Source organism: Camellia sinensis, chromosome 8, assembly GCF_055761805.1.
Source record: "Camellia sinensis isolate YWXY chromosome 8, ASM5576180v1, whole genome shotgun sequence".
Taxonomy (NCBI): domain Eukaryota; kingdom Viridiplantae; phylum Streptophyta; class Magnoliopsida; order Ericales; family Theaceae; genus Camellia; species Camellia sinensis.
The window spans coordinates 53020757-53164935 of record NC_138968.1 but is presented as its reverse complement, the minus strand read 5'-3'; the positions used below and the strand labels follow the sequence as shown (position 1 = coordinate 53164935).

At 38.9% G+C, this 144179-nt stretch overlaps 2 protein-coding genes across 4 annotated transcripts; one reads left to right on the top strand and one right to left on the bottom strand.

Annotated features, from left to right (window-relative positions):
- Positions 1-52484: 52484 nt before the first annotated feature.
- Positions 52485-121080, bottom strand: MOS7 (nuclear pore complex protein-like protein). 3 transcript variants are annotated; one of them, XM_082882632.1, is made up of 9 exons: positions 120599-121080; positions 119865-120016; positions 93971-94093; positions 88944-89088; positions 62789-62850; positions 61148-61364; positions 55787-56764; positions 53695-53944; positions 52485-53217 (listed from the first exon to the last, which is right to left on the bottom strand). In XM_082882632.1, exons 1-9 carry the CDS (start codon positions 120926-120928, stop codon positions 52952-52954), a joined length of 2523 nt encoding a protein of 840 aa, XP_082738758.1. In that variant the 5' UTR covers positions 120929-121080; the 3' UTR covers positions 52485-52951. The 3 variants fall into 3 exon arrangements, with proteins under 3 accessions (XP_082738758.1, XP_028051565.2, XP_082738759.1); XM_028195764.2 differs by having other exon boundaries at positions 55859-56764; XM_082882633.1 differs by lacking the exons at positions 52485-53217; positions 53695-53944 and adding an exon at positions 55645-55670.
- On the top strand, positions 64123-66963 carry LOC114303648 (uncharacterized). The gene has a single exon (XM_028248792.2). It carries the CDS (start codon positions 64131-64133, stop codon positions 64725-64727), a length of 597 nt encoding a protein of 198 aa, XP_028104593.2. The 5' UTR covers positions 64123-64130; the 3' UTR covers positions 64728-66963.
- Positions 121081-144179: the final 23099 nt, after the last annotated feature.

Below are 144179 nucleotides of genomic sequence, written 5' to 3'. Positions count from 1 at the left end.
CCCCGGCATGTCCGTGTGTCGGACACCGCCACGGCACTGATTGTCCATGCTTCATAGGCTATTTTACTTGCTTGCATATACAAATTGTGAGACGAGTCATGCTTAGGGGAGACGAGTCGTGCTGCAACCCTAGTTTAGTATGGATGTTCGTGCCGACCGAAAATAATTCGTGCTTACGATTTGATTATACTTATCCTCTTGACGATGATATCAGGGTTTATAGCCATGATATATCGCTATTATCTGAATCATTGATTTACTAGAATTCAATATGCTAATTACTTGTTATGACATTAGATATTTATTCGAAACCCCAAACTATTTTCTACTTCAATTCCATATCAATCTTTCTTTTTGTTTAATAACTGTTTTTAGTTAATTTTATATTGAAATCAAAATATTCATCTGATTCTAATTAATTAAGAATTTATTTTCTAATATTTAAACAACTTAGCCTTTTAGTCCCTGTGAATCGATACCCGAACTTTATATTAAATTAAGGTGTTAGAAAGGATTTATTTTTGGTGTGCAAAATGACCCATCAATATTCTTAGAGTTCCTTCTATTTCTTCCAATCTTTTGTTTGTCCACCAATTATGCAAAGACAATAATTGTTCTTTCTATTTTGATGCTCACCATTTTTCTATTCAGGATCTTCCTATGGGGAAAGTCCTTTACAAAGGCCAGAGTAAAGATTGCCTTTATCTAATTCAAGCTACTGCGTCATCTTCTTTTCCATCCTAGCTTCCTAACACTCCTACTCCTCTTAAAGCTGAGGTTGGCCAACAACTGTGGCATGATCGTTGTGGCCATCTTCATCATAAAGTCCTGCATCAAATGGTTGGCAAATCTTTTCTTTTGATTGGGACTTCTATACCTTGTCTTTGTGAACATTGTTTGTATGGTAAAATGTCTAGATTGCCTTTTCAACCTTCACTGTTTAGAGCTACTGCTCCTTTACAAATTGGTCATAGTGATGTTTGGGACCCTGCTTCCATCACTTCACTCAATGGCTTTCGGTACTATGTCTCCTTTATTGATGATTTTAGTAGATTTAATTGGCTTTTTCCTCTAAAACACAAATCTGAAGTATACTGTGTTTTTTTACATTTCAAGCCTCATGTTAAAATTTTACTTTCCACCAAAATCAAGAACTTTGGGACTGATTGTGGTGGTGAGTATATTAGTTCAAATTTCAACACTTTTCTTGCTCTCAATGGCATTTTCCATCAATTTTCTTGTCCCCATACTCCTCAATAGAATGGTTTTGCAGAGAGAAAACATAGACGTATTGTTGAGACTGCTTTGACTTTAATGTCTTAGGCTTCCATGCCTTTGCACTCTACAGTTGTGTTCGTTATCAACAGGATGCCTACATATACTCTTCATGACTCTTTCCCATTTTTCATCCTTTTTAAGCAAATCCCTGATTGTTCCTCCTTTAAGGTGTTTGGTTGTGCTTGTTATATTCTTCTGAAGCCTTATAACTCTCATAAACTGTAGCAAAAAACCAGGCAGTGTCATTTTATGGTGTGTGGTTATTTTTGACGAAGCTATTTTTGCATTTGCTTGCCCTTCTGTGTCTTCATCTTCTTCCACTCCTTCTGGCTTCTAATCTTGGCTTTCTCTTCTTTTATCTTTTGATCATTATTGCAGTCCTTCTCTATTAGGTCCTCCTCCTAATTCTGTAGGTGTTGTTGCTCCTTCTTCTCCTACTGCTAACTCTCCTCATCCTCCTACTACAGTCCTTGACCCTCCTGTTGTTATTGCTCTTGCTGCCCCTTCTCCTATTCCAGCTCCAACTCTCCCTATTCTTGACCCCACTTCTCCTATTCCTGCTCCTATTCCTTTGCCACAAATTCTCATCCTATGCAGACTAGATCTAAGTCTGGAATCTCCAAGAAAAAGGTTTGCTTCAATACTCAGCTTGCCTCTCCTAAGCCTACCTCCTTCTCTGTTGCTGTCAAGTCTGACCCTTGGAAACAGGCAATGACTGATGAGTTCTCTATTATAACGCCAATATACTTGGTCTTTTGTTCCTCCTCCTACCAAAAATGTTGTGGGCTATAAATGGATTTATCCAATTAAATATAATCCTAATGGGTCTGTTGCTCGTCACAAAGCAAGGCTTATTGCTAAAGGTTTTCATGAGGAGGCAAGGCTTGATTATGATGAAACCTTTAGCCCAGTTGTTAAGGCCACTGCTGTTCGATTGGTTCTTTCCTTAGCAGCCCATTTTCAATGGTCCTAAAGGCAACTAAATGTAAGTAATGCTTTTCTTCATGGTATTCTTAAGGAGGAGGTCTATATACAACAACGTCAAGGCTTTGTTGATCCATCTTGTCCCAAACATGTTTGTCAACTTCAAAAGTCTCTTTATGGTCTCAAACAGGCCCACAAGCATGGTTTGAGCAATTTACTAATCATCTCCTCTCTATTGGATTTGTTGCTTCTCAAGCTGATTCCTCTTTGTTCACCTACAGACATGATTCTACGGTTTTTGTTCTACTATTATATGTTGATGACATTATCATTACCGGTAATAATCCTAGTTCTATTACTAGTTGAAGAGGAAAAATATAAACGGGTCGAATCCAAGCCTTAGGCCAACCCAATCCACTAAGACCCAAACCCAAGTGGGCCAAGCAAACGTGTGCGTCAACCAGCTAAGCCCATCTCTATGAAGAATGGATCTCCCAAGTCCTTAAGCACTTGGGCCCAATACATAGTAGAAAGGCCAATCCAGCCACGATGTTGGGCTAGGCCGAGCTGCCAAACTTGATCCATAGATCAAACTGATGGGCCGAACCCATCATCAGAACCGAAATGGACCGAGCCCACACAAACATATCCAAATGGGCCAGCCCATTCCAGTAGATTATCTTACAAAAGGCCAAACTGAGTCATACCGGTACCGAACTGAAGAAGCCCCTCATAGTTACAATGAGCACATGGATCTATAGTCAACCACCTTGAGGTCTCCCATCTTGAGCAATGTTAAGGGAAGCTTGGAGGCACCAAAGCTTCATGAAACCATCTTGGGCAACAAGCAAAGTATTCTATATAAACCCCTCTCTTCACATTGAAGGTAACTTAACTCAACTAAACTCAACTCCATTTACTTAAACTAAAATGCTCGACTTTTCTTCCCCTGTTAAGAGATGACTCAAAATCTTCTCCGATCACTCATTCTCACACCGGAGGGGTTTTCTGGCCAACCCCGGCCGGGCAGCTCTAACGGTATTTTGTGTTGCAGGCCCCTAGTTCCTGGATAGTCCAGTTCAATTGCAGAGCTCCGATCCACTTTCATCTAGTGCGGAATCCAGTACGCACACTAGTGTTATTGCTCAACTTAGTTCTACCTTTGAGATGAAAGATTTAGGCCCTTTACATTATTTTCTTGGCTTAGAGATACACTACACTTCCACTGGTTTGTTCATTAATCAAGCTAAGTATGCTTCTGACTTGCTTCGTAAATCTCATATGATAGACTGTAAACCTTGTAATAGTCTATGTTCTCCCTCTTCTCGTCTTAGTAAATCTAAGGGTACTCCACTTGCCGACCTCATCTCTTACCGTAGCATTGTTAGACAATACCTTACATTTACAAGACCCAATATTGCTTTTTCAGTTAATACTGTTTGTCAATTCATGCATCACCCTACAGATACTCATTATGTTGCTGTTAAAAGAATACTTCGGTACCTTAAAGGTACACTCTTGATCATGGTATTCTCTACAAACCTGGTTCCTTTCAATTTTTCGTTTTCACTGATGCTGACTGGGTTGGTGACCCTTCCGATAGGCGTTCCACATCAGGTTTTTGTGTCTTCCTTGGGTCCAATCTCATCACTTGAGCCTCCAAGAAATAGTCCACTGTCTCCAGGTCTTCCACCAAAGCAGAGTATCGGGCTCTTGCTCAAACTGCTGCTGAACTCTCTTTGTTGCGAATGGTTCTTCGTGATCTTCATATTTGTCTTCCTGGAGCTCCTTTAATTTGGTGTGACAATATCTCATCTTTGGCTCTTGCTTCTAATCCAATTTTCCATGCTTGCACCAAACACATAGAGATTGATTTCCACTTTCTTTGAGAAAAAGTGGTTCGGAAAGATCTTGAGGTCAAGTTTATTTCCAGCGCTGATCAACTAGTTGATCTCTTCACTAAAGGCTTGTCAACTGCTCAATTCCAATGACTCAAGGCCAACCTGATGGTCACTACAATGCCCATCAGCTTGAAAGGGGGTATTAAGGCTAATGGTTAGAATGGTTAGAATGTAATTACAAGTTGTTGAGATTCTGTTAGATGAATGTCCACACGTAATAGGTTAGGTTGTTAGTTATAGTTGAGTGGGTCATGTACGTAATGACTTGATGTATAAATGTATTACAGTTTATAGTGTGTGATATAGAAAATAATAATAATAATGAAATTCATTTTCTCTCCCTCTTCAGTTTGCTTTTCTCTCTACTTCTGATCTGGTTTCTTTCTTGAAGTTTGTATCATTTCTGATGATACAGACACAAAAGAGGTACCCCATCATCGTCCAACGACAGCAGCAGCAGGGATGTGTCTAGGCCTTTGTAAAGAGTAAGAGGTAGAAAGCCAAAAGGAGAATAAATATTCGGAATCATATAATTTAGCATATAGTCTATGTATTTATATATAGATATGTAAATTGGTTTTCATTCAATTGAGCTGAGGAGTTGTAAGTTTCATTAGCAGGGAAGATAGGCATATATATGATAATGAAACTTTGGCCCCTTACTTCCATTGGAGGAGCATTGCTACATAATATGATATTTAGCATATGCTTATGCAAGGGATTTGGTCAATACTTTTCATCAATTCGTGGAGATCACATGGTCAATGTTGAAATTTTGTCTCCAAATTGTTCTTACTACTACATTCATCAAGGCAAAGAGAGTTGCGACTACATTTTCTTGTGGCAAAAATCTTATAAAGTGAGGTATTGTGAACTTCAAGGGAAGAAAGAACTCAGGTAAACGTAAACCAAAGGGCCTACAGTAGGACTTCTCAACGCTAATAAATGAGTCTCTCTTTTCAAATTACTCGTTTATATAGTTGTTTATATATATATATATATATGAAGGAAAAATAAAAATAAAAGATCACTCTTACGCTGTATTTGGTTTACAGATTTGGATAAAGAATTGTGTGGGTGATTTTCTTACCACACTGCCGCCTTAGTAACCAGCTGGAGAGCACCGGCAGAATAAATGGCACCTGGTTGACCTGCAACAGAAAGAGAAGATTCCGGCGGTGGTTCGTCCACCCGGGAGCACTCCGACGATCAAGTCAGTATATCTCTCAAAGATAATCAAGTATTCAACTCACAAGCTTGAGTATAAAAAGCATACCTTAGACCCATGGGGGTGCCTCTCTTTTATAGCCAATACAATCCTAGTCCCAATTGGAGCCTGGTCCTAGTGGACTTAGGATTACTGCTAATCTGGGACTCCCAGTGGGATTAGGATAAACTCTCTAAGAGTCTTATCTTTTCCCAAACTGAAGTCAATCTAGGACTCTTGTCCATATTCAGGTTGAGTTCCTTCTTCATTCTAGGACTCTTGTCCCTTATTCGTTTATCTCGGATTCCGATATCTTCGGAGATAACCTCGGCAACTCCGAGATCACCTCGGCGTAACTACCACGACACGTGGCACCTCGGCTGACACGTCGGCGTCACCTTGCCACGTGTTGGTGATCGGAAAATATATCCCCACAACTGCCCCCTAGGTTCTATTACCTCGGCATTCTGAGGTGATGGAACCTATATTATTCCTCTTTCCAGTACTTCGGCACAAGAACTCTTCAGCCGAGGTCGTTCATCTCAGGCCGACACGTCTTCTTTCAAGAACAAGAATTCAAATGAACTCTCCTACGCGCATGAGCTGTCATGCATCACTTCTCAACCGTTCCACTTATGCGTTATATCTTCATTTGCCCGTGTTTGCGACGCGCCTGTAAGCCGTCTTCCATCTATCTGCGTCATCTGATGTATGCGATGTTCTAGGCGCATTAAATGCCCTATTTTGCCGCCGTTTCAAGTTTTTAACAAAACTTTGTTTTTTCCCTCTTTCTTTCCTTAGCTTTGTATTCGATCTACTTGCTTTTCTCTCTCTAAAGCTCTTGCTTCTTGAATCTGCCATTGCTAAGGCTCCAAGTTCTGCAACCGTCTTCGTTCGTCTTTCTGGTGAAGCTTTTATCACTCTGGTACTTCAGTAACCGTCGTCTATCTTCGGCAAATTCTATTCTGGCCTTACTTCGTCTGGTAAGCAGCTGTTCCTTCTTACCTCAGTTCTTGATTTTTTATGGAATTTTCTTGCTATTACTGTCATGCTCAAACATTTAATTTACTGGATTATTCATCTGGATGCGTCTATTCCATGATTTTGCTCATGTCTTGAACACTTGCACTGTTTCACCACTTTTTTGCCACTGTTCTTGGCCTTCAACCCTTTGTATTCTCCATGTTTCTGATAGCCCCTTTTTGTTCTAAATTCTGAAACTTCGTCTTTGTTTTTTGTTTTTTTGTATCTTTTCCAGATCCGTGCCTTTGATCTTCATCTTCATAGTTTTTAGGCTTGGGATTTGTTTGTAGAACCTTTAATTTTTAGGGAAAACTGAAACAAGCCGTACCAGTACTTACTTAGGTTTTTGCCGAGGTTCCAATAATCCTTTAAGAACATCTTATTTCGGTAATCAAATTCCTTTACGCCGAAATCATGGGTATGTGGAGACATAGGGTAAATACCCCAACCAAACTCGAATACTTTAGGGAAGAGTTCTCCATTCCAGCCGATATTCACCTTAGGCTAGCTGGGGATGACGATTCCATCATGCCTACAGACAATACGATGCCCTTTCCCATTGTAGCCTTTACTGAATGTGGACTTCGGCTTCCACTTAATCCCCTTTTTCGCAAAGTTCTCCACTACTATAGGTTGAACCCCATGCAACTTACCATCAACTCCTATCGAGTGATTAATGGTATCATAGCCCTAGCTAGGCAGGAGAATGTTAGGATCACCCTTGCCGATATCCAATATTGTTATACCATGTGCGCCCTGAACTTAAAAGAAAAAGGTTTCATCTATTACCTCAAGCCGAGGTCCACCGAATTCAAAATCGTAGCCGACCTCCCAGACTCCAACAAGGGGGCTGGAGATGACTACTTCATTGCCTCTGGAAATTGGGAGTTTGCCCCAGACGAGGATGTCCATCTATACCCTCTTCCTTGAACAATTAAAGAGGGCAAGGGTAAGAGCCCAGTGTCAATTACTTAGTTGTTTCTTTTTCAAGTCTTCAAAACTTTGTCTGTTTCTAATGTCTTGTTCTTCTTGCAGATGTTCGCAAGCCACCAAAGGATTTTCGCCAGTCCTACTTTCCAGGAAAAGACTTAAAAAAGCTCCTAGATCTGCCAATCCAAAAGCGCAAGGCTCCACTGGTACTGAATTTTATTCCGACGTACAAGTCTACACTGCCCGACGTCCCGAAAAGAAAGAAGAAGAGCTTATCTACTCCCTCTGCTTCCACTCTACAAATCGCATCAACATCTCGGGCTGACCAAGGGTCAACCTCTGATCCAGCCGATTAACCATCAACTTCAACCCCATACTTAATCCCAATACCAGAAAGAAAACGTCGGCGATGACTTGTCAAAACTACTGAGATGGGTCGCCCGAAGCCTGTTGCCCAAGATCTCCTAGCTGACCTTCCTACGGACATTGACGCTCAGTCGACGCAAACCATGCCCCCACCAAAGCCGAAGAGAATCAAGAAAGCCTAGCCAAAGGCTAAAGTGACTCAGGTTGAGTCTGAGGACACTTTACCTATATCCAAACTGGCTGAGAGTGGGAAGACCGCTTTCGTTCCCACAAAAAGGTCTGCTGAAACACAGCCATCAGAGTCCACTCAATCAAAGAAGCCGAGGTCATCGTCTGCGACGACCTCGGGTTCCAAAATACCAAGAGTCCCCTGGGTGCCTGAAATCACCCTGGAAGATAAGCCTGTTCTAGCCTGTGACAGTGCTGATGACATCAATGTCGGCGTGGCACTCAGTACTGCTGTTCTCCTTCCTGGCGATCTTGAGCGGAATGCCAAGATGAGCGAGAACAAGAACTACGCCCTCATGCTCTAACGTTCTGTACAAGTAAGTTCCCCCATTTGGCAACTTGTCTTCCTGCCTCTTTTTCTATACTTGTAAAGTTTGTGTAATAACTTTTCCCTTGGGTTCTTTCAGGCCATTCAACATGCCCATTCTCTCTCCATGCAAGCTTTTGAAACAAGGGAGGAGTTGTCCGATATGAGGCGGGAGGTTTCTGCCCTAAAAAAGAAAAACAAAACTTTTCTGACAAAGATGAAGAAGCTTGAAGACCAGGCTGAGGCTGCCACCAAAGCCCAAACCCTAGCTGAAGAAAAGGCCGAATCTGCCGAGGCTATTAAGAAGGTCGCCGAGACCGAGAAGAGAGAGGCCGAGGACAAAAAGGCCTAAGCCGAAAAGGAACTTCAAGAGGCCTTATCCACTAAAGACGCCGAAATCAAAGTGGTCGACGAAAAGGCCTATGCTCAAGGAATGGCCGACGTTACAGAGGAATACAAACTACAAGTTAGGCAGGCGTGCAACAGGGGCTTCTCCCTTGGTTGGATGGCCCTTGCAAAAAAACTTAATCTTCCTGACAATTCACCACTACGCCAAGCCGACGCTATTCCTCTTCTATTTCCTCCACCTCCTCCGCCAAGCCAAGCTGAAGATGAATCTGAGTCTGAATCTGAGGATGAGGATAAGGATGATGATGAGGCTTTGGTAAGGAAGCCCAAAGATGCTAGTGAGACCAAGTCCCCTCCTCAGGATGATCAAGTCCTAGACTTGACTCATGAGGAGGATGAGGAGGTTATCAAGGAGACCACTCCTGAGCAAGCATCATCTGATGTTCCTCCAGTCGACAGAAGTCTTGATCAAACACTTGCCAAAATTGACGCTGAGTTGGCGGCGGAAAAGATTGCCGAGGTGGTTCCACCAGAATCCTCCGAGGTTCCAGCCCATCCAGCTGTTGATGCTGAAGGAGCCTGACTCCAATGTCTTTCTTTGTTTGAACTTTTTTACTTTTCTATTTTTTGGACAATGTAAGCTTCCTTTTGTGGCCGATGTGCCTATCTTTGTCACTGCCGAGCAATTTGCTTTTGGTTAGGCCGTAGTGCCTTCTTTGTACACAACTGCAACTGTTTTCTCTGAATGCTTTAGTCTTTATTTTCTCTTGATTGCTTCTGCATGGTTCTATACTTAGAACATTTGGCATGCCTTTCATACTTTGCCTCCTTTGCGCAATCTTCTCGGGGTTAAAGACCTCGGGTATAGTAACTACAAGCTTTACTTCGGCAAGATACTGACCTGCAAACTTTTCATGAATTTCAACAAGTATATACTATTCAATGCTATCTTTGCAAACATTTCTCAAGTTATAACAAGTGCTAAACAATGATCTACTTGTAAATTGCTACAAATTTCAACAAGTGTTTAAACAATATACTTAGCTTTTATTTCAACCTGTAAATTGTTGCAAATTTCAACAGATGATCATATGTCAGCTTAACGTCATTTTGTAAATTGCTACAAATTTCAACAAGTGTTAAGCATCTTCTTTAGGTTTAACCAACCTGTAGATTGCTATAAGGGTTTAAGCAATAACCTCGGCTTCACTTCAACTTGTAAATTGCTACAAATTTCAACAAGTGAAGATAAGGAATAATCTCGGCTTAACTTCAACTTGTAAATTGCTACAAATTTCAACAAGTGAAGATAAGGAATAATCTCAGCTTAACTTCAACTTGTAAATTGCTACAAATTTCAACAAGTGAATTAAGTGTCTCTGTCTTCTCTCTGCCCCCAATGTGAACCTGAGTTCTACTTGGGTTCTCATTATTCATGTCTCCAAGAACACCGATATGTAACTTTATCAATCATATGTGTTTAAAGAAAAGGAAAAAGATTTTATTGATGACATCGGCCAAAATATAATGCACATCTAATGATAGAAGAATTTCAAATTACAAGTGTTCCAAGATCTTGGCAGTGCTTTGCCCTCGTTATCTTCAAGCCGATAAGCCCCATTGCCTAATACCGAAGTAATTCTGTAGGGTCCTTCCCAGTTTGGGCCAAGCTTGCCCTCTCTGGGATCCTTCTTGTTGCCGACGACTTTTCTCAGGACTAGGTCGCCAACTTGAAAATCTCTTGGATTGACCTTCTTGTTGTAAGCTCTGGCAAGCTGTTACTGGTATACTGCGAGCTGAATTGCAGCTTTCTCTCTTCGTTCTTCCAAAAGATCCAGATCTCAGGCTAAGAGTGTGTCATTCGTGCCATTCTCTACTCCCTGGGTTATGATCCCTGGGATGCCGATCTCTAATGGGATGACTGCTTCTGTGCCATAAGCCATGGCAAAGGGGGATTCCCCTGTTGATCTTCTCGGCGTAGTTCGATATGCCCAAAGCACGTTGGGCAATTCGTCTACCCACTTTCCTTTTGCTGCCTGCAGCCTCTTCTTTATTCCATCCAAAATTACTTTGTTGGATGCTTCTGCTTGCCCATTACTTTGGGAAAAACTTGGTGTTGAAAAGTAATTCTTGATCTTGAATTTTGCACAAAAGTTCTTGATGAGTTTGCTGTCAAACTGCGTTCCGTTGTCGGCAACTATTGCTCTTGGAATCTCAAATCTGGTGATGATGTTTCTCCATATAAAGTTCTTGACGTCCATATCTCGGATTTTGGCAAGAGGTTCTGCCTCTATCCACTTCTTAAAGTAATTTGTTGCTACCAGCAAGTATTTTCTCTGCCCAGTTACCTGGGAAAGTTGCCCAACAAGATCCATGCCCCATTGGGCAAACGGCCAAGGGCTGGATACTAGGTTTAGGTCAACAGCTGGCTGATGTATCAAAGGTGCAAACCTTTGGCATTGTTCGCACTTCTTCACGTAGGCTTCAGCATCCTTTTGCATGTAGGGCCACCAATACCCCTGGGTAATGGCCCTGTGGGCTAATGATCAGCATGGCTTCCACAAATTCCTTCATGAATTTCATATAGGAAATCTTCAACCTGCAAAGGGTGTACGCACCTTAAAAGGGGTCCAGTGAAGGACCTTCTGTAGAGATGTCCCTCTGCTGTCAGACTGAATCTGGCCGATTTTAAGCTGATCTTATGTGCTTCCTTATGGTCTTCTGGAAGCTTTCCCTCTTTTAGGAATGCAACAATTGCATCCATCCAGCTTGGCCCCAAGTCCACACATTGCTTCTTGTTCTGTGATCGGCTATTCTATGCTCGGGCCCGACAAATAGTCAATCATTATTGTCCTTGTTTTTCCCGTCTGCATTAAACTTGCCAGGTTTGCTAACGCGGCGGCATGGGTGTTGTCATCTCGGCTAACTTGGAGTAGTTGGCAGTTCTGAAATGGGGCTGCCAATCTGATGACCTCTTTTGCATATGCCGACATCCTTTCATCTCTGGCTGCAAATTCTCTTGTTGACTGGTTAACAATAAGCTGTGAATCACTAAAAACTATTACCTCATCTGCTTCTGCTGCTGCTGCCAGTTTTAGCCCTGCAATTAATACTTCATATTCCGCTTCATTGTTTGAGGCCTTGAACCCCAAACGGATGGACTGTTCTATTACTTCTCCATCTGGAGATATCAGCAGTACTCCTGCCCCCGCTCCTTGTCGGTTCGAACTTCCGTTGACAAACAGTCTGAATGAGTCACCGATGTAGATGCTGCAGGGTCTAAGTTTTTCCTTCCTTTGCTCTTTGCCTTAGGCTGTGATTCCCCTTGTTCGCTTGAACATCGTCCTTCTTGGCTCAACGGAGCCCGATGTTTGATGGATTTCGACGTGAATTTGGCCACGAAGTCGGCCAAAACTTGTCCCTTAATTGCTGTTCTCGGCTTGAACTCCAGGTCATACTGGCCTAAGGCCACTGCCCACCTTGCTATTCTTCCAGTCAAGTCTCTTTGTTGTAACAAGGACTTCAGTGGGTGCTCTGTTAGCACTATAATCTTGTGCGCTTGAAAGTAATGGTTTAGTTTCTTTGAAGCCATTACTAAGGCCAACATTAATTTCTCTAGTGGTAGGTACCTTGTTTCTACATCAGCCAAGGTCTTGTTTACATAATAGACAACCTTTTGCTCCCCTTTTTCCTCTCGGATTAGTACTGCACTGACTGCGTGTTCTGAAACTGCCAAGTACAAAAACAGTTCTTCCCCTAGTTCTGGATTAGAAAGAACTAGAGTTGTGGTCAAGTACTTCTTCAGGTCGGTCAAAGCGGCCTCGCATTCTTCTGTCCATAGGAAGTCTGTGGCTTTTTTTACCAGGTTGAAGAAAGGTCTGCACTTATCTGAGCACCTGCTGATGAATCTGTTTAGGGCTGCGGCCCTACCAGTAAGCATCTGAACCTGTTTTGCTGACGTCGGGCTCTTTAGCTCTAGGATGGCCTTGATTTGGTCTGGGCTAGCTTCAATCCCCTTTCCTGTTACCAGGTACCCCAAAAACTTACCTGATCCAACTCCAAACGCGCACTTCGATGCGTTGAGTCAGAGCCGATATGTTTTGAGAATATTAAAGACCTCTTTTAGGTCGGCAAGATGACCTTTAGATTCCTTGGTCTTCACGACCATGTCATCGATGTAGACTTCTACCATTTTACCAATTAGGTGTTTAAACGTTTTGGTTACCAGCCTTTGGTAAGTTGCTCCTGCGTTTTTCAACCCAAAAAGTATTACCTTGTAAAAGTACAGCCCTTTAGGGGTGATAAACGCTGTCTTTTCTTCGTCTGGAGGGTACATGGCTATCTGGTGGTAGCCCCTGTAGGCATCTAGAAAACTCATTCTTCCATGCCCTGAAGTAGCATCTACTAGCTGGTCAATCTTGGGTAGAGGAAAGCTGTCTTTGGGGCAGGCTTTGTTGAGGTTGGTGAAGTCTACACAGACCCTCCATTTACCGTTCTTCTTCTTTACCACTACTATGTTGGATAGCCATGTCGGGTATTGAACTTCTCAGATGGCCCTAGCCTCCAGAAGTCTATCTACTTCTTCTTCCACTACTTCGACGTGCATCAACGTCGGTCTTCTGGCTCGTTGTATCACAGGCTTTGCCGACCTGTCGACATTCAGTTTATGGCAAGTGACCTCGGGGTCAATACCAGGCATTTCATAAGGTGTCCAGGCGAACACCTCTATGTTTGTTCTCAAAAAATCTTCCAGTTCTCTTTCCTCTTCTTCGGCTAAGCCTGAGCCAAGAAGAAAGAAGCGCTCTTCGCCATCCTCCTGGACGAGGATTTTCTTTAACGCCTCTTCGCTCTTCTCGACTGGTTCTTTGCCGACGTCTTCGAGGACCTACACGTCCTCATCTTCAATTTCTGCCTTCTTTAGCTCTTGTACGCTGCAGGTAGACTTCATTGCTGCCATGGAGCAATTCTTTGCCTGCAGTTTATCTCCTTTGACTTATTCAATCCCATGCTCTGTTGGGAACCGTAGTAGTTGATGCAGCGTTGAGGGAACTGCCCCCATTGCATGCAACCACGGCCTTCCCAAGATGATGTTGTATGGCGAGGGCATGTCAATTACCAGAAAATCTATCTTGATCTTCTTAGTGCCGGCTTGTACTTCCAAGTTTATTGCGCCTAGTGGCCATGTCGGCGTTCCATTGAAGCCGACCATTGGGTCGTTGGATTGCTCCAAGTCATCAGGGTGAAGTCCCAGCTCCTTGTAACATCTGACATACATGATGTCGCAAGAGCTGCCTTGATCTATTAGGATGCGTTTCACTTGGCACTCCCCAACCTGGAGGGATACTACCAAGGCATCATTATGCGGATGTTGGACTAACTCCAGGTCGGCTTCAGTAAAGGCTATCATCAGTCCTTGGCACTCTTCTGGCCGATGTCTCTTTTCTCCGACTTGGTAGACATACTGTAAATGCCTTTCCCTCTGGGTCTCTCCTCTGACTTCGTTCTCGTTGACCCTTGAGTGGATCACATTAACCACCCGTGGTCCTCCTGCCTGTGGTTGCTGTGCTGGGGGAGGCGGAGCTGCTGGTGCTTGAGGCAATCTTGCCTGTTCTTCCCTTGTCCTAGCTTCATCGACCAGGTCCCTCAGAAGGCCTTGCCTTACCAAGTCCTCTAAGTGTGCTTTCAAGGCTCGGCAACCCTGAGTTGGGTGCCCCTCTTCATTGTGGTAGGCACAACGCCTACTAACGTTTCTTCTCATAAATTCCCCTGGTGCTCTTGTCGGTGCCCTGAAATAGGGTTGGTTTCGAATTTGATCTAGGACGTTATGGATAGGGATTCAGAACACCGTCGTCACCGCCTGTTTAGCCCTTAATTCCGTTTCTTGTTTAGTCAGCCCGTTGTTACCTCGGCCTCGCTTCGGTGAGCCATTTCCCTTCTCCTGCTTCATCTCTTTGTTTCCCGACGTATCTTCCTCGGCTCTGGCGTACTTCTCAATTCTCGCCATGAGTTCTTCCATGCTTTTTGGCAATGTTTTTGCCAAAGAGTTCCGTAGTGGACAATTGTCTTTCAGGCCGTTCTTGAATGATATGACCGCTACTTCTTGATTACATTCTGGTATTCGATTGAACACCTCATAGTACCTTTTCGCATAGGCCCTAAGGCCTTCGTCTTTGCTGATTTTCAGAGCCATCAATGCGTCCACCCTCAATGGCTGCAGTTTGTTCGTCACAAACCTGGCCACAAACTTCTCGACCAGGCCTTCCCAAGTCTTTACGCTTCCCTTCGATAGTTTATGGAACCAATCTGATGCAATTTCCCCAAAGGACGAGGGGAACACTTTGTAGAGTAATGGCTTGTTCCCACTATATAATGCCATCGAATTTAGGTATAGCCCGACGTGGAAGTTAGGATCTGACTTACCATCATATATTTGGAACCTCGGCATACTGAATCACTTTGGTGCTTGAAATTTGTCCAGTTCCACCGAGAATGGTGTCCTCGGCTTAACCGAGGAAGTTACCTCGACTTCAGCATTCTGTTGCTTCCTCTTGAGGTAATCTCTCAAGTCTTCTATACTCCTTCCTAGAGCTCGGCTATCTCTGGACTTCAATCTCTTCGGCACACTACTTTCTGCCTCGTGGTGGGGTCGTTTTGATCTCTCTCCATGTGTTGTGTCAAAGCAAAGCGCCTGTCCTTGAACATGCCGATGTTCTTTGGGCTCTGGATCCTTCGTGTGATACGTTCTTCGGGACTCCTCTCGTCTCGGCTCCTCTCGTCTGCCTTCCCTGGAAGGTTGGTGAGAGTGCCTTCCGCTCCTGGTGTGCTAAGGGACTTCGGGGATTGTTCTTCTTCCTCCCTTCTGGGTGTTAGTTGCTGGCATCGGCGTATCCTGCAGCGGGTATGGTGGCTGCATGACATTGTTTTGCATCATGAAGTTGACCACTGGCTATAGGTCTGCCAACTTGTTTGCCAAGTCTTTTACTTCCTCATCCCTTCGTAGGCACCTATCCCTCCATACTTGAAGGTTATCTTCGTTATAATACTTGCTTTGGTCTGTCCTCTTCGAAGCGTCGCCCTCCTGGCCGACGTCTTTCTCTCCGTGGCCTTGGTCATGAGTTTTTGTATTGTGGTTGTCTCCTTCAACGTCAAGGTCAATTGGTCTGTTACTCCCAGCAGGAGTGTCGCCCCCAATGTTTTCCCTCTGTCCGTTACTGGCCATCTATTCTTCTAAGTTTCCCACAGACAATGCCAAATTGTGTGGGTGATTTCCTGACCACACTGCCCGCTTAGTAATCAGCTGGAGAGCACCGGCAGAATAGATGGCACCTGGCTGACCTGCAACAGAAAGAGAAGATTCTGGCGGTGGTTCGTCCACCCGGGAGCACTCCGACTATCAAGTCAGTATATCTCTCAAAGATAATCAAGTATTCAACTCACAAGCTTGAGTATAAAAAGCATACCTTAGACCCATGGGGGTGCCTCTCTTTTATAGCCAATGCAATCCTAGTCCCAATTGGAGCCTGGTCCTAATGAACTTAGGATTACTGCTAATCTGGGACTCCCAGTGGGATTAGGATAAACTCTCTAAGAGTCTTATCTTTTCCCAAACTGAAGTCTTCTCCCAATCTAGGACTCTTGTCCATATCCAAGTTGAGTTCCTTTTTCATTCTAGGACTCTTGTCCCTTATCCGTTTATCTCGGATTCCGATATCTTCGGAGATAACCTTGGCAACTCCGAGATCACCTCGGCGTAACTACCACGACACGTGACACCTCGGCTGACACGTCGGCGTCACCTTGCCACGTGTTGGTGATTGGAAAATATATCCCCACATGAATTTAGATAAAAAAATGAAAAAAAATGTGAAATGTATGTAAAATATAGTTATTGTTAATTTATATTTCACTTATATTTTTCCTCTCTTTTTTCAAATCCCTATAAAAATTCATGAACTATACACAATATTAGAATCTCTTAGCTTTCATGAGTAGGTGATTTTCCTTTCCTTTTATTCGCATTCTAAAGTCTTTTTCTTTTCTTTCCTTTTTTTTTCCATTATTATTCTGCTTCTTTTTTTCTTTTTTTCTAAACTAGTCCATTAATACTCTTGAAATAATATTCCATTTTATTTGCAAATTGATACCTATCACTTTATCTCCTAAAATTAACGTAAAAATAATAAATTCTGTAATTTAAACTAATAATTGCTTATTTGGAGGAGCACCACCGACTCACTCTGTGAGCATTGAATAAATTTCATAGTACTTGCCTAATCAAGTGCCCGTTCCATTTTGTTCCTCGAGCCCTCAAAAGTGAGGGACTTTTCCCAAATTAAGACAAATTAGCAACTTAATTTTCAAATTAGGCTTAGTTTGGACAGAATTCCCAAACTAGGCTAAAACGCGGTTCACAACCACGCTTTCAACGTTTTTATGGATGTCGCGCGGAAATTTCCTGAAATCATAAAAGCGTGTTTCCAAACCACGCTTTTAATTAAGAAAGCGTTGTTACAAATCACGCTTTTAATTATTTTTTTTTTTTTGAAAGCGTGGTTGTGAACCACGCTTTTAACTGAATTTTTTTTTTCTGAAAACGTGGTTGTAAACCACGTTTTTAACTAAAAAAAATTTTCTTCTGAAAACGTGGTTGTGAACCATGCTTTTACTGTTCACCGAAAAAAGCGTGGATGATAACCATGTTTTTACTATTCATGTAATTTTATTATTATTATTATTATTTTTTTTTTTTTTTATTTTTTTTTTCTGTTGTCTTTGTTTTGGTGATAATGTAATTCAGAAATTTTTTTTGGCTTTACTAAAGCCGTTCTTATGTTATTTATTTTTTCTTTGTTTTGGGTTAGAAGGTGTAATTCAGAAATTTTTTTTTGGTTTTACTAAAGCCGTTTTTATGTAAATTTTTTTTGTTTTTTGTTTTGTCTTTGTTTTGGATTAGAAGGTGATAATGTAATTCAGAAATTTCTTATAGCTTTACTAAAGCCGTTTTCAGGTAAACTTTTTTTTTCTTTTGTCTTGGTTTTGGGTTAGAATGTGTTATTCAGAAATTTGTTTTGGCTTTACTAAAGCCGTTTTCATTTAATTTTTTTTTCTTTTTTCTTTTATTTTGGGTTAGAAGGTGATAATGTAATTCAGAAAACCGGTTTAGTAAAACCGTTTTCTAGCCGTTTTCATTAATTTTTTTTTCTTTCGTCTTTGTGTTGGGTTAGAAGGTGATATACATGCTCTACAATCCGAAGCACACCCACACACTATGCAGTTCGACGAACAACGACGAAGGGTGAGACGCGAAGAGCACCGCGGAGGAGGCCAAGAAGACGAAGGCCACCACGAGAGCTGCAACAAGAAGAAAGAAGAGAAAGACCTCAAATTTTGTTGATGTATTTTTTACATACGAATGGTACTTTTTTCATTTTTTTCTATGTAATGTAACTTGTATGTAATTTGAATTCTGATTACGAACAGGAACTTATGTAATGTAAATATTGGGTTGGAGTTGATGTTATTGTGATTCAATTAGTTTCGCTTATTTCATAAGACTGATGTTGTGCAATGAATGAATGTTTTGAAAGGTTATTTGTTTTATTCAATTGGTAGTGTATTTTTTGTAAGAATGAGAACGTTATTTGTTATATTCAATGAATAATGGTTACATTTTTGGGTTGTCACGATTGAGAAGATGAACAAGTTAAGAGAATGTGTATTTCCCCTAAAATAAATTTTGTCAACATTTTTGTAATAAAACTTAATACATAATATACGGAGTCAGTAATTTACTAAATACTCATACAAGCATGAAAACAACATAACTGAAGTTGCAAATGTAACAGTTTTCAGTTACATCGGTAGTACAAACATAAGTCTCCCACAAAAATGCATTCTGGACACCATGAACTAAACACACAATACATGCATCCTAGACACCCTGAACTGAACACACAATACATAAACATAACAGTTAGATAGACAAATATTAGGCAGACAATCTGACAAACTCATTACGGAAACACTTAGTCTAACACAGACATTACATATTAATGCATGACCTAATATTGCCGAAGTGTAGACATTAACACCTAATTCGCGCTTAAATCGACAGGTGGCTCAGAGTCTGAATAATTCGAAAGCTCAGCGTCAGAGACAAGTTCAGGATCCTCTTTGATACCCTTGATAGCCGCAACATTTGGTTCTGTTCTATTCTGCTGGGCATCCTTCTTAACTATGTATAGTTGCATATCACGGGCTAACCTACGGCGCATTTGAGAAATCTCACGTTGTAGTCATTCACATATTCGATCAACATTATCAGGATCTTCCTTTTGGATCTCAACAGAACGTGCTTTTGGCACCTTAAGTTGATTTTCCCGACTTAAGGTTTCCAGTTGTACCCGCTCTATAAATAGTGCGGGCCACTTGAGACGAGCAGCGTTAGATAAACCATATCCTGCTTGATTATCTGATGGATCCATACATGAACCTCCTTGAACTGGATAATACTTGGGTATCAAAAAATGTCGCTTCCCAAACCTATCACGATAACCACAAGCATAATCTAAAACAGGTATTGTTGTTTCGTCTTCAGCATCGCCACGTCCCTTTCCCCCTCCTCGTCGTGAACTGTCACCCCTTTACAAGTTCCTACCACCTCTGCGATTCGCTCTCCCTCCCATGAATCGTGTAGCCATGCTAATTTTTTTAAACAAATGAATGATAATTTCGTAGGGCAAAATGTGTTGTAAGGTTGTGTCTTCACCTATAGTCGTTTATATAGTTGGTTATGAATGGCTTTAGAAAGACATTGAAGGAAAAACCATAGAAAATAAATGCCTCTACATGACAATCCCACATATACGAACAAGGTATGAGTTATCACTAGAATGAAAAAACAGAGAAAAGCAAATACTGTGTACCAAGTCACGTGACTTGACAATTCATCTGCATATAGGGACAAAATAAAGGCATGCTCACTGTAAGGTAAATCAGTGAATTCACTGTTGCCGTGTGACTTTCTGAATTGACAATCCCACATATATCAATAAGAGATGAGTTGTCACTGTAATCAGAAAACAGAGAAAAGCAATGCTTGTGCACCAAGTCACATGACTTGACAATCCATCTGTATATATCGACAAAATAAGGGCATGCGCACTGTAAGGTAAATCAGTGAATTCACTGTTGCCATGTGACTTTCTGAATTGAGAATCCCACATATATCAATAAGAGATGAGTTGTCACAGTAATCAAAAAATCGAGAAAACCAAAGCCTGTACACTAAGTCACATGACTTGACAATCCATCTACATATACCGACAAGTCTCTCCACAATTTGACTACTCAATGTGTGAAAAAAGGAAGCTTATGTAGGCAATGTTGTGTTTCACTTAGCTATGCATCATTCGTTGTTACGACCAACTATTTGTATTTCATTGAAAAGTATGACTATTAGAATTTTTGTTGTCATTTGGAATTATTTTAAAATCAACTTCTGAATATTCAATTTGTAATATTTTGGAAAACATTTACAACATCAACTGAACATTGGTCGTAACGTATCCATTCGCAGATCAATCGTAACAAATTTGTAAATCCCACGCACACCCATTTAACCCCATAGGTATGGAAGATTAATTGTTATTTTGATTTTTTCTTGAAATCACTCGTAATAAATTTGCAAATCTCACGGACAACCACTTAACCCAATAGTATTGGGAAACTAGTGTATGAAAATATTGTTGGAATGAAAATGTATATATTAAAATAATTGTTATAAATTTTAAATCCAAAACTTGGTTTTCCAATTTCCAAGAACAGTTTTTTAGAAATTTATTAATCCCCCAGCTGGACGAACCACTTGGCTTTGAGCTTGTTTGTCCTGCCCCCAAGTTTAGTTTTCTGTCAACCCCCCATTCCTTACCAAAGTCATCATTTTCACTGGACTTCCAGGAATTGGAAGGTGACTCTTTCTTCTTTCCTGATGGAGATTGAAATTCTTTACGTAGAGGTCACTATTTGAGGAGCCCTTGTTCAGGAAAAATTTTGATTGAGCTACCTGTTCTGTGAGAACCCGAATATAAAAATTAAGTAAATAATTAAATAATAATAATATTACATCTCAAATATTTTTGTGGTCAATCCTAAAGTGCAAATTAAATATTTGGAAAGTTTTTTAATTAATTTTTAAACCTAAAATAAATTTATGGTGGAAATCTCTAATTTAGAGATAAGATTTTAATAATAACAAAATAAATAAATAAAAACAAAAGGATAAGGGAGTCAGATTTTGTAAAGTGTGTGGATAACCCTAAACTTTCATATTATTCAACTAGCAGCCATGAAGAGGAGATAGGAGTAGCTTTTGATGAAAATTGAACAACTAGTTTGGTGCTTTAATAACTCCATCTCCAAGGTTGAAACCAATATTCTGTGAATATAGTTATTTTGTATTTATGTTTCTGTGCATTCATTGGAAGAGGATGGAATGAAAGCTTAACTGATTAGGTGGCTTGAATATCTATCAGGTTAATAGTTGGTGTGAAATAGTGTAATGGGTATAGTGGATGTATGAAGAACAAGTATATGGCATGGGTTATATTCCATGAGTGTTTTTGCTTGTAATGGTGGATCTTGTGAGTGAAACGTGGGTTAGGTAGGAGTATTTGGCCACCAATGTTTGTGAATATCATGTGTCTTTTATGTAGTTTGAGGAATATCAGATGGGTACATAAAGTTGAGGGTACAATCTATGAGTATGAAATTCTACACATAACCACAATCTTTAAAAATGAAGAAACCTTATCAAACGGATGAATTTTGAACTGAAATTTTTACAGTTGATTAATCACATATTGAATTGCATATCAGAATTTTCTCATAATTTTTTGGAGTTAAAATCTATATTAACTAGTGCATTCAAATCTGTCCAGAAAACTGGTGTTAAACAGTAGTTTCGGAAGTGTTGTTCTCTTTGGGTATAAATCCGAAAAATATCAAATAAGCGTCATTAGAACTGGTTACAAGTCTAGTTTCTTACATTTTGGGCCTTGCGTTGATTGCTATTCTATTCTAAGAGAATCATCAATTTCTTCAAAGAGGTGCAGAAAACAATCTATTTGGGTATAATTAATTGTAAATAGTTATTTTGACAAGCAAATCAAGTAAAACCAATTAGGTTTTAAACTTAGTCCCCCAACTGGACCAACCACTTGGCTTTGAGCTTGTTTGTTCAGCCCCTAAGTTTAGTTTTCTATCAGTCCCCCCATTCCTTACCAGAGTCATCATTTTGACTGGACTTCTAGGAATTGGAAGGCGACTCTTTCTTCTTTCCTGATGGAGATTGAAATTCTTTACGTAGAGGATCACTATTTGACGAGCCCCAGTTAAGGGAAGCTTTTCACTGAGCTACCCATTCTGTTTTATGTGTTGTTGAAGGCGGTAGTTCGTTTGTCTGAACTTTATTAGTCCCCCAACTAGACCAATCACTTGGCTTTGAGCTCGTTTGTCCTGCCCGTAAGTTTAGTTTTCTATCAACCCCCCATTCCTTACCAGAGTCATCATTTTGACTGGACTTTCAGAAATTGAAAGACGACTCTTTCGTCTTTCCTGATGGAGATTGAAATTCTTTATGTAGAAGATCACTATTTGAGGAGCCCCAGTTAAGGGAAGCTTTTGACTGAGCTACCTGTTCTGTTTTCTGTGTTGTTGAAGGCGGCAGTTTGTCTGTTGTAACTTTATTAGTCCCCTAATCAGACCAACCACTTGGCTTTGAGATTGTTTCTCTAGTTAACAAATTATGTTTTATCTGTCAAGAAGAGGATTGGTTAATAATTAAATATTATTTGATTATCAACCAATCATCTTCTTCACACATCACTGAGTCTATAAAGTGGGTACAAAAAATGGAGTTGTATATCATGTTTGAAAAAAAAACCTTAAGTATTTACATAATTCAACATACATTAATCCATTCATTAATCCAGAACATTCATTAACCCATTGCAATTCAATAAAGAAAGTCATGAACTAATAAATATGTACTTATAAATGTAGTTATTTCATAAACTTCAGATTCATATAACAAATAGTTGAAATACATCCGTAAGTTAGATGAACAACAAATTGTCTTACACTCCAGTAACGAAGATACGACACAACATACAAACATGTATGACAGATAAAGGTGTTTGATTTCTCATTCCTCATCTGACATGTAGCAGTCAGAGAGATATTTTTCATTGTTTAAGACATTATTTCGCTCAATCACTGTCAAATCTCTGTTGCTTGCTGCTGCCATTTCGGTGGCTAGCTGAAGCATGAAATGTTGACATCTCCGCATCAACATTCTGTTGTTCTCCTTCTTAATTCTGCTAACTGCTTTGTCATAGTCACTCACATTTCGTCTAGCCATGGTCAATGAACGACAATGAGGTACCGGTGCCCCAAAGTTATGTAGATCATTAAACAATCCTTCTTGCTCTGTTACCCTGAACACCCATTCTGCTCGGATACTAGCATAATAATCCTTCAGAATCGAGTACTTTTTGCTCTTGTAGTCATAAGTAAATGGAGGTAGTAGCCACACTTTCGGATTTATTTGACAGTGTGAACTTCCTGCACCTCTTGAAGACATTGTTCATAAAATAAAAAAATTAATAATAATAGTAATTGTAGATATATTACTATTGTTATGACTTGAACAAACATCATACTGGGGGTAGCGCTATTTATAGACATCATACTGGGGGTTAACTAGAGATGACCTGGTGACGATAATTGAGATGTTGGGGCACTATAGAAGAAGTGATACCCGCGATATTATTTTATCTTATTCATTTCATGCAATCCTGAGTACCCATGACTTTGTGTACCTGTGATGTAGTCACGGACGTGGTTGTCAAATAAAATCATAATTGTAGGTCGTCTTTTTCACAATGCAATCCCTTCATATTCGAGCAGTGAGCTGTCACATTAATCAGTAATGCAGTGTGTTGCCACATCGCCACATTAAACTATTTTTTCATGCTTGCTTTTTTAATACAGTAAGTAGTCACTCTGAACTGACGATTTCAGTACAAATTGGTGTTTTAAAAAAATTATAAATTAAATCATAAAATGAAACAGCGGCTTTAATTTTCTTTGTTTTAAAGTAATATTGTTCATAAACAACTATGAAACAGAGTGCAAGTAAATACACAACCGTCCAACTCACTTCGACCTACAAAACTATCGTTGATTTTTTCACCAAAACAATGTTCATAACAAAACAAAACAAAATAATAAAATGGTCACCTGATGTGTAAACAAGATTGGCACTGCAACATATATTTTATCTTATTTTCACTTAACAAACTTCACAGTCATCCCCTTTTCTTCTCTTTGCATTTTCTGCTTCTTTTTATATTCAGTAAATTACACTTCACTCCTTCAGTCCTTTATATAATTGTTTATCAATACTATTGCCATGTGGTCATATTAATGTGAATTAGATGAATTCTAAAATGTGAGGAAAAAACAAAGCATCTAAGTTGCGCTGCACAAAGTCACATGCATCACAAAATGTGAGGAAGAAAGTCACAAAGTATATAATTTGCAAAATCAGAAAGTCACATGCATCACTGCATAAAGTGACATGCATCACTGCGTCACTGCACAAAGTCACATGCATGACATGCATCACTGCATCGCTGCACAAAATCACATAGCATCTGAGGAAAAAACAAAGCATACAAATTATTACGTTTGTTCAAGTCACTACACTGCATCACTGAGAAATGTTGGACGTATCACTGCGCCGAGCTACAATTTATTATCGTACCATACCCACTGTGCCCATGTGAATTCTGCAATTCATAATGGGATGAGGGGGTGTCAAAACAAAATAACAAAACAATTAGACCCTTTGTGTTTAAAAAGCCACCCTATGCAGCTCCAAAGAGATTCATAAACGTTGAAGATAAAATATTATAGAGTTAGAATGTATTGAAGATTAATTTGTAGTAGAGTTAGAATGAATGGGTTTTTCGATGTACAGAACTTGAAAGTGTTACAGATAAAGCGTAGCCTAGTATGCAGACAAGAACAACACCGACTTAAATCAACACATAATTAACTTCAAATTAAATTGGTCAAATTTCTCCAATTAAATTAAATGAAATATGTAAGGTAAAAAGTGAAATTAAATATATTGTCAAGGCAAAATAAATTGAATTATATTTGTAAGCGAAAAAATTATATTAAATTTCTAAGCGGATTTAAACTTTGCTTAAAACTTTCAGATATGCACTGAGTAGTAAATAAAAGTCGAAGTGACAACTCCTATAAAGTTGATGCATAGTTGTTCAGGTCATAAAAGTTGACGTGACAACTCTGATGTATAGTTATTTACAATAATTTCATATATACAGCTACCATGTGTATATGTGGTATAAATATCGCATCATACCACAACAAAAGTTTTATAACTATTTCGAGCGATATCATCATGAGATATATGGTGGTTGATCTATATTCAGCAATGGGTCGCTATTGGGTTACAGATAGAGATGAATTTCAATACCCATTAAATCCAAATTTGCGTTACTCACATGCCACCGTCAATACCATGAGAGCTAAGTGGGAATTTCGCATAACTCGAGCAAATGTTCTCGTTGAGCTATGTCGTGAAGTTAATAGTAAATTTCCTCGCCGGTTAGCCATGCGTATGCCAACTGACACTCCACAATTGTTGCAAAGGGCATTGCATCGTATCCACGACGAAGTTAATCACATGACCCAACATTTGCAAAGGTCCGGACTAATGAAGACTGCAAATGAGCGTGCCGAAGATGGGTTAATGGATGATGCACACCAGTACTTCGCCTAGAGCATGGATGTTATGTATGAATCTGATATTGAGATGTCAGATGATGATGATAATGAATGAAATTATTTGGATGAATGACCAAACCATTTATGTTGTAATGGATTTGTAATGCTTATCCACGACTTATCAATGAAAGGAGATATTTCAATTGTTTTTGAATAGTTCTTGTAATTCTACAAATAACAAATACCTTTGCTTTCTCTCCGTTATTGTTATTTTGAAGAACGCTACTTGAAGTAGACTTTCATGATTTCATGCATTATTGATGTGGAATATAATGATGATACTGAATGAACTTGGTTGCATGTATGACCAAATGTTTTCATTCAGTATAATGGCTTTGCAATGCTTATACATGAGTTATCAATAGGAAGAAAAATTCATAACGAATCTTGACATGTGTACTTATAAATGTAGTGATTTCATAAACTTTAGATTCATATAACAAATAGTTGAAATACATGTTTAAGCTAGATGAACAACAAATATATAATTCTACATTTTGTTTGGTTATAATAGAAAATACATGAAAAAAGAAAGTGTATGCAATCATACAGAAAAGTGAAAGAAAAGGGAAAAAAAAATATGTGTTGTTTAGATAGAGTCCTATAAAGTAATAGAACTAGTTTGTTAGATAGGCTAACAATTTTTTACAAAATATATATGAAATTTTATTTTTTCTCACAAATTTATTTTGTTTCCTTTTTACTCATATTTCTCCCCACAACTATCCATTATGCAATTTTTATATTTTTTTCCCAAATAATTTTTGTATAAAAATTTTCATCTATTCATTTCTTTTTCTTTCTTTTCAATTCACTTCCTACTATTTTTATTTTCTATCATTGGTTTCTTTCCAAACAAATGAAACCTAAATATAACTTAAAATCCTATCAATTCTTATCCTTTTCTTTCTATTTTCCTTTTCATTTTTATTTCGCTCATCAAATCTAAGCAAACACTGCCTTGTTGTTTGTTTAGCACATGAGTGCTTCCAATGTCATTTGCTCAATAAGAAAAGCTAATACAATTAAATGGCCTAAATGTGAGAACATAAGAACTTTAGTAATCAAATAGTGGACATGAGGCTAGACGAAAACGAACTCCATGAAAGAAAGTATACACAAAACCTTAACAATTTAAGTAGAAATATTACCTGATGAATGAGGAGCCATGGTCTCACTGGGCAAACCCTTTCAAATGAAGATTAATCTCCCTCTCTCTCTCTCTCTCTCTCTCTGAGTCTCGTTTTTCTCTGTATATTCTGTGTATGTATCTATATATATATATATATATATATATTAGGGCTTTTGAAATTGAAAAAATGTAGAGACTACGGAGAAGGAGAGAGAGATAAAGATGTGAAAGAGATTTTGGAAATCATCAAAATAAGTAAGAATAAAAAATTGTAAAATTATATTTTCGAATAAATAAGTATGACACATTTACATCATCTGTACAAGTTTGATTTACAAAAACTATAACAAAAACTATAAATAAAAAAAAAACTATACACTCCACATCACACTCGCTAATGCCCTAACCTGCCCCCAGTCCCACAACCCCGACCGTAGACCTCCCTCATCGGTCTCCTGCGGTAGACTCTCTGAATATCTGGCTCCCCCAATCATAAATGCGTATCCAGTGGCACTCCCTCCCCTGCATGTTGCCCCTCCACTGACTGCCTGTGGAGCCTTTGAGTGTGACCCCCCCTCTTGCATGTGCTGCCCCTGATCCTGTCTCTGGCCGAAGATCGGATACTGCTGTGAGCTGTGAAACTCCCTTATCTGGTGCAACTATATCACGATCTGCAGCTGGACCTCGACCTCGACCTATGCCTCTGCCCGCACCCCGACCTCGGTTACGACGTCCGCCACGACCATAACCTCGGCCTCTCCCTCGCGCTCTGGGGGGGCTTAATATGGGCCTGATCGTCAACGTGGGAGATGTCAGTGAGAACTGCATCATGTGTACTCATGGTCGCGGTCGAACTAGTCCCCACAAAACTAGGTGTATGTAGTGTGGGACTATGTGATGTACATGTATCAACCCCAACACTACAAACACCTGAACTGTCTGGTGGTGGTAACTAGGTGGGTGGGGTAACAATGTCATGCATGTATCGGGGCAGTGTCCAATCAAGGTCAGCTACATAAGGTATGCCAGTATATTGGGTAGGAAGTACGTGGAGGGAATTTGGAGATATGTATGGGGGTAGTATGTGGTGGCGTGACTGATGTCCAAGGAGCTGATGTGGCCGACGCTGAAATAGAAGGCGCTGATGTGGACAGCGCTAATGTGTCTGGAGCAACTGCTGCACTGTGTACACCGTAGTGGCCAAAATGCAAACGATCTCCTCGATGGGCAAGCTGGATCGCCTGGTACAATAACTCTTGGATCTCTGCAACGGCCGGCAAGGCATGCTGTCCATCACGTCTGAAAAGGGCGTCCTCAGCCAAGTGATATGACCTCCTAGCTCCAGCCACCTGAACAAAAATTCGGACGTATTAGGCTACAGTTGACTCAAAGTAAATCAATTATGATCTTAATAATTATCTGACACATACTATGATACTCACCAATGCCTCAAGATAAGGCCCAACTCCCTGATATCCAGACTCAGACAGGTGGCTCGGATTATCAACTAGTAGGTGTGTATGTCGCCGATACCACAATATGTAAGGGTCGAAAGAGGGGAGCACCTCATCGCTGCAGTCAGCCTGTACAATACTGTCCCGACGGGCATCCCACAACTGTATATATGGCATATAAAACAGACTCCAGTCAGTGCCAGCTCGGCCACGCCTATCAGTGACGTGCAACCGCCACTTGGTGCCAAACTGATCTAGCACGGACTGGACCCGACCAAACTGTCGGAGGACACGATAGGGGAGATGCCACTCAACCACGTCAAAACAAATAAGTGGCACTCTCACCATCCATATCTCCTGACCTAGTCGGCAGTAGTCGGGGAGCGTACTGAGGACCCCAACGTAAGGCTGCCAGATAAACTACAATGACGACAAGTATATTAAAATTCGCTCGTGAACTGAAAACATATACAATGAAGAAGACAACTAAAATTGAGAGAAAAATTTCGTACCTCGCCATTAATCATTCGGTCGAGCTGGTCTCTATAAACTACGACTACGTGGGTCAATACGACCTCATGGCCCATGTCAACCCTCCACCTGTTACCTCGCGGTTCGGGGGGCAACTGCATGTCTCCCTCACCCATGGGAAGCTCACTAGGACCAACCACTTTCCGCCTAGACGGGGCAATGCGAATCAATCTCTCCCATGCTCAAATCTGCAATAGTTTGAACACAATTACAATACTGATATATGGCATACAATATGAATTGACATGTAATAAAATTCTTACTAACCTGTAGCAACACAAGTGGTCCTCCAATCTCCCTCGCACCCACCTGAGCTGCTCGACATAGCATCCTACACAAGCATGCCAGAGCCGCGCTACCCCAACTGTACTGCCCAATCTCGTCAATGTCTCTCAGCAGTGGCAAGTACATCAGCTTGAGCAGGTTCTGTATAGCGATCCCGGGTTTACCCTTGTTGTACAATGATCCGGACATGTGTCCGTGAATGTTGGTAGTTGTTTATTATCTTGTTTGCATCCTTCTTACTTTGTATATTGAGTATGGGATGTGTTGGGCAGGTTTGTTACAGGTTGGTTGTGTTTGGGAGCCTAGTGTTGCTGCCCAGATTTTTGGTCCTTCGCTCGAGCGAGGAGTTTGTCGCTCGAGCGAGAGTAGTGTTGTCCCGGTTCTGGACCTGAGAGTTGTAGTTTCTGGCTCGAGCGAGCTTTTCGTGGCTCGAGCGGTCTGGGTTTTTCTTCGCTCGATCGAGAACTTCTTGGCTCGAGCGAGAGTTTTCTGTGTCTGGTTGCTCGAGCGACCAATCCTTCGCTCGAGCGAGGGTGTTTTATATCAGCGGACAGCAGCGTCTAAAACATCACTTTTTCAGTCCTTTTCTTTGATTAAACCCTAAATCCGACACCCTCTCTCTCTAAACTTGCACTCTCTCTAAGATTTGATCTCCCTAGGGTGTGAATCTAGCCTAGGGCCTTTGTTAAAAAGATAGAGGGCATTGAGAGCTTCATTTTAATCTGAAAAAGTTTGGATTTGGAGCAAGTTGATCTTGGAGTCTTCATCTCCTTTTGGGCTAAAACTTCAAGGTAGGGATAACCTACTCCTCTCTATGGGTTTTGTCTTTAAATTTTGGTATTTTGAGATGTTGGGCTTGGTTTGGTAATTTTGTGAAAGTTTGGGGCTTTTGTGCAATTATACAAAAGTTGGGGTTTTATTCATAATAAACCTAGATGCATGTTTAGCATGAAAAAAATGGAATGATTGCTGAATCATTGAAGAAAATGGGACCTAAGGGTTGAAATGGTAATTATGGAAAATGGTCTAATTGCATTGTTTAATTAATTGGGATAATTAATTGATGAGAAATGAGGAAATGAAATGTTGATTGAATATCCATTTGTGCATTTATTTTCTGTTTTAGAAATAACTGCTTTGGGCTATCGGTGGAGGATAGTCGTGATTGTTGTAGACAATGTATGTTGATTAGGCAAACTGAAACTAATCAATGGAATGTGTTATGGAACTTGACAGTTGCTAGAATACATTAATTGTTTGTATTGTGTGATTGTATATAGAACCAATGTGTTTATATACGTTATGTGTAGAGGAGAAGATAGGGGATGTACTCCGCGGTTTAGGGGAAGATAGGGGATGGACCTCTAAACCGGATAGGTATTTGGAGGAGATAGGGGATGTACTCCGTAGACAGAGCTCATATGCTTGTCTAGAGAAGTGAAGATAGAGCTCATATGCTTATCTTTGTGAAGTGAAGTGTGGATACAGCTTGTATGCTTATCTGTGGATATTGTTGATATACATATCTGTTGTAGAGTGTGGATACAGCTTGTATGCTTATCTGTGGATATTGTTGATATACATATCTGTTGTAGAGTGTGGATACAGCTTGTATGCTTATCTGTGGATATTGTTGATATACATATCTGTTGTAGAGTGTGGATACAGCTTGTATGCTTATCTGTGGATATTGTTGATATACATATCTGTTGAGAATGTGGATATAGCTTTTATGCTTATCTGAATGTGAGATATAGTTTTTATACATATCTGTGGAAATGATGATAGAGCTAGCATGCTTATCTGTTGAAAAAGGGAAAATGAAAAGTAATTGGGACTTGTAAGTCGTTGACATAAATATGTAATTTATGTGATTGAATCAGTGTTGACCAACTATCAATTGCTAATGTTTTAGTCATTGTCCATGGTTGGTTTAGTGTATTTCTACTGGGCTGTGGCTCACCCTATATGGGAATATCATTTTCAGGTACAGGGAGCATGCCACCTCCAAGGACATAGCTGGGAGGCTAGTGGCGGGCATAGTTTTGTCGTTTTACTTTTGATGTATTACATGTAATTTCAAGCCAAGGGCTTAATGTGTAAACGAGTTAGAACTCTTCGTTGTAACCAAGTGTTAACTTGGAAAGCTGTAAGCCCGTAGGGCATTTTGTTATGAGGTTAACATGTAATACTTATGTAATGGAATTCTAATGAATGAAAGGAATGCGGTTAGTTTAAATGTAAATGCATGTCTTATCTGATGGGTTTATTGTTATTATTTTGAGGGCGTTACATTCTGTGACTTATCAGGGAGAAGTACCCCCCCAATAAGCCACAAAATATATGCTCGGGCATGCTGCTGTACCAACTCATCTGGAGCATGATCTGGAAGATGAACAAACTGCTCAACCAGCCACCTCATCCTCAGTCTACCTGCCTGTAAGTGTGCAGGTGTAGGTGCTACTCCCAATAACTCAGCACATAGGGCTATCCACTGCTTCCTCGTCAATGATGGGTCAACTCCAGTAACTGCTCGCCCATCAATCCATAGACCATATAGGACAGATACGTCCTGCAATGTGACGGTGGCCTCCCCGATCGTGAAATGGAATATATGAGTCTCTGTGCGCCACCTCTCGACGATAGCAGTGATGAGTAGGTGGTCCAGTCAAATATGCCCGATACGGTACACACCACTGAATCCCGCGCGTAGTATATACTGCAAGACTCTATGGTCCAACGGATGCTCCCACAATCTAGAATCTGCCCGGCAGCAGGTCAACACGGTGCATGCCTCATCCTGCATAACAAAATGACTAGTTTAAATAATAGCATTATCACGTAATATAAAACAAAATATAGGGTATTTTAATTGTAAGCGTAAAGTCCAACAAACGTTATTGCATACCGGACGCTCCCATAAACTGTCAGCCCGATGTGCCTGACTAAACAATGGAACCTCCTCAGGTACATGTGTCATGAAGCCTGTACAAGTGAAATACTAGATCATAACAATAAAAATCTCATTTAATCATAACAGAAAAACTGTAATTATTCCATAAATTACGATTTGTAAAAAAAAAGTGTACTCAGCTATTTCAAAATTTAAATTTGTGTGATACTATATATGAAAGTAATTGACTAAAATGTAATTAATTTTTACTTCAAAAACCTCTATTGGTTAACTATAATTTAACTATAACAATTAAACTCTAATTAATTCCATACATGACGACTTTAAAAAAAAAAAGATGTGCTCGGTTATTTTAAAATTATAAATTTCTGCGCCACTAACATGGAAGCAATTCACTAAAATCTAATTATAATCCAAAAAAAAATCTAATTATTTTATAATTCATGATTTTTAAATATATATATATATATATATATATATATATTTGTACTTTAAGATTTAAAATACAATGAAGCAAATCTTATGGCTTCGACAAAAGACAAATTTCTATGCCACTAACATGGAAGCAATTCACTAAAATCTAATTATAATCATAAAAAAAAACTCTAATTATTTCATAATTTATGATTTTTAAATACATATATATATATATATATATATTTGTACTTTAAGATTTAAAATTATATGTCATTAAATATGATAAAAATTCAACAGAACCTACCGTTATGTATGCTATAACTAATATAGAAATCTTTTCGAAAATAATTTTAGGGCCTCAGTTACATAAGCTTAATAATGACCATGAACATAGTGCAGTAACATGTGGATAATTTTCCTACATAAATATTTGCCAAAAAATTGAATGAGAATTTTTTTTTTTTCCAATAATAGGTTAATGATTACATTTATAGCGTATTTGACAAAACTTAAATATTGATTTTGTAATGCTAGAAGTTTGAATAAATTATAAAATTTTTAAATGACATAAATTTATTCATAAATTGTAAATGTGAACAATGGTTGCAGCATTCAAAAATATTAAATTTATTTATAAATATTAAATTTTCAAATGGTAGAAGAACTACATGATTAAGTATAGAATTTTGTAATACACATTTTGAATCAAGTATACAGTAAAAAACTTAGGGCTATGTGGTACAGTTAAATGTTTTTGCATATATATTTAGTTTAATTTATTTGCTTAGTATGTTAGTTGTCAATTTTTTTTAATATAAAACAACTACAATATATAAAGACTTAAAAATTAGAAATGATCTATTACAAATAAAAAATGATCTATTTAAATGTACAACCCCGTTTACAAATAAAGAATTAAATGATCTATTACAAATAAAGAATTTAAAAATAATATATTACAATATGTAAGTATTACATAGTCTTCATCAACCAAGTCGCGCCGGACATGTTCGCCTGTCATGACCTGTCTGCTGGCACTCACTGTAACAAGCGGTCAAATGCCTATCTGATATATCCATCTCATTCGGAATACGAGACATAGATGTACGACCCCGTTTTACTTCTCGCAGACGAAGTACATTAGGCATTAAGGTCCACTGCGGATCATCCCAATAATCTTGATGCGGTATTGGATTGAATTTAGTTTCCCAAACCCTCATGTACACAGGAAGCCTATATACTGGATCAACGTACTCGAATGGATTGTCACCACATTCAGACATTACAGCGAACATATGGGAACATGGATAGTGTCTTATCTCATATTTCCCACAACTGCATGTGGGTTGATTCATCCGCGCAATCTGTTTATTGCGACCTCGTCCATAGCGAAAAGATGTTTGCACCTCAAATACGCGGCAGGGCCTATCAGAGAATATTGATACAAACTAATCAAGTTCATGTTTTTAGGTGTAATTAACTTAACAACATAATAATAACAATTTAGTTCACATTACAAACTAACCTGTCATACGATATCAACTGGAAAGTATTTCCCCTTGCGATGCCCTCCTCGATAGTTTTTTGCATCTCTCTAGGGTATTGGAACTCATTCCGTACATTTGTTTCAGCTTGGGCTCCCATCTCGTCAAAATATTTGACGAGCCGTCGAAATGTAAATTCAACCATAGCTGAGATAGGTAAGTTCCTTGCACCTTTCAAGACGTTGTTGAAGCACTCTGCATCATTGCTGGTCAATACCCCCCCACCGATATCCACCGTCATATGCAAGGGCCCACTCCACAGGATTCATCTTGTGGACCCAATCGATGGCATCTTGGTTAATAGCCTGTATCTGTTCTAAGTAAGCATTACACTTTCGTCGTTGATCAGCACTCCCTACTTTCCATAGAAGTTGTTTGAGCTTCTTATTTTTGAACTTTGTGTCAAAGTTACTACAAACATATCAAAGGCAGTACCGATGATATCCAACAAATTGGAGCGAGGGATTCAGCCAATGCCGCCTTACAGCAGCTAAAATACTCTCAGCTCAATCAAATATCAAAGTCACACCCTGTCGGTCCATGACAATATGTTCCTTGATATTTGAAATGAAGAACGACCAAGACTCCAAACTCTCCTTGTCGACAACAACGAATGCAATCGGTAATACTTTTCCATTGGCAGTGACAATCATTGCTACAAGCAACACACCAGTGTATTTACCGTATAAGAGTGTATCATCTATGGTTATAACAGACCTACAATATCTGAAGCCATTGATCACGGGTTTGAAAGACCAGAAAACAAAGTGGAAGACGGGCATAATGGTTGTATGCCCGGTATATCTATGCTTTCATTGAACGATGGTGCCAGGATTAGATGTCTGTAATGCATGCATGAATTTAGGCAACTGCCTATATGATTCATCCCAATCCCCGAATACCATTCTAATTGCCTTTGCCCTTGCATGTCACGCCTTCTTGTATGATATACTATAGTTTATGGTCTTTTTGATATCTTCGATGACATTCTTAATTAGCATATCATGTTCATTCTGCATACAACAATCAAATATGAGTTGGATTATTTGGGTGTGAAAACTATAAACAAACAAATATGTATATATATGTAAACATTTAATTTTTATACTAACCGCAACTTGTCCCAAAATATGAGAAGCAATGTAACTGGAGCTAATATTAGTGTGGTCCCTATTCATTCGTGGGTATAAACAATGGTGAGGACCCCTGTACTGCTTTATTTCAAAAAGACCATGTTTCCTACTAAGAGATGCACGCAACCACCAACTGCAATCGTGCTTCCAAGCAGACACCCAAACGTCTCGCTTGGAGGTTACGATCTTATACTCTAGATTATTTGTTACATGGTACAATTTCACAGCATGTACAAGTTGCTTCTTATCAACGAAAACCATCCCTTTGTCCGACTCTGGATTTTCAGCATTCCAGATCTAGTTATGAGGAATGACATCACGGCTACTCATGTCAAAATCACCACCCATGTGAATGTTCTCATAGAAAGGGATTTCAGCTCTAGGTGGAATGGGGGCATTTTCAGGGTCAACAGGAGCGTCGGCATCATCTTCTTCATCATCATCATCTGATTCACCCAATAAATTTTCTTCATCACACATTTCATTCTCATCATCGTCTAGGGCGACATCAGGACCGTACATGTCACTGTCAGCAAATTGCACATAGTTCACTGTTTCATCCATATTACTAGCAACTTCAACTGGAGTGGTATGATGGTTGCAGGTTGGCACATCTTCTGTGTTATTGTCAAATTCATAATCATATCCACCACATGAACTTGATTTTACACCAAGGCCCTCAAATGACTGTTGTGTGTAGCCCACTACATAACATCTGATTCATACATAGGAGACTGAAACGCTGTCGTGTCAATCCCATGCGTCAGCAATGTAGTGAACAGACGAGAATCCATATGTGTCATATTCGGGACATTGTGTACAACCTCTTTATCAATGTAGACTTCCAAACAATTTGGTGGTTGGAAACTTGCACCGATACTTAATACGGTGTTCAACGCCTCATCGTCATTGATCGGTAATATCTTGTATTTGCTGAGTGCTTGCCACTGGTGATAAGGATATCTACATTTGAAGGTCAATCGGACACTTTCCCCGTAACTTGCCACCTTGGACATGAACATCTCTTCAAATTGCTAAGCGTGGTGCCAAGTTGCACCCCATATATCCCTTTTGGCTCAGCATCATATGAGACGCCTTCATCGGGATCCCGAATTATGCTTTCCCCCCAGTAGAAAATAATTGGAACAGTCTCCATATACTTGCTTCAATGAAACAAAAAACATTAAAATAGCAACAATATACTTGTATCAGATTTTACTTCTAAAAGAATTATATGAATTTTAACTCATTCAGTTACAATTACCTGTGAGGCAAGAACTTTATTTAAGTAATCAGCAATTGTAATCCAACAATCATTATTGATTTTTTAATTAAAATATGAGTTAAAATAATGATTATGTTTTAGATTTTTTAGCTTTTTAAGAAACAAAGCTTACAACACATACAAAATTAACATCATGCTCTTGTGTTCTGCTTTTTCCATTATTTATTACGATTAACATCATGCTCTTGTGCACGGTAAATGTAAATTTTTCTTTTTCTATGCTTCTTCTTATTTTTTTTGGTAATATTTCAGTGATGATTTTATTTTTGTAAATTCACCTGCTTTATTTTTGTGCTGGTTATTTGAATTTGTTTAGGTGGATACTTGGTGAAAGGAAGTTGTGGAATTCAAAAGACAATTTATATTTTCCTATAAGTGACATTTATATCATAAGTGACATTTTCATATAAAAAGCAGCTCTCTCATTTTTGTCAATTTATATTTTCTCGCATTTTTATATTTGTCTCTATGTGTTTATTATTGTTTATTTTCTCATTTTTGTTCACTTATTTTTATTCATATAAAACAACGGCTGAGGTTTCATCTGTACATGGAGTTTTTTTAACTTCTTATGTGGAGACTCGTATCTTTTCTGCATGAAGGTTTTTTTTCTCCATTTAGGATTTATTTTATATTTTGTACTCAGATTTATTTTATTAGATGAGTTATTGTTAGATGTATAATAAATTAAATCTTGTGTTTTGTCATACAAAAAATAAATATAAAAATAAACAATTCAGACTTGTACTAAAATTTAAATTTTATATTATAGTTTTGACACAAATAAACATGCAATGTATTCTATTATATAAATGATGTCACATTTAAAAATAAAAGCATAAAAAAAGAGGAACGCGCCCTGCATACAATCACTATCACATTTAATATTTCCTTAAGGATTCATCAGAAACTATATTAAAATTTAAATATAAAATTATAAATTCATAACATTTACACCTACTTATGAGTTACATGAATTATGTATATTTTACATTTGTTAGAAAACTGGTATACTACCCAAAAAAGAACTCTTTTTTTGTCCACTTGAAGAACTTTTATGGTAAAAGCTCATAACTTAATTGAGTTGTCAATAGAGATTGTAATTTTCCCCAATATCACTTCAAACTCAATAGAGATTGTAATTTTCCCCAATATAACTTCAACGAGAAAATAGGGTGGGGACGGGAAAATTATATTTTCACACACTTAATAACTAAACAACTCTTACATCATGCTGGAAATTATGTTAATGTATATAATATGATAGTGGTGTTGGTGGTAAATAGTGGCATGTATAGAATATGATAGTGGTGTTGGTGGTAGATAGTGGCATGTATAGAATATGATAGTGGTGTTGGTGGTAGATAGTGGCATGGATATAATATGATAGTGGTAGATAGTGGTAATATATAATATGTAAGTGGCATATAATGGGTTATGATGATGTTTGTAATATCTCCTATATAAGGAGTGTCATTTGGTCTTGTAAGATAAGAAGTTTTGAATATAACAGAAATATATTCCTTCTTCCTCATATTTTCGGAGTTCTTCTTCCTCATATTTTCTAAGTTGGTATCAGAGCAACAAAAAAACACAGCAGCCCTAAAACCGTCATAGTCATGTCGGAAGTTACGTCCGAAACCACTTCAACCCCTGCCGAGCCACGGGTCTGGTGTGATTTTTGCAACAAGCCTCGCCATACACGCGAAACGTGTTGGAAGATCCATGGCAAACCTGTCAACTGGAAAAGCAGCAAACAAGGAGAGAAGAATCATGGCTTTCCTACCGCTAATGAAGCCGATTCAGGTCCCTTCAACAAAGAGCAGATTGATCAACTCTTAAAGCTGATAAAATCCAACTCCTCATCCGGTACTCCTAGTGTTTTGTTGGCACAAACAGGTAGAAATCCTAAAGCCTTCTCTTGCCTAAACTTCTCTCCGTGGATCATAGATTCCGGTGCCTCCGATCACATGACTAGTTTTTCTCATTTATTTAGTACCTATTTCCCTTGTTCTGGTCATGACAAAATCAGAATAGCCGATGGTAGTTTTTCACATATTGTAGGAAAAGGATTTATTAAACTAACTGAGAAAATTAATCTCAATGCTGTTCTTCACGTCCCCAACTTAGCCTGTAACCTTTTGTCTGTCAGTAAACTATCTAAGGATTCTAATTGTCGTGTTACATTTTTTGAATCCCATTGTGAATTTCAGGACCAGAACTCAGGGATGATGATTGGGCGTGCTAGGATGCTTGAAGGTCTTTACTACTTTGATGAAATACCTGTTAGTAATAAAAAAGCTCAGAGCTTTAATAGTACTAGTTCAATCTCTGTTCGAGAAAAAATAATGCTATGGCACTATAGGCTAGGACATCCTAGTTTTCTTTATCTGAAACATTTATTTCCAGAATTATTTAAAGGGATTGATTGTTCTTCTTTTCATTGTGAAAGTTGCATTTTTGCAAAATTTCATCGCTCTACTTATTTGCCAAAACCTTACCAGGCTTCCAAACCTCTTTATTTGATTCATAGTGATGTTTGGGGCCCTTCTAAAATCACTACTCTTTCTGGTAAAAGATGGTTTGTTACATTTATTGATGACCATACCCGCTTATGTTGGATTTATTTGATGAATAAAAAATCTGACGTGAAAAATTTATTCACAAATTTTTACAATATGATTGAAAACCAATTTCAAACCAAAATTGGTATTTTACATTCTGATAATGGAACAGAATATTTCAATGAGCAGTTAGGTGAGTTTTTGGAAAAAAAAGGGGATTTTTCATCAATCTACATGTCGGGATACCCCTCAACAAAATGGCATTGCAGAACGAAAAAATAAACATCTACTTGAAGTAGCACGTGCTATAATGTTTTACATGCATGTTCCTAAATATTTATGGGGTGAAGCAATTTTAACAGCCTCTTATTTGATAAACAGGATGCCTACAAAGGTGTTAACATACAAAACACCTTTTGATTGTCTCAAAACTTTTTTTCCTGACACGAGGTTGTTTTCTGATTTACCCGCCAAAGTTTTTGGATGTACTGCCTATGTTCATGTTCTCAGTCAATTTCGTTCAAAACTTGACCCCCGTGCTATAAAATGTGTTTTTTTGGGTTATTCCTCAAACAAAAAGGGGTATAAGTGTTTCGATCCTCAAACCAAGAAATTTCATGTGAGTATGGATGTGTCATTTGTGGAAACAAAATCCTATTTCCCCAACACTTCTCTTCAGGGGGAGACAAGTGGAGTAGAAGACCGTTTTTGGGATATTTCTATCCCGCTCCCCAATGTCATTTATCCTACACAAAAACCACATCTGTCTGATAATGATCACTTAGGAGAACCAAGTTCTATGGTGCCTAGTCAAGAAGATTCTTGTTTAGGGGGAGAAGTACTACAAAATGACCTAAATCCTGAGCTTCAGGTTTATACTAGGAAGCGATTTCATCTGAGGAATAATGACCCGAATGTCCATCCTAATGACCCGAATGTCCACCCGAGTTCTGGCATCGAAATTTTAGGTAATCCTATTCCTTCTATTTCCGACCTTGATGTTCCTATAGCAATTAGGAAAGGTGTCCGAAATTGCATTAAACATCCTATTGCAAATTACCTCTCCTATCAAAGACTGTCTAAAAAACATAGAGCTTTCACATCTAGGATTTCACACTTGTTTGTTCCAAGGAATATACAGGAAGCATTGGATGATCCGAATTGGAAATTAGCAGTCATGGAGGAGATGAATGCTTTAAGGAGAAGTGGTACTTGGGAGATAGTTGATCTACCCAAAGACAAGAAAACAGTTGGGTGTAAATGGGTGTTTACGATAAAATGTAACGCAGATGGAAGCGTTGAGAGATACAAGGCGAGATTGGTGGCTAAAGGCTTCACTCAAACTTATGGGATCGACTATCAGGAGACGTTTGCTCCTGTTGCTAAAATAAATTCCATCAGAGTACTGTTATCTCTTGCAGTAAATTCAGATTGGCCTCTACATCAACTTGACATTAAAAATGCATTTCTCAATGGTGATCTTGAAGAGGAGGTGTTCATGAGCCTACCGCCGGGATTTGAGCAGAGACTTGGAAGCGACAAAGTATGCAGATTGAACAAGTCATTATACGGACTCAAACAATCACCAAGAGCGTGGTTTGAACGCTTTGGGAAGGCAGTTATCAGTTGTGGCTTCTCGCAGAGTCAAGCAGATCACACAATATTTTATAAACATTCAAAAAACAGTAAAATTGCAATTTTGATTGTTTATGTTGATGACATCATTTTAACTGGTAATGATGAAGCAGAGTTAGCAGCCCTCAAAGAGAAACTCGCAAAAGAATTTCACATTAAGGATCTGGGAGCCCTCAAGTATTTCCTCGGAATGGAATTTGCAAGATCCAAGGAAGGTATATTCGTTAATCAGAGAAAATATGTTCTTGATCTCCTTGGAGAAACAGGTATGCTTGGTTGTAAGATGGTGGAGACTCCGATCGAGCCTAACTTGAAGTTACAAGCTGCTAAGGCTGAAGAAGTCAAAGAGAGGGAACAATATCAGCGACTTGTAGGGAAATTGATTTACTTGTCTCATACGCGGCCTGATATTGCCTTTGCAGTCAGCATGGTAAGTCAGTTCATGCACTCACCAGGGGCAGAGCACTTTGAGGCCGTTTATAAGATCTTAAGATATTTGAAAGGAACTCCAGGGAGAGGCTTACTGTTCAAGAAACATGGACATCTTCAAGTTGAAGTATACACAGATGCAGACTGGGCAGGAAGTGTTACAGATAGGAGATCAACATCCGGATACTGCTCCTTTGTGAACCTAGTTACATGGCGGAGTAAAAAACAGAATGTGGTAGCTAGAAGTAGTGCAGAAGCAGAGTTCAGAGCTGTTGCCCATGGAATCTGTGAAGTAATGTGGATTAAAAGAATTCTTGAAGAATTAAAGCTTTCTCACCCGACACCTATGAAGGTCTATTGTGACAACAAAGCAGCTATATCTATAGCTCATAATCCAGTTCTACATGATCGCACAAAACATATAGAAGTGGATAAACATTTCATCAAGGAGAAAATCAATGCTGGCATAATCTGTATGACCTACCTTCCAACAGGTGAACAATTAGCTGATGTGCTAACGAAGGGACTACACAAGAAGCAATTTGATAAGCTGACTAGCAAGCTGGCCATGGAAGATATCTTCAAACCAGCTTGAGGGGGAGTGCTGGAAATTATGTTAATGTATATAATATGATAGTGGTGTTGGTGGTAAATAGTGGCATGTATAGAATATGATAGTGGTGTTGGTGGTAGATAGTGGCATGTATAGAATATGATAGTGGTGTTGGTGGTAGATAGTGGCATGGATATAATATGATAGTGGTAGATAGTGGTAATATATAATATGTAAGTGGCATATAATGGGTTATGATGATGTTTGTAATATCTCCTATATAAGGAGTGTCATTTGGTCTTGTAAGATAAGAAGTTTTGAATATAACAGAAATATATTCCTTCTTCCTCATATTTTCGGAGTTCTTCTTCCTCATATTTTCTAAGTCATCATAATCAAAATAATGTCATAATTGACCTCACAATATGTTATAACTAATCACATTATGTCATAATTCAGCTAAGTTTTTGTTCTGAAGATCTTTTATTAATTTTGGATTAATTTTACAAGAGATTTCTAATTTTTAATGATAAACAATAGAATTATTAAAAATGTATTATGCTATTCTATGATATAAATACAATGACAAATCTATGGTGTGATAAAAACAAACATAATTTTTTCCAGCAACTTTTTTAACATCGTCAACAATTTTCGCTTTGTCCTTATTACCAAACAAGATTTTACCTTGAATGTAATACTTTATACCCCTTTGAAATAAACTTTTTGCCAATTGTCTCTACTACTTAAGGATGAAATTAGACATTTGGAAATGAATTACTATCCTGTCAACACCAAAATTTTATTTTTAAAATGGTATACCATTTTAAAAAGAAATTATTTGGTTCTTAAAATTACATTTATTAGTGGCATGAAATTTTTACATTACAGTGTATACTAAATATATTTTTATTTTGATTTTTGCCTACAAATGAACACAAACATGTTTAAAATATTGGACAAATTACAAAAAAAAACTCCAGACTTTTACGTATTTTTTTAATTTAAACTTGAAAGTTTTAATTTCATCAATTTAAATTTTGAACTTCATTCTGTGTAAATTATATAAAAATGATTATAAATTATAAATTATAAACTAACAACATTTCTAATCATTACATAAATTTAATTGATGTAGGTTGATTTAGGTAATTGATAAATTAGGAATCTAGGTAATTTACATAAACTTATGAGTGTAGGTAAACTTATGAGTATAGGTAAATTAGAAATCTTATGAGGTAGGTAAACTTATGAGTGCAGGTAAACCTAACTTTATATCAAAGTAACAACCTACATCAAAGTAACAAGATTTATAATTTACCTAAATTTCTAATCATTACATAAATTATGAGTGTAGGTTGTGACTTTACATAAATTATAAAGTGTAAGTAAACTTGATTTATACATAAAGAAATTTGATTTATACATATTCGTGACCACACTTTTTAAGTAAATTATGTAAAAATGTGCTTTCAAAACACGTTTTGAACAAAAAATCAAAACCAGCACTCACTCTTCTTTCTCACACACACTCACTCACTTTCTCTCTCTCTCTCTCTGACATACACACACCCACAACACTCACACACTCACATCAAACATATGTAATTTTTAATATATATAAATTTTATTTTATAAAATTCAGACCAATATTAAATATATATATATATATAATAATTTATAATAGCAAATAATAATCAGCTATATAAAATGATTATTTTTTTACTTTAATTCTTAAAATATATTTTTTTTATTTAGGTAAATTACACTGACACCCCCTCAGGTTTATGTTTATGACAGTTCTCCCCTCACCTTTGAAAAAAAAATTCATTGAAAAAAAAAATTAATTGGAAAAAAAATTATTTGAAAAAAAAATTAATTAAAAAAAGTTATTTGAAAAAAAAATTAATTGAAAAAATTTTTTGTTAGTGAAATTTTTAAATTTTTGTTTAAAAATCAACGTAAACTCATTTTTTGAATTTATGTATTTTCCTCAAATTTACAAATTGAGACAACCATTTATAAACCAAAAAAATTATCAAACAAGTTTTTATGATAGTTTTTAAATTTTTGTAAATATAAATTGAAAACTGAAAACGAAATGGTTACCAAACATGCCTCAGATGGTAAAAATGTCACAAAATTAACAAATAATTAAATAAGTTACCAACGTAAGAAATGACTTATCAAAAGATTTTTAAGCTATGTATGGTTTGATTTTTAGAATTTTTTTTTTAAAAATTAAAAATTAATTTGGTTAAGAAATAAAAAATAAAAAATAATTATCATTTAAGGGTAAAAAATAATTATCATTTTAACTTTTGGGCAAGTTATATAGATACGTATGATTGTTTAAATTTAATTTGTAAAAAATTATTTCTAACCAATCGAAAGATAAAAATTATATAAAAATGATTTATATTTACAAAAATTACATAAAAATTATGTTTGATATGAGTATGTGAGTGTTGTGGGTGTGTGTTAGAGAGAGAGAGAGAGAGAGTGAGTGTCTGTGAGAAAGAAGAGTGAGTGCTGGTTTTGATTTTTTTGTTGAATTTTTACATTTTGGTTAAAAGCGTGGTTATCATCCACGGGTCAACAGTAAAAGCGTGGTTTGCAACCACGTTTTCTGAAGAAAAAAAAAATTGCTTAGAAAAAGTGTGGTTATGTATAAATCAAATTTCCTTAATCAAATTTACTTTAAAAAAAAAATTTATGTATAAATCAAATTTCCTTAAAAGCGTGGTTTGTAACCACGTTTTCTTAATTAAAAGCGTGGTTTGTACCACGCTTTTAAGATTTTACAAATTTTTCGCGGGAAGGCCACAAAAACGGTGAAAGCGTGGTTTGTTTCCGCGTTTTAGCTTAGTTTGGGAATTTTGTCCAAACTAGGCCTACTTTGGGAAATAAGGTACTATTTTGCCTTAATTTGGGAAAACGGCAATAATTTAATCGTACGCATGTAAGTGGTAGCAATTTAAAAACACTTATTTTGTTTTATTTTGATAAATCTTGATCTATTCTTTTAGTATTTCGATAAAGTAGACAGATATATCACTAATTTTGAATCTGAAGACATTATGAAGATTCTTCTTTTGTTTTTCTCTTCATATAATTTTATAGTATAATTTGTATGAAGTATTGTATTTATTCAGTGAGATTGGACAAAATTGGACAAATCATACAAAAATCTTAAATCATAATGTAAGTTTTGTATGAAATTATTATTTTTTTCATTGAGTTGAAATAACTTGACTGATTTTGTATGACTTGTTCTTAATTTTTATTTCAAACATTGTTCTTAATTTTTTAAAACTAGTGATCCAATTCTTGAGATTTATGAACAATTAAAGAGAAGTTATTTTTATTTGCTCAAGCTTGTGCCATTAGGGACCTTAATGACAAAGTTATTTCCTATATGAAATGGTAACCCTCGTCCACTTTTTAGAGGTCATAGAGGCTTTGTTATGAAATTCAAACAAAAAGCTCATTTTGGCTTGTTTTGAAAAGTAAGAAAAAAAATTAATTTATTTACTTTTTTTTTTTAAACATACAAAAAAAAATAGAGAGATAATATAATCAAAATAAACCAATCAATTAATTTTTTTCATGTTCTCAAAAGGGGTTTGTGCCTTGGCTTATGCGCTTATGTTGGTGGTTAAACCTATGTAGTAAATTTTGGATACCAATCCATGTCAATCTATTGGGCCATCCGTAGCAATTATTTGGTATTATGAAACACAAGCTTAGCCATCAAAGTGCCATTTTTTTTTTCTTTTCTTCTTACCTAGGAAATTTCTATGGACTATTAATTAGAATGTTTTAAGACTCTCTTTTGATGCATATATTATAATTTTAAATTTAGTCGAGGTGTGTATAAATTGACTTAGATACTCAGTTATAAAAGATAAAGATAAAAATAAAAAATTTTAAAGTTAACAATTATGAGTTGTAATTTTATATTATTTCTAGTAAAGTATGGTGATATTTGAAATACTTCTCCCAAATTCCCAATCATGAGTCATTTCAAATAGGGCTACAAATGAGCCGAACTTTTCATGAACAAGCTCGACTGAGCTTGTTAAGGGCTCGGCTCGATTCGTCAAGCTCGACTCTTTTATTTTTATTTAAACAATATAAATAACATTAAAAAAAATTATCGAGCCGAACCGAGTCAAACTTGAGTTTCATTAATATTAATGAGCTCTCATTATGTGTTAAAAATTAGGTATGCTCCTTTCAGGTCTCAAGTTGAACTCTCAGTATGTGTCATGTTTATAGGTATTATTTGAGATTTGTCCGATCTACATGGAAGGGACATTTGGTGTGGATTCTAAGATTAGTCGAGAAATACGTAAACTGATTCAAACATCCGACTATCATAAAAATATAAAACTTAATTGAATAACATAATCCAGACGCATAGGGAATAAGTCAATTGGATAGTTCAAGTGGGTAAAAATTATCGAGAATGAGTCATTTTATAAATCAAAAATTTTAATGTTTTCAAACATAATTTTTAAACAAATTTTTTTTATTTATATAAAATGTTTTGGTAATAGCATTTTTCAGGACGACTTCAAAGGCCTCTTTTGGCAAAGAGGTTAAAAGTCATTTTTTGACTTCTAATTTTTTTTTATCACATCATTTCTCTACTTTTTTTACACGTTTTTCCAAAAAAAAATTTTAAAAAATACGAAAATTTAGCTTTTAACATATTTCCTAAAGCAACCCAAAAAAATTGTTTGTACTAGTTATAGTGGCCTAATGATGAAGCTTAGGAGATAAGCGAAAGAATAAGAAGATTTAACCATATCGACAGGATTAAGAAGCAAAAAATAAAGTTTTCAATTCAAAAAATATAGACAGGATTCACAATTCAAAATTCAAAACCCTAATTTCAAAAAATATAGACAGGATTCACAATTCACAATACAAAAAATATAGACATGATTCACAATTCAAAACCCTAATTTCTGAAACCATAACCCTAATTTCTGATTTCACAATTCAAAACCCTATAAAATATATTTGTAATTCACAATTATTTCTTTTATTTATTTATTTATTTTTTTTGGTGCAATGGGAAGAAATTACTATAGCCTAAATTTAAGAAAAATGGAAAGGGGTTCAACTTAAATGAGAAAAAATTATCACATAGGTATGTTCTATATCTTACATAATATATTCTTGCAATTCTATTGGTTACATATTTATTATTTCTTATTTTTTTGTCTCCTATGTATTATATAAAACAATTAATAAAATTAAAAAAAACACACAATTTAATTAAAAATTTTGAAAGATATGATAATTCCTCCTCAATGATGGTTTGAGCTTGCATCATTTACTATGAAAAAGTTAGAGAGGATACCAATGTAATACAAGATCATATACTTTACCCCTTAATTATGTGTCATTAAAATCTGTTCTATTTTGTTTCTTAAATTTTTTAATTTATTTCAATTTTTTCATTTCTATAACGTCTATAAAAGAATGAAAGCTGCTTGAATTTAACACAAAATGCTAAAATAATGAATCTAACACAAAACGCCAAAATCATGTCCAATTGCCCAAAATTGCCTTTCATTTTTTAAGTTTAATTGTCTATGGTTTAAAAAAAATTGCAATCAAATTAAATTATTAAAATTATTGAACCAATTTGACCCAAATCATTTAAACACAATTCGGCTCGATTTGGAACTACGTTTTTACATAATTTGTTCCTAAAAAAAATCATATAACATTATCAAAAAAAATTAACTTATCATAAATTTCTGAAACCATAACCCTCATTTCTTATTTCACAATTCAAAACCCTAACCCTAATTCATGATTTCACATTCAATTGAAAACCCTAGAAAATTTTCACAATTCAAAACCACAACATTTTAAAAATTCAAAACCACAATTTCAATTCACAAAACCTATTTTTCCCACATTGATATCAATTCCAATTCACAACATTTTAACAGTCACAAACCCTATTCTACCAACATTTCCATTAATTCACAACATTTTCACATTCATGAACCCTATTCTACCCACATTATACCCACATTGTACCTACATTCACATTTTCACAAACACAATAAACACATAAAATTCAAATGAGACAGAGAGAGACAGACGCCATACCAGCGAGAGAGAGCAACCCACGAACGAAAAGAGAGCAGAGAGAGAGACTAAGAGCAGAGAGAGAGTCTGAGAGCAGAGGTAACGAGAGCAGAGAGAGACCAAGAGCGAGAGCAGTGTCACGCCCCACTTTTATTACTCGAAGCCATTACCAAATTCATTAACTTAATTCAATTTCAGAGATAACATGCGGAAATAAACTCATACATTCAATCCATAGAAATGAATATAAATACTCTCATTCGTATGCAAAGTAAATGTTACATGAACATACTCTATAAATTGCCCTTGGGCTTACAACCTTTAAATAAACAAATGAAGGGGTGTAACCCTTTCACACATATGGTGTTCCGCCAACAACAAAGAGGCCCCGTGGCCAACAAATAAGAAGATCCAAATCCTGTAGCACAACCTGCTAAACACCTGAAAAAGATTCAACAACGTGGGATGAACATAAAGTCTAATAGGGATCTCAACATGATCCTCAACAATAACAACTTACAGATAGCTATGATCATGCACACTCATTCTCGTACTAGAATAGTAATATGACAGTTTATACAAAATATATATATATAAACTTTTCTTGAAAACAACCGTTTCATTCAACGCTATAAGCGATTCATCTTTCCTTATTCCTTTCATTAATCCCCATTCCCATTCTTTCATAACATTAACAATTACTTGGGAAAATAATCTCACTAAGCCCGATACTCTCTTCCACTTCCTATACATACACAGATGTACCTTTTCAAAACATGTTTATCGTTAAAACATTCATTCTCCTTCACACTTTCCAAAAGACAAAAAGACATTTTGGTTCATTTCCACTACTATCATACCTATACATGCATAACCTTGTAAAAAAATATAAATTTACAACCCACCCACATGTATACAATCAATCAATGGAGTAACTCGGTTCTCCGAACTGGAACCAATCAAATCTATGATATTTTCAGTTACAACTAAACAACAACAATTCCACCCTGCTCAACTAGCTATGCGCTTAGTAAGCCAAACATATACTGAAATAACTACAACCAACTTCGCTCTACTAGCTATGTGCGTAGTAAGCCAAAATACCAGTTTACCAGGCGCTAGCTGGAAGGGTATGGTGCCTTCTATTATTAGCGCATACAGTTCTCCAGGCGCTAGCTGGAAAGTAACGGTACCTTTGATTATAAGCGCGGCATATAACGCCAACAACAACCATGCAACAAGGCATATCCAACATGTATAATGCATATACATAACCAACAAGAATCTAACAACGAGTTAAAGTAGATAAACACATAGGTGTAATATATATACACAACAATTCAACGCAACCATGTCATCCTCCACCGATGACCAATGACAAAACCTCTAAATGCATGTATATTGTACATCTATTAGCAGACTCAAATATCATGAGATCATCAACTTATCCCTAATACTAACATAGTAGTATAAGATACAACAATCCAACATTCATACTCATTTCAAAGTACCTTTCCCATTTCACAAAACCAACTCTCTTTATTTTTCAAAACCGGTTTTATTCCTTTTGTTTTCACAAAATCAAATCCAAGGACAATAAAGCCAAAGCTCATTTTAATCTACTACATTCATCTCCAAGCCATTCCAATTTAATTATACAAATTAAATCATAATCACTAAAATAGGATTTTCCTCCCCTTCTCCCTATATTGATAAAAAAGTTCAATCATCTACAACAAACAACAATGGCTTCATTCAAACCCAAAATACCCAAGTATTTACCCAATGATCAAAACCCCTCTATTGAGTTATTAAACCAAATAAATATTAGGGTTTCCTCTCCTTACAACAACAACATGCTAATTAACACCCAATTAGCCCCAAAACACATCTAATGATAATAGATCTAAATCCAACAACTAACCCAAAGTTCAACCTCATGAATTTATACAAAAATCCAACATAAAATGGTTTTCATGCAATACAAAAATTACCACATGTCTATCTATAGACGTAGTATTGAAAAAGAACAAGGAGAATCCCTACCTCAAAGGAGAACTCAAAAGGAGATGATGACCCGAAATCAAAGTGCTCCAAATCCACAATTTTTCCGATTAAGACGAAGCCCTCGACACCCTCTACCTTATTAACAAAGGACCTAGGATGGATTCATACTAGAAGGAGATGATATCTAGAGAGATAATAAGTTTAGAGAGAGAGACTCTCGGCTGCTAGGGTTTCAAGAAAGAAAGAGGGAGAAAAATGATCTTTTTCCCCGCTGCTGCCTACTAAAATACGATAGACTCGCTCGAGCGAAGACAAGCTCGCTCGAGCCAAGAATTCCAGTGTTCATGTTCCAGTACCAGACGCAACGCTCGCTCGAGCGAAGCCACCCTGGCTCGACCCACCGGACACAAAACTCCACTCTCGCTCGAGCGACAAACAGCTCGCTCGAGCGAAGGACTAAAAACCTGGGCAGCAACCACCTGCTCCCAATCACACCCAACTTGGAACGAACAAGTCCAAAACATTCTATAACTCAAATTTAAAGAATTGAAGGACAAAAACAAGTTCAAAACAACAACCGGAATCCACGGAACTAAGTCCGAATACTACAAACAAAGGAGAAAGAACCGGGATCGCTATAGCAGAGAGTGAGAGAGAGCAGTGAGTTGTCGAAAAAACCTAAGTGTGAAAAGCGTGGTTGCAAATGAGGGCTAGGGGAGTTTTTATATAAGTTTTAAAAGCGTGGTTACGAACCACGCTTTCACTTAAAAACGGAAAATTTTTTGCTTAAAAGCGTGATTCACAACCACGTTTTCAGAAGAAATTTTTTTTTAGTTAAAAGTGTGGTTCACAACCACGTTTTCAGAAAAAATAATAAAAAATAATAAAAAATGAAAAAAATTCAGTTAAAAGCGTGGTTCACAACCACGCTTTCAGAAAAAAGTAAAAAAAATTAATTAAAAGCGTGGATTGTAATCACGCTTTATTAATTAAAAGCGTGGTTTGAAAACACGCTTTTACGATTTCAAAAAATTTCCGCGCGATAGCCACAAAAACTTTGAAAGCGTGGTTGTGAACCACGTTTTAGCCTAATTTGGAAATTCCGTCCAAACTAGGCCTAGTTTGGAAATTAAGTTGCTAATTTGGCTTATTTTGGGGAAAGGCCCCAAAAGTGATGCACTTACTTTTCATGTGCCATTATTATGAACTTATTTCTTACCTTTACAATCTAACTAGCATATCATCCGTGGTATGCACGGATTGTATTTACAATTATCTATATATGTGAATTGTGATTTTTAAATGTCTTCTTCTCTTTTTTTTTAAATGCCTTCTTCTTTTTTTATTTTTTATATTATATTAAAGTTTAATATTTTGATAATAATCATATGTGTTAGACTTTTAAAGGAATTAAATGTCTTTTTTTTTTATTATATTATATTAAAATTTAATATTTTGATAATAATCATATGTGTTGGACTTTTCAAGAAATTTTTTTTATGTTTGTTCTTAATGCATTAAAGTGTTATTACGAGGGATAATAATCATATGTGTTGAGACTTTTCAAGGAATTCCTATGCGTTGGATTTCAAAGAATTTTTTTTATGCTTGTTCTTAATGCATTAAAGTGTTATTATGAGGGTAAGACTTGGGGGTTGGGAGAAGTTAATAAATGCTAAGGTTTTTTTTTTTAAATCAAAAAATCAAGAAATTTAGATTGGGAGATTGGAGCTCCCACAAGGCTTGGGGTCAACAACCCCTTTTTGCTTAATATATAGTATAGATATAGATATAGATATAGATTTTTTTAATATACAAATTATTTTTTTTTTAGATTTTTTATAAAATAATTTAACAATCTCATCACTAACCATAGTGTACGAGAGAAGTTGAAAAGGGTGTTGCAGTAACAATGAGAGAAGTTAAAAAAGTTTGTGGATTGAGAGAAGTCAATAAATGTTGAGGTTATTTATTTTTTTTAAATCAACAAATTAAAAAATTAGGATTGAGATATTGGAACTTCCAAAAAGCTTATGGATTAAAAACCTCCTTTTTCTTATATAATACTAGCCCATCACCCGTGCATAGCACTGGATAATTGTAGATATTTATATTTGTTTTAGATTTTTTTTTAATATATAAATTATGTTTTTAAAGATTTTTTATAAAAATACTTTAACAATCTTATCACTAACCATAATGTATAGGAGATGTTAAAAAAAATTCTGCAGTAACTATACACGGATTGTATCTATAATTATTTGTATGGGCAGATTTTAAATGTTGATCAAGAAATTTTAATCAAATTAATAAATGCAAACATGTAAAAAGACATGTGAATTAGAAAAAAATTAATAAATGTTAATCAGGAAATTTTGACCAAATCAATAAATGCTAAGTTTTTTTAAAATAAAAAATTTTAAAAATTCAAATTGAGATGTTGAAACTCCCATAGGTTTTGAGGGTTAAAAACCCAATTTTACTTAATATATAGTATAGATGTTTTATTTTGGACCATCATTACTACGGATAGGAATGCCTTTTTTAAAATAAATAAATAAATAAAAATTGAGAATAAAATTTTCTAACAGCTGTTTTTTGGTCGAATCCTTATTAAAATTCATAATCCAAACATTAAGAAAATTCCAAAAATATGGTGCTTGGTAGCAGCGTAAAGTGTCAATCACCCAAAATATACGTATAATTAAACATTAAGTAAATCAAGGGGTGCGTGCTATATAGGAAAGTGAACCAATACTTTTCAAAATAAAATAATAAAAAAGTAGCAGCCATAATAAAACCATTAAAATAGATAACAACAACCACAAATGCAATCTAACCCCCTAAAATGCTCCAAACCAATGAATATTCTATCTCCATTGCTGGGTAATAAATCAAGAAAAGCTAATCTCCCAGACATAACTTCCCAAATTTTTCTGGTTAGTGTGTTGTGTGATGGAAATTAAATTTAAATAATGTAGAGTCTATGTGTAAAATAAATCTGAATCACAAAATAATAATTATGAATAATTTCCGGGTTGATAAGTCTAGGTTCGGAGTATTACTCATAATTCAATTAGCAAACCAAGAAAAGTGATTGAACTGAACATTTTGACTAGTAAAAATTTGGACCCCATACAGATCACCTTTTAAGACACTTAGCACAAAGGTTTACAATTCAGCTGTGATGCTGGGTATAGTCAATGCCTAAGACCTCAGATCGCATTCGGAACAGCTGTCAAAGTTGAATTAAATCAAACTATGTAGCCTCGGGTCTGCCCTTCACAGAATAAAAACTAGGTTGAAAACTGTGATATGTAAGGTCAAGTGTCATAAGTTGCACATGAAAGGCTTGTCCCAACTACATCTATTTATTAGTCTAAAGCTGTTCTTGAATGAAGACACATACGTACAAGTTCTTTAGCACAAGACATGAACATCTACCCCTTGACTTCTAAGGGGTATTTGTTAGATTTTCATTTGTCCAAAACTCAAACAGATGTGAAATTGACATGTAGCTTGAAAATTCAGCCACAGTACCCAACCAGAAATGCAGTTACATCAGCTGTCGCTTTCACGGCGGCTCAATGAAGATTCAAGAAGTTTAACCTTTTTTGTATTCTCGCTGTTGACAAGTGAAAGTTTGGCCACTGAAGATTTGAGTTGAGAGATTTGGTCATCTTGGACATAATTCTTCCTTCTACCTGATAGTTGCCTCTGTTGGTTCAACACATCGCCCTGTGGAGAACGTGTGTATCTTTTCAACCTCACATTCAAAGTTTCGATGGAAGAATGTAAAGCGCCCAACTCCACTCCAGTAAACCTGTCTGCAAAAGAATCAAAATGGTATGTTAAATGACGTTTGTTTAAAAAAGAAATCCCAGCCAACCTAGAAAAATGAGTTTGAACCATCTAGATAAATTCTTAACGTTGGAGTTGCGAAAACGTTCGGCATTCAGAATTATTCCAAACCCGAGTTAATCAGAATAGCATGACTTAGAAAGTTAATGAGCTAATGTCGATGACAAAATTCAGAAACAATTGCATTTTGAAGAGTAATTATTACAAACAGCGTATGTAGTGGGAAAAGCACAATTCATAAGAGGGAAGCAAAAGCACTTTCGTTTACATTTGCAATGTATTAGGAATATTTAAAAGATTTATTCACGGACAGATAACAAATTACTGATCAAGATATCTAATAAAATCAATACTAGCATACATAATAAAATAATCTAGCCCATAATTATTCTATATTCCAATAAATAAGCTATGAATAACAATTCACAAAATAAATTACTCACCCAGTTCCGACTTGAACTCTCTCTCTGCTTTTGACAATGGTTTCTTCTGCACCCCCGGCAACTTTCTCAACCTTCGCAAACGTTCTTCGAAGTGACTGTGCATCTGAGTTGCATGACTAATGCGGTTTTCTATTATTTCCTGTTTCTCCTCAATTCTCAAAAGCTTTTGTTGTGCCTCACGCAAACGACCGTGCTGGTCTTCAATGATTTTCTTCAATTGAGGCCCATGATGCTTGAGTTCAAAGTACACCTAGAAAACCAGAGTGAAGTCTTCACACGACCGTCTTATCTAGAAAGGATTTAATAAATAAAAAGAACCAAACAAACAAAACAAAACCAAACCAAACCAACCAAACCAAAAACAGAAACAAAACAAAACAATCTCAAAACAGCATTGGAATACATACCAATCATAATCAGGAAGCATATTTTCCAAATCATCTTTTACTAGATATCAATGTAAAGCCTAAAAAGCCATAGTATAGAACAGCAAAATAACAGCTGAACAATAAAAAATAAGGCAGTGCTAAGCATTGCTAAGTTCAAGCGCCATCATAGAAGGGCCTTCAAATTTAATTATTTAGCTCAAGATTTATGACTATGTTTAGCTGCTGCTTATAGCTGGCATTTGATTTACCTCCAAATAATAATAAATTGGTGTAAATTACATTTACACCTCTTTAGGTTTGAGTTTAATACAGATTCCCTCTCCACACTTCAAAAATTACACTGCACTCCCTGAGGTTTGTAATCACATTACAAACTTTCCCTTCCGTTAGTTGACTAACAGTTTTTGCTGATGTAAGCCATTAGTTTATTTAAAATGTCATTTTAACCCTTTTCCAAGCACAGACCATTATTTGGCAACCGAAAACCCATTAGTTGCTTTTGCAACTCTAGATGTTCATAAACGCATCAGTTCTAAACCTTGAAGGATTGTTTAATTGCAAACATATATGCATACAACACTTTAGCCTAATCTGATTCACACAGCACCATTACCATATGTTTTTCTTCTCAATCTACTGTGTATATACTACATGCATATATATCAACCCATCAATTACACTTCACCACAACCAGCTGTGAGAGGGGCTGAGTGGAGTTTTGGTGGTTCTGGTAGTTCCTGCACAGGGCATCATCAAAGGAAGTCCCACTGACTGAAACAAACCAGCGAACTCACTTAGGCGACCAAAGCTACCGCAAATCCAACCCCATCACAACTCCTACAAACCCACTTCTATCAAAACTGCTTCTCATCATCGTTTTATTTTGCAAAATTTACACAATTTTTAAGGGTTGGTGGACTTGATTTGAGAATTTTTTGGTGTTGCTTTGGGTGTTTAATTTGGGGTAAGATGTGGCAGAGGATGGTGGTTTTGGTGATGATAGCTGGCGGGGTGGGTTTGTTGCCTGATTGGGTTGTTTGTTAAATGGTGAGGAAGAGGCCTGTTAATGTGAGCAAGGAGCAGCAGTCGGTGGTGTGATGGTGGTGCATTAATAGTGGAGGGCGGGTTTGCTCTGTGCTGGTGGGGTTTGCTTTCTAGGAAGGAGTTCTGTTCAATGGTGAAGAGAGGAAGAAATGGTGCTGCTGTGGTGGTCCATTAATGGGGGAGGGAAGAAGAAAGAGGAAGAGAATAATAGATGCCTTGTGGGTAATATAGTAACTTGACTATTGTAATTGAGGTTATTAAAGTCATTACATTTTTTCCATTATTTCTGTGAAAAGACACGGACAAGGGGTGCAGTGTAATTTCCAAAACGTGAAGAGGGCATCTATATTAAACTCAAATCTCAAGGGGTGTAGATGTAATTTACCTCTATAAATTTGATACTCATTTTATAGTATCAATCCCTCGCTCCCCCTGTTATGGGGAGAAGGGATGGGGGAGAGGCGAAAGAGGGGCTCCTTGCACTGGATCAGTTGAATGAATGAATTATGAAAGGCTCCTCAACTTTAAATATCACACTATATTCTGCAAAATACCATGAGGAAACATTTGTTCTGCAACTTCAAAGTTACAAACAAGAATATGTTCTTCCAACATAACAAATGATGAGATGAGAAACAACATGAGATAAAAGAGATAACCTGGTAGAAGTGAACGTGATAGATATATATAATTAAAAATGGTTGCATGTGAACCAGATCACCCATTGGTACCTTGTGTGCATACTCCACATAATTTTCATGAAAAAGCTTGAAGTACTGATGAAGAGCTGATCGACCTTCAATAGAATCAGCAGTAACAGAGCGTAGATTCGATGATGGAGGAAGAACCACCTTAGGGCCACCAAGGAGTTCTTTGCTTATAATAGCTGGAGTGTCTGTGTCTCTTGATTCTTCCAAGGTTGTGGCTTGCTTCTCCATTTCAACATGAATGGGAAGCAACAGATCCCAACTTTTCACCTCAAGCACAATGCACTCCCAAGAGGTCAGCCCGACAATCCATGAATATCCAAATGAATCAGACAATGCCATGAAACCAAAAAGAGGGGATGAGGATTCTCCCTGGCATGTACTAAGAACAGGATGCACAGAGGGAGTTCTCATGCTTTCATCTTTGCCACTTGTCTGACTTGTAAAAGGGAGAAAATGCAACACTATGGAATCTATCCCTCCATCATGGAAGGTATATATTCTTTCTGGGATAAGAGGATCAACAAACATTGAAATAGGAGAACTACTCTCTCTGTTTCTAGGCAGAGCTAAATCCACCATTACCAACCTCAACAAAGGGGGAGGATATCCTGACCACACAGTATGATCAGGTGGCTGGTCAAGCTTCACAATGGAGTGGTCACCAGGGATTGATTCACATATCATAGCAACACCAACAATCCGGTCACAAGAATCAACACAAAGACGAGGTGGGCTACCAACAACCCAGACTGGCTGTATTTCATCAGCTAAAGCATCTATCTGCAATTGTCCACCACTCCATGCAGTCACCAGAATTGAATCTTTGCTGATTGAATTATACAGTAAACTGACTGCCCGCCCTTCAAACTCTGCAACACGCACTTCTGAACCTTGTTCACCATCATGACATACTTTAGGGAGAGGACCCTGGAAATCATTAAAGAAAAAGTTCCAACGTAAATGCAATGGAGCACATATCTTTGTCGAACATCAACTAGACTCAAAATTTACACCAAATTATAAATCTTATAATTCTGAAGGAGATACATAAACAATTTTACTTGTGACAAAAGAAAGAGATATATATACAATTTTTAATATCTCAAAAACACAATTTATTTACTAAAAGCCGAAATGCTTTCACTGATAAATATATACAAACAGAATTTATATATAAAATTTTCGTAGAGAATGATGTGGCATCTTGTGATCCCTTCATTTACAATGAAAGCACTCATCATTGTTCTCATAATTTCACAAATGCCACTGCCACGTCATTCTTGTTATGAAATCTATAGAAAAATTCTGTAAGAATATCATTTTCCCAGAGTGAATGTAGCCTCCTTTCTCAACAATCAAAACCGAGCACAAGAGTACTAATATTTTGTATTTTAGAAGTTTTTTATGGAAAGTTCTAGAGGTTTTAAGGTCAATAGATGTCTTCAATTTTTAATATTTGATGATGAACGAGCAGAGAGAAGCATGAAAGGTTCTCTTTAACATTTGAAATAGATGTTTCAAAATTCTATTAAAAGACATTTCAGAATCATGTGCTTGCAGCCACTGTCTCTTAGCATGGAAGAATTGCTAAAAACTACATAGGGATATCAACCAAAAAAATAAGCCCTCAAATTTAAAACAGTGGCAAAGATTACAAGAAGTAATGGGATAAAATATGTTAGAATTTCCCATCTTTATCTTCACCTACTCCACTACACACTCCACTTCACCTACCTCCACTTCACCACACACTCCACTTCACCTAACCCACTATCACCTCCACTACACCTACTACCACATTTTCTTCTATATATAGATTGTATAGGAATTGTAATTAATCAATCTTGTAACACGTCAAAATAACAACAATCAATAATACAGTATTTTTTAACATGGTATCAGAGCAAGGTTGAGAAGCTAGTAATTCTGCTTCACCGGCGGGCGGCAGCCTCCTCTTGGCCGCCCGCCGGACCTCTACACATACCTTGAAATTTCTTCGAATCCACCACCTTCAATAAACCCAACTGAGACTACTCTGGCCTCAAGAGGATCTGTCACCAGATGCTCTCTCTCTCCTCTTCTATTTGTACACAATGGCCGGCTTACCTGAATCAGAAGAAATATTGTAAAACCCATCTCTTGAAGCTCCTTGTATAACTTCAAACTTGCCAGTAAAGCAGGAGCCTCAGCCAAATCCACCCATTCATCGAAAGAGACTTCATCGAATGTTTCTGATCCGAATCCGTGGTGCGCGTAGTACGGCAGGTTAGAAAGCAAAGTCTCATCGATATCGAAAACCCAGGCGTCCTTGCCGTTTCCGGCGAACTCCACCGTCTTGGCGACCATCTCGGAGTCGGAACGGTAGCGAACGCCGGTAATGTAATCGTGGACGTAGTCTTGGCACCTGGAAGGGACCTGTGTCCAGATTCCGGCGTCGTTGGTTTCGACGGAGAACCGCCAGCTCTCCGCAGTTTTATCTATCCTCCTCGCAGTTTTAGGGTTCACAGGAGCAAGGCTCTCCGCAGCGTCGACACCAGAAACAATGGCTGTTCCTTTGATTACCAAGAAGATTGTGAAGAAGCGTGTGAAGCAGTTCAAGAGGACCCATCCTCTTTGTTTATTTTTTAAACCACTCTTTACCTTTGTTTTCATTATTATAATGCTTCATTATTTTTTTAAACCATACACCAGCACATGTGTTCCCACTTTTGTCTCCACTTTCTTTTTCTTTTTTTTTTATATTTATTTTAAATCCATCTTTTTGAAAAACAAAACCGCATCACCGGCTTTGCACACCAACCCAATTTCCATCTCACATTTCTTTTTTTAATATATATATATATCTTAAACTAATGCATCATCTTAAACTAATGCATCATCACACCAAGCCCATGTGCACCCACGTTCTTTTCCCTTTTCTTTTATTTAACTATATATATATATATTTCTTATAATATATTTTCACTACTCCTATTTTTATTTTATTTTATTTATTCTATCTTTCTTTTTCTATCCATTTTCCTTATTATACAACTCGTGAGCATCATCCTATCTTCCGTAAAAAAAAAAAAAAAAAAAACAAACAAACAAACAAACAAACAAACAAACAAAAAAGACGCAGGAAGATCTGCACACCAAACTCATTTTATTCATGTCGGGGCTCACCCCGATCACCATGTTTCCACAAAAAAAAAAAAAAAAAAAAAAAAAAAAAAAAAAAAAACAAAATACAAACAAACAACCACAGGTGGGATTTTTCTTCTCTACTCTGCCGCCGGTCTCTTCTTTTTGCCTCCGTCCTGGACGGCCCTTGACGATGTTGCCTCCGGATTTCCCACGCCACCGAGCACATTTACTCCCTGCTCCTCCACTGCAGCATATGGCGGCCCTCCAAATCGGAACATCACGGTGGCCTTCCGCTTCAGCTCCTTGTTTTCTGCCCTTAGCACGCTTATCTCTGCTCGCGCATCCTTATACATGCGTTGGAGCAGAGCCAGCTGGGAGTTTAAATGCTGCACCTCATTTGTCCTACTCTGCAGCCGGTTCGACAAGTTTGTGACCGCCGTCATGCTTTCCACACATGCCTTCAGAGTATACTGATTGGCCTCCACATCCGACTGCACTGCCATTCTTTGCTTCACCGACCGCATCGGAAAGTTCAACGGAGCAAACTCCGGGGCGCTTGGTTGAGTTTCCAGTGCCACCGCACCAGTTCTCTCTCTTGTTGACTCGTTGAGGTCGGGAAAGAGGGTGAGCAGCCCGCGGGAAGACGAAGCCATTTTTCTGGGCTACAAAATGTTCCACAGTTTCTCTCTCCAAAGAGGCAGAGTTTTTCAGAGAAGGGTTGGTTTCAGAGGTTTCAGAATGGTATGCCTCAGCCTCAGCCTTCGTCTTGGTTAAATAGCCAAGGCAGCCACGCGCATCGCGCGCCTCTTGCCACCAGCCGACAAACGGGCACGCAAGCCAAGGCGCCCACGTGCCTCGCCATCATGTCCGGCACACCTTTTGATGAATTGGGCACGCCTTTTGATGGCACGCCTTTTTAAAAAATTGAGCGCACCTTTTGAGGATGCGATTTTTTATGGGTCCGACAAGACTCTGTAAACTGTCCCGACATTGATTCCGGTTAGCTCCTTTATGGGTCCGACAAGACTCTGTAAACTGTCCCGACATAGATTCCGGTTAGTTTCTCCAAGGGTCCGACAAGACTCTGTAAACTGTCCCGACATTGATTCCGGTTAGTTTCTACAAGGGTCCAGCAAGACTCCGTAAACTGTCACAACATTGTCTTCTACAACGGTCCGACATGACCCCATAAACTGTCTTCTACAACGGTCCGACATGACCCCATAAACTGTCTTCTACAAACGGTCCGACATGACCCCATAAACTGTTTTTCTACAACGGTCCGACATGACCCCATAAACTGTCTTCTACAACGGTCCGACATGACCCCATAAACTGTCTTCTACAGCGGTCTGACACCGCCATCCAGTGTCCTCTACACCATTATGACATCACCATACCGTGTCCTCTACAACGTTATGACACCACCATACAGTGTCCTCTACAACGTTATGACACCCCCATACAGTGTCCTCTACAACGTTATGACACCACCATTCAGTGTCTTCACCAACGGTCTGACACGACCATACAGTGTCTCCTATCCTTTTTTATTTTTATGTATTTTCTTGTTTTGTTACTCTCTCCAAACTCAAGTTGGTTAGTTTCTCTCCTCCTTGAGTTTGCGGGGGGCTGTTAGAATTTCCCATCTTTATCTTCACCTACTCCACTACGCACTCCACTTCACCTACCTCCACTTCACCACACACTCCACTTCACCTAACCCACTATCACCTCCACTACACCTACTACCACATTTTCTTCTATATATAGATTGTATAGGAATTGTAATTAATCAATCTTGTAACACATCAAAATAACAACAATCAATAATACAGTATTTTTTAACAAAATATAATTCAGAGAAGTAATTATGATAGCTAAACAAAATGAAAAGGAATTCAAGTGATACAAAAACGCAAATTCAAGAAGCAATACAAGTAAAATTTTGCAGGGAAAAACAAAAGCAAAAAGAACAATAGTAATTGAGCCATAATAACAGACATCACTGACAAAGAAGCGGGGGTTGTTCAGAGAAACAAAAAGGAACTTTCTATAAGAAAATGTATAATATTCTGGCTACAATATGCAACAACTTAATAAAGCATCGTCAAGTAATACAATTAAACCTAGGGCCCATCTGAAAACACTACAACAAAGAATCAGGTAACAGAAGAACAATACCTGCAATGAAATGGATGCATCAAATAAAGCATATGGCTGAGCTTTAAGTGCAGATAGATTTCCTCCTCCTGTTGCCTGGTGAGTTAACTCGGGAAATGTTGCTTCCAACCAAGAGATCGCCATATTAGAATTACTAACCGCTCTTGAATTGGCAGATTTCAGCCCAAATGTTTGAGCATCACCATATATCTCCAATATAGATTCCCATTTATACACACTGTTGCAAAACAAACCACTCAAATTTTTGTCAGCATCCAACATAAAGCATCAGTAAAACCCTAACCGACCCATCATGAATCATGATAGACCATCCGTACCACTAAAACATGGAAACATTGTGGGAGATGAACTAATCTCTCATTCATCAGATACTTTATGACACAGAACATACCTAAATTATGTGCCCATAATGACTAAATAATATAGCATAGGAACTCCCGGGGCTGAATACAACATGAAGCATTTGCCCCCCAAACCCATGCGATTTAACACAATGTTGAAAAACAGTTTTCATACAAGTGCTACCAGAGTTGAGTATCAAATGACACCTGCTTCCATAATTAATTATACGTATCGCACATAGTAATAGACAGAATAACTCCCCACACACAATCCCAATTTCAAGTTTCTTGAGTTTCTCATAAGCTGAAGTGCTAAACATTATGATGTCTATATTGCTGATTCCAGGAGGAAGCAGCAAGCAGTAATAACTCCTTATCTCAGACAATTAATGATGATGAGCTATGCTATTAGAACCTTACGATTCACGATTCAATTTGTGATTCGATTCATGATTCATGCATTTATCGATGAGAATCTATGGGTGAATCTATTTTGGTATAAAATTGATGGCGAATCACATGATTCACAAGTCAATTCATGTGATTCTTGAAACTCTCGGTTCCAACAAATTCTGACTCTTATTTACACCTCTTTTTTTTGTGAAATTGTCATTATACAACTTTTAAGTGTGTTTCGTACTAAAATAATCAATACATATACATGATTTGTTGTTATATTGGTGATCAAAGGGTTTAAAAGGATCCAATTAGATCTAGTCAAACCTAGCAAATTCTTAACCTATTTCTCTCCTTTTTTTTTCTTCAGAAAAATTTCAAAATATATCTTCTACAGATATGCAAGGCTAAAACAACTTGAATCAATGAATTATCTATTGTTATTTTGCTGAAATAAACATGGTTTTATATGACCTAAGTTAGGTCGTTCCACAACCATTTTTTTACTTTTTTTGAACAATAAACATATATAAAGTGTTTTTTTGATTAAAACTCTATTTAGGGCTAAGTGATTTTTTGAATGTCGAGATAGAATATATTATGATTTTTAAATAATTTTATGGTTGGTAAAATTTGGGCACGCATCCCTTGCTATTAAAGCAATGCTTTCCCAATTAGGAAGGGTAATCATATCTTTATAAAAGAACTATTGTATAAATTATAGCAAAATCATTTTTTTTTCCATATATATAATACAATTGTTTCCATTATTTTTACAGTTTGTGCGAATCTTAAGATTATCAGTTTGATTTAATATATGATTCACAAAACTAAGATTTTGATTCACAATTTGATTGTCAACTTGACAATTATGACAATGAGCACAATATGAAATTAAGATTACCTTCCAAAAGGAACAACTGGGCAAAGGATGTAAACTGAACCGTCAGTGAATAGGACAAAAACCTGCAAGAAGGAATGGAAATGTTAGTTGATAATTGCATTATACAATATTGAAAATAATACCCAATCTCAATGACAAGGCATAATCATCAATACAGCAAAACTTCAGTAGCAGCACCAGAGAACAAGCTAACAGATTTTGAAGAGAGAGGTATTAAGAGAACATTCGAGCTTGAAAAGTGTTCTGACTGCATAACAGGAGGAACAACTTTCACATGATTGAGAAGGATCATCAACTATGACCAGCGCAAGAACTTAATAGATAACATATTGCCGAACATAAAACAAGACAAAATTGGACAGATAGATATTAGGGTAAATTACAATTACACCCCCCGAGGTTTGTCTAACATACATTTAACTCCCACAGGTCCTGGAAAATACATCCTGCTCCCTAAAGATTCAAATCACATAACAAATAATTGCATCCGTTAGTCAAACGTTAGGTCAACTAATTCATTTTGTTGATGTTAGCAATTTTATTTTTTGACATACCCATTTTACCCTAAATATCCTTTTTCTGTAAAAAAAACTAATTTTACGCTGTAGGCTCACCTCTCCCCCCGCCTTCCTCAACTCTCTTTCATCCCTGTCTTCTCTTTATTTTCTTTCCCAATAACCTCTCTGTTAAAATCCACCTACTCTCCACCTACTTCACCCACTTAAACCTACTCCACTAAACCTAACCCACTACACCATTACCACCTCACCTACTCCACTAAACCTTCACCCACTTAAACCTACTCCACTAAACCTAACCCACTACACCACTACCACCTCACCTACTCCACTAAACCTAACCCACTACACCACTACTACCTCCACTTCACCTACTCCTTACCTACTACACACTCACCCTCTTCTATATATAGGAATCATGAATCATTGTAATAGACATCAATATATATCAATTAATAATACAATCATTTCTCTTTATACATTAAATTTCTACATGGTATCAGAGCAAGGTTAACAACCTAGTCATTCTGCTTCACCGGCGGGCGGCAGTCTCGCCTTGGCCGCCCGCCGGACCTCAACACATACCTCCTCTCCTTTCACCTTGGTCTCACCTTTCCGATGCTCTAGTCTATACCATTGAGGTGCCAAAGGGCTATCTGGTGGAACCCTTGTAGGCACTTCATTCATGTTGAAAGTCACTTTCGCTATAATATCATCACCACCTTCATCGGCGTCATCCAAGTCGGCAACGGCAGCTTCGAAAGCGTCCTCTTCACAATCATCCCTCTCTACTACCCTTTACTGGGTACACTGGGCACAGTACCATGCCTGACCGGTTCAGGCCCTTGACCAAGGAAGCCCCAAGCCCACTTGTTAGGTGGCCTTGGTTCATAGCTCTTGCTTTCCTTTTGTATGCCTGGAGAACAGTCTTGTGGGAGTTGTCCAACTGGAAAAAGGTTTTATCAAGTATTACCCAGTTCGTGGGATACCTCTTAAAACTTGCACTGGCCCTTATTTTCCATTTCATTGGTGATCCAGTAACTTCTCTGATCAGAGGAATAGAAACTACACTTTACACCATTCGAGCTTTCTACTCAGCAGTGATAGCATATACTCCTATTCCAGAGCTGACTCTGATCATCGTGCTGGTGTCTTCCGTAATTGCCATTGCTGAAGCTTCTGTTCCAGACTCTGTAGACAGCCAACCATACCTTCTTACAGTAGCTGGCTTAATCGTTTTTGCAGCCGTGAGAGACTTCATCTTCGAGCTGTCCTTCTGGACGCTCCTATTGGGATTGTTTGGTTTTGCTCGGTTTGTTAAGAAGAGGGATTATGTTTCTCCTGTGACAGCTACTCCGAATCCAGATGTTCTCATCTGTACACTGATGTTTTCCATCGCTGAAACAAAGTTTGGGACGTAGATTTTGCTGTACCACTTGGCATATACCACTCCACTTCCTTTTCCTCTCATCTTCTCCGATGCTCAGATTCTCCAACCTATATTTTTTCCTTTTTTCTTTCCACACACTCCTGTTCCCCACTCAACTTTCTTTTTCTTTTTTTTTTATTTTATTATTTTACTCCATCTTTTGAAAAGAAAACGAAACACAAATTGATTCTTTTTCTTATATATATATATATTTCTTTTTCTTCTTTCCACCGCCCAACTTTTCCTTGAACCTCAACTTTTTATCTTTTCTTTTTAAAAAAAATATATATATATATATATATATTCATTCCCTCTCATTTTTTCTGCTGAGTCTTGTAGCTTCCAGCCATTCGGATTTGCACAATACACCCATATTTTATTCATCTCAGGGATCAACCCCGATCACAATTTTACACACACACAAAAAAAAAAAAAAAAAAAAAAACAAACAAACACCCACCCACAGTGGGATTTTTCTTCTCTACTCTGCCGCCGGTCTTTTCTTCTTGCCTCCGTCCTGGGCGGCCCTTGCCAGTGTTGCCTCCGTATTTCCCACTCCACTGGGCATGATCACTACTCCCTGCTCCTCCACTGCAGCATATGGCGGACCTCCAAAACGGAACATCACGGTGGCCTTCCGCTTCAGCTCCTTATTTTCCGCCTTTAGCACACTTATCTCTGCTCGCGCATCCTTATACATGCGTTGGAGCAGAGCCAGCTGGGAGTTTAACTGTTGCACCTCATTTGCCCTACTCTGCAGCCGGTTCGACAAGTTTGTAACCGCAGTCATGGTTTCCACACATGACTTCAATGTATACTGATTGGCTTCCACATCCGACTGCACTGTCATTCTTTGCTCCACCGACCGCATCGGAAAGTTCAACGGAGCAAACTCCGGGGCGCTTGGTTGAGGTTCCAGTGCCACCGCACCAGTTATCTCTCTTGTTGACTCGTTGAGGTCGGGAAAGAGGGTGAGCAGACCGCAGGAAGACGAAGCCATTTTCTGGGTTACAAAGTGTTCCAAAGTTTCTCTCTCCGAAGAGGCAGAGTTTTTCAGAGACGGGTTGGTTTCAGCGGTTTCAGACTGGTATGCACAGCCTCCGCCTCACCCTTGGTTTAAATAGCCAGGGCCGATCCGCGCATCGCGTGCCACTTGCCGACAGACGACAACACGGGCGCGCAAGCCAAGGCGCTCACGTGCCTCGCCAACATGTCCGGCACATCTTTTTATGACTTGGGCTCGCCTTTTGATGGCACGCCTTTTTATGGATTGGGCACGCCTTTTGATGGCACGCCTTTTGAAAAATTGGGCACACCTTTTGAGGGTGCGACTTTTTAAGGGTCCGACAAGACTCTGTAAACTGTCCCGACATTGATTCCGGTTAGCTCCTTCATGGGTCCGACAAGACTCTGTAAACTGTCCCGACATTGATTCCGGTTAGCTCCTTTATGGGTCCGACAAGACTCTGTAAACTGTCCCGACATTGATTCCGGTTAGTTTCTACAAGGGTCCGACAAGACTCTGTAAACTGTCCCGACATTGATTCCGGTTAGTTTCTACAAGGGTCCAGCAAGACTCCGTAAACTGTCACCACAACTGTCACAACATTGTCTGCTACAACGGTCCGACATGACCCCATAAACTGTCTTCTACATCGGTCTGACACCGCCATCCAGTGTCCTCTACACCGTTATGACACCACCATACAGTGTCCTCTACATGGTTCTGACACCCCCATACAGTGTCCTCTACAACGTTATGACACCACCATCCAGTGTCTTCACCAATGGTCTGACACGACCATACAGTGTCTCTTATCCTCTTTTATTTTTATGTATTTTCTTGTTTTGTTACTCTCTCCAAACTCAAGTTGGTTAGTTCCTATCCCCCTTGAGTTTGCGGGGGGCTGTTAAAATCCACCTACTCTCCACCTACTTCACCCACTTAAACCTACTCCACTAAACCTAACCCACTACACCACTACCACCTCACCTACTCCACTAAACCTTCACCCACTTAAACCTACTCCACTAAACCTAACCCACTACACCACTACCACCTCACCTACTCCACTAAACCTAACCCACTACACCACTACCACCTCCACTTCACCTACTCCTTACCTACTACACACTCACCCTCTTCTATATATAGGAATCATGAATCATTGTAATAGACATCAATATATATCAATTAATAATACAATCATTTCTCTTTATACATTAAATTTCTACACTCTCTACCTCCCACTCTCAGTTCTCTATCTCTTCGGTCTTTCTTCTCTTTCTTTTCTTTTCTTCCTCCCTTTGTTAGAATATTTTCTTATTTCCTTATTTCGATTAGATTGTGATTCATTGATTGATTGATCGATCGATCGATCGATCGATTGTGATTCTTTAATCAGTCAATCAATCAATCAATATAAAAGGTGATTCATTAATCAGTGCCTTAGGGCTTCCTTTTGTAACAGTTGATTGATTAATGTAAAAGGTGATGATATCATAATCATCACCCAAGCTTTGTATTCTCTTAAATTACATGATATCAGAGCTAAAACCCTAAAAATCGTCACCCACACAGCTGCTACCACCAACCAGCCATCACCTATCACCACCCATCCTCCACCACTGGTCCCTGAGTCTCTGTCAGAACCAACCAAGGTCCCACAGAGCTGTTTCAGCTTTTAGCCGAAGGCCTTTCTATTGTGAGGGCTGTCCTAGCCTCTCTTTGTGTATTGCGGCTTCTATAGATCAGTGTTTGAGGGCTACCCATCTTCTGTTATCCCAAGTTTCTTTCCCTCTACTTTCTTGAAGACAATTCAACACTTGCTTTGATTTGAGGTTCGTTTTCCGATATTTGATTTATTTTTTGGGTCAATTGATTTGAGGTTCGTTTTCCGATATTTGATTTATTTTTTGGGTCCATAGATGACCCATTAATCTGATCGTTATGCTTCCATAGTGGTCTGTATGTGATTTTGCTTATTTCAGCCGATTCCATTCATCTTTCCGTTCTTGCGATTCGTGCAAGGTTTTTTGGATTAAAATTGTATAGTTCTTATGCTTGACCTAACTAGTGAATCCACCACTTCTCACCCACCTAAAGGGGAAAGCTCCAGTCCAGTTATGACTACTACATCTGAGAACTTGAACCTTAGCCTCAAAATCACCACCACTCTGTTTAATGATCAGAATTACCTTTCATGGTCTCAGTGGCTGACACTTTTTCTAAAGAGTAGGGGGGAAGATGGGATATGTTAATGTGAGAGTTCAAGCACTAGGTATTACGGGTCCTAGCTATGACCAATGGGAGATTACCAACACTTTAATCGTGGGATGTCTCATTCATTCCATGATTACTAAGATTGGTGAAGGCTATTTATCCATGCATACTATTCATGATATTTGGAAAACAGTCGCTGCTACATATTCTTGAAAAGGGAATTTTTCTCAGTCTTTTGAGCTGCGCCTGTCTATTGAGCGCTTAGTACAGGGGGAGTAGACAATTCTCTAGTATTACACGTTTCTGATTAATGGTTGGAAACACCTAGATCATCTCCTGGATTACAAGCTTGTCTGTACAGTTGACTCGATTACCAAAAGTATCTTGCACGGGAGAGGGTCTTCAAGTTTTTGGAAGGCCTTAATGTGGAGTTTGATCCAGTCTGGAGTTGTGTCCTTGGCATGGATGTTCTTCCATCTCTTTAAGAGGCCTTCGCATACGTACAGAATAAGTAGGGTCGTCATTCTACTATGTTACCACCGGCTACCGAAGACCATTTAGTATTACTTTCTGCTCCTTCTCAATATGGAGCTAGTTTGTCACTACCTCTTTCCCATTCTTCAGGAAAGGATACTGTGTTATGTGACTACTGCCGCAAGCCGCAGCATACTCGTGATACGTGTTGGAAGCTTCCTGGGGCTCCTTCAGGAAGTCGAGGTGATCTGTCTAATACTAGAGACGGTCAATCAGGCCAGTCTAGAGGACGTGACTCTAATCCATGGACCCATCTGTCTAGTGTTATTGACACCCTTGATTCTACTTCCGCATCAGTTGATCCGACTTCTGATAATTTGTCTAGCATGACTTCTCCTGAGCTTACGGCTGTTCTACGTCATTTCTTGGCCCGCCAGTCTTTTACTGCTCCCAGTGTATCTTCCTCGTCGTTTGCCCGCTCAGGTAACTTAGCCTTTTCTTCTAGTGCTATTCTTTCCCATAAGTTTTTTCCATGAATTATTGATTATGGTGCCTCAGACCATATGTCTGGGTCTTCAGACCTTTTCTCAACATATAAGCCCTCTTCACGTCAAGACAGTTAGGATTGTAGATGGTATTGTTTCTCTCTCTCTAAAAAAGGATTAATTCATGTCACCCCTACCTTACCTCTGTCTTCAGTGCTCCACGTTCCTAATTTTTCTGTTAATCTTCCATCCTTGAGTCGTATTACTAAGGATTTGAACTGCAGTGTGACATTTTTTCCTGGTCATTGTCTTTTTCAGGACCTTGTCACAAGAAGGATGATTGGCAGTAGTAGTGCAGAAAATGGTCTCTATTTCTTGGATCAGCCGAACAAGCTTGTTCATCATTCCATCCAGTTCTCAACCACCAAGGAGGATTTATGGTTGTGGCATCGGGGTCTTGGGCATCCTTCTTTTCATTTACTTAGGCATTTATTTCTGTCTGTTTTTACAAACAATACTGTGTCTGAGTTTCTTTGTGAGTCTTATCAATTTGGCAAACAATACCAAGCTTCTTTTGCTCCAAGTCTTAATAAAAGTTTAGCTTCTTTTTCTTTAATACATTCTGAAGTGTAGAGTCCATCTCGTGTTGTGTCTTTAAAAGGCCATAGATGGTTTGTTACCTCTATCAATAATTTTTCTCATACTAATTGAGTGTATCTCATGAAGAAAAAAGGTGAGATTTTCTCGGTGTTTCAAAATTTTCATAAAATGATTTGCACTCAATTTGGGACAATTATTAAAATCGTGGGTTCTAATAATGGGGGTGAATACATCCACTCGGGGCTAAAGAGCTATTTTTCTACTCATGGCATTATACATCAGACATCTTGCACCAATACCCCTCAACTCTGTTACATGGACTCAGGTACGGGTGTCGGGTATGTATCTAGAGGTCGGACTCAATAAATCTTAAATTTAAGGGTACACGGACTCGGCAAAAAAAATCATATTTTTATATTTTTAATCTAATATGTGAGATAAAATTATACTATATGTAACTTACAGTGTCAAAATGACATTTATAGTAATTATACAATAATATGCACATATTATAATTGTGTTATATATAATTATATAAGAAGTATCCGTTGAAAAGTATCTGACACATATCCCATACCCTTGTCCGAGTGTCAGGTGTCCGACAGGGGGTATTTGATCTATTTTGAAGAGTCCGTGTAACATAACCTCTCAACATAATGGGGTTGCAGAGCGTAAGAATGGTCATCTTCTTGATATGGCTCGCTGCATGTGTTTTTCTATGAGTGTGCCTCAGTCTTACTGGGGTGAGGCCGTTCTCACCGCAGCCTATCTCATTAATCATCTTCCTACCCAGGTTTTGCGAAAACAAGCTCCACTTCAAGTCCTTCTCGGTTCAGAGTCTTTGTTTTTCATTCCCCCTAAAATATTTGGTTGTGTCTGTTTTGTCCACAATAATTCTCCTACTCGTGGTAAGTTGGACTCTCACTGTCTTAAGTGTGTTTTCCTCAGATACTCGCCTACTCAAAAGAGGTATAACTGTTATCACCCTCCTTTTATTAAGTGGTTTGTGTCCATAGATGTTACCTTCTTTGAGTCCCAATCCTACTTCTTGTCTTCTCCGGTGTCACAGTCATCTCTTCAGGGGAAGCCTTGCTGTGAAGAGATTTCTGTTGCCCCTGTTGCTCCTATGGTGGAACCACTTCTTGCACCACCTATTACTAGGACTATAGAATCTAGTGCCACCAAAGACAGGGAAAGGCAAGTTTATATCAGGGACAAAGACAGATAGAAAGTTACTTGGATACAAGAGACCACTTCTGCTCATCCGCTGCCATCTCCTGCTTCTAATAAAAGTCCAGGTAACTTTGAACCTCTTGTTTCTCTTGAGTCTACTGATATTGCTATTTCTGACACTACTGATCTTGATATTTCTATTGCCAAGAGAAAAGGTGTGAAATCTGTTAGAATAGTATATAATTAGTTGGGTTTTATTCAATTGTAATTATTCTATGCCTTAGGGTCCTCTTGTAATTATTAATCTTTATTAATATAAAAAGGGGATGATATCACAATCATTCCCTAATCTTGGAATTCTCTAAAATTATCACGGTATCAGAGCCACAACCATAAACCCTAAACCCATACACCACACAGCCACCACAGAGCTCCCATCTAGGTTTGACTGAACCTGTCGGAGGCAACCCTAAGTCAACCACTGTGTCAGGTGCCCAGTCACTACTTGGTCCCTGTCGACAGGCCTTCTAGCCTAAGTCGACCGCTATGGTTCCTACCGACAGGCCATCTTGCCTAGTCAAACCCTTTGATCACTGTCGCAGGTCCCCAGTCACGTGTTGGACCCTGCCGACAGCCCTTCTGGCCTAAGTCGACCACTGTGGCTGTGTCATCTTGCCTTGCCAACTGCCATTGGCAGTCTCTCAGACCTAGCCGACAGCCCTGAGGCCTTCTCTGGCTTCCGTCGTCTCCCTCTGTGTCATCTCCCTATTTGTTTCACCTTCTGCTGTTGTTTGTTATGAGATATTGACCTCGGTTGGTTCTGCTTTTCTTCTTTTCTTCAAATATATATATATATATATATTTTATGAGTGTTTATTTCTTTAATATTCTTAGTGGTCTTCGTGCTTACTATTCCTCCACTATCTTCTGGGTTTGTGATTGGCACTAGTTTTTTTGTTGAGGGGTAGGTAGCATAGTATCCATGGCAGATTCCACCAATGGGTCCACTACTTCTCAAACACCTAAAAGTGAAAATTCCATTATACCTACTACTATGACTGATAACCTGTAAGAAATAATGTATAGAGAAAGAGAGAGAATAAATTGTATGTATTATTATTGATTGATATAATGTTCTATTACAATGATTCATGATTCCTATATATAGAAGAGGGTGAGTGTGTAGTAGGTAAGGAGTAGGTGAAGTGGAGGTGGTAGTGGTGTAGTGGGTTAGGTTTAGTGGAGTAGGTGAGGTGGTAGTGGTGTAGTGGGTTAGGTTTAGTGGAGTAGGTTTAAGTGGGTGAAGTAGGTGGAGAGTAGGTGGATTTTAACAGCCCCCCGCAAACTCAAGGGGGATAGGAACTAACCAACTTGAGTTTGGAGAGAGTAACAAAACAAGAAAATACATAAAAATAAAAGAGGATAGGTGACACTGTATGGTCGTGTCAGACCATTGGTGAAGACACTCGATGGTGGTGTCATAACATTGTAGAGGACACTGGATGGCGGTGTCAGACCGATGTAGAAGACAGTTTATGGGGTCATGTCGGACCGTTGTAGAAGACAGTTTATGGGGTCATGTCGGACCGTTGTAGAAACTAACCGGAATCAATGTCGGGACAGTTTACAGAGTCTTGTCGGACCCTTGTAGAAACTAACCGGAATCTATGTCGGGACAGTTTACAGAGTCTTGTCGGACCCTTGTAGAAACTAACCGGAATCTATGTCGGGACAGTTTACAGAGTCTTGTCGGACCCATGAAGGAGCTAACCGGAATCAATGTCGGGACAGTTTACAGAGTCTTGTCGGACCCATAAAGGAGCTAACCGGAATCAATGTCGGGACAGTTTACAGAGTCTTGTCGGACCCTTGAAGAGTCGCACCCTCAAAAGGTGTGCCCAATTTTTTAAAAGGCGTGCCATCAAAAAGCGTGCCCAATTCATAAAAAGGCGTGCCATCAAAAGACGGGCCATCAAAAGGCGTGTCCACTTTATCAAAAGATGTGCCATGAAAAGGCGTGCCAGTTTGTCGGGCGGCAAGAGGCGCGCAATACGCGTGGCTGCCTCGGCTATTTAACCAAGACGAAGGCTGAGGCTGAGGCATACCATTCTGAAACCTCTGAAACCAACCCTTCGCTGAAAAACTCTGCCTCTGCGGAGAGAGAAACTGTGGAACACTTTGTTGCCATTCTGTCACCAACCCTTCCGAACATTACCAGTCTGAAATTGCTATTTCGCTGAAACACTTAGCAACCCAAAAACATGGCCTCTTCTTCCCGTCCAGCTACCCAGAACCTGCTCACGCTCTTTCCAGAACTGAACGAGCCCACAAGAGAAATAACTGGTGCGGTGGCCAGTGAACCTCAACCAAACACCTCTGGTTTTGCTCCATTGAACTTTCCGATGCGGTCGGTGGAGCAAAAAATGGCGGTGCAAACTGATATTGAGGCTAATCAGTATACTCTGAAGGCATGTGTGGAAAGCATGACGGCGGTCACAAATTTGTCGAACCGGCTGCAGAGTAGAACAAATGAGGTGCAGCATTTAACCTCCCAGCTGGCTCTGCTCCAACGCATGTATAAGGATGCGCGAGCAGAGATAAGCGTGCTAAGGGCAGAAAACAAGGAGCTCAAGCGGAAGGCCACCGTGATGTTCCGATTTGGAGGTCCACCATATGCTGTAGTGGAGGAGCAGGGAGGAGGCAACTTGCTTGGTGGTCTAGGAAGCATGGAGGCTGGGCAGTCACGGGACAACCAAGAGAAAAGCAAGAAGAAGAGACCCGCAGCAGAGTAGAGAAGAAAAAATCCCACTGTTCCGATTTGTGTTGGTTGTGTTTTGTTTTGTTTTGTGTTTTTTTTTTTTTTTTATTTTTTTATTTTTTTTATTTTTATTTTTATGGTGTAAAATGCTGATCGGGGTTGATCCCCGGCATGAAGAAATGACAAGTTTGTAAAATGTTGTTGTTGTTTTTTTTTTTTTTTTTTTTGGAGTGTTTTGTTGAAAAAATAAAAATAAAATGAAAGAAAACAAGGGAGAAAGAAAATAGATAAAAAATATTTATAGATGGATTATATGAAAAACATCAGTGCGATTGTTTCAAAATAAAGTGGGGTATTTAAAAAAGAGGAAAAGTGACTTGGAAAAAATAAATAAAAATAAGTGATTTTTGAAATCAAATGGAGGAGAGAGAGGGACAAACCCATGTGATAAAGTGGAGAGAGAGTCGGTGAGTGGGGTGCAAAAGGTGAAGGAGAAATGATGGATTGAAAATGGTTTGGGTCAAAAGTGGACACTGTTAGTGGGGAACATGAGTGCATTGATTATTTGATATAATAATAATAATAATAAAAATAAAAAGTTAGAACAGTTGGAGAGAATGAGTGGAGTATGGTAAGGGTTTCATCCAAAGCCAAAATTCCTGCAGCGAATCACTTCGCAAATCCTAGCATGAGCTTTTTCTCTTTCCAGGCTTATTCATGAATTTCCTGGTGATTTCAAGAGCCTCTGGTGGCATTGTGGCAGAGAACACCCCAACCTGGATTTTGGGTGGCAGCAACTGAGAACACCCCAACCTGGATTTTGGGTGGCAGCAACTGGAAAATATCATAGATCTGATTTTTAAAAACCTCGTGACAGCATTTCATCAGCTTCATCCAAGACAAACATTTTGATGTAAACAGGGCGAAGTGATTGTCTCCCCAACATGTCAAACACACGACCAGGAGTACCAACAACAACATGAACCCCACTGGAGAGAATGCGCTGATCTTCGCGCACACTAGTCCCTCCAACACAAGCATGAACCTTCACACTTTGCTGGGCAAGTTCAAGAGTGGGTGGAAGAACCAAAGCTTGGCACTCAACCAAGCTATAATCTAGCTGCTGCAGAATTCCAGAGCAGAATGTTGCAGTGTTTCCAGTTCCAGACTGTCTCGTCATATGAGGTGAAGAATTCTTCTCCATCAGCCTCACACATGACTACAGTTGCACAAATCTTTGTTGATTTTATCAGCGGAATAGGTTGAGGTCCGGCGGGCGGCTAAGGTGAGGTTGCCGCCCGCCGGGGAAGCGAAAAATACTAGGTTTTAAACCAGCTCTGATACCATGTAAGAAATAATGTATAGAGAAAGAGAGAGAATAAATTGTATGTATTATTATTGATTGATATAATGTTCTATTACAATGATTCATGATTCCTATATATAGAAGAGGGTGAGTGTGTAGTAGGTAAGGAGTAGGTGAAGTGGAGGTGGTAGTGGTGTAGTGGGTTAGGTTTAGTGGAGTAGGTGAGGTGGTAGTGGTGTAGTGGGTTAGGTTTAGTGGAGTAGGTTTAAGTGGGTGAAGTAGGTGGAGAGTAGGTGGATTTTAACATAACCCCAACCCTAGTCTTAAAATCACCACCTCTCTCTTCAATGGTAAGAACTATCTAGCGTGTTCACAGAGTTTGACTATTTTTTTGAAGAGTAAAGGGAAGATGGGGTATAGTGATGGCAGGATATAGGCACCCAGCACCACGGACCAGGGTTATGATCAGTGGGAGATCACCAACTCCCTAATTATGGGTTGGTTGATACATTCTATAGCCTCGGAGATTGGAGAGAGCTATCTATCTATGGACACTGCACAAGATATTTGGGAGGCAGTGGCTACTACTTATTCCCGCAAAAGGAAATTTCTCACAGGCATTTGAGTTGCACCGCTCTATTAAGAGCTCTGTTCAAGGGGAGCAGACTGCTCTTCAGTACTTTACCTCTCTCACTAATGGTTGGAAACACCTTGATCACTTGCAGGACTATAAACTTATTTGCACTGGTGATTCAGTCGGGTACAAGAAGTTCATTGCACAAGAAAGGGTCTTCAAGTTTCTAGCCGGTCTCAATGTGGAGTATGATCCAGTTCGGAGTCCGATTCTGGGTATGGACACTCTTCCTTCAATTCAGGAGGCATTCACCTATGTACAAAATGAGGAGAGTAGTCGGTTTGCTATGATGTCACCTGTCTCTACTGACCACTCCGCATTACTATCTACCTCTAGAGATGGCCTTAGCCTGACTCCCATTCCACTGTCTGCCAGCGAGGAGTCTATTTTCTAAAATTACTATCGCAAGCCGGGGTATACTCGTGAGATGTGTTTGAAGCTTCATGGGCCTCCATCTGGGGGTCGAGGTGATTAGTCTAGTTCTAGAGGAGGTCAGTCAGGCAAGTCTCGAGGACGTGGCCCTCATCCACGGGCTCATCAGTCTAGTGTTGTTGATACACTTGATTCTACTTCCACTTCTGTTGGCCAGGCTTCTGATGGTCTCTCTGGCATGACTACTCATGAGCTTGAGGATGTTCTGCATCACTTGCTGGACCGCCAGTCGTCTACTGCCCTCAGTACATATTCTTCGGCGTTTGCCCTCTCAAGTAACTTAGCCTCTTCTCCTCGTGTTTTTCTTTTTCATAAGTCCTTGCCTTGGATCATTGATTCTAGTGCCTCAGATCATATGTCTGGATCCTCTGACCTTTTCTCTGCCGATAAGCCCTCTTCGGGTCAAGACAAAGTTAGGATTGCAGATAGTGATGTTTCTTCTATTTCTGGGAAAAGTTTAGTCCATCTCACTCCCACCATACCTCTATCTTTTGTTCTCCATGTTCTCAATTTTTCTGTTAACCTATTATCCTTGAGTCGTATTACAAAGGATTTGAATTGTAGAGTGACTTTTTTTCCTGATCATTGTCTTTTCTAGGACCTTGTCACGAGGACGATTGGCAATAGTATACTGTTGACATATTATAATCACCGAAAGGCACTTAGCATATTATATTAGCCGAAAGTCTCTAAGATCTGTAATCATTTTTACGCACTCAGGGATCATCTTGTAATTGTCTTCTTTGTAAACCCTAAATCTTCATTTATAAATAAGGGGTGATATCTCATCATACCCTAAGCTGGTTACCCAAGCTTCATGGTATCAGAGCATCACCTCCAGGGCTAGGGTTCAAAGCATACCTAGTTGGATCATCTGCTGAATCGATCTTCTGCCATCATCATCATTCCGCTTCGTCTTCGTCTCTGCCATCATCATCATCCCGCAGTTCGTCGCTCATCAATCGCAGTTCATCCCGCAGTTCGTCGCTCGTCTTCATCAATCGCAGTTCGTCGATCTTCATCGCAGTTCGTCGCTCGTCGATCTTCTCCCGCAGTTCGTCGCTCGTCTCAGCCCTCGTCCTTGTCGTCCTCGCCCTCGTCCTCGTTGTCCTCTGATCTAGGTACATATAATATATATATATATATATATCCTGATATATATATATAACTATAGTCTGATATATATATTTATATATAAATACATGTATATATAAATAACTCAACATATATAAAAAAAAAAATAAAAAAAATAAAAAATAAAAAATAAAATAAAATAAAATAAAATAAAATAAAATATAAAAAAAAAACAAAAACAAAAACAAAAACAAAAACAAAAACAAAAACAAAAAAAAGAAAAAAACAAAAAAAAAAAAAAAAAAAAAAAACAACAAACAGAAAAAAAAAATGGTTTCTTAATTTTGTATTTTTTATGTCTTTATAGTGATCATTGTGCCTGTTATCTCACTACCACCTTCCGGGTTTGTGATTTCCACTAATTTGTTGCGGGTTTGGTAGTATTGTATCCATGACAGATTCCACTAGTGTGTCCTCTTCGTCTCAAACACCAAAAAGTGAGAGTCTCATTCTACCTACTACCATGATTGAGAACCCCAACCCTAGTCTGAAAATCACCACCTCTCTATTTAATGGTCAGAACTACCTAGCATGGTCTCAAAGTTTGACTTTGTTTTTAAAGAGCAGAGGGAAGATGGGGTATGTTGATGGCAGGATACAGGCACCTAGTACCACTGACTCAGGTTATGACCAATGGGAGATTAACAACTCTTTGATTATGAGTTGGCTTATCCATTCGATGGTTCCAGAACTTGGTGAGGGCTACTTGTCTATGGAGACTGCCCAGGACATTTGGGAGGCTGTGGCTGTTACCTATTCCCGCAAAGGAAATTTTTCACAGGCATTTGAGTTGCGTCGCTCTATTGAGAGCACACTTCAGGGGGAGCAGACTGTTCTTCAGTACTTCACTTTCCTCACCAACGGCTGGAAACGCCTTGACCACCTGGAAGACTATAAGCCCGTTTGCCCTACTGATTCTATCGGGTACAAGAAGTTCATCGCACGGGAACGGGTCTTTAAATTTTTGGCTGGCCTAAATATGGAGTATGATCCAGTTAGGGGTCGAGTTCTGAGTATGGACACTCTTCCTTCACTGCAAGAGGCATTTGCCTATGTCCAAAATGAGGAGAGTCGTCGGTCTGCTATGATGTCCCCTGTCTCTACTGACCGTTCCGCATTACTGTCTACTCCTCGAGATAGCCTCAGCCTGCCTCCTCCGTCTGCTGCTAAGGAGTCTGTATTCTGTGATTATTGCAAAAAGCCGCGGCATACTCGTGAGACATGTTGGAAGCTTCATGGGACTCCATCTGGGGGTCGAAGTGATCGGTCGGGTTCTCGAGGAGGTCGGTCAGGCCACTCTCGAGGACGTGATTCCTATTCCCGGGCTCATCAGTCGAGTGCCGTTGATACCCTTGATTCTAATTCCACTTCTGCTACCCAAGCTTCTGATACTGAGCTGGAGGATGCTTTGCGCCAATTGTTGGACCGCCGATCTTCTACTGCTCTCAGTACCGCTTCCTCGTCCTTTGCCCGCTCAGGTAACTTAGTACCTTCTCCTTGTGCTTTCCTGTGTCATACATCTTTGCCTTGGATTATTGATTCTGGTGCCTCAGATCATATGTCTGGCTCCTCTGATCTTTTCTCTGCCTATAAGCCCTCTTCAGGTCAGGACAAAGTTAGGATTGCCGATGGAACTGTTTCTTCTATTTCTGGAAAAGGTTTAGTCCAAGTCACTCCTACCATGCATCTATCTTCTGTTCTCCATGTTCCCAAGTTTTCTGTTAATCTGTTATCCTTAAGTCGTCTTACCCAGGATTTGAATTGTTGTGTGACATTTTTTCCTGATCATTGTCTTTTTCAAGACCTTGTCACGGGGAGGACGATTGGCAGTGGTAGTGCAGAAAATGGTCTCTACTTCCTAGATCAACCGGACAAACTTGCTTATTCTTCCACCCCGTCTTCTCCTACCCCCGCTGATGTATGGCTGTGGCATCGACGTCTTGGGCATCCCTCATTTCATTTACTTAAGCATTTATTTCCTTCTAGTTTCGCAAATCATCATGTGTCTGACTTTCTTTGTGAGTCTTGTCAACTTGGAAAACAACATCGAGCTTCTTTTGCTCCCAGTTTGAATAAAAGCTTAGTTCCTTTTTCATTAATACACTCTGATGTTTGGGGTCCCTCTCGTGTTCTGTCTGTGAAAGGTCATCGCTGGTTTGTTACATTTATTGATGATTTTTCTCGTACTACTTGGGTATATCTCATGAAAGATAAAGTGAAGTTTTCTCTGTGTTTCGCACTTTTCATAAGATGATTTGTACTCAGTTTGGGGCCACTATCAAAATATTTCGTTCTGATAATGGCGGGGAATACATAGATTCTGGGTTAGGACAATATTTCTCTACTCATGGCATTATCCATCAGACCTCTTGTACCAATACCCCTCAACAAAATGGGGTGGCCGAACGCAAGAATCGGCATCTTCTTGACATGGCTCGGTGCATGTGTTTTTTTATGAACGTACCTCGACCCTATTGGGGCGACGCCGTTCTCACCGCTGCCTATCTTATTAATCGTCTCCCTACCCAGGTTTTGGACAAACAGGCTCCGCTTCACGTCCTCCTCGGTTCTCCGTCCTTGTTTTCTATTCCTCCCAAAATATTTGGTTGTGTCTGTTTTGTCCATAATCACTCTCCCTCTCGTGGTAAGTTGGACCCTCGCTCCCTCAAGTGTGTTTTCCTTGGTTATTCTCCTACTCAAAAGGGGTATAAATGTTACCACCCTTCTTCTCGTAAGTGGTTTGTGTCCATGGATGTCACTTTCTTTGAGTCCCAGTCCTATTTTTTGTCCTCTCCGGTGTCCCCGACCTCACTTCCGGGGGAGCCTTGGTATGAAGTGAGTCCTATGCCTCCTATGGTAGAAGTGAGTCCTGTGCCTCCTATGATAGAACCAGTTGTTCTTGCACTACCTGGAACTATAGAACCCACTGTCACCAAGAATAAGGATGGACATGTTTATATCCGGGACATCGACAGAAAACAAGTGAACTGGATACACGGGACCGTTTCTGCTACTCCACTGTCATCTCCTGCTTCTGATGAGAGTCTAGGTAATTTTGAATCTCGTGAGTCCATTGATCTTGATGTTCCTATTGCCAAAAGAAAGGGTGTGAGATCTTGTACTCAACATCCTATCTCACAGTTTGTATCATACTCTCATTTGTCATCCTCATATAGAGCATTTGTGTCCAATATTTCCTCTGTTAGCATTCCTAACCATTTTCAGGATGCTCTTGCTATCTCTGAGTGGAAACTAGCCATGATTGAGGAAATGAAAGCACTTAGGAAGAATGGCACTTGGGAATTGACCGAGTTACCTACGGGCAAACGACCTGTGGGCTGTAAATGGGTATATACTGTGAAACACAAAGCAGATGGGTCTATTGAGCGTTACAAGGCAAGACTTGTGGCAAAAGGGTTCACTCAGACATATGGCATTGATTATCAGGAGACCTTCGCACCCGTGGCTAAAATGAATTCAGTCAGAATACTTCTTTCTCTAGCAGCTAATCTAGATTGGCCGCTTTATCAGTTTGATGTCAAGAATGCTTTTCTCCATGGTGACCTCGAAGAAGAAGTATATATGGACATTCCTCCGGGTTTTGAGAATCATCAAACAGAAGGGAAAGTATGCAAACTTCGGAAGTCTTTATATGGTCTCAAACAGTCTCCAAGGGCTTGGTTTGAGAGATTCACTCAGGCTATGATTAAATATGGCTTCAAACAAAGTCAGGCAGATCACACATTATTTGTGAAACATTCCTCATGCGGTAAGACTACAGCACTTATTGTTTATGTAGATGACATAGTTCTTACAGGCAATGATAGTGGGGAAATACCTCTGTTGAAGAAATATTTAGCCAAAGAGTTTGAAATCAAAGACTTGGGAAGCTTTAAGTATTTTCTGGGAATTGAAGTTGCTCGCTCTAAGGATGGGATATTTATCTCACAGAGAAAATATGTGCTTGACCTGTTGAAGGAAACTGGGATGCTTGGCTGCAAGGCATGTGCCACCCCACTGGAACGCAATCAGAAATTGGGGGATGATGAAGGAGGAGAAATTGTGGATAGGGGGAGCTATCAACGTTTAGTGGGTAAGCTCATTTACCTATCTCACTCACGTCCTGATATTGCTGTTGCTGTCAGTGTAGTTAGTCAGTTTATGCATGCTCCTCATCAGATTCACTTTGAGGCTGTCATGAGAATCTTGAGGTATTTGAAGTCTGCTCCTGGTAAGGGTCTGTATTTTTCAAAGTATGATCATCTTCGTGTAGAAGCCTATACAGATGCTGACTGGGCTGGGTCAGTAACTGATAGGAGATCAACTTCAGGGTATTGCACATTTGTCGGCGGCAACCTAGTTACTTGGAGGAGTAAGAAACAGAATGTGGTTGCCAGGTCAAGTGCAGAAGCTGAGTTTAGAGCTATGGCACAAGGTGTGTGTGAACTTTTATGGATCAAATTATTGTTGAGTGATCTAGGTATTGCTCAGACGGACTCCATGCGGTTATACTGTGATAATAAGGCCGCCATCAACATTGCTCACAATCCCGTTCAACATGACAGGACAAAACATGTTGAGATTGATCGCCACTTCATTAAGGAGAAACTCACTAGTGGTACCATTTGTACTCCTTTTGTTCAGTCTGGTGAACAACTTGCTGACATTCTCACCAAGGGAATTGGGAATAAACCGTTTCATGACATATTAGGCAAGCTGGGCATGAAAGATATCTTCGCACCAGCTTGAGGGGGAGTGTTGACATATTATAATCACCGAAAGGCACTTAGCATATTATATTAGCCGAAAGTCTCTAAGATCTGTAATCATTTTTACGCACTCAGGGATCATCTTGTAATTGTCTTCTTTGTAAACCCTAAATCTTCATTTATAAATAAGGGGTGATATCTCATCATACCCTAAGCTGGTTACCCAAGCTTCATATACTTCCTGAATCAAATGGACCAGCTTGCTCATTCTTCCACCACGAGTCCTACCACCAAAGATGATCTATGGTTGTGGCATTAGCGTCTTGGACATCCTTCTTTTTATTTACTTCAGCTTTTATTTTCATATGTTTTTGCAAACAATAATGTGTCTGAATTTCTTTGTGAGTCTTGTCAACTTGGAAAACAACAAAGAGCTTCTTTTGCTCCTAGTTTTAATAAAAGTTTAGTTCCTTTTTCATTAATACATTCTAATGTCTAGGGTCCATCTCGTGTTATGTCTGTGAAAGGTCATCGATGGTTTGTTACATTTATTGATGATTTTTCTCGTACTACTTGCGTGTATCTCCTGAAAGACGCCAATCTTATTAATCGTCTTCCTACCCAAGTCTTGCAAAAACAAGCTTCCCTTGAAGTCCTCCTAGGTTCCGAATCCTTGTTTTCTATTCCTCTAAAAATATTTCGCTGTGTCTGTTTTGTCCACAATCACTCTCCAACTCGTGGTAAATTGGATCATCGCTCCCTCAAATGTATTTTCCTTGGGTACTCTCCTACTCAAAAGGGGTCTAAGTGTTATCACCCACCCTCTCATAAGTAATTTGTGTCCATAGATGTCACTTTTTTTGAGTTCCAGTCCAATTTCTTGTCATCTCCGATGTCACGGTCCTCCCTTCAAGGGAGGGCCCTTAGTGTGAAGTGATTCCTGTAATTCCTTTGGTGGAAGAAGTGATTCCTATGATTCCTATGGTGGAACTAGTTGTTCTTGTCCCACCATCTCTTCCTGGGACTACAGGCTACAGAACCCAATGTCACCAAGGATCGGGAAGGGTAAGTTTATGTCAGGGACAAAGATAGGCAGAAAGTTAACTGGACACAAGAGACCACTTCTGCTCACCCACTGCCATCTCCTGCTTCCGATGAGAGTCCAGGTAACTTTGAATCTCTTCAGTCCACTGATCTTGATACTCCTATTGATCTTGATGTTCCTATTGCCAAGCGAAAGGGTGTGAAATCTTGTACTCAACATCCTATCTCAAATTTTGTATCCTACTCTCATTTGTCATACTCATATAGAGCTTTTGTGTCAAATATTTCATTTATTAACATTCCTAACCATTTCCAGGATGCACTTGCTATCTCTGAGTGGAAACTTGCCATGATTAAGGAAATGAAAGCACTTAGGAAGAATGGCACTTGGAAATTGTCTGAGTTACCTAAGGGCAAACGACCTGTGGAATGCAAATGGGTGTATACTGTGAAACACAAAGCGGATGGTTCTATTGAGCGTTACAAGGCTAGACTTGTGGCGAAAGGATTCACTCAGACATATGGCGAATCAAGAGACCTTTGCACCTGTGGCTAAGATGAATTCAGTCAGAATACTTCTCTCTCTAGCAGCTATTCTAAATTGGCCACTTCATCAGTTTGATGTAAAAAATGCCTTTCTCCATGGTGACCTCAAAGAAGAGGTATATATGGACATTCCTCCTGATTTTGAGGATCATCAAACAGAGGGTAAAATATGTCAGCTTAGGAAGTCATTATATGGTCTCAAATAGTCTCGAAGGGCTTGGTTTGAGAGATTCACTTAGGCTATGCTTAAATATGACTTCAAACAGAGTCAAGCATATCACACCTTGTTTGTGAAACATTCCTTACATGGTAAGACTACAGCGCTCATTGTTTATGTGGATGACATAGTTCTTACAGCTGATGATAGTGAGGAAATACCTTTGCTAAAGAAATATTTAGCGAGTTTGAAATCAAAAACTTCGAGAGCTTGAAGTTTTTTCTGGGAATTGAAGTTGCTCGCTCTAAGGATGGGATATTTATCTCACAGCGGAAGTATGTGCTTGACCTATTGAAGGAAACTGGGATGCTTGATTCCAAGGCCTGTGACACTCCATTGGAACCCAATCCAAAACTTGGGGATGATGAAGGAGGAGTAGTTGTTAATAGGGAGTGCTATCAGCGTTTAGTGGATAAGCTTATATACCTATCTCACTCCCGTCCTAATATTGCTATTGCTGTCAATGTGGTTGGCCAGTTTATGCATGCTCCTCATCAGATTCACTTCGAGGCTGTCATAAGAATTTTGTGGTACTTGAAGTCTGCTCCTGGTAAGGGTCTTTATTTTTCAAAGCATGATCATCTTCGTATAGAAGCCTATATAGATGCCGACTAGACTAGATCAGTAACTGATAGGAGATTGACTTCAGGGTATTGCACATTTGCTAGAGGCAACCTAGTTACTTGGAGGAATAAGAAATAGAATGTGGTTGCCTCAAAGCATGATCATCTTTGTATGGAAGCCTATACAGATGCCGACTAGGCTGGATCAATAACTGATAGGAAATCGACTTCAGGGTATTGCACCCTTGTTGGAGGCAACCTAGTTACTCGGAGGAATAAGAAACAAAATGTGGTTGCCAGGTCAAGTGCAGAAACTGAGTTTAGAGCTATGGCACAAGGAGTGTGTGAGCTCTTGTGGATCAAGTTATTGTTAGGTGATTTAGGTATTGATAAGACGGACTCCATGCGGTTATACTGCGATAATAAGGCGGCCATCAACATCGCTCACAATTTGGTTCAACACAACAAGACAAAGCATGTTGAGATTGATCACCACTTCATTAAGGGGAAACTCACTAGTGGCACAATATGTACTCCATTTATACAGTCTGGTGAACAACTCGCTGACATCCTCATCAAGGGAGTTGGGAGAAAGCCATTGCATGACATCCTGGGTAAGCTGGGTATGAGAGATATCTTCGCACCAGCTTGGGGGGAGTGTTAGAATAGTAAGTTGAGTTTTTATTCAATTATAATTATTCTAAACCTTAGTTGCACGAAGCGGGAGCGGGAGCGGGGAAACGTGGCCATTTAGAGGAGTCGTAAATTAGGAGCGCTTATGTATTATTTTTATTAATTATATTTTATTTATTATAATGAATGATAAATTATGTTAAAATAAATAATAAATAAAAATTAGATGTTTTATTTTATAAACTTTTTAAGATTTTTTTATTATATATGATTTAAATAGATTTCTTTTAAACAATTAGATGATTTATTATATGTTAAAAAGTTAAGAAATAATTGTTAAAAAAATAAATAATAAATAAAAATTATATTATATATGATAAAATAAATAATTTTTTATTTTACAAATAAAAATTATATTGTTTATGATAAATTATATTATAATTTATAATTTATAAATTATTTTATATATATATATATATATATTATATGATAAATTATATTTTTATAGAACAATGAAAGCGGAGAGGGAAAGAGAAAGTGAGAGAGAGAGAACATAATAGATCGAGAGAGGGAGAAGCAAGAGGCGCAATAGAGATGAAGAAAGAGAGAAGCAGAGATGAAGAGGAGATCGAGGGTGAGAGAAGAGAGAGAGAGAGAGACGAAGACCTAGGGCTTCGAAGAGAGGGACGAAGACTAGGGCTTCGACGGGGAAGTCAAACGGCAAGATCGAAGTCGTCGAATAGAGGATCAAAGCCAGGGATCAGGTACTCTCCTTGCTCTCTCAATAGTGCTCCCTTCTCGCATCAGATTCGCGTTTCCCTCTCCTCAGATTCGCGATTCTACTGCGATTCTTCCTCAGAAGCGCAAAATCGCGCTTTTTCCTCAGAGTCGTCGCCATCTGAAACGATTCCTGCTACTAAGTTCTAAACCTTAGGGCACTTCTAATTATTAATCTTTATTAATATAAAAAGAGGATGATATCACAATCATTCCCTTAGCTTGGAATTCTCTAAAATTATCAAAATCTTGTACTCAACATCCTATTTGAAACTTTGTATCCTACTCTCATTTGTCTTCCTCTTATAGAGCCTTTATGCCACACATTTCCTCTGTTAATATTCCTAACAATTTTCAAGATGCCCTCACTACCTCTGAATGGAAACATACCATGATTGAGGAAATGAAAGCACTTCGTAAGAATGGCACTTTGGAATTAACTGAGTTACTTAAGGGCAAACAACCAATAGGATGCAAATGGATGTATATTGTGAAACACAAAGCAGATGGTTCCATTGAGCATTACAAGGCTCGACTTGTGGCAAAAGGCTTCACTTAGACTTATGGAGTAAACTATCATGAGACTTTTGCACCAGTGGCTAAAATGAATTCAATCAGAATACTTGTCTCTCTAGCAGCTAATTTAGATTGCCCACTTCATCAATTTGATGTAATGAATGCTTTCTTACATGGTGATCCAGAATAAGAGGTATATATGGACATTCCTCCTGGTTTTAAGGATCATTAGACAGAGGGTAAAGTATGCAGGCTTCGGAAATCGTTATATGGTCTCAAAAAGTCTTCAAGGGCTTGGTTTGAGAGATTCACTCAAGCTATGCTTAAATATGGTTTCAAACAAAGTAAGACAAATCACACTTTCTTTATGAAACATCCCTCACGTGATAAGACTATAGCTCTCATTGTTTATGTGAATGACATAGTACTTACATGCGATGATGGTGAGGAAATACCCATGTTGAAGAAATATTTAGCTAGTGCATTTGAAATCAAAGACTTGGGAAACATGAAGTATTTTCTGGGAATCAAAGTTGCTCGCTTCAAGGATGGGATTTTCATCTCACAAAAGAAACACGTTCTTGACCTTTTGAAGGAAACAGGGATGCTTGGATGTAAGGCCCGTGATACCCCACTGGAACCTAATCAGAAACTTGGTGATGATGGAGGAGGAGCATCTTTTGATTAGGGGAGTTATCAATGACTAGTGGGTAAGCTCATTTACTTATCTCACTCTCGTCTTGATATTGCTATTACTATCAATATGGTTAGCTAGTTTATGCATTCTCCTCATCAAATTCACTTAGGCTGTTATGAGAATTCTAAGGTACTTGAAATCTTCTCCTAGAAAGAGCCTTTACTTTTCCAGACATGATCACCTTAGAGTGAAAGCCTATACAGATGCTGATTAGACAGGGTCAATAACTGATAAGAGATCTACATCAGGATATTGTACCTTTGTGAGCGGCAATCTTGTTACATGGAGGAGTAAGAAACATAATGTGATGGCTAGATCGAGTGCAGAAGTTGAGTTTAGAGCTATGGCACAAGGTGTGTGTGAACACTTGTAGATCAAACTATTGTTAAGTGATCTGGGGATAGGCCAGACAGACTCTATACGATTATATTGTGATAATAAGGCTGCCATCAACATAGCTCACAATCATGTTCAACATGATAGGACAAAGTATGTTAAGATTAATCGCCACTCCATCAAGGAAAAACTCACCGGCAGCATGATATGTACTCCTTTTGTGAAGTCAGGCAAACAACTTGCAAACATCCTCACCAAAGGAGTTGGTAGTAAACCATTTCATAACATTCTAAGCAAGCTAGGCATGCGAGATATCTTCGCACCAACTTGAAGGAGAGTGTTAGAATATTTTCTTATTTCCTTATTTAGATTAGATTTTGATTCATTGACTGATTGATTAATTGATTGATTGTGATTCCTTAATCAGTCAGTCAATCAATCAAGCAAAATAAAAAATGATTCCTTAATCAATGCCTTAGGGCTTCCTTTTGAAACAGTTGATTGATTATTATAAAAAGGTGATGATATCATAATCATCACCCAAGCTTTGTATTATCTTAAATTACACCCTCTTCTCCACTTTGCCACCCTCCTCCTAGACTGAACACCCAATAGCCACCATGGTCATCTCTTCAATTTCAACTTCATCAATCAACCATGGATATGACTGATTTGGGTAGGATTTGATAAAGGAAGGAGGAGGTGATAAAGTGGTGGTGGAGGGATGGAAAGTGGGCAGGGACAATGATAGAGGAGGGGTGAGAAGGGGGCTGGGATAGTAGTTGAGAATTTGGGGGAGTCGGGGGAGGTGATGGGGTGGCCGGATGAGGGTGGGAGAATGGAGGTTGAGGATGGTGCTTGGTTCCGAGAGACTGGAGGTGGCTAAAGTAGAGAGATGGGAGAGTGGTAAAGATGATTGGCAATTGGTGATGCCTGGCTGTCGTGAGTGTGGTGAAGAAGAGAGAGATCAATGAATTCCTGAAAATTTTTCCACTGCCTTTATTAAAGGTTCCTAACAATGGCAATTCTATTGTTTGGCTGCCTTTATTAATAAAAATAAAAAATAAAAAATTCCACTAATTACCCATACAATAGGATTGAAGCAAAAGCATGTTAAAATTAAAGGCAGGCGGTGAAGCTTTTAATGTCTAAATGGGAAGCCTTGTTTTGTTGAAAAAGCATTGATACAAAGGGTAAGGAATTCTTTAGTTTTTTTCTTGCAGCAGATGATCATAAGAGATGGTGGGAGCTTGCGGCATCAATGGTGGGTGGTGTTGGTGAAGTAGAAAGAGAATGGGGGCAAAGGGGGAGAGAGGAGAGAGAGAAATCTTTTTTTTTTTAATATATTTTTTATAAGAGAGACGAGGGTAATTTAGTAACTTAATTTTATCTGTTAGTGTCATAATTGATAAGGGGGAATCTGTAATTTCTAAAACCAGAGGGAGGAATTTGTATTCAACTGAAACATCGAGGGAGGTATTTGTATTTTACTCTAAATATTATACAACCGCATTCATTGAAGTCTGAAAATAAGTCCATCTTCAATAAAATAAGGGAGCACCAAAAGAACCATAAGTATCAGTAATGAGATAAAAATATGCTCAAGAAGAAAACATAATTCATGCTTTTTCACTACACAACATTTGTATAAAAAATAAAAAATAAAAAATAAAAAGTAGATTCATTCATAAAAGCAAGCCATTACAGAGCAACTGTGAATCCGATAGAAACCACAACAGGACACCTTATATCTTTACTTCTCATTTTTTGTATTTTCTCAGTTAAACTCATGGAGTTATTCAACTTCAAAGAGCATCTAGCTTAAAACTATATTGACCCATTACTTCAGGCCTTTCCATTCATCTTCAGAAGCATGATAGCTCCAATGAATAGGCCTCACCAAGAATATATAGAAAAATCAAGCAACATCACAAGATTCAACTGAACTTACACTAAATCTGTCCCATAAATGGTCACCTCCAAAAGAAAAATCAACAGGGCAGATTGATGCAGCATTCCTGCATCTCCCTGGTTCCACAGGCTGTAAATAATATTCCTGCTCGGGTTGCCCAAGAGCTGAAGACAAATCAAAAAGTCTGTGCAAAAGATGGCCCTCATTAGTCAAAACTCAAAAGGAATGGCATCATTTATGAATATTTGGTTATTTCATCCAATATTAAAAGAAGATTCAGATTTGGCATCTCCAAGAAAACAACAAAAATAAACTGCCATGAAAATAGGGAAAAATTGTATCACCAAGCAAAGATTCCCACATGTAAGAAAAAATCATATGCTTCAGAATTATAACTATCAATCGCATACAAGATGACCCATAATGCAATATAATTAGATAAGCTCACATTAATGCCAAAGAACTGGCAGTGGCTAAAGAAAGAAGGTAACTCAGACACGATTGACATCAGTTTCCAACATTCCTGATATGATGATCAAACTATGTTCTGCGATTACTGCCACAAGCTGCGGCATACTAGTGAGACATGTTGGAAGCTTCATGGGGCTCCATCAAGGAGTTGGGGTGATCGGTCTAGTACTAGAGGCGGTCAATCAGGCTAGTCTAGAGGACATAGCTCAAATCCACGGGTCCATTAGTCTAGTGCCGTTGACAATCTTGATTCTACATCTACCTCAGTTGGTCTGACTTCTGATAGTTTATCTAGTATGACTTCTCTTGAATGAGGATGTTCTGCATCATTTGCTGACTCGCCGATCTTCTATTGCTCCCGGTGCATCTTCCTCGTTGTTTGCGTGCTCAAGTAACATGACCTCTTCTCCTAGTGCTTTTCTTTCCTATAAGTTTTTGCCAAAGATTATTGATTCTGGTGCCTTAGATCATATGACTGGGGTCTTCTGACCTTTTCTCAACATGTATGCCGTCTTCAGGTCAAGACAAAGTTAGGATTGCAGATGCTCCTGTTTCTTCTATCTCTAGGAAATGTTTAATTCATGTTACCCCTACCTTACCTGTCTTCAGTGCTCCACATTCTCAATTTTTCTGTTAATCTTCTATCCTTGAGTCGTATTACTAAGGATTTGAACTGTAGTATGATATTTTTTCCTGATCATTGTCCTGTTCAGGACCTTGTCACGAGGAGGACGATTGGCAGTTGTAGTGCAAAAAATGGTCTCTATTTCTTGGATTAGCCGAACAAACTTGCTCATCATTCCATCCAGTTCCCAACCACCAAGGAGGATTTAAGGCTGTGGCATGGGCATCTTGAACATTCTTTTTTTCATTTACTTAGGCATTTATTTCCATCTGTTTTTACAAACAATAATGTGTCTGAGTTTCTTTATGAGCCTTGTCAACTTGGCAAACAACACCGCTTCTTTTGCTCCAAGTCTTAATAAAAGTTTAGCTCTTTTTTTTTAATACATTCTGATGTGTGGGGTTCATCTCGTGTTATATCTTTAAAAGGCCATAGATGATTTGTTACTTTTATCAATGATTTTTCTCATACTGCTTGGGTGTATCATATAAAAGAAAAAAGTAAGGTTTTCTCTGTATTTCAAAATTTTCATAAAATGATTTGTACTCAGTTTGGGGCAATTGTCAAAATCTTACGTTCTAATAATAAAGGTGAATACATCGACTCGGAGTTAGAGAGCTATTTTTCACTCATGGCATTATACATTAAACATCTTGCACTAATACCCCTCAACAAAATGGGGTTGCAGAACATAAGAATCGTCATCTTCTTGATATGGTTCGCTGGATGTGTTTTTCTATGAGTAAGCCTCGGTCCTACTGAGGAGAGGCTGTTCTCACCGCAGTCTATCTCATTAATTGTCTTCCTACCCAGGTTTTGCAAAAACAAGCTTCACTTCAAGTCCTTCTCAGTTCAAAGTCTTTGTTTTCCATTCTCCCTAAAGTATTTGGTTGTGTCTGTTTTGTCGCAATCATTCTCCTACTCGTGGTAATTTGACCCTCGTTCTTTCAAATGTGTTTTCCTCAGATACTCGCCTACTCAAAACGGGTATAACTGTTATCACCCTCCTCATAAGTGGTTTGTGTCCATGAATGTCACCTTCTTTGAGTCTCAATCCTACTTCTTGTCTTCTCCGGTGCCACAGTCGTCCCTTCAAGGGAAGCCTTAGTGTGAAGAGATTCATGTTGTCCCTATTGCTTCTATGGTAGAACCGGTTGCTCTTGCACCACCTATTACTAGGACTATAGAATCCAACGCCACCAACGACAGGGTAGGGCAAGTTTATACTAGGGACAAAGACAAACAGAAAGTTACTTGGATACAAGAGACCACTTCTGCTCACCCACTGCAATCTCCTGCTTCTGATAAGAGTCCAAGTAACTTTGAACCTCTTGCTTCTCTTGAGTCTATTGATATTGCTATTCCTGACACTCCTGATCTTGATATTCCTATTGCCAAGAGAAAGGATGTGAAATCTTATACTCAACATCCTATCTCAAACTTTGTGTCCTACTCTCATTTGTCTTCCTCTTATAGAACCTTTGTGTCAAACATTTCCTCTGTTAGTATTCCTAACCATTTTCAGGATGCTCTCGCTACCTCTGAATGGAAACATGCCATGATTGAGAAAATGAAAGCACTTCGTAAGAATGGCACTTGGGAATTAACTAAGTTACCTAAAGGCAAACGACCGGTGGAATGCAAATGGGTGTACTGTGAAGCAGATGATTCCATTGATCTAGAAGAAGAGGTATATATAGACATTCCTCTTGGTTTTGAGGATCATCAGACAGAGCGTAAAGTATGCAGGCTTCGGAAATCGTTATATAGTCTCAAACAGTCTCCAAAGACTTGGTTTGAGAGATTCACTCAAGCTACACGTAAATATGGTTTCAAACAGAGTCAGGCAAATCACATTTTGTTTATGAAACATTCCTCACGTGGTAAGACTACAGCTCTCATTGTTTATGTGAATGACATAGTGCTTACAAGCGATGATAGTGAGGAAATAACCCTGTTGAAGAAATATTTAACTTGTGAGTTTGAAATCAAAGACTTGGAGAACTTGAAATATTTTCTGAGAATCGAAGTTGCTCGCTCCAAGGATGGGATTTTCATCTCACAAAGGAAATATGTTCTTAACCTTTTGAAGGAAACAAGAATGTTTGAATGTAAGGCATGTGATACCCCACTGGAACCTAATCAGAAACTTGGTAATGATGAAGGAGGAGGAGCAGCTGTTGACAGGGGGAGTTATCAGCAACTAGTGGGTAAGCTCATTTACTTATCTCACTCTCGTCCTGATATTGCTATTGCTGTCAGTATGGTTAGCCAGTTTATGCATGCTCCTCGTCAAATTCACTTAAAGGTTGTTATAAGAATTCTAAGATACTTGAAATCTTCTCTTGGAAAGAGCCTCAACTTTTCCAAACATGATCACTTCAGAGTGAAAGCCTATACAGATGTTGATTGGACAGGGTCAATAACTGATAAGAGATCTACATCAGGATATTGTACCTTTGTGGGCGGCAATCTTGTTACTTGAAGGAGTAAGAAACATAATGTGGTGGCTAGATCTAGTGCAGAAGTTGAGTTTAGAGCTATGACACAAGGTATGTGTGCCATCTTGTTACTTGGAGGAGTACTCTTGTAGATCAAACTGTTGTTAAGTGATTTGGGGCTAGGCCAGACAAACTCTGTGCGGCTATATTGTGATAATAAGGTTGCCATCAACATAGCTCACGATCCTGTGCAACATGACAGAGCTCACAATCTTGTTCAACATGACAGGACAAAACATGTATTGTTCACCACTTCGTTAAAGAGAAACTTACTAGCGGCATGATATGTACTCCTTTTGTGAAGTCAGACAAACAACTTGCAGACATCCTCATCAAGGAAGTTGGGAGTAAACCATTTCATGATATTCTAAGCAAGCTGAGCATGCGAGATATCTTCGCACCAGCTTGAGGGAGAGTGTTAGAATATTTCCTTATTTCCATGTTTAGATTAGATTGTGATTGATTGATTGATTGTGATTCCTTAATCAGTCAATCAATCAATCAATCAATCAATATAAAAAGTGATTCCTTAATCAGTGCCTTGGAGCTTCCTTTTGTAGCAGTTGATTGATTAATATAAAAAAGGATAATATCATAATCATTACTCAAGCTTTGTACTCTCTTAAATTACATGGTCAGCCAAACCATACAAGTTGGCTAACAAAAGTAAAGAGTGTCTATATTCAATGCATAGGTTCGCCAACCAAGGCCTAAGCCGTGGCCGACCAAACTGGATTTCAAAATACAAGCCTAATTGGCTTGGCCAACTAACTCGAAAAATTTAGCTAGCCAACTTTAGCTTGTTATGAAATCCAAAACTATTAAATGACCACATTTCGAATTCCTTAAAGTTGAGCAAGTGTTTATACACTTCATAAACACTCTAAAAATGAAGTGTTCAACGGCCTTTTGCGAGTGAATGTGAGCTTCTATAGCCTTCCAACACTTGTGAAAAACATCAATGTTAGTTTTCAAGTTAGCCTTCAACACTAGTTGAACATCAATCTTAAAAATTGAATGACATGAAAATTAGCACAAACTATTAGGCCCCATTTGGCAGCTATCTTTTTGGCTAGAAAGGTCAAAATGTCACATCATACACATCAATCAATCATTTTTTTTCTCACAACAATCTATATAACTAAAAAAACCATTCCAATAAAAAGCCAAAAAGCCACCAAAAAAGCCAAGTTGCCAAATGAACACTAGCATTTGAAATCATTCAAATAAATAATTGAAGTTGAAGTTGAAATCAACATATACCTTTTTTTCAGAACAATTACTTGAAAGGTTTAACTTGATAAGAAGGTAAAATAGAATTCAAGCAAAACAGTATAAAAGGATGGGGGAACAATGATTTGTACATCAAAACAGGCTCTACAAAATTTAAAGTTGTGACTATAAGGGTGCCATGAAATCTCACCCTAGGTCAACACCACCCAAACAATTGTCAACGAGGAATGTGATACCTGAAAACAGAATCGGAAGAGAGGATTCCCACATGGGTGTCACTGTAAGGGTGCCATGAAATCTGTAATGTTCGTATCACATTGTTGCCAATGAAATAAATTTGTGAGCCTATTGAAACAGTCCTGTAGATTAGTTAACAAACATAAGCAATGTCAGAACCTGCAAGTCATGCTAACTAATAATTGCATGGTAATTGTTCAATTTAGAGCATCCAATTCTGATAAAACCTGTCTAACATGTAAAAAGAAACTACTGAAAGACTGACATTATGAACCATGCAAATGAGAAACCCCACATTCAAGATTGGATGTCTTAGAACAGTATAGAAGCATGTGAACCAAAAAAGTAAAGAAACAAGAAGATAATAAACAGAGGACAGCTAAAGCCCATGACAAGTATATTTAGCAGCTATCCTATCAACTGAAAATAATTAACTAAATATATATAATAAAACAGCACATGCACCCTTCCTCCCTAAAAACGAAATCCAGAGATTCACCAAAAAGCCCTTGATTCATTTCTAGACTCACATAACAGCTAAGCGAAAAACTTAAATTGAACCCACGTATAACTTTTTCTATATGAGCTGCCACCTGTTTACTGGCATCCTCCCTGTTTTTCAACTTGACATGGTCCAAGTTGAGAGAAATGCCAAAGGAAAGATCGTTAAAGTGGATGAGGTAATGAAAGGAAAGACATGGTAGCACGTGTTTAATAGACGTTATGGCTCTCAACAGGATCCATGTAGTTGGACAAGTCTCTGTTGAATTGAGTTGAAAACAGTCTTGATAAAGTGATATTAATGAAGAACTGAGATTGAAAAGGTGAGAATCTAGAAGATGAAACAATAGACAAATGATTCTTTGGATCATCTATTCTGACATCAATCCGAATCATCTGATGCAGCTACAAGTCAACCATCATAAAAGCTAAAGATTGAACTAAAGGGCAAAATGCAAAAATGAAATGCAGCAAACAACCTATGATCATGCACTGAAACACCAATGAAACAATGCAATGAAACATTCGAATGTAAATGAAGCAATGAAACAGCGCTACAATCTAAACAAGAACGCAACGTTTGAATCAAAATGTAAATCAGAGCAAAATAAACCCTGCCGTGTCTCACACGGAAAGAAGTGAATAAATAGGCACATCTCACGTAAGGAAAAAAAAAACAGACTTAACTACACCTCACGTAGGAAGGGTGGAAAAGATACAAGCTAGACTACGTCGCACGTAGAGTGGGCAAAACACTCCATGCCAAACCGCTTCTCACACAGAGAGGGCGGAGGGTGGTGTAAACCCCAGGAGGACCTGACGTTTTAACCGAGTAACTCAAGATTTTAACGCATTGGTGTGAACTTTGTCACATACTTTTGATTTCAAAAAAAAAAAAAACACAACGCTACTATATTTTTTCCAAATATTTAGTTTGCCTAGCAATTACTTTAAGGATTAAAAAGTAAAATCAATCGACTGCTGTCTTCAGTTGCCCACTACTCTCTCCACTCTCCCCATGATTCCCATAGCAATTTCAGTTGTGCGAGTTAGGTGCGTAGGTCTTCTAGTAGATAATAATTGGTACATCAGTAATCAATATGCCAAGATGAATTTGGTCATACATCCTAACATCCAACTTCCTATTATCATCAAGCTATCTATCACCTTGCAGTCAGCCACAATTATTTGAATCCGGCTAACAATCCACTATTGTACTTACCAAACAAAAGGAAAAATAAAACTACTATGAATTGAGCTCACGAAAAGCTATTAGATCACTAGGATCATTAAGATCGAAGAGGAAGGCTTTAAGTCAGTAAGGAAGTAGAAAAGAAGCAAAGATCCTGAATTCCTAGGAACTAGTCCATCAGGCATCAAAAAACTATCAGGAATGGGAGAGCCGAGTCATCCAAGTAAATAATACAATCAAAATCCAAAAATTCAAGCTAATTCTGGCAAAGTCATCCTTGGGAACTAATATAGTAAAAACCAGTGTTTTTAAAGGCGATAGGCACTCTGAAGCGCCAAGGTTTCCTAGGGCCTAGGCGCAAGGCAAGGCAAGGAGCGGGCTTCATTGAAGCAAGGCTCATATTGATGATAAAAAATAGATAATTTAATATAAGAAAATAATTCAAGGTTCAACATAAGTAAAATGTAATATTAAATATTTAAAACATAAATACCAACAAACACCAATATTTTATTGTAGAGAAATAAATAATTCAAGGTTACGCATAAACACAATCATCAAACTCATACATCATAAACATTTGAAAATAGCGACAAAATCAAAGTGCCTTATAAGATAAGCATAGAGAAGGAGAAGGAGAAGGAGAATAACGACAACTGTTGGTCTGGTCAAAGACAAAGCTCTATATCCAATCAACATCTTTGTATAATTAGGGCTCAAAAATTATTGGGTTGCAATATATGTTTAAGAGTTTAATCCCTTGTAGCAACATGTAAACAAAAAATAATGAGATAAAGTGAAATCAAGGGTAGTAATTGTAATAAATAAATATTTTAAAAGAAGCACACAAGTCATGCTCCTTGAGCCTAAGCCCAAAGCGCATGCTTCATGCGCCTTTTTGGGACATGTTTTACATCGCTTGGCCTGAGATGTTCTGAAGCTCACTGACTACGCCTAGATAAGACTTGGGCCTAGGCACACGCCTAGGCACGTCTTTAATAACACTGGTAAAAACCCACAATATTTATGCAAATCCTAGCAAGAATGTCATTGATAGAAGCATGCAAACCAAACTAGCAATAATATAATATGGTGGAAGCCATCGTCAAAAATATGTATCTTGGTCATCAAAAGAACTAGGTGAGTCTAGGTACGCCCTTCATGGTAGACAAGCACCTAGGTGGTTGCCTTATATAACATATAAATATAAATAAAAAGTTGCAAAACAAACCATTTTATTCTAAACAAATCACTTAATCATTTAGTGTTAAGGTATGTGCTTGAGGGTAAAGTGTCATTGTACTTATTCGCTTATTATTATAAACACGTGTTTAGAGAAGTAAGAAACCTAATTAGGTTTTGTGCCTCTCTTCCAGTAAATCTCTGGTTCTCTTCTCTCTCTGTTTCAATTCTTGTGTTTCATTCTTAACTTGGTATCAGAGCAAAAGGATTTATGTTCTGCCCAACAATGTTTAAAAAAAAAAAAAATCACCACCATGAACGACTAGGCAGAGGGTTCACCAGAAAAATAAAAAATAAGGCTTTTGGGTGCCTATTTTTTCAATTTTTCTTTATTTTCTAGGAAAATGGGTCCGATTTTTTGACTTCTTCATTTTGTCAATTTTTTAATCGATTCATCACTTGGGTCCACACCTACGGGAACCAACCAGATGACCTAGGATGCTCTTTGGCTTTGGTTGATGCTTTTAGATGGTTTTTTTATTGTTTTTTGGCTTCACAAAGCTGTCGGGCTCCTTCCAAGGTCTGCGTGTTGCTCCTTTGCTTCAACCACTATTTTTCTAGTCCTTTTTTTAATGTTGTTGAGCTGTTTCTGTTGAGAAACAATTTTCTTTTGATAGATTCCTATGGTTGTCTTGTTTGTTGGGTGTGCTAGCACTATTCTAGGCCATGGCAGATGATGGTAAGACTCCTGTAGTTAGCGAAGTGAAAGAATCTAGCTCCAATGTCTCTCTTGGTGATAATTCCTCTCTCCAACTTACTTCAATCAAGTTGGAAGGTACCAATTATTTGGTTTGGTTGCGTTCCTTTCAATTGGCCATTACTGCTCGTGGCATGTCTAGTTACATCAAGGGGATTACTAAGGCTCCCAGGGAGGATGGACCAGCCCAAGATAAACGGCAAAAGGAAAATGCTCTTATCATGACTTGGCTCATTAATTCTATCCACTCCAGTATTAGCCGCTCCTTTATTTTGATGGATACAGCTTATGAGATTTGGACTGTCGCTGCTCAAATGTATTCCCAGTGTGGTAATGATGCCCGGGCCTATGAGTTACGGAAGAAAATACAGGGGTTTGATTAGAAGGATAGGTCTCTTACCGAGTAATATGCCGAGTTGAGTAGTTTGTGGCAAGAGCTCGACTATTATCAGAACTTCCAAGCTGTTTGTTCTCAAGATACTACTACCTTTCAGCTGATGGTGTCCAAAGAGGGTCTACGATTTTCTTGTTGGCCTTACCATTGAGTATGATCAGATTCGTGTTCAAATTCTTGGCCGAGATCCTTTTTCTACTGTGCGTGAGGCATATGCTTATGTTCAGCAAGAAGAGAGCAGGCATAGTGCTATGGTTCATCAAACTCTCTAAGATAGCTCTGCTCCTACTGTTTCTTCTGCTCCAAAGGATGACCATGTCTCCAAGTCTGGGAACAAAGGTACTAGTGTTAATCTGGTCAGATTACATGTGATTATTGTGGGAAAGACCCGCATGATAGGAAACATTGTTGAAAGTTACATGGTCATCCTCCTTGAGGCCGGAGTGGAGCCCGTAGTGGTACTAGTGAACGTGGTGGCGCTATTCCTATGCCAATCTCTCTGAGTCTTCTACCATCACCCCCGGTGATTCTGCTACACTTTTCCAAGATCAGTTGCACACTTTTCAGCAGCGTCTGATGGCTCGGCTTGATTCTTCCTGTCCCTATTTCTGATCCTCCCTCTACTTTCAACTTTGCTTCCACAGGTATTCCTACGAGTGCCTTGAGTGCTTCCTCTCCTTCATCTACTTGGATCATTGACTCTAGCGCTACTCACCACATGACAGGTTTGTCTCATCTTTTCCACTCTTACTCTCCTTGTTCTGGCAAAGATAAAGTAAAAGTTGCTGATGGGTCATTATCTTCTATGTCTGGGACAGGCTCTGTTCATTACTCTTCTTTTATTTTTATTTCTTCTATTCTTCAAGTTCCCCAGTTTTCTACTAATTTACTCTCTGTTAGTCGTCTTACCAATTCGCTAAACTGTTCCATAACCTTTTATCCTTCTCATTGTGTTTTTCAGGAACTAGGTACGAGGAGAACGATTCGAAGTAGTAAAGCACGTGGGAGCCTGTACTTTCTAGATGCTAGACTTTCTTCCCTTGGATCTTCTCACCAGGCCCTTCAAGCAACTGGCACTTCCATCCTTCCCCTGTTACATCAATAGCATCGGCATTTAGGACACCCCTCTATTTCTATTTTAGGAAAAAAAATTCCTACTTTAGTAAAGGATTGTCATAAGAACAATTTTCATTGTGATGTTTGTGAGTTTGCTAAACATAAACGTTCTTGTTATCCTCCCGTTAATAAAAGAAGTTGATGCAGGACAAAATATTTGATTGCAATAGCAAGAGATCAGTAATTGCTTAAAGTTAGCTTGATTGATTGAAAGTTGCTGAGAGGATTTTTTAGAACACTTCCTTAATTGTTGCTGGGAGAAATTTAACCACTTTCCTTCTGTTTTAGGGTAAATTACGCTTTGCATCCTTGCACTTTGAGCCAAATCTCACTTTGGCCTCTACAAATGAAATCATGACAGTCAACCCCTTGCATTTTTTATCAAATCCCACTTTGGTCTCTGCACATGAAATTGTGACAGTCATGGCAGTCAACCCCCTGTACTTTTGGTCAAATCTCACTTTAGTCCCTACATAAGTGTTAATGTCTCCTTTCTGTTACTCAATTGTTTAAATGTCTAACAGAATCTAATCATGTGATAAGAATGTGAATGTGACTATGACATCAGGGTAAGAAAGGAAAATCATCTACATTTTTCACCAATACACACTTTATTCTAAAATTTACATCAAAATATGTCTGTATTAGGTTAAAATAAAACGCAAATTGTAAACAATTAAGAAGACGAACTGGCATTTTACATAAATTGAAATCACGAAACTCTGTTTTTTTACAGTAACAATCTTTTTTTGTCTATTCATTTTTCTTTCTCTTTGATTCCTTTGTCGCATTTTTTTATTTAAAAGCTCTACTTTCTTACATTTTCGTTCCAATTTTTACCATACGAACATATAATATTGTACTATATAACTCTCATGTGCTTATCATGTAGGACAAAGTGTATTGGTGAAAAACATGAATGATTTTTCTCTTTTACTCTCATTTTGTAGTCACATTTTTGTCACATTATTGAATTTTTTTAATGATTTAAAAATGAAGTAACAGAAGAAGAATATTGACACTTGTGTAGAGATCAACGTAGGATTTGGGTAAAAGTGCAAGAGGTTGGCTGTCACGATTTCATATGTAGGGACCAAAGTAGGATTTGACCAAAAGTGCAAGGGTTAACTATCATGATTTCATGTGTAGTGGCCAACATGAGATTTGGTACGAAGTGCAGGGGTATAAAGTGTAATTTACCCTTTGTTTTATTAGGAATGTTCTAGCAAAATTTTAGGCAAATTTGATTTTGATTTTTTACTATTTTTCTCTAAAGCTCTAGTAGGATAAATATTCTTGTAAGCCATTAGGCTTAGGAACAGTGTGTTTGATTTGAGTTTTCTGAATTAAATTTTTTGAAAATAAAGTTTTTTGTTAGTCATTTTTTTGTTTTTAATGAATATTTTTTAAATTTTAAGCATTTTTTTTTTTTAACTTTTTTAGATGCATCTTACTTAGATGCGCCTAAAAAGTAAAATATTTGTGAAAAGATATTTTAAAAATTAATAAATACACAAAAATACGAAAAATGTACTGAATTTTCGTATTTTATTTTGTATTTTTGGTATTCAGTGATTTTTTTAAAATTTTCTTTCACAAAAATTATACTTTTTAAGTGTATTTATGTTAGGTATGTAAAAATTTTAAAAAAAAAAAATTGCTTCAGATATTAAAAAAATTCAGTAAAAACAAAAAAATACGAAAAAAAAGAAAGTAGAATTTTCTGAAAAGTCTTTTTAGAAAACTCAAACCAAGCAAAGTGAATAATATTTTTCTTAGGATATTTTTTTCTAGTGGATTCCATTTCCAGTCCTGTGGATTCGGGTATATTAACCTCGCTTCCGTGCTGCGTTAGTTGGTATCAGAACCATAACGCTCCTTGGATTGATGGCTAACGACAATAATGGTGGCAACCACCCTGTCAATGAAGATCATGGGGTGCAAGCCCGTTGGATATCTGTGCATGATCAAGAGGCAGCCAATCAAGAGCAAAGGCGAACAAATGAGCAGAACCAACAACAATTCGATGAACTTCGACACACATTGGCGGAGACACAGCGAACACTCGCACGCCTACAACTTGGTGGCAACCAGGATCAAGATCACGAAAGGGTACGAGTCAACGAGAATCTGCCTTGTGGCCGCCCAGGAGTTGGTAACGTTCCTGATAATTTGCATAGGCAACCAGCTTATGTAGATGGTTCCAGTGATGAAGAACTTGGCAATATGTAGGGTGGACAGCGTCGAGAGTGTAACCACTATGAACAAGGGACTTCAAAATTCAAGGTAAAAGTGGACCCACCTAGTTTTAATGGTCATTTCCATGTTGAGGATTTCTAGATTGGCTATATGAAGTTGAGAATTTTTTCAAGTACATGGAAATTTCAAAGGAGAGGCAGGTCTGTAAATTTGGAGAAGAGAGAGATAGAAAATTAAGTTAGACCTCATCCCCTATTATATTGATAATAATCAGTAATTACAGGAGTGTCATTAAGGCATAAATTATGGGCCAGCCCATCACATCATTCAAGGAAAAATAAAAACAAATAAGAATAAAATATATAAATATTATTTCCTATTCTAACACTCCCCTTAAGCTGGTGTGAAGATATTTCTCATGACCCAACTTGTTGAGAATGTTATGGAATAATTTGCTCTCTACTCCTTTAGTGAGAACATCTGCTAGTTGGTCCCCAATCTTCACAAATGGAGTACATATGGTGCCACTAGTGCGTTTTTTCTTGATAAAGTGTCTATCAATCTCTACATGCTTAGTTTTGTCATTTTGAACAGGATTATGAGCTATATTGATCGCCGCCATGTTGTCACAATACAACTTCATGGAATTAGTCTGATGGATCCCCAAGTCCCAACAATAGTCTAATCCATAGCAACTCACATACAGCTTGAGTCATAACCTTGAATTCTGCCTCAGCACTAGATCTAGCAATCACATTCTGTTTTACTTTGCCATGTGACTAGGTTGCCTCTAACAAATGTGCAATATCCAGAGGTTGATCGTCTATCAATGACTGATCCAGGCTAAACTGTATCAGTAAATGCCTCCACACCGAGATGTCCATGTTTTGAGAAATAGAGACCCTTTCCAGGAGAAAACTTCAAGTATCTCAGGATTCTCATAACTGCCTCTAAGTGGGAAGTTCTAGGAGCATGCATAAATTGGCTAATCATGCTAACTGTACTGGCAATGTCTGGACGTGAGTGGGATAAGTATATGAGCTTACCCACTAATCTCTAGTATCCCCCCCTGTCCACTGGCTCTCCCTCTTGATCCTCAGTTTCTGGCCCGGTTCTAGAGGTGTATCACATGGTCTACCTCAAGCATCCTAGTTTCCTTTAGCAAGTTAAATACTTTCTCTGACATATGAAGATGTCATCTTTGGACCTAGTTACTTCAATGCCCAAGAAATACTTCAAATTACCCAAGTCTTTGATTTCAAACTCCTTGGCTAAGTATGCCTTCAACCGAGGGATTTCCTCAACGTCATCCCCTGTCAGAACAATATCATCAACATAAACAATAAGAACTGTGGTCTTACCATGTGACGAGTGTTTCACAAACAAGATGTGATCAACTTGACTTTGTTTGAACCCATATCTCAGCATAACTTGAGCAAACCTTTTAAATCAAGCCCTTGGAGACTGTTTTAGCCCATAAAGCGACTTCCGGAGCTTGCATAATTTACCTTTGGACTTAGCATCCACAAAACCAAGGTGAATATCCATATAGACCTCTTCTGATAGGTCTCCATGAAGGAAGACATACTTCACATCAAACTAATAAAGTGGCCAATCCAAATTTGCAGTCTCCTGATAATCTACCCCATAAGTCTGAGTGAAACCCTTAGCAACTAGTCTTGCTTTGTACCGTTCTATGAAACCATCCACTTTGTGTTTTACAATGTACACCCACTTACACCCAACAGGATTTTTGCCTCTAGGTAACTCCACTAACTCCCAAGTGCCATTCTTATTGAGAGCTCTCATCTCCTCCAACATGGCATGTTTCCATTCAGGAATAGAGAGAGCATCCTAAAAATTGGTAGGTACACTCAAAGAAAAAATTTTAAAGAGAGGCTTCAAGGTTGTTTGGGATGATCTAAATAAGTGCACTTTTTGACTTTTTACGAAAGAAACGTGAAATATGGGTTGGGTTTGAAATGATGTAATAGAGAGATGATGTGATTTAAACAAGATGATTTGACGTAAATAGGATAGTGACTTTTTTACTTTTTCGCTTTTTTAAATTATGCCAAACTAAGCCTTTATACGAGAAAGACAGATTAGAATAAGAGACATGATTAGTAATAGGATGTTGAGTACATGACCTAAACCCTTTCCTATTAGCAATAGGAAAATCAAGATCTAAAAACTCAGGAATAAGAGCAGTAGGATCAGAATTACCTGGGTTTACAAGAGAGGGGAGTGACTCTGAACACTCATCACCAGAAGAAGTTGGCAGTAGAGGAAGAAAATTATTCTCTTGCATTTAGGTGACTTTTTGTCCATCCTTGTCCCTGACATAAACTTTGTCTGCTTTCTTTTCCACAACTGCTGGTTCATCATTCACAATCTATTCAACCACTGGTGGTAGTGGAACAATCTCTTCACACCAAAGCTCCCTTTGAATGGATGACTGTGACACTAGGGAGGTGAGAAAATAAGACTGAGACTCCAAGAAGATGACATCCATGAAGACACCATTTGCAAGTGAGAGGATGATAACACTTATAACCCCTTTTTGATGGCAGAATAACCCAAAAAAACACTTAATAGACCTAGGATCCAATTTACCACGAGTGGATGAAAAATTATGGACAAAGCAAACGCAGCCAAAGGTCTAAGGAAAAATGGAGAACACGGAAAAAAGAGACCCAAACAAAACTTGAAGAGGTGTTTGTTTTTTAAGGACTTGGGTAGGAAGACGGTTAATCAAATAAGTGGGTAGTAACAACCACTTCCCCCCAATAGGATCGAGGAACCCGCATCTCAAAAGATAGACAACAGGCCACATCAAGGAGATGGCGATTTTTTCGTTCTGCAACACCATTTTGTTGAGGGGTATTAGTGTAAGAAGTTTGGTGAATAATGCCATGAGTGGTGAAATAACTAGCAAGACCAGAGTTAATATATTTCCCCCCTTCCCCCACATTATCAGAACGTAGAATTTTGACAACCGCCCCCAAACTAAGTACAAACCATTTTATGGAAGTTTTGAAACACAAAAAACATCTCACTTTTATCTTTCATCAGATAAACCCAAGTGGCCCTAGAACAGTCATCTATGAAAGTAACAAACCATTTTTTACCGTTTAAAGACACAAAACGAGATGAACCCCATACATCAGAATAAATCAAAGAAAAATGAACTGAAGTTTTATTAATAGAAGGAGCAAAAGAGGCTCTGTGATGTTTTCCAAGTTGACAAAACTCACATTGAAAATCTGACACATTATTTTTCTCAAAAACAGAAGGAAATAAATGCCTAAATAATAAAAAAGAGAAACGTCCTAAGCGACGGTGCAATAGCCAAATATCCTCCGTGGTGGATGGTAACTGAATAAAAGAATCAGCCAACTTGTCTGTCTGATCCAGAATGTAGAGACCATGTTCCTGTCGATCACTGCCAATCCTCTTCCGCATGATAAGGTTCTGAAAAAGACAATGAACAGGAAAAAAACGTCACGCTACAATTTAAATCACGAGTAATAAGACTCAAAGACAAAATATTAACACTAAAATTGGGAACATAGAGAACAAAAGACAAAGGAAGGGAAGAAGTGGCATAAATTAAACCTTTCCATGGCACAGACGAAATAGTACCATCAGTAATATGTACTTTTTCCTGACCTGAGGAGGGGTTATACTCTGAGAATAAATTAAAGGAGCCAGACATATGGTCGGAAGCACCAGAATCAATAATCTATGGTCCAGTTTCATGAGATAGCAATGCACATAGGGAGAAAGCCAAGTTACCTGAATCAGCAAAGGAAGAAAAGGGTGCACCTGTAGCAGAAATGGAGGCTCGACGATCTAGCAAGTGGCGAAGAGTAATCTCAAAATCCGAGGCCAATAACCCCAAAACATCAGTAGCAAGAGAGACAACAGGAGATGAAGATGGTGCCTCAACCGTGTTTGAAAGATGTGCCCGAGCATTAGCCCCTCGGCCTCTAGACTGACCAGACCTACCCTGTCGAGAACTAGGACAATCTCCTCGGCCACCAGAAGGAATCACTTATAGCTTCCAACAAGTCCCTCATGTGTGTCGAGGTCTACGGCAGTAATCACAGAAATGATTATCCTTCTCAGAGGAAGGACGAGAACCATGAGGCACACGGTCTCCATCATGAGGGGGTGCTGAAACCAAGGCCGAACGATCAATAGTAGCAGAAGGAAGCATTGCAGAGCAGCGACTCCTCATTCTACACAAAAGCAAAGGCTTCCTGGAGAGAAGGAAGCACATCCATGCCATGTACTCTGCTCTAAACCGAATCATACTCCACATTGAGGCCTTCCAAGAACTTGAAGACCCGCTCTTGTGCCACAAATTTTCAGTAACCAGTAGAATCAGTGGGACAGACAGGCTTATAATCCTGAAGGTGATCAAGTCGCTTCCACACATTGCTAAGGAAGGTAAAATACTGGAGGATAGTCTGCTCACCTTGTACCGACCTTTCAATGGAGCGACATAACTCGAAAGCCTATGAGAAGTTTCCCTTCCTGGAGTAAATAGTAGCTACAGCCTCCTAAATATCCTAAGCAGTGTCCATAGACAAGTAGCCCTCTCTAATCTTAGGTACCATAGAATGTATCAACCAAACCATGATTAGGGAGTTGGTGATTTCCCACTGGTCATAAGTAGGATCCTTGGTACTGGGTGCCTGTATCCTTTCATCAACTTACCCTATCCTCCCTTGCTCTTTAAAAAAATAGTCTGACTTTGCGACCATGCTAGATAATTCTGACCATTGAATAGAGAGGTGGTAATCTTAAGGCCAGGGTTGAGGTTATCAGTCATAGTAGGAGATATAATAAAACTCTCGCTCTTAGATGGCTAAGTAGTGGACTCACTAAGGAAATCTGCCATGGATACTCTACTATGTAACTCTCAAACACAATGCCAATCACAAACCCGAAAGAGAATAGCGAAAGGAAAGACACAACTACCGCAATGAAAACATAAAGAATTAAGAACTATTTTTTTTTTTTAATTACTTTTTACTGGATCTTTTTTTCTTTCCCTTTTTTTTAAAAAAAAATACATTGTCTAGCATGCAACCAATACAAAAGATAGACGAACCTGTCTAGACGCTGGTCGACAGAGGCCTAGGAGGCAAGAGAGAAGCCAACAGAGGCCAAGAGGGCCAGAGGAGCTGCTGACTAAGCCTAATAGGCTGTCGAGGAGCCCAAGTGAACAGCCAAAGGCTTGGGCAAGGCTGTCAGAGGTGTGGTCTGGGCTGGGTGAGGGTCTACAGTGGCTGTCGAAGTACTAAGGGAAGAAAGGACTGTCGGCAGTGGTGCTAGAGAAGGATGATAGAAGAGTAAGGAGGGGTGGGCTAGGGTTTTGGCTCTGCTACCATGTAAAGTTAGAGAAGAGAGAGAGAGAGAGAGAATAAGTTAGACCCCATCCCTTTTTATATTGATAATAATCAATAATTACAGGAGTGCCATAAGGCATAAATTATGGGCCAGCTCATTACATCAATTAAGGGAAAATAAAAACACATAAGAATAAAATATATAGATATTATTTCCTATTCTAACAAGGTCAAGTCAGTGGCTTACAAGCTTAAAGGTGGTGCTTCTGCTTGGTGGGAGCAGCTACAACAAAATCAGAGGAGGCAAGGCAAACACCCAGTCCAAACATGGCATAAGATGAGACAACTGATTGGTGCCAAGTTTTTACCTCCAGACTATGAACAAATCTTATATCAACAATACCAAAATTGCAAGCAGGGTAATAGATCTGTCAGTGATTACACTGAAGAGTTTTATCGTTTGAACGCCCATAATAATTTATCTGAAACAGAAATCCAGCAAGTAACAAGGTATATTGGAGGTATGCACCTTACAATACATGATCAGATTGCCTTTCACACTATTTGAAATTTGTTAGAGGCTGTTAATTTAGCTTACGAGGTGGAACCACAAGTGTCAAGGCCACCAGCGAGAAATCAGCCTTCTAACAGATCAGGTTCTGATTCAAATCAAGCTACATTTGACCGAAACAAACAACTTAATCAGCAAACCACACCAGCGAGTCAGCAGCAACAAGAAGCTCAACGAGTAGTCCAGCGTGATCCAATTCTGAACAAACAGCCTGTTGTTCCTCCACAGAACCGTACAATAATCCTTATCAACATCCAACCATTGACAAGTGTTATCGTTGCAATCAACATGGGCACCGTTCCAATGAGTGTCCAAATCGAAAGCAGGCTAATATGGTGAACATAACTGAGGATGATAATGCAGAATTTGGGAATGAAGAAAGCGATAGTTATGAAGGTCATAATGAGGATGAAGATGTTGAGGTTACCGCGGGAGATCGAGTTGTGTGTATAGCGCAGAGGCTTTTGTATGCCCCAAAGCAGGAGTCTGACCTGCAAAGGCATAACATCTTCAGAACTTGTTATACCATCAATGGAAAGGTGTGTGACATAATCATAGACAGCGGCAGCAGTGAAAATAGTGTCAAAGGCTCTTGTTGACAAGTTACAGTTGAAGACCAAGCGTCATCCTTCCCCTTATAAGATTGGATGGGTCAAGAAAGGTGCCGAAATCCAGGTAACAGAAATTTGTTGCATTCCTCTTTCAATTGGTAAGAGTTATAGGGATGAAGTAACTTGTGATGTAGTAAATATGGACGCATGTCATGTGCTGCTAGGGAGGCCTTGGCAGTATGATGTCAATGTAACCCATAAGGGCAGAGATAATACTTACGTGTTCAATTGGAACAAGAAGATAATTAAATTAGTTCCAATGCGAGAAGAACTACCTCAAGCTTCTAAAGTGGAAGGGAAGTCCTTTGTCTCAGTTCCTGTATCTGATTTTGTTAAAGATATGAAAGAGGCTGGTGAATTTGTTGCCTTAGTTGTCAAGGGACCAAAATCAATGCGTATGAACTTCAATGCTCCAGAGAATCTACAGCCTTTGTTAGCAGAATTTTCAGGCATCGCCCCTGATGAGCTTCCTGATGACCTACCTCCCATGAGGGATATACAACACGGTATTGACTTGGTCCCCAGAGCAAGTCTTCCGAATCTTTCACAGTACCGAATGAGTCCTGCAGAGTGTGAGGAGTTACAGAGACAGGTTGATGAACTGAATTGGAAGGGTCATATTAAAGAGAGCATGAGTTCTTGTGCAGTACCAGCATTACTAACGCCAAAAAGAGATGGGAGCTAGAAGATGTGCGTGGATAGTAGAGCAATCAACAGGATTACAGTGAAGTACAGGTTTCCCATACCACACTTGAATGATATGTTAGACATGCTTGCTGTGTCTAAAATATTTTCAAAGATTGATTTGCGTAGTGGTTACCATCAAATAAGGATCAGACCTAGTGATGAGTGGAAGACAGCCTCCAAAACAAAGGAAGGATTGTACAAGTAGTTGGTTATGCCATTCGGGTTGACGAATGCACCAAGTACCTTTATGAGGTTGATGAACCAGGTTCAGCAACCATTTATTGGCAAGTTAGTTGTGGTGTATTTTGATGACATTTTGATTTACAGTCAATCAGAAGTTGATCATATGGGACATCTGAGAGAAGTTCTTCAAGTTCTTCAAGATAACAAGGTATATGGTAACTTAAAGAAGTGTTGCTTCTCGACCAAGAAGCTGCTGTTTTGGGGATTTATTATCGAAGCAGATGGTATTCAAGTGGATGAATAGAAGGTTAGGGCAATCCAGGATTGGCTGAATCCAACAAATGTTAGTCAAGTTAAAAGTTTCCATGGCTTAGCTACTTTCTATAGAAGGTTCATCCGAACCTTCAGTAGTATTGTGGCCTCAATAACTGAGTGTATGAAGAACGGGAAGTATCAGTAGGGAGATGAGTAAGAGAAGAGTTTCATATTGATCAAGGAGAAGTTGTGCAGTGCTCTAGTTTTAGCACTACCAAACTTTGATAAGCTGTTTGAAGTTGAGTGCGGTGCATCTATTGTGGGAATTGGAGCAGTCCTATCTCAAGAAGGCCGACCAGTAGAATATTTTAGTGTGAGACTCAGCAAGGCACAACAGAAATGGACTACTTATGAGCAGGAATTTTATGCAGCCATCCGAGCTCTTAAGCATTGGGAGCATTATCTCATTCAAGGGGAATTTGTGTTGTACAGCGATCACCAGGCATTGAAGTTTGTTAATACACAGAGGAGGTTGGGCAGAATGCATGCGAGATGGATTTCCTTCATACAATGGTTCACTTTTATGTCAAAACACAAGACAGGGAAACAGAACAAGGTGGCTGATGCATTGAGTCAATGGGCAGCTTTGCTAACAACTCTGAGTTATGAAATTATTGGTTTTGAATTCATTAAGGAGTTGTATGAGGATGATGAAGATTTCAGTTGTCCGTGAAACAAGTGTCAACTAAAACAAGCTATTGGCAACTATCATATTCAAGATGGTTATCTCTTTTATGGTAACCAACTATGCATTCCAAGGACATCTCTGAGGGAGAAAATCATTCAAGACTTGTACAGTGGTGGTTTAAGAGGTCATGTGGGACGAGACAAGACCATTGCTTTAGTGGGAGAACGATATCATTGGCCACAACTGAAGAGGGATGTTGGGAAGTTCGTGCAAAAGTGTCATATTTGTCAAAAAGCAAAGGGGCAAGCACAAAACACAGGCCTGTACACCCCACTGCCCAAACCAGAAAATATATTGGAGGACTAAGAAGCACGGACACTTCAAAAAAGGTAACGTATCCGTGTCGTGTCCGTGTCAGACACCGACACTCTTTGGACACTTTCCCAACACGTGTCCGAAACTCTTTATAACGTGTCCTATCTTTTAAAGACCCGGACAATCTTTGGACACTTGGAGGACACACGTGTACATCTCTTAAACACACATGTCTATCAATTAGACACATGTGAAACTAATTATAAGTTTGAACAAAACAACTTAAGATACAATAATAAAACAAAAATTATATAAATTTATAGGGATTAATGTCATATTGCATTTTTTTTATTATTTTTGAATGATATATTCATATATATAACATATAATAAATATATAAAATTATATATTTCATGCGTGTCCCCCACGTATCGTGTCCTACATTTTTTGAAAATTATCGTGTCGGCGTGTCCGTGTCGTATCCGTGTCGTGTCACGTGTCCGTGTCCATGCTTCTTAGTTGGAGGACCTTTCCATCGATTTTGTGTTGGGTCTTCCGCAGACTCAACGAGGTATGGAGTTTATGTTTGTACTAGACAAATTTTCTAAAATGGCACACTTCATTCCTTGCAAAAAGACGTCAGATACTACTCGTGTAGCGAACCTCTTCTTTCAAGAAATTGTTCGCCTACATGGAGTTCGGATTGTGATGTTAAGTTTCTCAGTCATTTTTGGCGAACACTATGGAGGCATTTTGATATTAGCTTGAATTACAGTAGCACAAGCCATCCACAAACTGATAGGCAAACCGAGGTGACAAATCAATCCTTGGGAAACATGATCAGATGTGTCTCCGGTAACAGGCCAAAACAGTGGGATGTAGCTCTACCTCAGATCAAATTTGCCTTCAACAGCACATTCAACAGATCAACAGGGAAAACCCCATTTGAGTTCGTCTACACCAAACCTCCAAAGCTTATACTTGTTTTGGCTTCATTACCAAAGCTTCCAGGATCAAATGTTGCAGCTGAAAACATGGCAAACCGAGTTCAGAATATTCAGGTTGAGGTGAGGCAATGTCTAGAGAAAGCCAATAACAAGTATGAGGTGTCCGTAGACAAGCATCGCTGAACTAAAGTGTTCAAAGAAGGAGATCAAGTACTGGAGTATTTACGCAAAAACCGATTCCCAGCAGCTACTTACAACAAGTTGGCATACAGAAGATATGGTCCTTTCCAAGTCAAGGCAAGGATTAATGACAATGCTTATGTGATTGATCTTCCAGAGGATATGCAAATTTCTCCCACCTTCAATGTTGCAGATTTGTTCGAGTACCATACAGATGAGCCGCTATACCCAGAGAGTAACTCGAGGGCGAGTTCTTCTGAAGAGGAGGGGACTGATGCAGGACAGAATATTTGATTGCAATTGCAAGAGATCAGTAATTTGATAAAGTTAGCTTGATTGATTGAAAGTTGCTGAGAGGATTTTTTGTAACACTTCCTTAATTGTTGCTAGGAGAAATTTAAGCACTTTCCTTCTATTTTATTAGAAATGTTCTAGTAGAATTTTAGGCAGATTTGATTTTTATTTTTTGCTGTTTCTCTAAAGCTCTAGTAGTATAAATATCCTTGTAAGCCATTAGGCTTAGGGACCTTTTCTTTGACATATCAATAATATTCTTCCTAGGATATTTTTTTCTGGTGGATTTTAGTTCCAGCCCCGTGGATTCGGGTATATCAACCTCACTTCCGTGCTATGTTAGAAGTCTTTTTTTCCTTTTATGGTTATTCATTCTGATGTTTAGGGTCCATCTCGTATTATATCTGTATCTGGTTATCGGTGGTTTGTCACTTCTATTTATTGTTATTCTCGTGTGACTTGGGTTTACTTGCTCCAAACCAAAAATGAAATTTTTTCATGTTTTCAAACATTTCACAAGATGGTGTTTACTCAATTTGCTACCCCCATTAAAGTCCTCCGGAATGACAATGGCACTGAATATATTGACAGTGCATTCCGGGCCCATCTTAAAGCCCATGAGATTCTTTATCGAACCAGTTGTGTCGGTACCCCTGAACCGATTGGTGTTGCCGAGCACAAGAACTGTCTTCTTCTTGAGGTTGCTCGGGCTCCTATGTTCACAATGCATGTACCTAAACTATACTAAGGTGATGCGGTCCTTACCGCTACATATCTTATTAACCGCATGCCTTCGAGTGTCCTCCAATTTCAACGCCCTCTTAACCTTCTTCCTCAGACGTTTGTTCACCCTATTTCCCTTCTACCTAAGGCCTTTGTTTGTGTCTGCTTTGCCCATTCCCCTTGTTCCATGCACAGCAAACTTGATCCCAAGGCCCTACGGTGCATTTTTCTTAATTATTCCTCTACTCAAAACGGCTATCGGTGTTATGACCCTCACACTTGCAAGGTTTATGTTTCTGTAGATGTTACGTTCTGTGAGTACGCCATTCTTCCAAGAATCATCTTTTTAGGAGAAGGTTTCTATTCTAGAAGAGATTGGTTTTCCAAATTCTATGGTTTTTCCTTCTAGTGGTTGTGAAGGGGAGGGTGAGCCATGTAGTGAGGGGAAAGTAATTCCTTGTGTTCAGGAGGACTCTTATATTCAGGGGGAGTGTCGTTGGTTGGATAAATCAGATCTCAAGACCTACTCTCGGTGACAGAAGAAATAGGTGCCTGATGTGCTGCCATGCCAACCATCTCCATCTCCAGTTTCAAGTCACGAGTCATTGGTTGCTAATTCTCCTGTCCCTGCTAGTGATGTTCATGAAGTCGATGACTCGAATCTTCCTATTGCTATTAGGAAATGAGTTAGATCTTATACTCAACATCCTATATCTCATTTTGTGTCATATGACTCATTATCTCCATCATACGGTGACTTTGTTTTGTCTTTGTCTTCTGTTTCTATTCCGTAGGGTTGGAAATGAGCTCTTAATGATTCTAAGTGGAAAGAAACTATGGCAAAGGAGATGAGAGTACTGAGTAAGAATGGCACTTGGGAGTTAGTTTCTCCCCCACTCTGGAAAAAACCTGTGGGTTGCAAACGGATGTTCACTCTCAAGCAAAAAGTTGATGGATCCATTAAGAGATATAGAGCGAGGCTAGTTGCCAAAGGGTTCACTCGGAATTGTGGCATTGACTATGGAAACCTTTGCACCAACGGCCAAGATGAATTCCATCCGTGTTCTTCTTTCCTGTGCAATAACTCCAGGATGGCCATTCCAGCAGTTGGATGTGAAGAATGCATTTCTTCATAGGAATCTAGAAGAAGAAGTGTATATAGATGTTCTTCCAGATTTTTCTTCTCCAGCCACTGAGGGAAGGTTTGGCAGTTAAAGAAGGCTTTGTATGGGTTGTGCTGGAAATTTGTGTTAATGTATATAATAAGATAGTGGCATGTATATAATATGATAGTGGTGTTGGTGGTAGATAGTGGCATGTATATAATATGATAGTGGTGTTGGTGGTAGATAGTGGCATGTATAGAATATGATAGTGGTGTTGGTGGCAATGTATATAATATGATAGTGGTAGATAGTGGTAATATATAATATGTAAGTGGCATATAATGGGTTATAATGATGTTTGTAATATCTCCTATATAAAGAGTGTCATTTGGTCTTGTAAGATAAGAAGTTTTGAATATAACAGAAATATATTCCTTCTTCCTCATATTTTCGGAGTTCTTCTTTCTCATATTTTCTAAGTTGGTATCAGAGCAACAAAAAACACAGCAGCCCTAAAACCGTCATAGCCATGTCAGAAGTCACGTCCGAAACCACTTCAACCCCTGCCGCTGCCATTCCGGTGAAAACGTCCAACTCTCACTCTGTCCAAATCACCACCATCCGCCTAAATGGTGATAATTTTCTCCGCTGGTCACAATCTGTCCGGATGTATATCCGTGGGCAAGGAAAGATCGGTTACATCACTGGTGACAAGAAGGCTCCTGCTGTTAATGATCCGCTGTTCGACAGTTGGGACGCTGAAAACTCCATGGTTATGACATGGTTGGTCAATTCCATGGAGGAGGATATAAGCTCTAATTACATGTGCTATACTACTGCACAAGAATTGTGGGATAATGTTAGTCAGATGTATTCTGACCTAGGAAATCAATCTCAAGTTTTCGAATTAACTTTGAAGTTGGGAGAGATTCGTCAAGGAGATGATTCCGTCACCAAATATTTCAATTCGTTGAAAAGGTTGTGGCAGGATCTTGACATCTTCAACACATACGAATGGAAATCGGTTGACGACTGCAACCACCACAAGAAAACTGTGGAAGACAGCCGTATTTACAAGTTTCTTGCCGGCCTCAACATTGAGTTCGATGAAGTGCGAGGAAGAATTATTGGCAGACCTCCTCTCCCATCCATTGGCGAAGTATTTGCCGAAGTCAGAAGGGAAGAGAGCCGAAGGAGCGTCATGCTTAAGAAAAAAGGTACTGGTGAATCAATTGAAATTTCTGCTTTAATTAGCGATGCTGCGGCCAACAAGGCTGCAAATTACCAGCGCAGGTTTGATGATAAGCCACGGGTCTGGTGTGATTTTTGCAACAAGCCTCGCCATACACGCGAAACGTGTTGGAAGATCCATGGCAAACCTGTCAACTGGAAAAGCAGCAAACAAGAAGAGAAGAATCGTGGCTTTCCTACCGCTAATGAAGCCGATTCAGGTCCCTTCAACAAAGAGCAGATTGATCAACTCTTAAAGCTGATAAAATCTAACTCCTCATCCGGTACTCCTAGTGTTTTGTTGGCACAAACAGGTAGAAATCCTAAAGCCTTCTCTTGCCTAAACTTCTCTCCGTGGATCATAGATTCCGGTGCCTCCGATCACATGACTAGTTTTTCCCATTTATTTAGTACCTATTTCCCTTGTTCTGGTCATGACAAAATCAGAATAGCCGATGGTAGTTTTTCACCTATTGCAGGAAAAGGATTTATTAAACTAACTGAGAAAATTAATCTCAATGCTGTTCTTCACGTCCCCAACTTAGCCTGTAACCTTTTGTCTGTCAGTAAACTATCTAAGGATTCTAATTGTCGTGTTACATTTTTCGAATCCCATTGTGAATTTCAGGACCAGAACTCGGGGATGATGATTGGGCGTGCTAGGATGCTTGAAGGTCTTTACTACTTTGATGAAGTACCTGTTAGTAATAAAAAAGCTCAGAGCTTTAATAGTACTAGTTCAATCTCTGTTCGAGAAAAAATAATGCTATGGCACTATAGGCTAGGACATCCTAGTTTTCTTTATCTGAAACATTTATTTCCAAAATTATTTAAAGGGATTGATTGTTCTTCTTTTCATTGTGAAAGTTGCATTTTTGCAAAATTTCATCGCTCTACTTATTTGCCAAAACCTTACCAGGCTTCCAAACCTTTTTATTTGATTCATAGTGATGTTTGGGGCCCTTCTAAAATCACTACTCTTTCTGGTAAAAGATGGTTTGTTACATTTATTGATGACCATACCCGCTTATGTTGGATTTATTTGATGAATAAAAAATCTGACGTGAAAAATTTATTCACAAATTTTTACAATATGATTGAAAACCAATTTCAAACCAAAATTGGTATTTTACATTCTGATAATGGAACAGAATATTTCAATGAGCAGTTTGGTGAGTTTTTGGAAAAAAAGGGAATTTTTCATCAATCTACATGTCGGGATACCCCTCAACAAAATGGCATTGCAGAACGAAAAAATAAACATCTACTTGAAGTAGCACGTGCTATAATGTTTTACATGCATGTTCCTAAATATTTATGGGGTGAAGCAATTTTAACAGCCTCTTATTTGATAAACAGGATGCCTACAAAGGTGTTAACATACAAAACACCTTTTGATTGTCTCAAAACTTTTTTTCCTGACACGAGGTTGTTTTCTGATTTACCCGCCAAAGTTTTTGGATGTACTGCCTATGTTCATGTTCCCAGTCAATTTCGTTCAAAACTTGACCCCCGTGCTATAAAATGTGTTTTTTTAGGTTATTCCTCAAACAAAAATGGGTATAAGTGTTTCGATCCTCAAACCAAGAAATTTCATGTGAGTATGGATGTGTCATTTGTGGAAACAAAATCCTATTTCCCCAACACTTCTCTTCAGGGGGAGACAAGTGGAGTAAAAGATCGTTTTTGGGATATTTCTATCCCGCTCCCCAATGTCATTTATCCTACACAAAAACCACATCTGTCTGATAATGATCACTTAGGAGAACCAAGTTCTATGGTGCCTAGTCAAGAAGATTCTTGTTTAGGGGGAGAAGTACTACAAAATGATCTAAATCCTGAGCTTCAGGTTTATACTAGGAAGCGATTTCATCTGAGGAATAATGACCCGAATGTCCACCCGAGTTCTGGCATCGAAATTTTAGGTAATCCTATTCCTTCTATTTCCGACCTTGATGTTCCTATAGCAATTAGGAAAGGTGTCCGAAATTGCATTAAACATCCTATTGCAAATTACCTCTCCTATCAAAAACTGTCTAAAAACCATAGAGCTTTCACATCTAGGATTTCACACTTGTTTGTTCCAAGGAATATACAGGAAGCATTGGATGATCCGAATTGGAAATTAGCAGTCATGGAGGAGATGAATGCTTTAAGGAGAAGTGGTACTTGGGAGATAGTTGATCTACCCAAAGACAAGAAAACAGTTGGGTGTAAATGGGTGTTTACGATAAAATGTAACGCAGATGGAAGCGTTGAGAGATACAAGGCGAGACTGGTGGCTAAAGGCTTCACTCAAACTTATGGGATCGACTATCAGGAGACGTTTGCTCCTGTTGCTAAAATAAATTCCATCAGAGTACTGTTATCTCTTGCAGTAAATTCAGATTGGCCTCTACATCAACTTGACATTAAAAATGCATTTCTCAATGGTGATCTTGAAGATGAGGTGTTCATGAGCCTACCGCCGGGATTTGAGCAGAGACTTGGAAGCGACAGAGTATGCAGATTGAACAAGTTATTATACGGACTCAAACAATCACCAAGAGCGTGATTTGAACGCTTTGGGAAGGCAGTTATCAGTTGTGGCTTCTCGCAGAGTCAAGCAGATCACACAATATTTTATAAACATTCAAAAAACAGTAAAATTGCAATTTTGATTGTTTATGTTGATGACATCATTTTAACTGGTAATGATGAAGCAGAGTTAGCAGCCCTCAAAGAGAAACTCGCAAAAGAATTTCACATTAAGGATCTGGGAGCCCTCAAGTATTTCCTCGGAATGGAATTTGCAAGATCCAAGGAAGGTATATTCGTTAATCAGAGAAAATATGTTCTTGATCTCCTTGGAGAAACAGGTATGCTTGGTTGTAAGATGGTGGAGACTCCGATCGAGCCTAACTTGAAGTTACAAGCTGCTAAGGCTGAAGAAGTCAAAGAGAGGGAACAATATCAGCGACTTGTAGGGAAATTGATTTACTTGTCTCATACGCGGCCTGATATTGCCTTTGCAGTCAGCATGGTAAGTCAGTTCATGCACTCACCAGGGGCAGAGCACTTTGAGGCCGTTTATAAGATCTTAAGATATTTGAAAGGAACTCCAGGGAGAGGCTTACTGTTCAAGAAACATGGACATCTTCAAGTTGAAGTATACACAAATGCAGACTGGGCAGGAAGTGTTACAGACAGGAGATCAACATCCGGATACTGCTCTTTTGTAGGTGGGAACCTAGTTACATGGCGGAGTAAAAAACAGAATGTGGCAGCTAGAAGTAGTGCAGAAGCAGAGTTCAGAGCTGTTGCCCATAGAATCTGTGAAGTAATGTGGATTAAAAGAATTCTTGAAGAATTAAAGCTTTCTCACCCGACACCTATGAAGGTCTATTGTGACAACAAAGCAGCTATATCTATAGCTCATAATCCAGTTCTACATGATCGCACAAAACATATAGAAGTGGATAAACATTTCATCAAGGAGAAAATCAATGCTGGCATAATCTGTATGACCTACCTTCCAACAGGTGAACAATTAGCTGATGTGCTAACGAAGGGACTACACAAGAAGCAATTTGATAAGCTGACTAGCAAGCTGGCTATGGAAGATATCTTCAAACCAGCTTGAGGAGGAGTGCTGGAAATTTGTGTTAATGTATATAATAAGATAGTGGCATGTATATAATATGATAGTGGTGTTGGTGGTAGATAGTGGCATGTATATAATATGATAGTGGTGTTGGTGGTAGATAGTGGCATGTATAGAATATGATAGTGGTGTTGGTGGCAATGTATATAATATGATAGTGGTAGATAGTGGTAATATATAATATGTAAGTGGCATATAATGGGTTATAATGATGTTTGTAATATCTCCTATATAAGGAGTGTCATTTGGTCTTGTAAGATAAGAAGTTTTGAATATAACAGAAATATATTCCTTCTTTCTCATATTTTCGGAGTTCTTCTTCCTCATATTTTCTAAGTGGTTGAAACAATCTCCTAGAGCTTGGTTCAACAAATTTCTTAAGGCAATGCTCAGATTTGGATATAAGCAAAGCCGTGCAAATCACACTTTGTTCATCAAACAGTGTGAAGATAAGATCACTATACTTATTGTTTATATGGATGACATTGTGGTGACAGGCAATGATGAAGAAAAAATGTCCAAAGTTAAAGCTCAACTTTCCAGGGAATTTGAAATTAAAGATCTTGGACCCTTATAGTACTTTCTTGGAATTGAGATTGCTAGATCAGATAAGGGCATCTTTATTTCTCAAATGAAGTACATCTTGGACTTACTTGAGGAGATAAGCATGTTGGAATGTAAGCATGTTGATTCTCCTATTGAGGCTAATCATGGACTCAGTAGTAGTGACGGAGAACATGTGGACAAAGGGAAGTATCAAAGGCTTGTGGGAAGCTTGTTGGCGTTGTTAGCCAATACATGCATGATCCTTGGACGGGGCATTTGGATGCAATTCATAGAATCTTAAGGTATCTCAATTTAACACCTGCAAAAAGCATCTTGCTCTCCAATCATGCATTTAAGGTTAGAGGCCTTCACCGATGCAAATTGGGCTGGTGCTATTGATGATAAGAGGTCTACCACAGGCTATTGTACAATTGTAAGAGGAAATTTGGTCACTTGGCAGAGTAAGAAGCAGTCTGTTGTTGCCAAATCGAGTGCAGAAGCGGAGTATCGAGCCATGGCACATGGCATTTGTGAGTTGATCTGGTTGAAAGTTTTATGGCTGACCTAGGATTGTTGAGTGGTGGTCCCTTGCGATTATATTGCGATAATAAGGCTGCTATTAACATTGCTCATAATCCAGTTCAGCATGATAAAACTAAGCATATTGAGATTGATTGACTGACATTTTATAGTGGCATCGTTTGTATGTCTTTTGTCACTTCTAACGTTCAGTTGGGTGATGTGTTTACCAAAGGGTCATGGAGTAAAGTGTTTCATCCTATTGTATGCAAGTTGGGCATGAGGAATATCTATGCACCAGCTTGACGAGAGTGTTAAGTTATTTGCTTGAGGATAATAATGTCATTGTACTTATTCCCTTATTATTATAAATGCATGTGTTTAGAGAGGTAAGAAACCTAATTAGGTTTTGTGCCTTCTCTCTCTCTCTCTCTCTCTCTCTCTCTTAGCTTTTAGAAACAAAGATGATATATCCCAGAGAAACGTGGCTAGGACATGAACAATTGGTAACTACTTTGTGGCACATAATGCTCCAAACAATCAGCCAAAGATCAATCTAATTACAAGGATTCCCATAAGTTTTTCTCCATGCCCAGCTGAGACAGAACATGCAAACAAACAATATGGATAGCTTACTGCCAGCTAGTCCATATTAAGAAGGATAGACCTCTTTAGTCCATAGTTGTGGCCATACCTGCAAATAGTACTACCATCTTTCGTAGAAGTACGCCCATAGAGGTACATGACGGATAGACCATCTGATCCAACTAGCAGTAGTGCTGATCCACTTTTATTGATGGAGATCTTATTAACCACAAAAGTGAGCTGCACATCTGGTTGCATTACCTATAAGAATTACTAGCATCATCAACTAAACACTTGAAAACAAATACCATACGCAAAATATTAAAGCATGACAAAGGAATCTAAAAAATAAATAAAAATTTAAAAGAAATCTATGGAATAAGTATTCACAAGCTAGTATGCGAAAATTATTTCAAAAGGATTAGTTTTCAAAGGACAGTCTTTACTCTTTTGTTCTTCCAATATACTAGAAATTCTAATAATATAGGTATTTCAATACCTCATTAAACATTCAACAAAACAAGTGCAGACTCAATTCTTGTTTATGGTTAAAATAATTCTAGAGAACAAACCCTCCATCCAGAAGCTAAAATCAAGAAGAACCCAGGAAACGAAAAATGATAATTTAAAAACAACTTGACCTCATTCCAAGTTAGCAAGTTCCTAATCCAATACCCCAGTAACCATATATTCAAAAAAGTTATGGGTTACTTAATTATTATACCATCATTCGCAACAGCTCCAAAATTCTTTAATTATAAATAAGCCCTTGCCCTAATGATGATAAAATATATACTAGTAACATTTCAGTGTGAGTGTGTGTGAGAGAGAGAGAGGGAGGACCTTAGATGGGGAAGCTGCGAGGATGGAGGAGGGGTCGGGGTCAGCTAAGCGAATGGAGATCCGATGGAGGCATTGCTTAACGGAGTCCCAGAAGTAAAGGCGAGAGGCTCCGTCCCATGCCATCAGATTTTTGGGCATTGGGAATGAGGAGGAGGAGGAGGAGGAGGAAGAGCCACCACCGTCCACGGCGGTGGAGAAGACGGGGTGGTTCTGGAGAGGAAGCCATTTCAGTTCATCAGTAGGCGTTGAGGATGATGATGGTGATGATGTAGGCATTAGGGTTTGCCCCTCCTCTGCTTCGGTTTCCTGTAAATCGAAATTATATCTCATCTCTCTGCTTCTCTCTCTTTCGCTCAACCTTTTTCCCTCTTTCTTTGCTTCGTTACTTCAGAATTACGCTGTACTACTTCACTCTGCCGTCTGTCTCTCTCTCTTCCGGCAACAATTGATGTAGAGGGTATTTGAATGAGCCAAATAAATATATTTTGATTTTTTATGAAAATATATATATATAAATAAATAAATAAATAATAGAAATTGATTTTTTATGAATATATATATATATATAAATAAATAAATAATAGAAAAGGTGATGTTATTTTAAAGATAAAAAAAAATTATATATTATTATAAAAATGTTTATAAGAATGTAGTGTAGAACATGAGAAAGTTTCAAATTCTTAGGGGTTGTTTGGGGTGTTCTAAATAAGTGTACTTTTTGTCTTTTTGGACTAAAAAGTTGAGGAAAAAAATATGGATGTTTGAGTTAACTTTTTAACTTTTTATGGAAAAATGTGTAATAAAAAATTGTAAAAATTGATTTGTAGGGAAAAATTAAGATTGGGAGTTGTGCAGCCGTAATTGTTGACTTTTGGTAAATAGTGTTAACTTTTTAACTTTTTGAGTAACTTTTTAACTTTTTGGCTTTTTTCATACTACCCAAACTTGGCCTTAATACTAAATTCTCAGGCACTCTTTTTTTTAGATGGCATCCTCTAGAGTCTCCTTTGCTCATTTCTTTAATTTTTAATTTTATTTAAAATAAATATAACAAAAAATATAATTATCAAATATGTAAGTAATAAAATTAATAAATTTGATTTCTATCTATTCAATTAAAATCTTTATTTTGTCTCTCAATATTTAATTTTGAATTTTAAAAATCTTCAAAATCTATCTAAACAAATCTAATTTGAAATTTTGATTTTTTTTCTATTTGAACTTGATTGTCTCAACTCCTCTCCAATAACTAGAGGATGTTTGTTCGGCATTGGTGGCTCTGATTTGAGCCCATGACAATGATCCAAATCATTTAATGTGTAGAATACATTGAGTACATCATTCCTCTAAAAAATCACATTAATCAGATATCGATAACCACTTGATCAGATCACATCATCAAATCACATTTCAATATAATTTGCAAATGGAATTTTTAAAATAAATTGTGATAAAAATGTGATTTAATCAAGTGGTTATCGATATTCAATCAACGTGATTTTTTGCAAAGATGATGTACTCGATGGGTTCTACACATTAAACGATTTAAGCCATCACCATGGGCCCAGATCAGGGTCCAACAATACCGAACAACACCTTCCAATTACTGACAAGGAGTTGTATCCGATGTAGAATATCCATATATTTCAACTTAATTTTTTCAAAGTTTATCTTCAAGTTGAAGTTAATATTTTATCTTTTTAAAATTATCAACTAATTATCTACATAAATTTCAAATATGATAGAATTTTAAGTATATCTTTTGTCTAAACTAAATCTTTTCCATATAAAAACAAATGTTTGCAAAAAGAGCCACGAACAAGAGATTGAAAATTACAGAGAACAAAAAATCACAATTAAAATTGAGCTACTTTCAACTCCCTTCACGAAACCTAAAAAATCTTGCATTAAAGTCAAGTCATAAGTTTTTTTTTTTTTCTTTCAATTATATCTACTATATATTTGAAATATATACTTACATGCGCTTTTGCATGTGTGGGAAAGGAATTTTATGTAAATGGATATTCTTGTTTTATTTTTCTTTAAATTCTGTTTTTGTTTTTGCTTTTGTTTCTTTTTCTTTTTTTCCTATAATCTGAATTTTTTTTATTTCTTTCTTTTTTTTATTAGTAATGTGTCATTTAATTGATATTTCATTCTTTTTTTGAAGTGCTACTATTACTAATTTGTGACTCTCTCACTTATTGACTATTTGTGTTTAATTTTTTTGGATACAGATGTTAAATTGGAAGTAAAGAGACCATCAAAATTTATTTGAATATGAGTTTATACTTTAAATTTAAGGTAAACTACTAATAGGTTCTAATAGTTAGACTTAATTCTCATCAAGTCCTATTGAAAATAAATCTTGGTAAAATTGTCGCTAAAAATATTTTTTTTGTGACAATTTTTTGCATACGTCGCTAAAAATTGACAATTAGTGACTTTTTTGGTCATAATTTTTTTTGAATTGTCTCAAAAACTTACAATTAATGACATTTTTTTATGACAAATTTTTTCCAAAGAACTTATTAGATAGTAAGTCCACTTATTAGGACCTACACATAAGTACCCCTTAAATTTAATCATTAAAACAACTCATGATTGAATTAATTTTTAGGAACCCATTTCTTTTGATACCTAAACCACAAATTTCTTGTTTTTTTTTTAAATGTCTTTTTATGCAGATTCAAAATTTGAACAAATGCAAATGATAGGGTTTTTAAAAAAAAAATTAAACAATTCTATTTTTTGTGGTTGTCTATTCAACTTTAATACATTTTCAAACCTATTTATGCTTAGTGAATCAATATAAAATTAAAGAAAAGAAAGACAAAAAACAAAAAACATGTAAAACTTTTTAACAACTAACTGAATATAATGAGAATTAAAATTAATTTATTTTAACTCATTATACTGTGTGGAATGATTAATGTAATATCTCCGGTTGATTGAAAAAAAAAAGGGTAAACTACCAATAAGTCTTAATAGTCAGACTTAATTCTTATCAAGTCCTATTGAAAATAAGTCTTGGTAAAATTGTCGCTAAAAATAATTTTTTTGTGATAATTTTTTATATATGCCGCTAAAAATTGACAATTAGTGATTTTTTTGTCATGATTTTTATAAATTGTCACTAAAAGTTACAATTAGTGACTTTTTTTATGACAAATTTTTTCCATAGGACCTATTAGACAATAAGTTCACTTATTAGGATCTACACGTAAGTATCTCAAAAAAAAATTATTTTATACATATTAGAGAAAACAACAAAATAGTAATTTTTTTTAATGATTATTAATTTTATAAAATCCCGTGCATAGCATGGGTGACTGCTAGTGCATTAATATAGGGATGTTAAATAGTGCCTTAAAACGAGAGGACAATCTAAGCATTTTGGTTTGTGTCTCAAACTATTTTTTTGGAGAAAAAATTTTAAAAATATGTTTGATTAAAATTTTAAAAAAATTAATTTAAAATTAATTTTCTTTCTATTATATATCAATCAATCATTTTTTTTCTTACATCTATCTATTCAACTCCAAAAGATTATCAAATCATCTTAAACTCCAAAACTTCAAAAATATTTTCAAAATATACCACTAAATAAATTTTTAAATTTTCTAAATTCTCTTGAAAAATTATTTTTAAATAACATCTCAAAATACGAACCAAATGAGGTTGTATTTTAGGAAGTGTTAGGTGCACATTTGTAATTTATCCAAAACTAGGAACTTCAGCGAGTGATTATTGGTATTTTCACTTGACAGCCACATGGTCTTCCATGATATTATGATTGGCGGAGAATGTGAGATATTATAATTTTGTGTTGTGTGATTGAAGCACGTGAGGGGCATGTTGAATAGTGATTAGTGAAGGAGTATGGACATGTGATACTCCGAGAGTACTTAAGGGTTGTTTGAGATGATCTAAATAATAACACTTTTTGACTTTTTACAAAAAAAATTGTGAAAACCCACATTTAATTATTCTTAGAAGAAAATAAATTAATTAATTAATTTTATCCAAAGTCTATCTAATATATGTATTAGTGTATAAGTTAGTGTTAAATTAATCCATAACAAAAACATTGTTAAGAATAATAATTTCATGGGCATTCAATATTTATTGTCTATAATTTATTTTAATAAGGATTTAACATAATAATTATCCTTACTAAATACCTTAGTTAAAAACTTAGTTGATTAATTTTGAGAAATCCACACAAATACACACACAAAAAATATATATATATAAATAATTGGGAGCTCTAATTAAGGAGCTCTAATGGAAGTGAACCTTACTGTGATATGATGTTTTGATCTTGGTTCTATTTTTTTTATTCCTTGCCACATCATTAGAGCTCAATTAGAGTTCCAAAATTAGAGGGATGTGTCATTGCTAAAAACAAAATTAGATTTTTGATGGCAGTGTTGGATAACACTTGTTTACATGCATTTGATTGTAGGATATAGGCTCTCATTATATCTCTTGGGTTTAGAAAATTCGATGGGACTCAAAAGAATGATTAGAGAAGAGAGAGAGAGAGCCTCAGATAAGAGCCTATATATATATATATACAAACAGTTTGCACCTTCTCTTTAACTGATCGAAGAAAAGTATAAAAAAAAAAAAAATTTGAGTTAAGCTAAGAAGAAGAATAGAAGATCAAAGAAGATGTGTGGGTGATTTTCCGACCACACTGCCAACTCAGTATTCAGCTGGAGAGCACCGGCAGAATAGATGACATCTGTCTGACTTGCAACAGAAAGAGAAGATTTCGGCGGTGGTTCGTCCACCTGGGGCACTCAGACGATCAAGTTAGTATATCTCTCAAAGATAATCAATAGTGCTAAACTCACTGTTCAGAATACAAATTGCGTACCTTAGACCCATCGGGGGTGTCTTTCTTTTATAGTTAACTCAATCCTTGTCCCAACGGAAGCCTAGCTTCAATGGACTTTAACTCAGTGCTTATCCAGGACTCTTTAATAGATAGAGATAAACTCCGTAAGAGCTTTATCCTTATCCAAGCTGAGTCCCCTCATCATTCTAGGACTCTTGTGCTCTATCCGCTCATCTCGAATTTCGACATCTTAGGAGATAACCTTGGCCTTGCCGAGATCACCTCGGCGTCATGACCAGGACACGTGGCACGTCGGCGTCACCTTGGCCACGTGTTGGTACTCAGAAAATATATCCCCACAACTGCCCCCTAGGTTCTATTACCTCGACATTCTGAGGTGATGGAACCTATATCGATACTTCCCACCAGTACATCGATTTAAAGTATCTCAGCCGAGATCACTGTTAAGGCCGACACATCCCTTTGAAGAACCAGAATTCCACGAGCTCCTTCACGCGTATGAGTTGTTATGCACAATAACTCAACCGTTTCGGTCACGTGCCTTCCCCTTACTGGATCGTGTTTGTGACGCGCCTTTAAGTTGTCTGACGCCTGCGTACGCCGTCTGACAAATTCGTATTTCTAAGGTCATCAATTCTCTTCTGCCACCCTTTCGTGTTTTTGACAAAATCAGTATCCTCTCTCTTCGTCTCTTCACTTTTCACTTTCGCGTCTGAAGCTTTTTTCTCTTTCTAACTTTTCCCTTCAAGATCCTCCATTGCTCAAGCTTCCAAAGCTCTACAACTTGCTCCGTCCATTTCCTCCGATGAGGTTCTTGCTAATCTGTTCCGCTGCCGTCGTTCTTCTGACTTCGGCGATCTCAACATCGGCTTCTTTTCTCTAGTAAGTCATCGTTCCTCCTGGTTTTAGTTCTTGTTGTGCTTTCAAGAAATTTTGCTTCATCATTAGTCGCCATTGCTGTTTTTACTCAAATATTTGATTCATGAATCATGTATCTGAACGTGTTTATTTCACAATTTTGCTCTTTGCCCATGTCTTGCACTGCTCATAATTTTTCTGCACTTTTGCTACTGTTCTTGGCCTGTTACACCTGTCTTGTGTTTCTTGATGTTCCTTCACTGTCCTTGACTCTGAATCACATTACCTGTTTCTGTTTTTCAGATTCGTGCCTTCAATCTTCATTTCCATAGATCTAGGTTTGGGATTTGTTTGTAGAACTCAAAACAATTGTCTAGGGAAAATTGAAACGATTCCGCACAAATTTTGTATATTTTCAAGCTTTAGTCGAGGTCCATAAAACCCTTCAAAAACACCTCTTTCTGAAATCCTACCCCTTCAATTAAGCCGACATCATGGGTATGTGGAAGCATAGGGTAAACACTCCATCCAAGTTAGAGTTCTTTAGGCGAGAATTTGACATCCCGGCCGACATCCATCTGAGGTTGGCTGGGGATGATGACTCCATCATGACCACCACTGATTCTATGCCGTTTCCTGTAGTGGCCTTTATCGAGTGCGGACTTCGGCTCCCACTCAATATTCTTTTTCGTGAGATCATTCATTATTATAAGTTGAACCCAATGCAACTTGCCATCAATTCCTACCGAGTCATAAACGGTATAATTACTTTAGCCAAACAAGAAAATGTTAGGATCACCTTAGCCGACATCCAATACTGCTACACCATGTGTGGCCTCAAAAAAGATACAGGCTACGTTTACTACCTTAAGTCGAGGTCTACAGAGTATAAAATCGTAGCCGACCTCCCAGACTCCAACAAGGGAGCTGGAGACGATTACTTCCTTACCTCGGGGAACTGGGAGTTTGCTCCAGACGAGGACCTTCATCTCTATCCTCTTCCTCGAACAATTTTTGTAGAGGGCAATGGTAAGAGCCTGTGTCTATATTAACTTGCCTTTAAAGTTTCCAATACTTTATTTGTTTCTAACGTCTATTTTTCTTGCAGCTCTCCCTCAGCCACCAAAGGGTTTCCGTTAGTCTTTCTTTCCCAGCAAAGACTTGAGGAAACTTTTGGATCTGCCAATCCAAAAACGGAAGGCCCATCTTCTACTTAATTTCATTCCTACGTACAAGTCAGCTCTTCCCGACGTCCCCAAGAAGAAGAAGAAGAAGAGTCTGTCTCCTCCTTCCGCCACAACTCCTCAAACTACTTCCTCATCTCGGCAAGATCAAGGATCAACTTCTGATCCAGCCGAGTAGCCGTCAACCTCGGCTCCATATTTGATCCCGATATCCCAACGCCAACGCCGACGACGAACCATTTTTGCTGCCAAGATGGGCCGTCAAAAAGCAGTTACCAAAGATCTCTTGGCCAATATTCCTACCAACATTGACACTCAGCTAGCACAAACCCAGCTTCAGCCAAAGCAGAAGCAAAAAAGAATCAAGAAAGCCCAGCCAAAGGCAAGGGTGACTCAGGTTGATACTGAGGACACCCTGCCAATCTCTAAACTGGCTGAGAGCGACAAATCTCATTCTATCGCCGAAAAGAGGTCTGCCGAGGCCCAACCATCCAAATCTACCCGATCAAAGAGGCCGAGGTTTTCCGCTATAACCACCTCGGGGTCTTCAAAGCACGATGCCCCCTGGGCCCCCTAAATCACTCTGGAAGATAAGCCACTTATGGCCAGTGATAGCGCCGATGACATTAATGTCGGCGTTGCCCTTAGTACCGCTTTGCTTCTTCCCGGCGATCTCGACCGAAATGCCGAGTTGAGCAAATATGAGAACTATGCTCTGATGCTTCAGCGCTCCGTTCAAGTAAATGTCTTTATTTGGTCGTTTTTCTTTCTTTCTTGTACTTGAAAAATTTTCTAATAATTTTTGCCTTGTTCACTTTCAGGCCATCCAGCATGCTCATTCCTTCTCAATACAATCTTTCGAGAACCGGGAGAAGTTGGCCGAAAAGAAGAGGGAGGTCTCTAGTCTTCAGAAGTCTAATAAAAGCTTGCAATCCAAGATGAAGAAGTTGGAAGACCAGGTCGAGGCTGCCATCAAAGCTAAGGACGATGCCGATGAAAAAACAGGTACTGCTGAGGCCATTAACAAGGTGCTTGAGGCCCAGAGGAAAGAGTCTGAGGAAAAGATGGCCCAAGCCCAAAAAGAACTTCAGGATGCCTTGGCCACGAAGGATGCCGAGCTCAAGGCAGCCAATGAGAAGGGCTATAATGAGGGTGTGGCCGATGTCACGGCGGACTATGAAAAGCAGGTAAAGCAGGCATACAACAAGGGTTTCACCCTTGGTTGGATGTCTCTTCTAAAAAATCTTGAAGTCCCCGAGGACTCGCCCCTTAGGAACGCCGACGTTATTCCTCTTCCATTCCCTCCAACTCCAAGTCAATCCGACGACGAATCTGAGTATGAGGAGGAGACCTTGGTGAAGAAATCAAAGGAGGCTACTGGGACCAAGTCCCCTTTTCTGAATGAGCAAGTCCTGGACTTGACTCAAGATGAGGAGGGTGAGGAAGTCCCCAAGGATGCCACATCAGAGAAGGCGTCATCGGACGTGCCCCCTGCCGACAAGAGCTTAGATGTAACTCTTCAAGAAATCGATACCGAGCTTGCCGCCGAGAAGGCTGCCAAGATGTCTTCTTAGCAGTCGTCCGAACTTCAAACCCAACCATCTATTGTTGCTGAGGAGTCTTAATTTTGATGTCTTTTTTCTTCGTTTTGTGCCTTGCACTTTGTTTTTCTCCTTTGTACTTCTTTGTTTTTGGGACAATGTAAACTCTTCATATGGCCGATGTGCCTTTTTATGAATACAACTTCCTTTTTTCTTGGATGTTTGCATGTTTGTCTTTCCTTTATTGCTCTTGTATGATTCCATACTTAGAATATTTTGCATATCTTTAATATATACTTCAATTTTGTGCAACCTTCTCGGGGTGACACGCTTCGGTTATGCAAACTGATGTTTTACCTCGGCAAGTACCCAAGTATCTTTCTTGGTACAACCTTGGTTTCACTTGTAAATTTTTTCATAAAATTTCAACAAGTGTTTAACCTTGGTTTAACTTTAATCTCTCGGTTTAACTTTAACTTGTAAACTTTTCTCAAGTCTCAACAAGTGTTAAACATCATCTCGGTTTAACTTCAACTTGTAAACTTTTCTCAAGTTTCAGCAAGTGTTAAACATCATCTCGGTTTAACTTCAACTTGTAAACTTTTCTCAAGTTTCAACAAGTGTTAAACATAATCTCGGTTTAACTAGTGTTAAACATAATCTTGGTTTAACTTCAACTTGTAAACTTTTCATAAGTTTCAATAAGTGTTAAACATCATATCGGTTTAACTTCAACTTGTAAACTTTTCTCAAGTTTCAACAAGTGTTAAACCCATTTTTCTTCTCTCTGCCCCCTGATGTGAACCTAAGTTCCACTTGGGTTCGCATTATACATGCATTCCAGAAACAACGTTATGTATCTTTATCAGTCACAAGTATATAAAAACAAGCTAAAACTTTATTTATTTACTTCGGCAAAATGACAAAAAATTCTAATGATAGAAAAATTTCAAATTGCAAGTGTTCCAAAGCCGTGGCAACTCTTTGCCCTCATTATCTTCAAGCCGATATGCCCCATTGCCCAGTATCGAGATGATTCTGTAGAGTCCTTTCCAATTTGGGCCAAGCTTCCCCTCTCTGGGATCCTTCTTGTTGCCGACGACTTTCCTCAGGACGAGGTCACCGATTTGAAACTCCCTTGGATTAACCTTTTTATTATAAGCTCTGGCAAGCTGCTGTTGGTATGCTGTTAGTTGAATTGCAGCTCTCTCCCTTCTTTCTTCTAGTAGGTCCAGATCTCGGGCTAAGAGTACATCATTAGTCCCGTTTTCTACTCCCTGGGTTCTGATCCCAGGGATGCCGACCTCCAGCGAAATGACAACTTATGTGCCATAAGCCATGGCAAAGGGGGATTCCCCCATTGATTTTCTCGGCATAGTCTGATATGCCCAGAGCACACTTGGTAGTTCATCCACCCACTTTCTCTTTGCTGCCTGCAGCCTCTTCTTTATCCCATCCAAGATAACTTTGTTGGATGCTTCTGCTTGTCCATTGCTTTGGGGAAAGCTTGGGGTTGAAAAATAGTTCTTGATTTTGAACTTTGCACAGAAGTTCTTAATTAGCTTGTTGTCGAATTGTGTTCCATTGTCGGCAACTATTGCTCTTGGAATTCCAAATCTGGTGATGATGTTCCTCCATATGAAGTTCTTCACATCCACATCTCAGATCTTGGCTGGGGGCTCAGCTTCTATCCGTTTGGTGAAGTAATCTGTTGCTACCAGCAGGTATTTTCTTTGTCCAGTTGCTTGGGGCAGTTTCCCAACGAGATCCATGCCCCATTGGGCAAACGGCCAAGGACTGGATACTGGGTTCAGGTTTGCTGCTGGTTGGTGTATTAGAGGTGCAAACCTTTGACATTTTTCACACTTCTTGACATAAGCCTTTGCATCTTTCGACATGTAGGGCCACCAATACCCCTGGGTAATGGCCCTATGAGCTAGTGATCTGCCCCCAGCGTGGCTTCCACAAATTCTTTCATGAATTTCATATAAAAAATCTTTAACTTGTAAAGGATGTACACATCTTAAAAGGGGTCCAGTGAAGGATATTCTGTAGAGGTATCCCTCTACTGTCAGACTGAATCTTGCAGACTTCAATCTGATCTTGTGTGCTTCCTTGTGGTCATCTGGCAGCTTTCCTTCTTTCAGGAATGCAACAATTGCATCTATCCAGCTTGGTCTCATGTCCACACGTATTGCTTCACGCTCTGTGGTCAGCGGTTCGATGCTCGGGCCCGACAAATAGTCAACCATTACTGTCCTTGCTTTTCTAGGTTGTACTGCACTAGCTAGGTTGGCCAATGCATCGGCGTGACTGTTATTATCTCGACTTACCTGAAGTAGTCGGCAGTTCTGAAACAAGGCTGACAACCTGATGACCTCCTTTGCGTAGGTCGATATGCTTTCATCTCGGGCTGTAAACTCGCATGTTGTCTGGTTAACTATAAGTTGTGAGTCACAAAAGACTATTACCTCATCTGCGTGTACTGCTGCAGCCAGTTTTAGTCCTACAATGAGTGCTTCGTACTCTACTTCATTGTTTGAGGCCTTGAACCCTAAATGAATTGATTGTTCTAGTACCTGCCCATCTGAAGATATCAATACTACTCCTGTCCCCGCTCCCTGTCGGTTTGAACTCCCATCCACGAACAGTCAAAAGGAGTCGCCGATGTAAATGCTGCAGGGTCTGAGTTTTTCTTCCTTCCTTTGTTCCGTTGCCCTCGGCTGGGCTCCTCTTTGTTTGTTTGGACATCGTTCACCCTGGCTCAAAAGAGCCTGATGTGTGGTGGATTCTGGCGTGAACTCGGCCACGAAGTCGGCCAAAACTTGGCCTTTGATAGCTGTTCTGGGTCTGTACTCCAGGTCATACTGGTCTAGGGCGACTGCCCATCTGGCTATTCTTCCTGTCAGGTCTCCTTGTTGCAGCAAGGACTTGAAGGGGTGTTCAGTTAGCACCACAATTTTATGGGTCTGGAAGTAATGGTTCAACTTCTTTGAAGCCATTACTAAAGCCAGTGCCAATTTTTCTAAGGGTAGATACCTCGTTTCTGCATCGGCCAGGGTTTTGTTTACATAGTAAACAGCCCTTTGTTCCCCTTTTTCTTCTTGGACTACCACTGCGCTTATCGCATGTTCTGAAATTGCTAAGTATAAAAACAGCTCTTCTCCAGGTTCTAGATTCGAAAGAACTAGGGCTGTGGTCAGATACTTCTTTAGGTCGGCCAAGGCGGCTTCGCATTCTTCGATCCACAGGAAGTCTATGGCTTTCTTTACTAAGTTAAAGAAAGGTCTGCACTTATCTGAGCTTCTGCTGATGAACCTATTTAGGGCTGCAGCCCTTCCAGTTAGCATTTGTACCTGTTTTGCCGACGTCGGGCTCTTCAAATCAAGGATGGCCTTGATCTGATCTGGACTGGCTTCAATGCCCCTTTTGGTCACCAGGTATCCCAAAAACTTACCAGATCCAACTCCAAATGCATACTTTGATGCATTGAGTCGGAGCCAATATACTTTAAGGATTTCAAAGACTGCTCTGAGGTTGGCCAGATGACCTTCAGGTTCCTTGGTCTTCACGACCATATCGTCGATGTAAACTTCTACCATTCGGCCAATCAGGTGTCTGAACATCTTGGTTACCAACCTTTGGTAAGTTGCTCCTGCGTTTTTCAACCCAAAAGGTATTACCTTGTAGCAGTACAGCCCTTTTGGGGTGATAAACGCAGTCTTTTCTTTATCCGCGGGGTACATGGCTATTTGGTGATACCCCTGTAGGCATCTAGGAAGCTCATCCTTCCATGCCCTGAAGTGGCATCCACTAGCTGGTCAATCTTGGGTAGAGGGAAGCTGTCTTTGGGACATGCCTTGTTTAGGTTGGTAAAGTCCACACAGACCCTCCATTTACCATTCTTCTTTTTTACCACTACTCTGTTCGATAGCCATGTCGGGTAATTTACCTCTCGGATGGCCCTAGCCTCCAGAAGTCTGTCTACTTCTTCCTCCACTACTTCAACGTGTATCAACGTCGGTTTTCTTGCTCGTTGGATTAAAGGTTTGGCCGATCTGTTAACGTTCAGTTTATGGCAAGTGACCTCGGCATCAATGCCAGGCATTTCGTAAGGCGTCCAAGCAAACACCTCAATATTTGCTCTTAGGAAAGCTTCCAGCTCTTTTTCCTCTTCTTCGGCTAAGCCCGATCCGAGAAGAAAGAAGCGTTCTTCATCCCTGTAGACACCCCATTTTGACTGACCTTAAGACTCAGACGTCACTGACTGAGCGCTCGGTGATGTTACATATTGTGCTCGTTCTGAGGTTACGGAGTTTCGGCTGCGAGCGTTGCCTCCGGACTTCGGGGCTCTTTTGTACTTTGCCTCGGTTTGCGAATCAGGTCCCGTTTCCTCCGTTTTCTCTTCCCGAAGGGAGGGAGAGGTCTCGTAGACCATCTCTCAGTGGCCGTAGGCTACGTTTCGTGGTCGTAGGCCATTTTTCCCGTTTGGAGCCCAGTTTCCGGTTTTCGGAGCCGTTGGCCGTGTGCCTCGATTCGGGACCACTTAACTACCTCCGTTTGCTCCGGTTTTTGGCACACACCTTATTTCCTCCCTTTAGAGGAACACTGTGGCCCAAGAGACCACCTTCGTGGTCATACGCCACTTCCGGTGCCTAACAACTTGTTTTCGGGGCCCCAGACTGCGCGTTTTGGCCCCTGAACCCCCGTTTTGCATCCGTCTTGGTCCATTTTTGGTAGGGACCCTATTTTCATTTCTAGGGAGGTGGTAGTATGGTGGGAGGCCACATTTTTCCCTGAAAAACCAATTTTCTCTTTTTCTCTCTCCTAAAGCCGATTTTTCTGACAGAAAGTTGGTTTTTCTCACTTTTGAGCCACAATTTCTGGCTATTCTTACCATCATTGTATTGTGCTCATCTGGGAGGCCACCAATATGGGAGAGGGTAATTTGTAAACAAATTAGGCTGAGCTAGGAAGAGTCTTCTTTGGGAGTTGGACCGCGTAATGGGCCGAGATAAAGGCTGGTGTAGCTCGGTCTTAGGCCAAGAAGACATCTCATATTTTGGGTTTGGGCCGAACTATGGACCGAGGTATCGGTAGAAAGAGGACCGAGCTAAACGATAGCTCTACAAAGGCGTCATCTCGAAGTCAAGACTAATAGTAGTGCTTAAAGTATCACAAAACTGAAGTAACTTGACTGACCACAATGTTAGCCGAGGTAAAGATGTCAGCCGAAATAAAGGGGCCTGGTGGTTAGCCGAGGTATTGGTGAGAAAGGATGTCGGGCTTGGTATAGCTCGGCCGGTCTTGGTATAACTCGGCCGGGCATCATCTACATCATTACTTAAGCGTGTGACCGAGATAACTTAGCTCGGTGTGGTTGCAGCAGCTTATTAAAAGGAGGTAGCATCAATGGCGAGGGCCGAGCTGTGTATAGCTCGGCAGGGTGGCATCCGTTAGATCGGTTTTTGATCGCACGGTCCGAAGGGCAAGGGACCGAGATAAAGCAGTTCGGGCAGGAATGATTAACCGAGGTAAAAGGTTCAGCCATCTCACTTGGCTTGCAGTGATGAGACTCCTAGTAGGACTCTGTTAAGGAGAGTTAGAGTCCTACTGGGATTGTGTAAATCATCTCACTTGGTTGGCAGTGAGTAGGAGTATGACTCCTAGGAGGACTCTGCTAAGGAGAGTATAGTCCTACTAGGATTGTGCAAAACCATCTCACTTGGTTGGTAGTGAGTAGGGTGTGTGATTCCTAGGAGGACTCTTATAGGGAGAGTTGGAATCCTACTAGGATTGTGCCAAAGTAAAGTCTATAAAAGCTCATGACCAGACCTTTGTACAGGTATCTCAATTCTTACTCTAGAATACACAGAGCTTATTGTCTATTGTCTAGTTGCTAACTTAGGCATCGGAGGGGTTTTCGGCACACACCCGTCGGTTAGCTCACGTTTATGTTTTCAGGTGGCAAAGAAACATTGTTTGGAAGAGCGCAGACTTGATCAACAGGATCATACGAGAAGGTTTATTTCTTTCCCGTACAGGTAGACTGACCAGTAATTCCTGTTGACCCTTTTGAACCCCTCTAACAAGCTGGTTTTTCTCTCTCTTGGGTCACATTTTCTGGTTTTTCACCACAGGGCTGTGTTTTACTCATTTGGGAGGCCACGTTTCTGGGTAGGCCGACCAACAATTTTGCTTGAACCTTTTGACCCCTGGTCGGCCGACCAGGGGAGGTGGTCGGCCGACCACCCTGACCCTTTTGAACTGGTTGGCCAGTTTTGTCTCTCTGAGTGTGTTCCAATTGTGCCAGCTGTTTTACACTTGACCCATTGTCCGAGGGTTTTGTCCTTGTTTTGGCCCCTTTTAAGTTGGTTTTCACCCCTTTGCTTGGCTTAAAAGAGGAATTGGCCCCTTTTGACCCTTTTGGTCTAGCTTCTTCAAGAAGATTGACCCCTTTGGTCAAGCTTCCTTTAGAAGCTTTGAGCCTCTCTCTTGGCTTCTCCAGGAAGCCATGGCCTCCTCCCTCTATATAATGAACCCTTCACCTCCATTTTCAAGGGTTAGAAGCTTTTGGCTGGAAATATACATACAACCCTCTATCTCTATACTTCAAGCCTCAAAACACTCATATTCTTGGCCATTTTATCCTACACCTCTTAGCCTACCACCTCCCTCATTCATTCCAGCACCTTGGAGGTCATTTACGGAGGTTGAAAGCTCACCAACTTGGTCCAGAAGCTGCTGGAGGTCGGCTCTACAAGGGTAAGTCTTCATTTTCCCTTTTCTAGCCTTATTTTGCTTCATTACTTAGCCCCATTTTCAAGCATTTATGGGCCTCGACCTAAACTGTAAAGTGCCTTATTTTGAGCTCCTCTTCAACTTTGTTTAAGGACACTTTGCTGTTTGAGATCATCTACTTCCCCTTACCCTCTGTCTCTCTTTTAGGGGTTTTTTTGCATCATATTTTAGCCTTACTTGTGAACATTTTCAAGATTTGTCATAAACTAAAAAAGATCTTGTTTTAATCTCCTCTTCAAGTTTGGTTAAGGTCTCTTTTCTGTTTGGGGTCATCTTCCGCCTATGCATGCTTCATCTCTTCATGATTAGGGCTATGCATTAGAGCACTTGCATTGGCCATGGTTTGGCCTCTTAGCCACTGAAATCCAATAGATTTTCAATGGCTTAGATACATTTTTGAGAGCCAAAATCAGAGATGAGTGACCCCCTCTCTCCTTGTCTTGTTTGGTGGTCTTGTTGGCCTTCCAAAGGGACCCCTTTTTGTATGCTTTGAAGTCATGTTCCAGGCCTCATTCTAAGGGTTTTGAGGTCTGCCTTAGATCTGTCCAAGGCCCTTTTGGCCATATTTTATGTGGCTCATGCATGTGTGGAACAACCCTCCTCAAGGCCTTTCAAGAGGACCTTTAATTGTATGCTTTATTGATCAATTTCAGGCTCTTTTTGGTGAGTTTTAGGGCTGTCATATTTGATTTCCAGAGTTGGTTTTGCTATGCTAAGTGTCCATCATATATGTGTTGAATAACCCCTTGCATGCCCTTTCAAAGGAGCTCATCATTTTCGTACATGTTGGCTGCATTTCAATGGTTATTTGGGCATACTTTGTCATGTTTATTCACTGTTTTTGGCTGGTTTGATGAGTTCTCATATGCTTCATATACATGCCATGTAAACCATGTTTGCTAGCCAAATTTGCATGCTATTTTAGTCCATCATGTTAGCACTTTTTGGCCATGCTTTAAACTAGAAATGTGCATGCTTTGGGACTGCCTTGGCTCTCTGTTTGTACTTCATGGCCAAATAATGCTTGCTTTGCATAGTTATAATGCAATATGTGTGCCTAGCTTTGAGTTTCGGAGCTTATTTCATGTATCGGGTGCCATATTTCGATGTTTTGGGACCATTTAGCATCATGTTTCAGTGCTGGAAATTACATGTTTGTATGCCATCTTTCATCCCTTGCCATGCTTTGATAGAGTGGCATTTTATGCCTTAGGTTTGGTCCTCAGTATGCGTGCACGTGTGCACGCATTTTGGTTGTCTCTTTTCTATCTCATGGCCACTAATGTGAGTGTGGCTGAGGTCCATTCATGTTGGTGTAAGTCCATCGTGCATTGTGTATGTCATTTCGGTCCATAGCATTGCGTATGCTAGATTGCATGTTAGAGCATCGTGTATGCCATGTCACATCGAGTATTGTGTATGCCATTTCATAGCATTGCGTATGCTAGGTTGTATGTTAATCGCATTGTGTATGCCATCTCATTTGCATCGTGTTTGGGATAGGAGTTAGCCCAAGCACGGGAAACGAGGTACGTTTCGTACTCTGAGCGACGGAACGTGTCTCAATTCCCTGTCGCCGACACTCTGGATTACCCATGATGGAGTTTAGGTCTTGTTGTGTTTTCATATGCATTCATTTCATGTTGAGTCGTGCAATTTGACTCCTCGGCCATCATGCATCGATATGCATGATTGGTGGCACAAGGATCGAGGACTATACTCCCTGAAGAGTAGTCATGCATACATATGTGAAAATACTTTGCCATGCCCCTTTGTTGCTCTCTGTTGCAGTAAATCAGAAATCAGCGGCCTTCTGAAGCGTCGCGCAATATTCCAAGAACAATTGCAAACAGAGGCAAACTGGGGCATCGTAATGGATTTCTGCGCAAGGCAACTCAAGCATGCATCATTCATCATTTGGAACAGAGCTGAGGCGGTCCATGGATTTGCGTGCTAATTTACCTGCTTTCCTAGATTAATTTGTTAATTAATTAGGATTTTGTATTTATTCGGACTGTACTATTTATTCGGACTGTATATTATTTATTCGGACCCTCCGAGCGAGGACACAATTGTAATAAGTGTGCGTGCGTGGGATGTATGTCTTCCAACCCCACGTCTTTCTCCCTTTTATTTACCAGCTTATGATGGTTAGATTAGGGCATGTTTCAATTAGTATACAGTATGATAGCATGTTTGCATTCATTCATCTGTCTTGCATACACCGGGCTCGGTGCATCATACTAACTGCATTTGTATTTCAATTCCGAGTTGAATACTTGTTAGTTGTAGCATTTCACATGCCACCTTTAGAATAGCCGAGCCTATCTTAGTTGCATTTTGCATGTGTTGCATTAGGCATTTCTGTATAGTTAGGATCATGCATGGATTTCTAACATAACTTCTGTTTTGGCTTGGAGTACTCGGTAAGTGTTTATGCTTTAGCATCCTTGCACGTGTGTGAGTGACTGCCATGATAGCATGCTTACCATGAGGCCATGTGCTTATATGATATAACTGCCTGAATGCCTGTGGGTGAAGGTTGGGTTATTTGAATTGGAACAATTCATTAATTGTGAGTTTTAAAGCCCACTAGATAGTGGCAAAATCATGTTTTTCTAAGCCCATCCGAGGGTGGCAAATCCATGTCTTAGCCTACTTGTGGGTAGCACCATCAAACCATTTTCAAATAAACAAACATGAAATGTTTTGTTCCAATTCAGGCGACCCAGTCTATACTTGTATGCTGTGCGCATCACGTAGTAAATCTAGGCTAATAACCGGAATAAGAACGCATAATGTTTTCAAAACTAGATATCATGGTTAGTAGAGGCCGATCTTTGATCGGGCGAGCGGGGGTGCTCACGAAGTGACCTTCCCCAATCGTACCCAAGTTCCCGAGCCAAGGCAACTTTGGTGATGACGGACACGTGGCCTTAGGGTTTCCTAAATTCCCCCAAAATAAATATTTAGGTGGCGACTCTGTATCTGGAAAAGCAGTCCATGTTTGGCACTTCTTTCTAAAAAATCTGTTTTCCAAAACGATTTGCTGGATTTGGACTCTTTGATGAGTCATCGATCTTGCATTGCACTCTGCGAGATTAGATATAGGACCGTGACACAAATTGAGTCCGAACTGTAGTGAGGCCCGAGGGCGCGTCTACAATCCCCTTCTTGGACTAGGATTTTCTTCAATGCTTCTTTACTCTTCTCGGCTGGCTCTTTGCCGACATCATCTAGGACCTCCACGTCCTCGTCTTCGATCTCTGCCTTCTCTGGTTCTCGAATGCTGCAGGTGGATTTCATTGCTGCCATGGAGCAATTCTTTGCCTGCAGCTGATCTCCTTTGACCTCCTCAATCCCATGCTCTGTTGGGAACCGCAATAGTTGATGCAGTGTTGAGGAAACAGCCCCCATTGCGTGCAACCATGGCCTTCCCAAGATGATGTTGTAAGGGGAGGGTGTGTCGATTACGGTGAACTCTGTTGTTATCTTCCTGGTGCCTGTCTGCACCTCCAAGCTGGTTATTCCCAGTGGCCATGTCGGCGTTCCATTGAACCCGACCATTGGGCTATTGGATCGCTCCATGTCGTCTGGGTGAAGGCCAAGCTCCTTGTAACATTTGACATACATGATGTCACAGGAGCTGCCTTGGTCAATGAGGATGCGCTTTACTTGGCACTCCCCAACCTGGAGAGATACTACCAAGGCATCGTTATGTGGATGATGCACCATCTCAAGGTCGGCTTTGGTAAAGGACACTATTGGTCCTTGGCATTCTTCTGCCCGATGTCTCTTCTCCCCGACTTGGTAGACATGCTGTAGGTGTTTTACCTTCTGGGTCTCCCCCCGAATCTCGTTTTCGTTGACCTTCAAGTGAATTACATTAATTACCCGAGGTCCTCCTGCTTGAGGTTGCTGTGCTGGGGGAGGCGGGACTGCTCGTGCCTGAGGCAATCTTGCCTGTTCTTCCCTTGTCCTGGCCTCATCGACAAGGTCTCTCAAATAGCCTTGCCTCACCAGGTCTTCTAAGTATGTTTTCAGGGCTCTACAACCCTGAGTCATGTGCCCATCTTCATTGTGGTAAGCACAATGTCTGCCGAGGTTTCTTTCTATAAACTCTCCTGGTGCCCTTGCTGGCGCTTTGAAATAGGGTTAGTTCCGAATCTTATCTAGGACTTTGTGAATTGGGATTCGGAACACAGTCGTAACTGCCTGAGTAGCCCTTAGTCCTATCTCTTGCTTGCTGGATCCATTGTTACCTCGGCCTCACTTCGGCGAGCCGTTCCCTTTTTCCTGCTTTGTCTCCTTAGCCCCCGATGTATCTTCCTCAGCTCTGGCATACTTCTCGATTCTAGCCATGAGCTCTTCCATGCTTTTTGGCAGTGTTTTTGCTAAAGATTTCTGTAGTGGACAGTCGTCTTTTAGGCCGTTCTTGAAAGATACGACCGCCACCTCTTGATTACACTTTGGTATTCGGTTGAACACCTTATAGTACCTTTTTGCATAGGCCCTAAGGCTTTCATCCTTACTGATCTTCAGAGCCATCAATGCATCCACCCTCAATGGCTGCAGCTTGTTTGTCACGAACTTGGCCACAAACATCTCGGCCAGGCCTTCCCAGGTCTTCACGCTTCCCTTCGGTAGTTTTGTGAAGCCAATCTGATGCAATCTCCCCAAACGATGAGGGGAACACTTTGCAGAGCAACGACTCGTTCCCACTATACAATGCCATTGAGTTCAAGTATAACCCAACGTGGAAGTTGGGATCTGACTTACTATCGTATATTTGGAACCTCGGCATACTGAATCTCTTTGGCGCCTCAAATTTGTCCAGCTCCACTGAGAATAGTGTTCTCGGCTTATCTGGGGAGGTTACCTCGGCATCGGCATTCTGTTGCTTTCTCTTGAGGTAATCTCTCAAGTCCTCCTTTGTCCGCCTAGGAGCTCGGCTATTTCCTGATTTCAGTCTTTTAGGCACACTGCTCTCAACTTCGTTGTGAGCCCTCTTTGACCCTTCTCCATGAGTTGTGTCGAAGCATAGCGCCTGCCCTTGAACATGTCGATGTTCTTTGGGGTCTGTCTCCTTGGTGCAGTGCGTCTTCCGCGATTCTTCCCTCCTTGATTCTCCTCGTCCGACCTCCCTTGAAGGTCAGTGAGAGTGTTTTTCGCTCCTGGTGTGCTAAGGGGCTATAGGGATTGTTTTCTGCCCTCCCTTCTGGGCATTGGCCGCTGGAATCGGCATGTCCTACAGCGGGAATGGTGGCTGCACAACGTTGTTTTACATCATGAAATTGACGACCGATTGCAGGTCCACCAATTTGTTTGCCATCTCTTTTACCTCTTCGTCCATCCGCAAGCATTTATCCTTTCATACCTGGAGGTCTTCCTCATTGTAGTACCCACTTCGATCTGGCTTCTTTGGTACGTCGCCATCCTGGCTGACGTCTTTGTTGCTGTGATTCCGGTCACGAGTTTCTGTGTTGCGATTGTCTCCTTCGACGTCAAGGTCGATAGGTCTGCCACTCCCAGCAGGAGTGTCGTCTCCAATCTTTTCCTTCTGTCCGTTGCTGGCCATCTATTCTCCTTTCTTTCCCACAGACGGCGCCAAATTGTGTGGGTGATTTTCCGACTACACGACCAACTCAGTATTCAACTGAAGAGCACCGGCAGAATAGATGATACCTGTCTGACCTGCAACAGAAAGAGAAGATTCCGACAGTGGTTCGTCCACCCGGGGGCACTCCGACGATCAAGTCAGTATATCTCTCAAAAATAATCAATAGTGCTAAACTCACTATTCAGAATACAAATTGCGTACCTTAGACCCATCGGGGGTGCCTTTCTTTTATAGTTAACTCAATCCTTGTCCCAACGGAAGCCTAGCTTCAATGGACTTTAGCTCAGTGCTTATCTAGGACTCTTTAATAGATAGAGATAAGCTCCCTAAGAGCTTTATCCTTATCCAAGCTGAGTCCCCTCATCATTCTAGGACTCTTGTGCTCTATCCGCTTATCTCGGATTCCAACATCTTAGGAGATAACCTCGGCCTTGCCGAGATAACCTCAGATCACCTCGGCGTCATGACCAGGACATGTGGCACCTCGGCTGACACGTCAGCGTCACCTTGGCTACGTGTTGGTACTCAGAAAATATATCCCCACAGAAGATATAATTTTTCTTATCATTTCATCACCCCATTTCAATCCTACTACTAGGTAAGAAAACCCTCTCAACCCTCTCATTCTTTTTAATTTTTAAATTTTCAGAATTGTATTCATAGCAAAAATTTAGATAAAATCTTGTTTATTGTTGTATGTAAATTTGTGATTTGTATATTAAATATTTGAAAGTTATTTTTATTAGTAGCCTTAAAATCATGATATAATTGTGGAATTTGATTTGCATGTGTAGTTTATGCCATTAAAGAGATGATTAAAGAATTTATTTGGTTTGATTATATAACTCTTAAATCTGCCAAAATGTTGTACGAATTTTTAGATAATTTTATACTTAACATTTTGAGATAATTTCCCCTACAAAGTTGTTGAGAATAATGTCTAGTTCATCCAGGAATTTTTATAACAATTATTTTAGTTTTGTACGAATTTATACGAAATTTTAATTAAATCTGGAGCTGTAGACAAATTTCATTATATGTATGAAAAATCATTAAAAATCCTATATTAAATCGAATCTGATAATTTCTAGATACAAAATGAAATTGGAGAAGTCTAGTTTCATAATAAAGTTTTAGATTATGGAATTGATTTATAAATTTAAGTATGTAATTAATTTTAAAAAAATCTGATAAATCTGTGTCATAATATTTCTTGGAATTTTACAGAATTATTTATAACTTATTTTTGGGACATACTTTCTGAAAAATGACCATAACATGTTTATTGAATATTCTATAGATTCTCACGAATTTTAGAATTGTATAAATAATTTATTTATAATTTTAATTACGAAAAGTATATTCTGAAAATTTATGGGTAGATTGAGAAGGAACCAAGATTATTATATCAATTATTTATTTGGACTAAAATTATATATTGTGCTGGTCTAATTAATTAAATATTGTAAATTAGTAGTCCATACATGTGTGTGATTATGGTTCATTTTTAAGTATTTAAAAATTATCACTCATACTATGGTTTAATTTAACTATTTATTATAATTTTGTACATTGGTTGATTATTGCATAACATATGTGCAATATTTCTATTAAAAAATTTAATGAAATAGTATAACACTTATGGTGAGTGAATTTTTTTAATTATTTGTGATTAATACAAAAACTAACAAAGATGATTAATGGCATGTACAAAATTAACGATTGAAGGTACCAGTAATTTAGGGTGAGCCCTGATTTTTGATAATTTTTACATAATTGTGTCACAAAAACCCTAAGATGGCACGGGATATAGTGATTCCAGTTTTTGACCCAACCTATTTGATATTCTGGACTCTAGTTTTATGGTTTCTAAATGTTTATGTCTTTCTCTTCTTATTCTTACTTGAGTTTGACTATTGGGTTGTATCGAACATGTTTGGAACATGTTAGTTGCTTGGTTTTCAAACCTTTTGTTGCCCAGGATTTTGCTCCTCCGCTCAAGCGACACTTCTTGCGCTCGAGCTGGCTTTGTGAACTCTTAATATTTTTACAGGTCTGTAAAACTACTGGTAGAGTATATTCTATGCTCTAGTGGACCTTTCTGCGCTCGAGCGGGCTCAGCTTGAGCGGCCTTTCTTGCTCTCGAGCGTTGGTATGTTGTCTACAAAACTAATAAGAGTGTGCATTCTGCGCTTGAGTGTCATTTCTTGTGCTCGAGCGGAACGTGCGTATATCAGTTCACAGTTGCACCTTTTTACATCACTTTTTCACATGTCTTTCACTCTAAACCTTAGATCGGGACCCTCTCTCTCTCTCTCTCTACATTTTCACCTAGATTTGTTGGTTTCCCTACCCTAGTGTCTTGGAGAAAAAGATAGAGCATCTTAAGAGCTCCATTTTGATCTAAATAGATCTTGATTTTGGCATCTTTGAAGTTCCTCCACTTCTTCTTTAGTCTTTTAAGCTTGAGGTAGGGACTTTCTACACTCTCCTATGATTTTTAATTTAGTTATTTGTTGTTGTGTAAATAATGTTGGGACTTAGAAGATTTTAGACAAACCTAGGGTTTTGGTTTAAAACCGAAACAGGGGTTTTCAAAAGAAGGTATTGAAAATGGTTATGGGTATAGATATGAGGATATGTTGTGTTGAATTTGTTGATTTTGACACATGGGTTGGATTTGGAAGAGAATGGATTTTGGCCCTAAAAT

Coding starts and splice junctions, on each gene's coding strand:
- LOC114303648 (XM_028248792.2), top strand. CDS start 64,131: ATGCCTGACCGGTTCAGGCCCTTGACCAAGGAAGCCCCAAGCCCACTT.
- MOS7 (XM_082882632.1), bottom strand. CDS start 120,928: ATGAGATATAATTTCGATTTACAGGAAACCGAAGCAGAGGAGGGGCAA. Junction 62,851..88,943: donor ATTTATGGGACAGATTTAGT/GTAAGTTCAGTT, acceptor TCCTTCTTGCAG/GTTTTTGTCCTATTCACTGA. Junction 56,765..61,147: donor ATGCATCCATTTCATTGCAG/GTATTGTTCTTC, acceptor AATGATTTCCAG/GGTCCTCTCCCTAAAGTATG.